The sequence below is a fragment of the Hesperophylax consimilis genome, chromosome 2 (genome assembly GCF_061612785.1).
Source record: "Hesperophylax consimilis isolate HC1 chromosome 2, BYU_Hcon_1.0, whole genome shotgun sequence".
In the NCBI taxonomy this organism is placed as follows: domain Eukaryota; kingdom Metazoa; phylum Arthropoda; class Insecta; order Trichoptera; family Limnephilidae; genus Hesperophylax; species Hesperophylax consimilis.
The window spans coordinates 44,863,213-45,007,391 of NC_142837.1; the positions used below are offsets into that span (position 1 = coordinate 44,863,213).

At 35.6% G+C, this 144,179-nt stretch overlaps 5 protein-coding genes across 6 annotated transcripts; 3 read left to right on the top strand and 2 right to left on the bottom strand.

Moving 5' to 3' along the window:
* Window positions 1–768: 768 nt before the first annotated feature.
* Window positions 769–9,147, top strand: LOC149426050 (uncharacterized). The gene is made up of 3 exons (XM_089644174.1): window positions 769–876; window positions 6,313–7,212; window positions 8,698–9,147. The coding sequence occupies exons 2-3, from the start codon at window positions 6,409–6,411 to the stop codon at window positions 9,145–9,147; spliced, it is 1,254 nt and encodes a 417-aa protein (XP_089500300.1). The 5' UTR covers window positions 769–876; window positions 6,313–6,408.
* Window positions 9,148–9,646: 499 nt separating this feature from the next.
* On the bottom strand, window positions 9,647–30,201 carry LOC149426051 (uncharacterized). 2 transcript variants are annotated; one of them, XM_089643296.1, is made up of 11 exons: window positions 29,959–30,201; window positions 29,571–29,843; window positions 26,972–28,296; window positions 25,233–25,350; window positions 23,503–24,137; window positions 22,518–22,705; window positions 19,111–19,328; window positions 17,939–18,027; window positions 16,963–17,047; window positions 16,214–16,343; window positions 9,647–13,996 (listed from the first exon to the last, which is right to left on the bottom strand). In XM_089643296.1, exons 1-11 carry the CDS (start codon window positions 30,120–30,122, stop codon window positions 13,970–13,972), a joined length of 3,252 nt encoding a protein of 1,083 aa, XP_089499422.1. In that variant the 5' UTR covers window positions 30,123–30,201; the 3' UTR covers window positions 9,647–13,969. The 2 variants fall into 2 exon arrangements, 1 of the variants encoding a protein (XP_089499422.1); XR_016303906.1 differs by lacking the exon at window positions 16,963–17,047.
* Window positions 30,202–31,769: 1,568 nt separating this feature from the next.
* Window positions 31,770–83,060, top strand: vap (RAS p21 protein activator vap). Its single transcript, XM_089643373.1, has 20 exons — window positions 31,770–31,901; window positions 40,183–40,365; window positions 45,024–45,137; window positions 54,314–54,386; window positions 54,801–54,954; window positions 55,747–55,871; window positions 56,848–56,978; window positions 58,049–58,260; window positions 59,622–59,924; window positions 60,699–60,869; window positions 62,381–62,556; window positions 63,061–63,133; window positions 63,219–63,337; window positions 65,754–65,884; window positions 67,310–67,479; window positions 68,219–68,347; window positions 68,453–68,582; window positions 69,188–69,342; window positions 70,969–71,125; window positions 71,907–83,060. Exons 2-20 carry the CDS (start codon window positions 40,200–40,202, stop codon window positions 72,056–72,058), a joined length of 2,841 nt encoding a protein of 946 aa, XP_089499499.1. The 5' UTR covers window positions 31,770–31,901; window positions 40,183–40,199; the 3' UTR covers window positions 72,059–83,060.
* A 2,222-nt stretch (window positions 83,061–85,282) lies between these two features.
* ksh (transmembrane protein 167A-like protein ksh) lies at window positions 85,283–87,127 on the bottom strand. Its single transcript, XM_089645618.1, has 3 exons — window positions 86,998–87,127; window positions 86,610–86,719; window positions 85,283–85,452 (listed from the first exon to the last, which is right to left on the bottom strand). The coding sequence occupies exons 1-3, from the start codon at window positions 86,998–87,000 to the stop codon at window positions 85,347–85,349; spliced, it is 219 nt and encodes a 72-aa protein (XP_089501744.1). The 5' UTR covers window positions 87,001–87,127; the 3' UTR covers window positions 85,283–85,346.
* A 55-nt stretch (window positions 87,128–87,182) lies between these two features.
* Window positions 87,183–106,143, top strand: temp (protein prenyltransferase alpha subunit repeat-containing protein tempura). The gene is made up of 4 exons (XM_089643310.1): window positions 87,183–87,259; window positions 93,037–93,276; window positions 93,623–94,017; window positions 96,190–106,143. Exons 2-4 carry the CDS (start codon window positions 93,191–93,193, stop codon window positions 97,065–97,067), a joined length of 1,359 nt encoding a protein of 452 aa, XP_089499436.1. The 5' UTR covers window positions 87,183–87,259; window positions 93,037–93,190; the 3' UTR covers window positions 97,068–106,143.
* The last annotated feature ends 38,036 nt before the right edge of the window (window positions 106,144–144,179 follow it).

The window sequence follows — 144,179 nt, forward strand, 5'->3', positions numbered from 1 at the left end:
AACAAGCCATTAAGTGGCTACAAGCTCTAATACAAATTTACAAGTTTCTAAATTTAAAACTAATTGAAAAATTGTCAATATGTATTAATATTCAGTTAAAAGTGTATTTAATAAGTGAAACTTTCAATATAACAAGCCATTAAGTGGCTACAAGCTCTAATACAAATTTACAAGTTTCTAAATTTAAAACTAATTGAAAAATTGTCAATATTAATACTAGTTAAATTGATTTAAATTATTGTCACCCAAGCTATTACCTACCGCGTGACCCGGCCGCTAGCACCAAGTACTTCAATTGAAGTCTATCATAAATCCAGGCTGACCCATCTTCTACTTTAAAAAAAAAATATATATATATGTAAATAATAACATGGAATTTCAGGGTTATATAAGTCTAGAGAAAAAACGCAGTTGATGCTTTAACAGAATTAATAATCGACTCTAGTACCAAACTAAACAAAGAGCAAATTGTCAAAATGGTTCCCAAAACCAACGCCATTCTAGGAACCATTGCGCAGATGGCTGCAAAAGTGGCTACTCTTGAGGGTGAACTCACAGCTAATAAATCATTAATAAACAAACCAAACTTCGAGTTTAACTCAGTAGTATCTACTTGTGAAGCGACCGACGAGCTCAAAGAGAGAAAAAACAGAGCTAATAACCTTATAATAATAAACGTACCAGAAAGCTCAAAAGCAAACCAAATAGAAAATCATCTTTTAGAACCGTCTTTTGATGAAATTTGATTTCCGGCGCTGGTTATTAGGCCTTCTTTGGAATGTTGGTTTACCGCAAGCTACAGCATCTGTCATGTGCCGGGCTAAAAGGCGTACCATCTTAACAGATGAAGTGATGTATTTATCAATATTATATGTGGTATGTATTCCCAGCATAGCTAAGTGCTTACTTATAAGTATAGGAAACTGTGCTACCAAGCACTCATAGGAAACTGCGTTGTCTTTATAATCCACTATCAATTTAATGACTATTGACCATACAATTAGATATTTAAATAGTCAACAAGCCAGCAACATAAACAATATTGACAATTATGAGTCATGTTTGAAAACTTATCAAATGTACACAAAAGGACGATAAATACAACAGCAATATTTCCTATTTACTTGCATTAAGAAATATATTTTTCTTGATTGTCATTCCTTCGCATAATCACTGAATTGAATTTTGTTAAATATTTGTGAACAAACCCTACAAATAGATGCCAATAACAATATGATATACATATATACTAATAACAGTAAAGGTCTAGAATTCTGCTGCACGGTTAACATGCATAATTAGAAAAATAACACTTGGTTTCAACTTAATTACAACAAGAAGCAACTATTTATGTCGGCGGAGATGGTAAAAGATTCGTTAAAGTTCTATTTTTCAATCAAAGTTCAAACATGTCAAAATACGTATGTATATATATTTGATTTGATTTTGTAGTGTGTGACATTTCTGTGCAGCTGAATTTAGACTTTTGCCCAATGATATTGCAATACAATAATACATATAGACTTGCTATTGTCTCACAAAATTAAGACAAAATATTCTAGACCTTTGCCCAATGACATGGCAATTCATTGGGCAAAGGCATTGCATTTTTACGGTGGTAATACAGGATGAGACAGAAGTAATGACTCTGTTTTGAGGAGGCATAAAAAAAACTAATAAACTTAGAGACCTAAAAACTTGTTTTTATTATGATCTGTGAATAATCCCATTTTTTCATTAAGTTTTGAATACTTCAACACTTGAACACTTCATCAAAATGGCATCCATCAGCAGCAATACACTGAAGTAGTCTATTTTTGAAGTTTTGGGCTGCTTTTCTTGCAGCAAGAATTGCAACAATTGAGTGACTAAACTAATTTGTGAGATCTGTAGTTCCAACAAGATTAACGGTTATAGCACACAAAGCTCGGATTTTTATGGCCAAATTGCGACAAATGTTCCCTGCTCGACTTGTGTCTCCGAGGGGTGACGTGGGGTGACCAGCGCGCTCACCAGATTTAAGCATGAGCGGCATTTTCTTCAGAAAACATCTGCCATACCCCTTGAAATGTGCAGAAAAGCAGCACAAAACTTCAGTAATAGACTACATTACTGTGAAGGACCAAGCATTGAAATTTTCAGTGAAATTGGTCCGGCAGTTTTTGAGAAAGAAACATTCATTTTTATATAGTATATAGATGATAAATAAATAAAAAAAACTTTAAAAAATCGTAAATTAACTGCACTGCCAATTTTTACTCGACAGATCAGATTTGAACACAACAAGAGTGATATTTAAAGAGCTGGTTTGTAAATATAATGATGTACCTAATCTAGTCTGTACACAGTATTGTGATATGTATACAGTAATGTGTTTACATTTCAAAGCAAACACTGTCACAAGTCAACTAATTACATTTCTTAAGTCTAAAAATTAAATTATCATTTGCAAATAATGTAATTTGGGGTACTAGTATAATTAATTCACAGTATGAATAAACACCCTAATTAACTCTGGGTAAGGTAGACTAGCACACAACCATAAATGAATCAGAGCAAAGATTACAAAAAACAATGTAAGTAGATATTGACAATTATTTTTTGATAAATTACTGCATTATACTCCATTCCAAGTACCAATCGTCAGTACTAAACAGCCCTACCGACATTTTTGTTTTAATGTCCGAAACGGTTGTCTTTTACAAGTTATTTGTTAAAGCATAACTTGCAAATTACTAATCATACCATTTAATAAAATAAGTGTAAACTACTGAAAAATGAGTTTTAAATGCTTTTTGTGCTTACTGTGGTGGTATGTAGAAGATTTTAAAAATTGTCAGACAAAGTTTTATAGACATTTGTTTGCGAAACAACTTGATACCATATAAATTAAAATCAGATATGTTTATTCGATACACTATCTAGGTCAGGGCTGTCCAAACCACGGCCCGCGGGCCGCATTCGGCCCGCGGTTTAGATTATTGCGGCCCATTGAACCTTTTTTTAACCGACTTCAAAAAAAAGTCCGGTTCGGTTACACCGACTACAAAGAGGTCTGTAGGTGTACCCACTGCATATAATAATACTTTATTAACACGCTTTTATATTAACTTCACTTGTATGTTTGTTTGCTTGCTTGCTTGCTTGTTTGCTTGCTTGTATGTAACTCTCCTGCTGCCTTCCTCGGCCCTAGTGGTAGCCGTTTCTCAGGCTCCCTCTCCGGAATAAAAGTTACCTGTTAGAACCATAGTCGGTAATAAAGAAACTACCATTAAATAAATATAGTTTAAAGAAACTAAAAAAACACGCTTTTGTAGCATACGAAACTAAAAAGTGAAAAATAAATAACTAAAAAACACGCTTTTAAATAATATCGAACTAAAAACTTCAAAATAATTTTTAAAATAAGCTTAAAGCAATAATGAATGAAAAATGATAGTATTATTGTGAAAAAGCGTCGGGCGCACGATATACGAAAAATATGGCACAAAGCGCCCACGCTTTTTAACAATAATACTATCATTTTTCATTCATTATTGCTTTAAGCTTATTTTAAAAATTATTTTGAAGTTTTTAGTTCGATATTATTTAAAAGCGTGTTTTTTAGTTTTTTTAAACTATATTTATTTTAATTAATAATTGCTTTAACTTAGTTACTTTATTTATTTCTTGTCACATTTTGTATGAAAGCAATTATTATTCAGATTTTAGTTCATTATCTTCTTTGTTCGAAGTTTTAAATACATTAATGAGCAAACTATTTTTCTCGCGACGAAATTCAAACGTTTTGGGTATGTTCGATCACGTCGCTCACATCACTATTGACTCGAGAATTCGGGGAATTCCCCGAACTCAAAATAGGTACCTACCGCGCATCGTTCATTGGGCATTTGTTTGTCACTTGTCATTCAACGCAATGAAAGTTTTGATTGCGCAAGGTTACTCTCAGGTTATTAAAGACTTTTACATTATTTTAAAGTTTGGTATTACGTTGTTCGCTTTGTGTTTGAGTATATTGAACTTTTCATCATGTCTACAAAGAAGAGGAAGTTAAGTGAAGAAAATCGTACATTCAATGCGAAATGGGAGTTAGACTACTTTATCTCCAACAATAACAATAAAATTCAGTGTTTGATTTGTATGCAAGTTTTATCTGTAAGTAAAGAATATAATGTTAAGCGACACTATACTTCTTTACATGAAGAAAAGTATAAAAAACATGTCGGTGAAGCAAGAAAAGTTATGGTGGCTGAGTACAAAAAAAAACTAATACAGCAAACAAGTATGTTTTCAAAAGTAAGTACTGAGAATGAACAAAGCTTGGCTGCCTCATATGAAGTTTCATTACAATTAGCCAGAGCAAAAAAACCATTTAGTGATGGAGTTTTAATAAAAAAATGCGCAGTTGAAATGGCTAAACGCTTTATGCAGCCGAAATTAGCGGAAAAGTTTGAATCTGTTGCATTATCTCATCAAACGGTGGCGCGACGAATAGAGGACATGGGTAATTATATTACAAAAAAAATATGTGATTACTTTGTAGATTGCGAATACTATTCAATATGTTTGGATGAAAGTACCGACCAGACCGATGTCAGTCAATTAATAATCTTTATACGTTGCATTTCCAAAGATTTTACAATCACGGAAGAAATGCTGGATTTAATACCATTTCATGGAACAACTAAAGGCAGTGATATATTTGAAGCGGTTAACAAAACAGTAGAATATGGAGGATTTCGTAAGTGTTCTTGTATTGTGACCGATGGGGCAAAAGCTATGACCGGGACAGTGACAGGATTCGCGGGACTTCTAACACAAAATGGCATTGATTGCCCGTTGTTGCATTGTATTATACATCAGGAAGCCTTGTGTGGAAAATCTTTGCGTCAAATGAATGCTATGAAAGTTGTTATAAGGATAACCAATTTGATTAGAGGTGGAAACAGGGCATTGACACATAGAAAATTTAGAGACTTTTTAAGTGAAATCGATGCAAACTATGGAGATTTACTATTGCATTCGGAAATCAGATGGCTAAGTGCTGGCCAGTGCTTGCAACGCTTTTTCGCCTTAAGAAAAGAAATACCTTTATTTCTAAAAAATGAGATATCATCTGACACTTCTGAACTACAAGATAAAATGCGAGATCCTCAGTTTCTGGCTGATCTTGCGTTTTTAACTGATATGACGCAACACTTGAATGAATTAAATTTAAAATTGCAAGGTAAAAACCTCAATATAGCCAACATGTACGGAAATGTGAATGGATTCAGAAGTAAACTGAAATTGTTCAAAACGTCTCTACAACAAAATGATTTTTCTTTTTTTTCAAGTTGTAAAGAACATTATTTAGAGATGAAAAATTTTGAAGAATGTAATTTTTTGGACCACCTCAAGTACATGGACGAAATAATCGTCGAATTTGAGCGGCGTTTTGCAGATTTAAAAAAAATTGAGAGTGATATAGCTCTCTTTACTCATCCATTAACGATCGCAGTTGCGAGTGTGAAGATTGATTATCAATTGGAACTGTGTGATCTGCAATCAGACCCCTTTTACAAGGGCAGAACAGAAACAGGAATTGATTTTTTTAAGCTCCTCGCTGAACGTTTCCCGAAACTGACGAATTTCGGGCAAAAAATGGGCTCGATGATGGGCAGTACCTACCTTTGTGAAAGTGCATATTCAACAATGAAGTTTATTAAATCGAAATACAGGTCTTCATTGACAGATACTTCACTTAAACATGCACTGCGCCTAGCTACCACTAATATTGAGGTTGATGTTGACAGAATTGTAAAAGACAAATTAATGAAAAAGTAGATAATAAAATAACGATATTACGTATTATTACCAGTATTTTATTTTTATAAATATTTTGCGGCCCACCAATGTATTTAGTCTTTTTTATTGGCCCTGGGTCCCATCTAGTTTGGACACCCCTGATCTAGGTAATACACCAATTTTATTAGAAACTTTGTAATCATTAAAAAAGGTAGATGCCAAAAATATGGGAAAAACTAATTGCAAGATGATATTGTTAATTCTGAATGAAATATGACGTTTAATAAACAGGTCCCAACGGTTAAGACACCTGTCCCAGTGAGACAAGAAATTCCTAGTTGTGACTGTAATCTTTTTACTTTTCTGTGTCTTGTTCTATTTGATGTTTCGTTTAGATTTATTGGTATTATCTTCTTCTTCAATAAAATAAATAATATATAATATAATATGTAGATGTTGACAACCCCTGCTATTAAGTAAGTAGGTACTGTATCGTAAATCCTAAACTTGTTTATCTCTCTTCAGAACTTCAGTCCTACTTCCTACTCTTGTATGTGACGGTCACAGTGCTCTTAGTGGATTTACTTTTTAAGAGTAGATTAATTCAAAATATCTATTAAAATGACTTCACTCAATAACGTTTTCAACATTATAAAACTCGGTGAAAAACCAAAAGAAGCACTCAAAGAAATTATCGATGAGGAAGGAATTACTGAACCAAAAATCATCATCGAAGGAGATAAAGAAAAAGGAAACAATTACTTGGGAGAAATGGTTCAACTTCAAATAACTGGTAAAAATAAACTCAAAGAATCAATTGTTAAAAATCTGTTTGTAAAATCGGCACCAAATTTGAAAGTAATGAGAGAATTAATGCCAATTTCGCAAGTTTATAATCGGGAAGTGCACACTTATAATTTAGTACTACCAGCCTTCAGAGAGATACAAGAAGCTCACAGCCTCCCAGAGGACCAGCGACTACACTTCATTAAATGCTACAAGACCAGTTTAACGGAGTTGAGTGAATTTATCATAATGGACGATATGGTTCAACAAGGGTTTCAAATGTTCAACAGAAAGGAAGCTCTGGATATAGACCACATGAGGCTGGTTATGAGGCAAATTGCTTACTTCCATAGCTTATCCTTTGCCCTCAAGACGCACAGCCCTCAACTCTACGAGGAATTATCTACAAACATTGAAGGCGACTATGTATATTCGGAAAACGTCAAGTTTTTCTACACCTTAGTAACAAGTCAAGCCATTAAGTACATTGAAGATCCACTTCACAGAGCAACGGTGGAGAATTTTATGAAGAATGTTTATGAGAAAGTTTATAAGATCATAGATCCTAAATTATGTGATCCATACAATGTGATATGTCACGGAGATTTTTGGTCCAATAATGTTATCTTCAAATATGAGGTAAGAAAAAAATTAAACAAGTAGTTCTGTAAACAGTAGACCTTGCGTCCAAAAACATCAGTTGATTAACTAGTAGTTCTGTAAACAGTATAACTTGCGTCCAAAAACATCAGTTGATTAACTAGTAGTTCTATAAACAGTAGACCTTGCATCCAAAAATATCAGTTGATTAACTAGTGATTCTGTAAACAGTAGACCTCGCGTCCAAAAACATCAGTTGATTAACTAGTAGTTCTTTAACAGTAGACCTTGTGTCCAAAAAACATCAGTTGATTGACTAGTAGTTCTGTAAACAGTAGACCTTGCATTCAAAAAATATCAGTTAATTAACTAGTAGTTCTGTAAACAGTAGATCCTGTGTCCAAAAAACATTTTCGTTCTGTGCATCCAAAAAAAGTATGTTTCTAATTTTCTCTTATTTAATAGATCAAATTAAAATTTCCCTTAAAATCGATTCAATTTGTAAGAAGGTACCGAAATACGTTATAAACCATATAATATTTTAAGTATCATTCTTTTTTATTTCAAATAAGGAATTATACAATTTGCCTAAAATCTCAATTCCAGTTCTTTTTTCAAAATTTCTTCTGGCAGGTAGGGTAAATTGAAAAGCTTAGTCAAAGTTAGTAAGACAGTACAATTTATAAAAAGATCATTTTACAAAAAAGAAATATGTACCTAAGTTATTACAAAGATAGAATCAGCTGGCGCACAATTCAAATTTTACATTGTCACACAGAGAGTTAAAGGAGCATTGAGAAATAAGCAAAGGAATGTAAAACGCAAACAAAAAATTTTTTTTTATGGGAATACCGCAGAAGAATCCCAACTGCCCCCAACCATCTGGAGCCAGTGAGACTATGGCGTCCCCAATTGGGGTATGTCATGAGGCTGAAGGTAGTGGGAAGGGAAGGGGAAGGAGATGCGGTTGAGGTAGGTGGGGGAGTACTTGGCTATTTAGATCTGGTCACCAAACATGGCTAAAGCCATTTCAATTCCGAATGGCGGTCTTACATCAGGGCTATACTGAGAGTACTTTTGAATACTTATACACATTTTTTTTTTAAATATATTTTTTTATTGTGGATTAAACCTTCTTCCCCAGGGACTTGCTCTAAACTGCTTTGAACTTTTAAAATGTCATTAATTTTATTTTTATAATGCTGGTTTGACTGAGGATTGCAACTTCCTCTCTAGAAAATGGAGTCAACAGCTATAACAAGTGAGCCAAATCCCATTTCGGTAGTTTCTCAGTAGACAGTGTAATATGATTGTGGCCAGAGGGCAGATTCTACATGGTTATTTTATAACTTAAAAAAATATATATATAATTTTTGTCGGAATGTTAATTCAAAGTTTCTAATTTGAAATATCCTTGGTGTTTCTTTAGCCAGGTTCTTTGTCTTCTTTTAAATTTTATCCACCATCATTCCCTCATTGAGAATGCATTATTCTCGCATGTAAAGCCTAGATATTGCCTTACAGGAGGGACTTCCTTCAGAGCTGCGCTTTGTGGACTGGCAGATGGTGAAGCACTGCTCGCCGATAGTGGACCTGAGCCACCTGATGTTCTGCGCCACGGAGCAAAGCCTGAGGAAGGAGCACTACCAGGAACTGCTGGACCTGTACTACAGCTCCCTCTCACTTTCTCTGCAGCGACTCAACTGCGACATCGCCCTCCTCTATCCGCGACATGTCTTCGATCAACAAATCAAAGACATCTCACAATATGGCTTCATTTTCACGACAATATCTCTTACCTTCTTAATGAGGGAAAGAGACGACATTGTAGATGTTGAGGCAGAATTGCTTAAGGATCGAACGCTGATCGATGTAAGTTTCAAGAACCAGAAGTCAGTCATTGATTTCCAACAACGTTTCAACGGGGTGATTGAAGATTTTATTGCTTTTGGACTTATTGAAACTGAAGCGTAACTTATGAAACGTCAATGTAATAATTAAATAATCTATATGTATTAACTGTATTATCATATGAACGGAACAGGGAAATATATTTTGTGTAAGCTGGCATATTTTGATTAAATTATTGTAATTTTGTGTTATTTTGATAAAAATCATCATACATATAACTATACCAGTTTTAACGGTGTTTAATGTTAACCCTTTCTCAACCAATGTCAATTTGAATGAGCTGAGACTATTTAATAAAAAACAAGTACTGTACCTATTGAGCTATGGTTTAATGTTTAAAACGAGCTTTGATACGCAATTTTAGTGTAATTTACGAGTAATCGAAGTATCGTGGATTGTAATGAGTGACCACTGCACCAAGGAGAACATATGTCTCAAGGCAAAGAGGAAGGACTCACCAGGGTATTTTGGAGTCAAATCTGTTCTCATCCAGTTAATCTTCACATCTTTCTTTTGCGAAATAGAGGACTATTTACTGGCCCACTCGGCACAAAAAAAGCGGGCATTTATAGTAAAGAGCAGCGGAAGGCGGGCGGCGCACTAATAGTTTTGTTTCTGTAGAAGGCGATGAGCTAACTCCCACTGCCATATGCGCGTACGGAGAGAGAAGTAGTGAGAGGGGAAGGCGGAAGACATCCAATAAAACATAAAATATGTGCTTAAATTATTTATTTATGAACATAATAATAAATGAAAAATATATTTAAATGAGTGTGAAAGTGAAAAGAATGGTATTCACTTTCCTCCACAATCTTTTCAATCCTCAATCCTTGGTGAGTAACTTGTCACCCCCATCCGAATGCAATTGCAGATGGACGTCTGCGAGTCTGTATCTTTATACACTTTTAACAACCTTCATAGAGGAAAACATTGATTCACATAAGTTTTTCACTAACGACTTTCTTGCATAAGGCAATGAAGCCATTATTGAACCACAAAAACTGGAGCATCATTGGTAGTAATACCCACAAGTTTTTGAATGGGTATATATTCTCAGAAGAAATAATTTGTTTAGTTGCAAATTAAATATCCTCGCCCCTTATGCGCCCTTGAAACTTTTAAAAGCTCTTCGGTCACAGTAAAATCGCTAAATATCATTCTTACAAATATGGCTAACTGAGATGTGTCAACCACATTGGTAGATTCATCAAGCAGAGATATATATAACATCATCAATTTATAAACATAATAAAATATCTTACGCGAGCGACCGAAAATGCCGACCGTTTGTCGACCGCTGGACTAGACAAATAAAACACTTAAAAAATTGTCAGAAGTGTATTAAATGATTAAAATTTGTACATCTTTTAGACATATATTTTCGTTGTTCTAACAGAAAGCCATTACAGTTTTCTTTCTTTACTATTGAATTAATGATACTAACTACATATTTTGGTAATAATTATAATAAATTAACAGTCAAACTTGGTAAATTGCTCATGGAAATAGCGAGTCACGACTGCAAGTAATTTACAAAAATGTTTAGTTTACGCATATTTCCATGCCATCGTTAACTGTTATAACGAGCGCTCTAAACTGTTATATATGTATTATATGTTGGCATTAACAAAAATGTATTTTTTATTTATTGAATATTCTAGCTGGCCTCCTAGGGGTTAATAATAGCTGAAGTTTGTTATTGGGCACCTGTTCAAAATGTAAATAGAAGCGATAACGCTTTTCACAATGTCGACGCATTTTTACAAAACATTACAAATGCTATCGAGAGGCGCTTTTCTATTCTAGTCTATCATCATAATTATTATATATTGTATGCATGTGTATTGTGGAGGTAAATTTATAATCGTGGGTTTAGTTTACAATATATATATATAAATTGTATGTACATAAATTACAGTGAAAAAACAAAGTACAGTCAAAATACAATGAAAAAGTGGAGAAAAAAATTATAAATAGGAAATATTTTAAACACAAGTCACTACTTTTTGGCATCATAATGACAAAGGAATTCATAATCTGTTAGTAGTTATTATTTTAAAGCATAACTGGCAAAAGAGTTTTTTTCCTGAAATAATTAAATTAGCGCCATCTATTAAATAGCAGATTATTAATTATTTTAAGTATACCCGTAAAATTATTTTCAAGTTACAATTTTCCAACCACTGAAATGAGGAAAAATTATGTTTGTCTCATCTTTCTCATTATAACATTATTCCAAGTTTGACTGTTTACATTATAATATGTGATAAAACTCATAAAAATATCCGTAAATTAACATAATTTTATCTTGGTAAACATTTCCTTAAGCCCTGTAATTTTAATAGGCACAGATAATGAAAATTACACTTCGTTTCAACTTAATTACTACAAGAAACAATGTTCTAAAAGAAGAAGATGGCTGCAAAAAAATAGCCAATAAATAAAAATAAAAAATGGTAAATGTGTATAATATGTGTATAATGTCGGGATAGATAAAAAAAAACATTATAATTTGTTGGGAAGTGAGTTAGCTAAGAGCTTCATAGATGCACTCATAGAGGGCAGTGCAAAGAGCTTGCTTGGAAGTCCGCAAGATGGCAGCTAGTAGCCAGTAGTCGCCAGGGCCAGTGGGAATGCTCCCAGACAAACTTGGTGTTTTCAGATATCATTTAGCCAGCTCCTAGTTAGGTCGACTATCGAGTCACTATTGTAATACGCGAAGTATATAATAAATCCCTGATTTAACACAAAGAACTTATTCTTCATTATCTCCTTCCACGACGAGTTGGAGAACTGTTAGTTCGAACACAACATAATTTGATATTTATTCAATCAAAATTCATAATTTACCTTATAAATGATCCCTTTGCTGTTATTTTGAACCCTTTTTGTATGGATTGACACACAACATTAGTTTCGTTTCAATCTAAATATGCATAAATTAGTTAATTAACCCAACCTAAGAACCTGTAGGGAATAAGAACTAACAATAATAATAATTTATGAGGAATATTCCTTTTTGCCGCTGGCAATATTTAGCAGATCGCTACACTGCTTCTAAGAGCCGAGCGCTGGCCGAGAGGCCATTTTGATTTTATTCTGGATCTGACTGCTTTTTTTGACAATTCGTTTGGTTCTTATTTCCTAATCCTGCTGACCAATTTAAATTGATTGTGTGTGTAATTTTATATTACCAATAAAGTTTAAATATTTATAAGTAGCGATCATAACAGCCATAAACCTAATAACCTATTTTGGTGCGTGGAAATAGTTGTTTCTCGAGTAATTGTTAAAACAAAGTGTAATTTCCATCATCTGTGCCTAAAAGTGCAGCGGTTAGGGAAATAATTGCCTTTATCTTTTTACGTGCGTAAATAAATAGCATACATATTTTAATTCAGCTTTGTAAACATTTCTAGAGTAGAATAGGAAGTTCTGAATGAATGAATGCTGAACACGTTTTTAGGTATTCATAATACAAGGTGCGTTTTATGTTCCAGGTCGATTTTGTTTGGCAGCCAGAGGCGGCCACTTAAACGATTTCGTATTCCATACATAGTGTTAAAGACTATATAATCAATCAATCAAATTGTATTTCATTTAAAAGTTATTAAAAAAAAAAAAAACATCGACCTGGAACATAAAACGCACCCTGTATTTGCAACAATTTAGCTGCTTATTTTGTTAAATTAATTATTTAATCGCAGAAAGTGGCATTACAAATTGCCAGACATGTTGCAGAGATCTGGCAAGCAAAAGATGCAGTAATTGTCGTCCTTTCGATATAATTCTAAACTGTCAAGCTAATCTCTAACCAAATTCCATAAATAAGTGCCTAAATGTCCTTGTGGGTGATGAAGTGTTTCCATTACATGACAAACACTAGTAAAAGCCAAGGAATAACATTTCATAGTGTAAATACGTAATGTATTTTTAAACACGGCTAAAGCCATTTCAAGCAATGTTTCAATTCTGAATGGTGGTCTTACTCCAGGGCGATACTAAGAGTATCTTCCACATGCAAGCAAACTATAAATTATTTGAAATTAATAAATTAGAAATAACACAAATTTACTTGCGCACGCCGGGATTTGAACCCGCGACCATCGGCTTGCTAGTCGAGAGCTTTACCCCTCGACCAAGGAGGCCATCATAGTGTACTGTACATGACTGTAAATAATACAATTATTTCTATTGTTTCCAATTGATTAGAGGAAGTGAGATAGCGAATGTAGCAACACATAGTAGGTTGTCTCACACAGCATTCCGTATTCATCTTAGAATACTTCTTCAAATATATCTATCTTTGTCACACATGAATGAATATTTGAAATAAGAATTTACTGGAAACCTTAAGGTGAGTTCCAAGCACAGCAGTAGCATCGAAGAAGCTGCGTCAGTAACACTGTGTTCAAATATGCTCCCATACATTACCATAGTGTATAATACTGTCGCTGTGCTCGGAACTCCACCTCAAGTATGTGTGTTAGTCGCCACATTTTGTGAGACAATAACGTGTCTATAAGTTTGTAATGCCATTGATTGCAGTTAAGTGTGTTAATTTAGAATCCTCTTTTTAGAATGGCATTCTTATTTCAAATTATCTAATATCTAATGCATAAAATATACATTTTAGATTGCTGCCAGTACTCTTAGACAGCCCGCAGACGAGTGACTTTAGTTGCCGGCATAAAAATTCATTACCGTATTTCGGGAGACTTTTTTGAATTTATATGAATTTTGGAATAGTTTCCAACTGTCGCCGCAAATCGTCTCTCATCTGCGGGCGGCCTTATTATTGGCATTATTTATAAGAATAAATAAATAATAATTTTTTTATGTTTTTGTTATAATAATTACAGGTTTCTGCATATATTTTTTTTGATTAATAATACGGTCTCCTCGGGTTATTCTGAAAATAAAAGGAAACATTTTTTCACACTCGTTCAAACACTAAAAATAAGTTGGTGACCGGATAACTCAATGACAATTCAACACACCTATAAAGTGTTATAAAGTTATGAAAAGTGATGAAAAAAAAAACTAGGATAAATAGGTTAGATGTGTATATCACCTTTTAAAGGTGTGTTGAATTGTCATTTTGAGGAGTTATCATGGAACCAAATAAGTTATATATAATATTTCAAGATTTTAGATAAGGTTAGATTAGTTAGGCCACGTCCGCACAGGCAGGCGGCTTGCTTAGCGCCTAGAGCCTAGTGGCTTGCATTCTGGCTACTTGCTAGGATACACGGTGTCCGCACTGAAGGTGGTTTGCGTGGTGGGTCGCTAGGTGTCTTGGTCATTTGCTTGTCGTCTAGTTGACGAGATGTCACTTTCAAAAATAGCTCTAAAACTGCTACTTACAGAAATTCATCTTTAAAATATACCATTTCACGGCCTTATCCATCATGTTGGATTCATGACATAAATAAGTCACGGTCAAGTCATGGGCAGTTTAATGTTCTGTGTAAACAATTGCGTAATTTTGACGAAAAATTTTACCAGTCTAGCCCAGAGAATCATTTGATATACTTCTTAGTATACGTAATCCAACGCCATAACCATAATTAACGTCTCATTGTAAAAAAAATTATGACATAATTATTATTTTTTTTTTTAAGACAACTACATTTGTATGTAGTTCATTAGCTGGATTCCACAGAGGTTCTCTTTTAAAAACAGATGCAATTAATATTTCGTCCATTTTTCTCTTCAAAAATGCCTAGTGACAAAAAACCAACACGTTCGTTCACTTCGATACCCGCAAAGCGACTAGCATAGCGACTAGCTAGACGCCAAGCGCGCAGTGCGGCCAGTCGCGAGTGTTCTAGAACGTTTGTTTTACTAAGCTACTCGCTAGACTCTAGGCGCTAAGCAAGCCGCCTGCCTGTGCGGACGTGGCCTTATAGTTCAGGACATTATTCTGGAAATAACTCTGGTTATTATTACTGATTAGCAGTCTATGTTTACTGTGAATGTTGTATTTTTGATTCTATTCTACATTCTTTTAAATATTTCAGTTTTGATTGAAATCTATTTTGGGGGTTGTAGTAAATATGTATGCGGAAATTATGTTTTCCAGCTAAAAGAAAATTTATGACTAAATTGTTTTTCATAAATATATGAACCTAACGCGACAATGACCCTGCCAGATCCACAGTTTTCGATACCACGAACATAAACGTTGGATTGACGGTTATTGATTTATTCTTCACTCGCGTAGACACAAGTCAGAACAAGCACATCAGTTGAAGCACATGTTTTTTCATAGGGACACAACACCTATTCTCATCAATGGCGGTTTGTATTCACAAAAGTGGGTGGTTGTGCTAAAAATATTGCCAGTCTATCTTTACGTCAGGTCAGATAAAGGGTAAAGGATTCTAGCAACAAACAATTTTGAAACTTATCGACCTGCTGGGATTATCAGTATGCGAACTGTGAATTAAAGTGGCCCCATCTCGCAAAAGAGTTTAAGAGGCATTGGTGAGCACCGTTCATGTTTCAGAGAAATTTCAATACTATGGTCAACATCCACACTCTGCGCGTATAGACAATTGATGTTCCCAGATGACGTTTCTCGATGAGCGATATGGAATTCGCTTGCACCACGTGACTTATGACACGTGATACAAAGAACGAAAATTCGAGCCGGTTGGATTTAACTTAATACTTTCATAGTATTACATTTATTTGCGTTGATTTTCGATTGTATTATTATTATCGGTTGATAATTATTATATTTAGATTGTCTGAAATTTTGGAGTGCGTTACTGATTCCCATCATACAAATACTATAGTTTTACATCCGCTGTGACAGTATTTGCACTTCATTCGTCATTTCCTTAATGAGAGGCACGATTTGGACGGCTGTGGCTGGCGTGTCCGCAAACGTGTTAATGTTTACTCGTACCTCCGCTGTCTGTATGGAACTCTTTAACTAGACTTATTTGTACATATTTTTTCTCAATATTATAAAATAGTTAAAACTTCTCTTGCTAATACTGACTGCTGAAACTAGTATGATAAACTATGTATGTAATACTGCCTGTTTAGAAAATAAATAATGATAATATAAATGATCAAGTATCAAATTGATTGTAAATAAGTTATGTGTTGAACTTACCAGGGGATTGGGTCGGAACCGGTAAGCCAGCATCATCCTCTTCCTGTACGCATCGAACTCATCATCCCCTTCTTCCAGACTGTCTCCGCGGTCTATTCCCAGGCCCTGGTTGGATTCTCTGTTGCTACCCCTCAGGACGGAAATACGAGCTTAGATGGGAAAATTATTATGGCAAGGTCTGAGCTGGTTATTTGAGGTCACGCTGCGTATATCAATGGAAAGCTTTGTGAAAAGACCGCTATGTTTTAACGGTATAAAATGAGTCCTTATGCGGAAAAACAGCATTATCTAAATATGTTCATACCAAAAATCATTTTAAAATCTCAACTACAGATGGCAGTACATTTATGTTCATGTATAAATTTTATAGATCTCGAATCTCGTTCTCGCGACAGAGAAACAGAGATGGTAAGTTTTAACTAGTATCAAAATCGAATCATATTAGCAATTAGCATACCGATAAACCTACTGTCGCCGGAAATAGTTCTAAAAGTAACTGTATATATAATCAATTCCATTTATCAGTCTCCGGTAACTGGAACCGCTTTGACTTTCCTTTCCAGATTAACCATCCCTATTTCTGTGGCGAGAGCAAGACTGGAAGGTACTCAGATCAAATGATAAAAAAGCATAAGGTCCTATCGTTGATAGTTTTTTTGTGATTCAAAAGAGTAAAATGAGAGGGTTTAGAAGATGAAAGTTAGATATTTGAAAAGTATAGAATATTTGGAAAGTATTTGAATGCATACTTATTGACTGGGTTGACTATTCCAGATCCGTCCGCCCCCAGGCCCTCCCCCTCACTCCACCCCAACTTCTGGAGCATTTTGAAGCCTGCACAGAAAATCTTTAAATTATTTACAATCATTATTAACCTATCAATACAATCAACACAGCAGTCCAGATATGCATAACAAATTATTACACGTGAGAAGCATTCAATATACATTGTTAGGCTTTTCTTCCACAGGGATATACAAGCGTCCGATACTCACGTCGCAAACAACCTGTCGCTACCGAAATCACGAGAACCGCGTCGCCACCAATCGTTGTTGAATTCTCGAAACGTCAAAACTAGAAAGCTTTCATAACCTCACTTAACAACCAAACAGCAGCTGTGGCCGTGATTTTTATATCCTGTCATTCTTTGTTGACGATTATGTTCGTAGCATCGACCTAAAGCACAACATTATTACAAAATGTCTCGATACAAGTGAAGCCATATTTAAAGTCTTAACGACGTGGGTGGCGACAACCTCGCTCAACTGGTCGCCGACGAGTTCACACAAGGTGTGCCTGTTTACGAACCGCCGCTCTGTTGTGTGGCGGTAGTTGCCAAGATACTTGAATCGTCGAGAAACGGATACTTGCATATCCCAGTGGCAGAAGGTCCTTAATCTTACGAGATGTAGACATTTTCAACTGTAACTTGAAATCCAGTTTATTTTACGGTTTTGAATAGTATAATCGTACGAAAGCTCTTTTTTTACTTGTTTATAATATTATGTATTTCATAATTTATTTATTTTTTCACTTGTATTAATTAATTAATTTAAGTTAATGGAACTTTATTGGTCTAGAACATATGAATAATTATTGTTTATACTTTAATATATTCTAAATAAATAAGAGATTTCTTATTGTACGTAATAAGATAAAATTAGACAAAATAAAATGGTTCTTGGACCCTCACAATATTCTAGCAATGAAAAAAAGAAACATTACCTATATTGTCTTCCTTCAGTTTGTACTCCTTATAGTCGCTGAGGTCTGGTTCCTGGCCCCCTTTGACTGCTGAATATTTGTCCATGAACCTATCAAAGAACAACGTTGTTATAGTTTAAGCTACATAGAATGGCTCTAGTGCTAGCGGCTCATAGAGTTTACACAGTAATCCAAGAGATATCTGTAGTGTACGTGTTTGCGCCTCCATTATCAAAACCAACCTCGGCTAGCAGTTAGGTTTCTAGCAACAGAGATTTTAAAAGCATATTAGAGAGGACGATAGCCTCCAGGCCATCCTACCCACTAGTTCGTGATTACAAGAGGTTTTAGTCTAAATATAGACAAGAAGTTTTGGTCTAAATAAAGACAAGATGTTTTGGTCTAAATTAAGACAAGAGGTTTTGGTCTAAATAAAGACAAGATGTTTTGGTCTAAATAAAGACAAGAAGTTTTGGTCTAAATAAAGACAAGATGTTTTGGTCTAAATAAAGACAAGAGGTTTTGGTCTAAATAAAGACAAGATGTTTTGGTCTAAATAAAGACAAGAGGTTTTGGTCTAAATAAAGACAAGATGTTTTGGTCTAAATAAAGACAAGATGTTTTGGTCTAAATAAAGACAAGATGTTTGTTATGAAGAGGGCACAGCAAAAATATTATCAGGAAATTAAGGTAATTAATTAATTAATTAGCGGGTGGTTCGTTTGATAGATTCCAGTATCTTAACAAACGGATTGCAATTTTTAGAGCACAGGTGTCAGGTAGGAATGCTGTCCTTATTCTACCAGTATTTCAATGGAAAATGCCCCGAGGAACTAGCGTCATTGATCCATTCGGCACCGGTGCATAGTGCGGAAACATACTAAATGCGTGCCTAACATTTGTACACGGTTGACTTTTGTCACATGAGAACGAGTTGTTTCTACGACTAATTCTTGAGTTCAACAGCTCTGCTGTGGAAAGATTTGCAGGCCTCTGTTTCCTCTCTCCTACAACATGGGTCTCTTCAAGATCCATGTTCACTCCTTCCTCTCCTCAAAAAGACAAGGAAAATAAAAACTTGGTCAAGGGACAGGAACTTTGATGGTATGAACAACCTGCGCTGTGTTGATGGTAGGGACACCAGAACATGGATGCGGTCGAGGCTGTTGACATTACGTTGGAGAGCGTATTACCTCTTGAGTTCGTCAGGCGGCAGAAAGTCCCCGATGTGATGTTTGCCCGAGGCGGCGCGCGTTAGCTCACCGGCCCAGCGGCTGGTGGCCTCCATCTCCTGCATGCGCAGCCGGTGCTCCCAGGTGCCGCCCTCCACCTCCTCGTCCGAGTCATACTCGTATTTATGGCGCCCCGAGGCCGCCAGCATCTCCAGCTCTCGCCGCTTCTCCAACATTTCCTGACAGATTAACGACACTCTCAATAAAAAATTTATCACCCAAAGAATGCCAATCTATTTGTACTTTTTCTCTATCACATGAAGCTTATGAGACTTTTTTTGTTTCCCAATCAACAAATTTTCCACTTCTCACTCATATTTATGTGGTTGGATGTAAGAAACAAGAATATAACGAATGTACAAGTCATAACGAGATGTATAATAAAACTGGAATGGCTCCACTGGACAAAGAATTTACAAGGTATTCAGAAACACATAATACTGGCGTGAAACTGATAATTCTACACAAAATCATTACAGAGAACCAGTGGCGGCTCGTGACTTTTGGGTTACTAGAGTGCTAATATTACAAAAAATGGATTAATTGATGTTGTTGTAGCTGAAAACAATTTTTTTTTTTTTTTCGAAAAATTGATTTTTTGTATGAAGATTTTCAGGAATTCCGTGCGGCGCACGGCTACACTGAAATTTCCTGAAAATCTTCATACAAAAAATCAATTTTCGAAAAAAAAATAAAAAATTGTTTTCAGCTATAACAACATCAGAAATGCAATTTTTTATAATATTTGCACTCTAGTACACCGAAAAGTCACGAGCCGCCACTGCAGAGAACCCAAAAAGACTTTTTTTTTTTCGATCATTTAGATTTTTAACTTTTTCTCTCGTTTTTAACCGCTTCTGTGCCAAGAGCGAGTTTACTCGCATTCTTGGCCGTGCCCAGCAGGCCAGCCATAGAAAAATAGCGAGTTTACTCGCTCTTCTTTGAGCCTCTGTATCATACATAATGTCCCGTTTTTTTTTTTTTTTTTTTTTTTTTTTTTTTTCTTGAATATTGAATAAATTTGGTAAGTCATTTAAATATCCTTTCAAGGTGTAATGTTGTTAATTTATAAAAATAAGATTTTAAAATGATTTATTTCGATTAAAAATTCACGGCCTGCTGTGCACATCTACACTTCTACCTACTGGCATTCAAAAGGTTAAGCAACCAAAGGTTAACCCCTCAGTACTTTCAACACTTTTAACATTTGGCAATATTTTCTGTGTATCTCGAATGCACTATATACATCTTACTTTTTTAATTTTCTGTAAAAATAAATACTGAAACTAGTTAAATTTATCTTTCTGGTGTATGCATTTAAAATAAACGTTACTATTTATAAAAAATTTAATTTTAACATCATACGCAAAAATGCTAACAACATTTTTACTTAATTTTGTACTAGAATCATAGAAACATTGAGAGATGTCGATATTTCGAAAACACATTCGATTTGTTTGGGGAATTTGTAACATGTGTGCAGCAAGAATGAAAGATAGCCGACCATCTAGAAGACTTCTCTATAATAAGCTGTACTCTATACAGTAGAACCCCGTTAATTCGAACCCCGATAATTCGAAAAAACGCGTAATTCGAAATTTTCGCCAAAAAAATATCCACAGAAATTTTTTTCATACAAAATTTTTTTTTAATTCGAAATTCGTTAATTCGTAATTCGAAATTTATTTTTGTCCGCACACGAAAATTTGTTTGTGTAATTCGAAAAACTTCGATTTTTGCGAAAATAAATCTTAAAATTTCGTAAATCTGAATCTAAAAGACAGCCATGACGGTAAAATGCCGAAAAGTGTATTTTTACGTGTTTATAGATCGCCCTAATTAGTATTATTATTTTATAAATCGAAATCGATTTACACTGGAATGTCGTATTTTTTCTTATTTATTCCGAATATCCGAGTTTGAAGGGCCGAGAAAATTCGTTTTACGCGGAAATATGCCGTAGTTTTATGAATTTACACCAAATATCTGAATTCAAAGGGTCGGCTGCGACGGAATTCGAAAGCTAAATTTCAATTTACGCAGAAATATGACATATTTTTACGAATATACTTCAAATAGGTATCTGAATTTAAAAGACCGGCCGTGACGAAAATTTGTCGAGAAAATTCGATTTACGCGGAAATATGTCGTATTTTAATGAATTTATTATAAATAAAATTTATACGTAAAATTTATGGCGCGACGTAAATCGGCTCCGAAATTTCAATTTACGCGGAAATATATTATATTTTTACTAAATTTACTTCAAATATCTGAGTTAAAAGATCCGGCGCTACGGAAATCGTCCGCAAAAAATTCGATTTACGCGGAAATATGACGTATTTTTACGAAATTTACTTAAAATATCTGAATTTAAAGGGTCGGCCGCTACGAAAATCGGCCGCGAAATTTCGATTTACGCATAAATATATCGCATTTTTACGAATTTATTTTGAATATCTGATTTTCAAAGATCCGGCGCGACGGAAATCGGCTATGAAATTTCAATTTACGAGGAAAATATGGTATTTTTTACTAAATTTACTTCGAATATCTGAGTTAAAATCGAAAAGATCCGGCGCTACTGAAATTGACTGCAAAATTTTTATTCACGCGGAAATTTGTCGTATTTTTACGAAAATTACTTCAAATATCTGAATTTAAAGGATCGGCCGCGAAATTTCGGTTTACGCATAAATATATCGTATTTTTCGAATATCCAAGTTTAAAGGACCGGCCGCGACGTTAATCGACCGCGAAAATTTGATTTACGCGGAAATGTGTTGTATTTTTATGAATTTTCTTAGAATAACTGAACTTGAAGGGCCGATCGCGACGGAAATCGGCTGTAAAAATTCGATTTAAACGGGGATACTTGGAATTAATACGAGTTTACTCCAAAGATACCACCCGAATTTGAAGGGGCGGCCGAGGAACTCGATTTTCGCAGTTTTTTTTTTTTTTTTTTGTTCATAAAATTTCGAATTACATGGGAATTCGTTAATTCGAAATTTGATTTTTGATGTCCGCTGGATTTCGAATTAACGAGGTTCTACTGTAATTGCCGCACGCAGCGTAGCTTAGATTCTTCGAGAATTGCAGCGTATACATTACAGCCTGGAAGAACGAAAACACGCCGGCCTTTCACAGCTTCTAGAACTGTCAGGATCTCTAATAAGTTAATCCTTTCTATATATTAGTAGCATGGATGATATGCTGTGGAAGTCTGTCATCCTTCCACTACTCTACCCCACTACTATACAAGGAAGTGTTTCCTAGGATTGGAAGCAAAAGGTGTTAAGTAATCTTATTTCTTTTGAGTCATCTTAATACGGTTTAATTTACAAATGGACTGTAGAATGGATTACCTTATACAAGAGGCTGATTTTGTAGTGGTCCTCGCACTTCTTCCAGTCCTCGTCGCTGAGGCTGGTGGAGCCGTAGCTCTGCAGCGCGTACTGCAGCAGGCCTGGTTCCTGACGGCTCACCCGACTCAGCTGAGTCTTCTCCCCGCTGAGGGCTAGCATGGGGCCCGGGGCCACCACTGGCACTATTCCTAAACAGATTAAGAACATAAATAATTATGTATCCACTTTATGCCAAAGAAAATATATCTCATTGTAAAATTAACGCCCGTGTCAAAATAATTCTAATAAAAGGACTAGTGAACTTCATCAAAGAACTAGTGTCATTGATCCCTTCGGCATTGGTGCATTGCTGGGAGACACGACAAAGGTGTGCCCAACATTTGGCACATGAGAAAAGATTGTTGTTACGACTCCAACAACGAGTGTTCTTGATCTCAATAGCTCGGATGATCACTCCTTTCCTTAAGGTTGCAACTTGATGCGCAGGCGAAATCACACACTCCTTACGCAGATGGCAGATAAGGTTGAAATTCCAGCTTAACGCCGGCCGCCTGTTTTGATTTAAGCAAAAAAAAAAACATTCAAAAATGTTATATTTTATTTTGTGAAGTCCACGCGTAAAACCTAAAAATTTTCCGATTTAAAGAACTTAATGTGCTACATAATACAATAAAACCTAATCCGAAAAGGTGTTCGGAAGTAGGAGATTTTGCACTTTAAAGCATTTTTTATAGACCTGATACTTTATTTTTTTCCAAGCTTATAAAAAGAAAAAAATGTTCTATTATAGTATATAATATGTTCTACTTGCAGTATTTATTTAAAGCGTCTATAATTATATTTCAAAGTGATTAAATTATCAAATTAAAAAAATGTTATTTGCATTAAAAAACATTTCAAACAGCAATCCTCTAAGATGAGCGAGGGAAATTGTAAGGCCTCATGTGTAGAGTTCATAAAAGAAACAATAAATTTATAATGTTACCTCCAAGACAGGCCACGGCGGCCACTCCAGGGAGTCCCACGGGAAGCACAGCGCTGGTGGGACCTTCTCCCCACCTGGACTTCCTCTTCCTTTCTCTCTTCTCCTTCTCCTGGTTCACTTCTTCTTCTCCAGCTTCTTCAGCTTTCTGCGAGCTCTCCGCCTTCACCCTCGCCTGTTTCAACCTTTCCTCTGTTTTAGAAAAGCTCTGAATATCAAATTCAACTTCAATCTCTTTTTTCATAAGCTTACTGAGATCATGCTTGGAATCGTCTTCGCTAGATTCATAATCCATACTGAATTCTGGTTCATATTTCTCTTCCCCGGGCACATATTTTTCTTCCCCGGGATTATATTTCTCTTCATCGGGATTATATTTCTCTTCTTCGGGATTATATTTCTCTTCCCCGGAACCGTATTTATCATCACTGGAAACATGTTTCTCATCTTCCGAGTCATATTTCTCTTCACCCGGTACATATTTATCCTCCCCTGAGATGTTTTTATCTTTTGGTACGTGTTTTTTCTCTTCTTTCTTTATATCGCTAATGTTCTGCAGCCGGAGGAGCTCGGTGCGATACTTTGAGACCAGGTCTCGGTACATTTTGTAGTCGGAGCTGCGTTCATCGCGGAGGAACCTTGAATGGTGAAATGCCACGTTAGCCATTGTTGGACAGAGCCCGTAAACTGGCAAGTATTGTAGGAAAAATGTTATACTGCTTAATATAAATGGTATGACACCTGAAGTATGTACCTGGAACATATATCATTTGTGATAGGAACTCTTTTTGACAGCTGATGACGGACTGGAAGTGAGTGCAATTTTAAACTTTAACAAATAGCTTCAAAACAAAGAACATAATATATCTGCAGTCTCGGGTCAATAATATATTATGTAAATTTATAGTGGAATAACTTATTAAGTAAAACCTCAAATGAGGCGCTCAACGGAAGAGTGGCCCAACCAACTAAAATTCATAATCAGAGAAAACATCAGATTGTTAAAGATAAGTAACTAATTTAGTAATGGAAGAACGCTATTATATATTGTGCCATCCTTTAAAAATCATTGAAAATTAAAATTGGGGTGGCTTCATAGATATGACAAATATTTCAAAAATTTTAATTTTTAAAATTAAAAAGTTGCTCTGGCTCAGTCTGTCTGTGCGGATAGAGAAACAATAGAGTGTTGCTTTTACATCCAAAAGATGGTGCTGTTTTTCAAAAATAGCATTTTTTAGCTGTCACCGGTAACATCTATATAATATAGGTATATAAAAACACACGGGTATTCGAATGCAACGTTGTGTTAACATTTCAAAGATTTAAGATTTTGAACAAACAAACATTTCCATTTTTATTTATATAGAAGATTTACAGGGGACTATTATTGAAAAATTCATACTATTTTCATGAGAAAATACAATTGCACTTACCTATCGTATTTTGACCAAAGACTGCAGACGTAGTATAAGATTTTATCTGAGGTTAGGTTAGGTTTGTTTCCATACCATTTTTGTTATTCAAATTTTTTTTTATCTATTCTCACTGAAGATACTCATTGTTTTTTTTAATTTTATTCGTATACTTTGAATATTATTAATTATCTTACATTTCTCTGCTTTTATTACACGAGCTTTGGCTGTCAAAAAATGTTCCTGGGCAAAAGGTAAATAAGTATAGGAATAGAATAGTAACAAATGTGCGCATCTGGGATCCTCTGGTCGCATTACCATATGGAGGAATCTTGTTGGCATTGGGTCTTGAGCATGACCTCCCGCTCTTCTCCGTTGCGTGCCACCTGCGCCGCCACGGCTTCCAGCGCCGCCCACCGCCCATCTGCAGAGAGAACTACACAATACCCATCAGCATCGGCCCAACACAACACATCAGCCACTACTCTTGCAACTTGCAAATAATCTCATCCACGCAAAACTATTCTTTTATCACAGTTGTAAGTAACCCGGACTGGCAGCACTCGTCACACAACCATAAGGCAATATTATAATACAGTTTTCTCTCACTAATCAGCAAACCCGACAACCTATCCAATTACGGCGGATCGTAGTGCATGCATACAAAACATGATAAAAATTAAAACAGGTATTTCGAGAAGACTCTGCGAGAAGACTTCATTTTGTAAACAAATAGAAACGCTCACACTAATATATATAAACGTCCTAAAACAACAATAATGAACCTTGGTGACTGGCAAAATGGTCAGCGAGAGCCAGCTAGACGGCATTATAGTAACCGGAGTGAGTAAAAGTAAAATATCCCAACCCGTTTGTGTACAAAGCTTGGCACTCGAGTCTAGGCATCCGGCTGCCTACTAAAGTGGACGTGCGAATTAGCGATGAGTCGTTTATGAATGAGCCGCATAATCGAGTTAGGTCATTTGATGAGCCTTATTCGTACGACTCTGGATAAATCGTACCACGTCTCAATTGAACAGTTACTGTTTTTTATCAGGAGATATTTTAGAAAAATAGCGCCAGTAAAATTATCCAAATATTAATTGTTATAACATATGGCATCTTGTTTTTCTTGTGGTACGAGCGGCGTACTGGTGCCAAGTGTGGTATGATAATTCACACTCTTACTGTCGTAATGTCTTACTGTCGAGCCGTACTGAGCGAGCCTTGTAGCAGAGGAGCCGTGTAGCGGGGGAGCCATATCGGCACAGTATTTTCACTGCTCGTATGCTCTAAGCTCACGGCTCCCGTTCAATTGAGCGGTCATTCAATTAACACCTATAGTGTGGCTGGCTACATTTGCAGCCAGTGAAATGATGACTAACTTTTTATGTATTTCGTTACTTCGTCAATGAAAATTCCAAACTAAAAAGTTAACATGGCAGAAGTGTGTCAATTATTTCTATTAAAATTTTCAATATTATATCTGGATTTGAGAAATGTACTAAATTTCATCGTACGGAAACATTGAAACATCCCGTTCTTAATAAAATGAGTCACAACCCAGCGCTAATACGAATACCGGCGAATTATAGAGCTTGATTTTGTACTTTCAACTAGTAAAACTAACGGCGGATTGTAGTAGTTATCAGGTAAACGATCGACAGATTAATGAGAGAGTACTGTACAATAAAACCCGCACATAAGAATTTATCAAAGAGTTTCACTGTACAACAATAGATTATTAAAGTTGTCTTGCAAGAGTTAAATTGTCATTGATCTTATAATAAAGCAACCTCAAATAATCAAGGTTTAAATGAGAAATCATTAAATGAATAAATTGTACAATATACTAATTTTAAATATGTTCTTTACCACCGTAAGTGAATTTTTCTCAATACAGAATTTAGAAAACTGTCTCGAATGATTGTTTTGCTGCAATTCTAATAAGAAAATAAAGTAAATATGTACATTTAAACTTGTTTACTTCAATTCCTTTGTTGCTGAATACTAATTTGCAATATCAAATATAGAAGGTACATTGATTAAATCCTCACCTGACGAAGACGGGGGTGGTGGAATTGAGCAGACATCCAATTCTTTGGGCTTAGGAATTAGCGTGAGACAAATTGGAGAAGGGGGTGGAATGGTTTGAAGGTTCATGGGTTTAGGGGGAGGAATCTTCACAGCTTCCAAGGGGGCGGGCGGGGGGATCTTTACAGCATCCAGCGGCTTGGGAGGGGGGATGGAGATGGCTTCCAATGGTTTAGGTGGTGGAATTGACAGCGTATCCAATGGTTTAGGTGGCGGAATTGACAGGGTATTCAATGGTTTAGGTGATGGAATTGACAGGGTATCCAATGGTTTAGGTGGCGGAATTGACAGGGTATCCAATGGTTTAGGTGATGGAATTGACAGGGTATCCAATGGTTTAGGTGGCGGAATTGACAGGGTATCCAATGGTTTAGGTGGCGGAATTGACAGGGTATCCAATGGTTTTGGTGGCGGAATCGACAGCGTATTCAATGGTTTAGGCGGTGGAATGGACAGCGTATCCAATGGTTTCGGTTCTGGGATCGTATGCAAAGGAATGTTCATCGAAATATTCAAATTAATAGAGTTTAATCTGGATGATTGGTTTGAAGCGGTGACTGAATTGGTTTTGGGAACCATCAGAGGCATTGGAATATTGGGGAAGGGAGGAAATATTCCTTGACGAGTAATGTTCATCCGCTGTTGGTTATTGGAATTCCCGTTACTCTTTGGAGGGATAAATGTCTTTTGATTATTAAATCCCGGTGGCATTTCAATATTAGTCACATTAGCGTGAATTGGTCCGAACACGGGTGGATTTTTAACTTGATTATTCATGTTGAAATGGTTAGCGTTATTTTGAGGAGGTAAGTTATTAGAAAGATCATTTTGATTATATAGATTTGGGAATGGTGGCAGGTTTGGGAAAGTGATCTGGTTGTTTTGTTGCTGCGGGTTACCGTTGTTGTAGTCAGTTTTGGGTGGGGGCGGAGGCTGAGCCATGGGCACGAAGTTGGGGAGCATGTTGGTGGGCATGTTTTGGGGCATATTGGGGGGCATATTGGGAGGCATATTGAGAGGCCTGTTGGGGGGCATATTGGGAGGCATATTGGGAGGCATATTGGGGGACATGTTAGGGGCCATGTTGGCAAACATATGGCTGGGGGGGTACATGGGTGGGGGCAGCATGGGACCCCCGTTACCCAGGTGGTGGGAGTTGTTGTGGAAGTTATCGAAGTACATGGGTTGCATTCGCTGCTGATTGTGTGGTGGAAAAGGAGATGAGGGGGAGGGGCTCCTTTGGCGAGAGTGATGGTTCCCAGAGTCCCAGCGACGGTGTTTGCTTTCCCTGAAACAAATAATGACAGTTAAGTTTGGTTTTAACAAGTAAAATTCTAACGCATATAATGCACATCTATTCATATACATAATTCATTTTTAATGAAAGACAAACATTCCAAGGTTACGAATAATCTGATAATAATTTGAAAATCTCCTACTACCACCACAGTAAGGGGAAAATGTTGCTTGTGTCGTGATGGAGAACTTAGCCAGCCGAGGAATTGAACTCACAACACCAGGGTGAGACACAGACGGGATGTCAACTCGGTTACTACTGGTAAGTTGCTCTCAAAAATAGTAATTTTTTGTATAAACGAACGAGCACTGCTATCATATTTCCACTTGCGAGAAGACTCCATTTTGTAAACTTAACCAAACAAAAACGTGGCCGAATGAAACAAACAGAAAGACACGTGACAGTTGCTAGAATACACAGTGGACTAACTGAAATATCCTAAAACAACAATAATTAACCCGGGAACTAGACGGCGTTATAGTAACTGAGTGTGTAACACGTTGGTGTACAAAGCTTGGCAAATTATAAACAGAGGATTATAGTAATAATTGGGTAACTTGTATAGCGCCGTTTTTGTGAAAAATCACCTCAACAGAACTGTACAATTAATTATGAATTCCTGGTCTCTATCCAATTTTATTATTTACAAACAGATTCAGAAAAACACATTTATTATTTACAAACAAATACAGAAAAACATACTTACCTGGCTGGTCACTTCAGATAAACACATTTTTATTTTACTTTGCATGCAGAGGACGCTATAGTCAAAACACTGGACATTGATTTTACATTTGCTCTTTTACCTGTCATTGCTATTGATTAACCCAACACAGGAGGCCCTGAGGAAAATAATTTCCCTCGGGGCCTATGTCATCTTTGGGGATGCTGTGTGGAGGGTCTTCTTAAGGAAAGGAAGGAGAGAAAAAGGTATGAGGGGGGGGTAGGAATCTAGGGAGCAGTGTCTCCAGGAGTGACTGACGAATGATCTATCTCCCCTGCTGCGGCGCAAGGTCAAGAGAGACCAGTTGGAGGTCAAAGGGTCTCCCCAAACCAGCCTCTCCCGATCTGGCACCCCACGCAGATGGTGGGCAGGCGCATCCTGAACCCGGGCACCCCTGCTATATCATCAAACGTAGCGAACCACTCGGGCTGACCTATGGCAGAGGTGTTGGTTATACAATAAATGGTTCTCGGGGCAGCGGTACCCAAACCCGCCTTCCAAATTGAAAAGTGTTGGATAATAGAGCGGCAGATTACTGTACCTATAATCTTGACGATCATTCCTCTTTCTATCTCTGTTGGGACTTCTACTCCTATCTCTGTTGCTATATCTGCCGCCGGAGCTGTGGTTCCTATCATTCCGATGATCGCGATTCCTGTCATCTTCTTCAACTTGCCGGTTCCTCTCGGGCTCCGGGGGCTGCTTGGGTTCCGGTTTCTTGCCCTGTTTCAAATCGTCAGATAACTTTTTGAACTGATTCATAAAACTGCCATCATTGGAAAATTTATTCATAGCCGACAAGTCAGGCTTATTCCTGAAAACACAAATCAAAACATTATAAATCGATCTTTCTAACAACAAATTGAAGGCGTGGTAATCAATATCTTGAATTAGCGTATTTATATCAGAGATAGTGTAAAAATACCCACGCTTCAGTCGGCTTCCCTTTTGCCTTTTTCTGGGCCTCCATTTTGGCCATAATTTCCATCCTCTTGGTTTCGATAATCTGCTCCTGCTTGGACATTTGAGCCCATCTTGCACTGAGGGGGGTTTTAGGATTTAATGTATCAAAACTTAAATTATTCTTATGCATTGTAAACCAATTACGAAATTGCCGGATCACAGTTCACAGTGGCAAAAAGTTTGACAGCCCACGAAATAAATATTGTATGCCCGGTATGCCGCTCTAGTGCGCTCTAGGCAGTGATTGAAATAATGATACCAACAACAATAAAAGTTTTCCTTATAAAATTTTATGATTTATGCAGGTACCCCTCTGCTTCTACAACAAATGGCAGTAAAATAATTCCATCTTCCTCTTTACTCCAAACAGAAAATCATGTTTGAAAATATTAACTTTGTCATGAAAGATTATTTATATTAAGAATCTTATTATTTTGTGTAGATAAAAATTCAAAATAAGTCTATTTTGTGAAAAAATTATACATATTATTAAAGTTCATATTATATTAAACAATAAGTTTAAAAAATTTAACATTTTGGGTGCAAACTAAAGGACTTCATACACAAAATAAATTATTTTAATCAGGATCGGTAACATAAAATCCCGAATGCTGATTTAAGGATTTTGCATACACGATTTTAGTACAAACAATTTTAAATAAACTTATGAATCTAAATCAGAGGTTCCCAAACTTTTTTACCCCGCAGACCATTTACCAATTATCTTTTTTCGTAGACCTCCTGCTTGCCGAATATTGAATTTTCCCAAACCTATGAACGTACCATGTGATAATCATTTCTTCTTTCGTAAGAAGATTCTCTTCCCTTGCCTGCCCAACAACCAGTTGGCGGTATAATTCCTCTGTCTTTGCATTGTGCAGACAGGTGCGCCCTAGTGAGGTATTACGCCAAATGAACATGAAACAGGAAAAGCAACGGAAATTTCTTTGTAATGTAGCTAGAACTGCCCTTTAAGTTTTTTTGTTAGCGCTTATTAAGATCAGTTCTTTTTGTCATATGATATCCGATTCTTCAACCTTCCATTTCCATAATCAAAATGTCATCAAACTTAGTTTTGAAGTCTGTGTGAAGTACAATTAAATGTTGAACGTATACCAAAACGTCACAACCCTGGACGTTTTTAAAAACAAGTTGGGAACTACGAAAATTCGCCGCTACCAACGTGTAATGTTTTGTTTCAATATATTAATTCTGACAAGAAAATGAACGTAGACTCTATTTATATACATCAATAAACAATTTGACGAAATATAAAAATACAAATATCAAATAAGTAATTTCTCAGTCTATTATTTTAGTATTACAAAAGCTGTGTAATTTGTGTTAGGTGTATTGTGTCGTTTACGGAACTGCTGGATAATGATGACTTGATGTAAATGGAGGTTCGCTCGTATGTACCCCCATTTGAATCTCGTGGACACCCAATTTTTTTCTCGCTGACATGGACCCCCAGCCGATATAGACCCCTGGGGGTCCATATAGACCACATTGGGAACCTCTGATCTAAAGGAAGAAAAGTATTTGATGGTCTATGCTATTGGCTTATCCCCAAAGAGAAAAGCGTCATTATTTTAATTGCCTTTTGTAAAATTTAAAATAAATAAAACTAATTTATACATTTTCATCGATCTCAAAATTCAAAATAAAGTTTATTGTGCGAACAAACCTTGAAAAAGATTGCCATACTTCAAAATCAAGGGAATAATCGGACGTGGTGGTAGACAGTAGTTCCAGTAGACACCGAAACGTCAATAATCTCCCCTCGTATGACACCTCTCGGCAAAATTTTATTTACTTCACTTTGTCAACTCCGAAGTCGGCTTTTAAATTTGTGACTCGCGGTGATCAAATAAACAACGATACTAAATAACTAATTCTGAATTCAAAGGTAAGGTGACCGTTCGAGTATGTGCTGAGTGTATTCCAATCTATTAAAGTGTCCAAAAAAATTATCAACAACTTCATTAACTTGATTGTTTTCGTGTTCTCTCCCGTGCTGTGGGATCCTAGCTTGGACAATGCGAGATTCTTTTTTGTTCCGAAGCTATCTATTTTAGGTGGCTATTTCGAGAGAGTCTTTTCCTGCTACTACATTTTGTTTGCTGTAGAAAAAAAGGTATTGCCCAATTTTATTCATTCTTGGAAATTGATCACTCATTACGGACTATTTTGGCATGCAAAGAAATAATATAACCGCATTCCTGAATATGAAAAAAATAAGTCGAATTCCTCAGTCGCCGAGGCAATCGATATTCATTATGAATGACTAATTGGATTTTTTTGTTATGAACTTCAACTAGAAAAATTGTTTATTTTATTTTATTTGAAAAATATTATTATTCTACTGAGACAAGTTAAAACATAATATTATTCTCTCATATGACTTGGATGAAACTCATTACGAATAGGAAATATCAGAAAGCATTCTAAATTCAAATGGAAATAATATTTATTGCATGTTGTATGAATAAATATAAGGAAATTTAATTATGTGTGCTTTGCCAAAATAGGTACCGTTTGGGTTCCTAATAAGAAAATATTCTTCAGTACGTCTGCCTTTTTACTACATATGTTACAGGTACTTGAAATGCTTTCCGTAATGAATTATATTATGGTAGAGTTTCCGTACTCCGCTTACTTTTTTTGTTAACCTGACAACTCAGGACAGTGGCAAAACAACATACTTTTGAAAAGTGATATGAAAGTTATGTAAAGTCATGAAAAGTTATTATGAAACAAAATGGGTTACATCAGGTTTGGTTTTTATGGACTAGGCTGGAAGGAGATGGGAAAGAGGAAAGTGGGGAAGTACCTGGCTATTCATATCTGGTCACAAACACGGCCAAAGCCATTTGGGCGATGCTGAGAGTATCTTCCACCCTCCCCTGTCCAGATTTGTCATTGAACCCAAATGTGCATAAATTATTTAAACAACCCAAACTAAGAACCTAATAATCTATATTCTGCATGTTTGTCTATATTAATTAACTAACTATCCCACCGTTTTCACGCAGGGCCCGCCAGACAACTCGGTCTTGGCAACACACCTTGCCTAATTCACAATCATACATACTCTTCTATTATTCTAACTCCCGACATGGTTCGAGTCAAGATTCCAGGTCTTCTTTGGGTGTCCCTGACTTCTACCATTCATATTTGCATCATATATTTTTCTTACACTCCTTTCTTCATTCATTCGCTCTACAAGCCCAAACCATCTGGGCGTCCCTTTCTTAATCTTACTCATTAGTCTTACACCAGCCTTGCACTCTTTGCGGATCTCCATATTTATCACACAATCATACATGGTTTTACCACATATACGCCTCAGGGATCTCATTTCTACAGAATTCAGTCTACTTTCATCCATCCTCCGCTATTTCCATGCCTCACTGCCACACATTAGAATGTGTACCAGCACTTCATTGTGGACTGTTAGCTTCGCTTCTTTTTTGTTACCGCCAACTGCGTTCAGTCCCCCATCAGTGGATTTACCTGCATTTACTGTTCTTTCAATATCTTGTCAGCCTTTCCATCTTCCCCAACTTAAATAATAGTTTCTTTCACTAACTAAGCTAAAACCATGTTTTATTAAAATACTTTGGCCGGAAAAGATAGTTCTACCCATTCGGTCGATTGATGCTTAACGCCGGGAAGAGTAGTTCTACCTTTTGCACTGGCCTCATTTCAATGGCAGAAAAGACGGAATTATTCAATATTTTAATATGAATATTATATACCAATCTCTTTGTAAAGGTCCCAACTATATTTACATAATTATCGAATCGAAATGCAAGTCTTCTTTTCATATTTATCTTCGTGCCTTTCGTTTACATTATTTCAACAAAAGGATAGTACGTTATTTGTTGTTGTAATAATTCAATTCCTGGAATGAGGGTTTTTATGACCGTGAAACCCGATTCGAATATCTATCTCTGTTCCACCCTACTCAACTCCTATGTGCAAGCGAGCGAGAGATATCGGGCGTATTTAAAGAAAGCAGGTATGGGCAAATACCAATAGGCCGACTGTAATAAACATATTATAAGGTTAATTGAGTTGCATTTCAAATAATATTCGATTTTCATTTAGTACTTTTTTATAGCTTGGGTATTCTGAGATACTACATAGAAATTTTTATCAAATTTTTTTCAAAGATATAGCGATTTAAAACAAATTAAAGAAATTCACGCGGGACCCTTTGTTTAAGTTTTTATTTTTTATATTTAAGTAACCAGGAAAACATAATATGAACTGTCTTAAAAATAATTCTTCAGTTTGTTTGCTATTAAGGTTCAATGGCTCTGATATGGTAACAAAAAGATTGCATTTTTATTTTTCGGAATAACTTTATTGAGTAAAACCTCAAATTGTTATATTTAAATATTGAAGACAATATTAGTGATTTCTAAACGAAAATCTGAAACAGAAAAATCAGAAAAGGAAACGGTCACATCTGGGACTCGAACCCAGGACCCTTGTCTTTCCGGGACAGTGCTCTACCAACTGAGCGGAATAGGGACCGAGTAACCGAGTAACCGAGTAACCGAGGGGAATAGGGTCCCTTATTGAATAAGATAGGTTTATCTAAAAAAGACGCTGTCTGGATTGCATTTAGTTCGGGTTAAATCTTGCGATCATATATAAAGATAGTTGCCAATAAAAATGTGCGGTGAAAAAATGAAGACAATGTTAGTAGTTCTTATTCGAAGTATGATACAGTTAAAAGTGACCGAGGGGAATAGGGTCCCATTAGGTCAGTTGGTAGAGCACTGTCCCGGAAAACAAGGGTCCTGGGTTCGAGTCCCAGATGTGACCGTTTCCTTTTCTGATTTTTCTGTTTCAGATTTTCGTTTAGAAATCACTAATATTGTCTTCAATATTTAAAAAGATTGCAATTCATTAACCCTATAGATGAATATGAAACTCTTGCACACAATATTATCTGATTGTAAAGCCCTTTGTACACAGAAATGCTTTCAAGCTATGTGTCTGTGATGCAACCACAAATAGCTTACCGATATGCTACTCTTTAAAGTTAGTTTACATACACAGGGCTACCTGAATTAAACTTAAATGTTCTGCTGTGGAATAAATACGATGTCTAGTGACTAGCGACGAAGACTATAATATTGTTCTTCTTTATATTTATAAGCATGAAAATGATCTGAAAAATGATTTTGGGTTCACCCATACAAAGAAATAAACGTTAATTGCAGGGCATTCGCCGCCGCTAAGAAACTACATGAGAATGATGTCTAATTGACTTTTCTTTCCAACCTCAATCCCGCCTTCTCCGCTAAATCCTTTCTAATGTATGCCGGTAAATTATAGCTATGTAAACATGGATATTTTTCCACCTCCAGAACAAATTTAACATTCAAATCATGTTCGGACGTCATTTCTATCAAACGAGTAGTAGATCCAAATGAAACTTGCGTAGCGTGCTACCAGCACTGTTAGTAGCGTACAAATGATGTGAAACCCGTAATGGATGCGTAACATCGTTTACTAAATAACTAACTAAGTAACCAGGGTTAGAGTTAGTAGGCAGAGAGGACGGACCGCCAAACAACTCGGTCTTGGCACACACTCCTTGCCTCATTCACATTCCTACATCGTCCCATACATACTCTTCTATTATTATTCTGACTCTTGACATGGCAGGACTCAAGTATCTGATTCACTTGATCGTGCCATGTCTTCCTCGGGCATATATTGTTTCAGGTGAAAAAATGTAACAAGCAGTAATTGTTGAATTAAACACTAGTATATATTGAATTATTTCGCGGATAAGAGATAAGCCGCCATAGCTCAGTGGTCAGAGCCGTCGACCGGAAATCGAAAGGACACGGGTTCAAGTCCCGTTGGCGTCATGTATCTTTTATCAGGAGATTTTTCAATGTGGATGAGTGTTTCAGGCTAATAATTATTGCTTGTAAAATAAAATTATTTTTTGCTTGTAAGGTTGAACACTGCCTCTTGTCCCTTTTTTGACTGACACTTGGTTTACTTGTAATATTTTGTAAGTTTGTTTAACTATTCACCAGCGGGAAACAAACACTGTTCAATTATAAATAATAATTCCTATCAGCTTTGACACAAGTACTGTACATTTGTTCACTGTAATAAGATATTAACAGTTAATTTCGGGAGCAGAGCAAAGCACATAATATGTATTACATTTGGTTGGTACGCGCACGAAACTTGGGACACTTGTAAGCATCTCCGTGTACGAATGACCTAAGGAGTTGTAAATACTCCATAAATTAAAAAAAATGTAAATGTTATTTAAAAAAAAAAATAGATTGTGTTCAATAATATTATCTTACACTTTCAATCGAATTTAATAATTGTAAATTACTGATAAACCCTCTTCTTCTCAGAACACCGGTATAATATATACGGCGCACCTAGATTGTGCTAAAAGTCTCACAGTGCCTATTAATCAGCGTGAACTTCGATTGTGTCATACAAAAGACAATGACATGGGAAATGTTGTGAAATATATTTATTACAAAATAATATACCATTTCAAATCATAACTACATATTCTACTACTCCATAAGGTGAGGTTATGAGGTACAGTAGCTCGTGTTTATGGGAGAAGTATTTACATACAAAAAGAAAATTATGCTTTAAAGGCGATGTGTAAACAATACTCAAACTATTTCTGCGGGTTCAATTCCCGTCGGCGGCATTTATTTTTACTCGGGAGATATTTTCATTTTGTGTCAGTATTTCAGGCATAATAATTTGTTATAATACTTAGGACGAGTTGTTTCGGAGAATTGGAACAATTCATCAAATTTCAACATTCATTTTCGGGTTCTGTGAAAGTCCCTTTCAAGTTCTGTTTTTATTGCATTATAGTTTAGTTGCTTGAAACTGAAATAATAATAGAACTTGAAAAAATCTTTCACAGAACTTTTAAATTTGAAGAATTGTTAAAATTCTCCGAAACAACCCGTCCTTAATAAAGACTTATCAAATAACTACAAACGTAATTCAACACACAAATTACTCTGTATAATGTACATACAAGGAAACATATCATAGGTACCCAACAAGAAGTATCTTATTCTTGTATATTGTTTCATCTTTGTAAATCATGTACTGTTTATTTCTATAATATAAAATAAAATAAAAAAATAAATAATACACTAAAATCTTTTAGTGTACATTATATAAAGGGAGTAAATAAACTGGCGGGTAATTAGACAAAATTCCAGCTGGCTGATACAATTAATATGAAACGGTAAATAAAAACAAGACGTAAAACTAATTACAGATTCTGTGATTACCATTTACCTCTCCCCGGAATACAATTATTGTAGTACTAGCTGTACCCCGCCACACATTGCTGTGGCTCAGTATGTTTGTGTAGATAGAGAAACAATATAACGTATTGCTTTTACATCCAACAGATGGCGCTGTTTAAAAAAAAAACATGTTGATATCTATATATGCTACATTGTGTCAAAATTTCAAAAGCAATCGGTGAAGAAGTTTTGGAGATTTAAGATTTTGAACAAACGACCAAGAACATTTTTATGTACTAAACACTGATCCCTAGATTCCTACCCACCCCTCATATCTTTTTCCTTCCCAGAACTTCCTCTCCTTAAAAAGACCCTCCACGCAGTATCCCCAAAGATGACATAGTCCCTGAGGGAAATTATTTTACTCAGGGCCTCCCGTTTTGGGTTTAATTTAAAAAAAAAAAAAAAAATTGCTCAGACAATCTTCCTTGTACTTGAATTGCACAAGCGTTGCCATTGTGAAAGTCCTGTATGTGCAGTCAGCAGTAGCAGCACGTATATCAGTGACGGGCTATGACTCATTTTATTAAGAGCATCAAACTTGGCTATCGGTCATATGAAAATTACACATTATACTACTATCATAAAGATAATTCTTATAAAACGTAGAATGACTGACGCACTAGACATATGGCAAATATACATAAAAACTCTTATATATAGAATAGTTAGACGAGCGTACATACAAAACATAAAAGCTCCGTCGATAAACACAAGCTTTGGACAAAGACACCACAAACACCAGGCAACAAAAGCATTCAATAATTGTACACCCACCAAAAATTAGGGAAACAAAAAACATTTCATAAACAGAATTAAGATATAGATTAAAGTGTCCCGGAAAACACTGGTCTGAGGCAGTCAACTCATAGATCAGCAACATCATCAGCTGTAGGCAGACTGATGGAACCTAAGCGCAAGCCAAATACTAAGTTTGGTGATCGCGCTTTCGGAGCATCTGGGCCGAAGGCTTGGAATAAACTCCCTCCGGAACTTAGATCCATAACAAGTCCTCAGAATTCAGGTCTAAACTAAAAACTTACCTTTTTAAGCTGTCATACCCTTTAATTAAATATACCATTATTGCGAGAAAGTCCAGTTATATCCAATTTTCCAATTATGTCCTAAATCCTGTATCTAAATTTCGCTAATAAACAATTAGTTAATGTTAAATAAGTGTTAATCTTAAGTTACCTAGTTAGTAATAACGTAGATCATTGAACAAATTTATTATATATTTGTACAGCGCCCTTGAGGTGATTTTGCACTAAATTGGCGCTATATAAATCATCCAAATATTATTATTATTAAAGAACAAAAAGGATAAGTTATTACAAAAAAAAAAAATTCTTAAAAGAATTAAAAATATACCTACACGTATTATACACAACCCGACCAACAATTATTATTATATACAATATTGCCTCATTATTTAATTTTTATTACTTTATTTTATTTCTTAATATTTCATTTAAATTCCTTTAACCTTTTGAACGCGTTAATTTGCTCCGTTTTATCTATACCCGTACGCGGTACATATTTTCAAATACCTATGCATGCAATTAAATGTCAAATTATAGCATTCTGGCATGATTTATTGGAAAATATGAAAACAAATCCTCGTGTGTCAACACTCTTAGATGTTTATAAAAACAAAAACATAAAATTTCATACAAAGACGTACCGTATCTTTTGAATGTGGTCCCGCCATTCACTCGGCGTCATAAATAAACCACTCTCGGTGTGTGTGTACTTAGGCCACTGTGTTTATAGACACAAGTGGGACACCATGATCACTTATCATTCTTAGTTATGAAAAGTTGTGAATGACAAACTAGTACTAACGCCATCCGTTGACAAAAATGTAAACTAAAGGACTAAAAGGCGCGAAGAGGCGCACTTGGTTATCGATCTTTTTTTATGAAATACAATTTTATTTTTGAGAAATTCTTGTAGATGTCAGCATCGTGATAGTTCTACAAATGTCCAAGTGAGCAAGAAATACATTTATGACGAAAGAGAGCGGGAATATCGGCCGTCAAAGTTGCCGTATCAACTGTTGATACAGCCGCGTGTGAGTATAGACTTTTTGCCGTAACAACAGTTGATACGGCCGCGTGCAAAGAGTTAATTAACATAATTTCAATACAGTACATTTTTATTTACATACAAAATGTGTCACAAAAAATTGTAAAATGGGGGTCTCAGCTTGGGTAAAGCACCTAGTGAGGCTTACTCCAATTTATTATTTATTTTTTAAATATGAGTAATGAGGATACTGTGCTCCCCCCGTGCGACTCATCCGGTACCCTCCCCCTCTACAGCTCCCCCGATACGGCTCCCCCGATATGCTCGCAGCGTAATAATAATAATAATGATTGGATTATTTGCATAGCGCCGTTTTCGTGAGAAAATCATCTCAAGGGTAGGTGTATAAATGATCCTGGTACTGGTACGCCGCCTCGTGCCACGTGAAAAATAAGATGCTAGGTACTTAGTAGGTTTAGGTACGTAAGTCCAGATGTCGGCCTTCGGACGCCGTTCACACATCTCTGGATATGTAATAACGATTAATACTTGGATACTTTTTGTGGCGCTATTTTTGTAAAATTTCCTGTTACAAAAAAGTAAGCGTTCAGCTGTGCAATTCAATAATAGAATTGTATTCCATGGAGAGGCAAATGGTAATCACGAAATCTGTAATTTTTTTTTTCTGTCTTGTTTTATTTGCTTTTTCTTGTTAATTGTTCCAGCCAGCTGGAATTTTGGGTGATAGTCCACCAGGTCATTTATTTCTAAAAATTTGGTTGTCTATGTAACTCTGTGTAATATCAATATGTGTTGCAGACTGGCAGTGTTGTGTTATGATGGCCGACATGATCCGGGGGCCGGGGCTGCCCGGGGTGTTCAGCAAGGACAAGCTGGGCTCCCCCTCCACGGGCTCGGAGGACGGGGGCCCGGGGGGCGACCTGCTGCCCGACATGGCCCAGGAGCTGGAGCTGGACGACGTGGACGGGCCTAGCACTAATGGTGAGCAATCTCTCAAGTCTCTTTTAGATCCGGGTGTTCTTCTTTCGTATGGTGGGGGGTCAGAGGGGGATATTTAGTTCTGCGTGCCGGTCTAGGGTCTCATTCAATTTGGTTAGCGGCTACAGGTACCGCCGCCTCGGTAACCACTCATTAGATAACCAATGGATGGATTCATACGTCATCCCCACTCATACCTTTTTCATTCCCAAAACTTCCTCTCCTTCTTTTCCTTAAAAAACCCTCCACACAGCATCCCCAGCGATGACATAAGCCCCGGGGGAAATTATTTTCCTCAGGGCCTTCTCGTGTCCGTTGAGTTTTGCATGCTCGTATGCCGGTGCATGGGGGATTAATGCTGCTAGCTCCCTCAAGCAGGCTCCATTGAAATGCCTGCTTAACAGACTCGGCATGTGTCATTGCATCGGTCTGATTACCTCTAGGAGAGTATGACCGTACCGTTTACTTTCGTAAAAGAATATGTGCGAATACACTGCACGGCAGTATTTGTAGAAATCCCCTATTAATTAAATTAACCATTAATAATAATGTCAAATTCTTTTTACTATTAATTCAGTTATTATGATATTATGTATGTATTTTTTTAACAAAGCTTGATTTTTGAATCACATACTATGAATACAATTTTAAAAATTGAAATTTTGGTTGTGAAAAAAACTCACTTATTTAATTCTGCTCTCAAAATCTTACTCTCTTAAAGGTTAATAAATCGTCAATCAGACTGACTGCCCTCCTTCGCCCAAAATCATTAAGGATTATTTCTATGGTCTCATTTTCATAGGAAAATCACCTTATTGAATACAACGAAGAATTCCTGTATTCAATATAAATTTATTTTAATATTTTTCTTATTCGTTTACCCATCCTACACATTATAATAATAATAATATTGGACAGTTTGTATAGCGCCTTTTTGTGAGATATCACCTCAGGAGCGCGATAAACTTACAGAACATATTTCCATCCCAATTGACTGATGTTTATTATTTTATTAATGATAAACTAATGTTTCTGAGACAAGGTTTTTATGCATAGCACAAAGGATAACAAATTATTATGAACATTAATTACTCGCCTGAAATATCCATAAAAATTGAAAATATCTCCAGAGTAAAAATCTGGGTGCTCTTCTTTCTTCTTTCGTATGGGGGGGGGGTCAGAGGGGGATATCGAGTTATGGTATAATATTGTATTCCTGCCGACGGTAATTGAATGTATTATTAATGCTTATAATAATTTGTCATCCTTTGTGATATGCATAAAAACCTTGTCTCAGAAACATTAGTTTAAAACTTAGTTTATCATTAATAAAATAATAATATCTAAACGAAATCCGAACACTAAGTTTGGTGATCGTGCATTCGGAGTATCCGGCCCTAAGGCTTGGAATAAACTTCTTATGGAATTGAGATGTATAACCAGCCCAACAGAATTTAGATCCAAACTAAAAACTCACGTTTTCAGACACTCATTTCCATAAATCCGTCATTCTATCCAAATATTAATTTTTTTATTTTTTTTTATACCGTAATTGTTACATTATCTAGCGATTCCGTTCATTCAATGTTGCTATTGACTTGCCTACCAAAGGACAATGGACAATATCAGCGGGAACATAACAAGTCAATCGGTTTAATTGTTGGCAGATGAATCATCTAAATGCTTTTAAGATTGACGATTGATTGACGATATTCATTAATTTCATTAATTTAACATATCGTCGCATTAATTCGTAGACTGCGTAACTCCAAATTTTTCGAAAATACGTTTTTAATGTCATCTGGTGTTAAAATTAGACCCGCATCGACTAGTAAAACTCGAAAATTTAAAAAAAAATTAACCTTTTAGATAAACACAAATTAGAAAACTGCGTAAAATTTTGGTGCCATTTTTACTCGCGAATACTTCGTAACTCCTTAATTCAGTATTGGCCGGTGAGCCGTGCACGCTTGTGTTTTTGACTGAGGAAATGTATTTACGGTGTAATAGTTTTACCGTGAAATTAACTGAGATAATTTGATTAATCAATTTTGAACATTTTATAACCTTAATTTTAATTGTGAAGTCACGAATAGTGTTTTGTATCTGTAGTCTAAACTGACGTCTTCTGCACCGTGTGACGCTCTGCCGTAGCTCTCTTGTTTTATGTGCCTCTGCGGTTTCGTAAATACCTAATAGGTCCTTGTTCTGTGATTATCTCTTCTTCAAGGTCATCTCTTTGCAAGTGGATCTCCTCCTGATGCATATCCGGATCCGGTTCTTCACTGTCCTCTTCAAACAAACCCAAAATATTTACGGTGGAACGTGCGGCAATTCCATCTCGTCTCTCCTCAGACACAGTCCGTTCTCTGTCAGGCATCTTCCGCGGGTCAAGCACATGTCTTGGTATGCCATCTACTTCGATGTTGTTGACTGAAGTAAGTCCTGTCACCCTTCCATGCACGATGTGCATCTCCCATCTACTGGTTTAACCGCAAGAAGATCGCCCACTTAGAGCTCAGTCAATACTTCCTCTTCTATATTCACTTGCGCAGAAGGGTGGCTCCACGAGTGTGAAGTGTGAACTATACTAGACAGCGCAATACCTCGATCATCCTGACTTTTTGCAGCCAAAGATTGTACCGAAACACTGCCTGCAGGGGATCGCTTCCACTTCTGGCTGCAGTTCTCTTTATTGTTTGATGATGTCGTTCAACTATACCGTTTCCAGCTGGTCGGTATGCCGCGCAAAATCTTTGACGAACATTCCATCTCTTACACTTATCTGTAACACTGTAGGAACAAAATGCAGTACCATTGTCCATGAGAACTACTTTGGGCGGGCCTCTTTCCCGAAACACTTCTTCCAAATGTCTGATAATCGAAGCTGCATTATCTGACTCGATTTCCCGCCACACGGCAAATCTACTTGGACCGCAATCGATAAATGTGAGTAAACATTTCCTACCGAAATGAGTAACATCAACTGCCAAGCGACTCCAGGTTGTCACAACATTACGATTACCCGCTTCATGGGATGATGGTGGAGGGTCAATTGTCCTGCATTGTACGCAGGAACGCACGCATCTATCGACGTCCTTTCTTCTCGCCTCGGGATCGACCAGCCGGGCAAGATGAAGCGTTCACTTTACTCCAAAGTGATGCTGAGCATGAAGAGTTTCTACGCTTAAAGCACATGTTTGCTCACCAGTTCCACTTTCAAGTCTCTCCCACCTATCTTCACACTCTGAGGAGTCTCTTTCACAACGTTTCCTGTCATGGCTACTCTTTGCCCGGGTCTTGCAAACCCTAGTAAGTACATCAGTTTTATTTCTACAGGACAACAAGGGTGATCGACAATGTCAGATCAAATTCTTCTACAATCTCCTTCATCAACTCCAAGCGTCACTTAACGATCATCTCTGACACGACTACTCCCGGTCAGTGTAGATCTCACCCAGCGCAAAACCGTCGCCGAATCTGTAATGATCTCCAGAGTTTGAAGATTTCACTTGAGAGTCAGATTTAATCCCTTAAGGAAGGAAAAGTACCAGCATTTACAAGACTTAAAACAGACATTAGAAAAGGATTACCACTCCTTTAACGATAACCTTCCGCATCATTAAAATCATTAAAATGCATCTAAATAGACTGCCTCAACATACACATACATTGTTGTGTTTTATTTTGTAAATGTAAAATTCCTATCTCCGAAATTTTCTGCTAGGTTGTTCATAAAACTGTTCGCAGAAAAGTATGTATCTTTTGTAAAATGCGTATCTCCATTCTCGGTTTTTACGTAAACTTCGTAACTCCGATTTGAAATAGAAAGCCTTAACTTACAAAAGTTTAATGATTGAAAATAAATTTCCAAATATATTATATGTTCGAAACATAAATAAAAAGAATAAGCCGTCTTTCATTTTTTTTCACTACGAGGTTTTTTGTGCCTCCTGTAAAATTTTACATTTGGGAGTTACGCATTCTACGAATTAATGCGACGATATATATCCAGCTAACAATAAAAACACCCTAATATAATAGAACTTCCTTCTTCTTCTGGCGTTAGTAAGATTAGATTGTTAATATTAATTTTAGTTGTAAGTTGCTAAATATGTAAATACTCGTATATATGACGTTAAGATAGTAGTTATAGGCCTTAGTCGTAAGTCACTAGATATAAGTCTTAGAGATAAGTCAGTAGTTCTAGTATTAACTATTTAAGAAATAAATTTGTACAGCGCCCTTGAGGTGATTTCTCACGAAAACGGCGCTATATAAATTAGCCAAATATTATTATTTGACAAGTGAAAATATTCCTCAAAAAATGTAGATATAATATATATCGACACCATCTAGTGGGAAATTCAGCACTAACAAAGCCTTTCCTACAAAAAATAAATTTGGTTGTTTACAGGTGAAAAAAATATAATAAGCAGTAATTGTCGGTTGAAATACTTGTACATATTGAATTATTTGGCGGGTTGGGAATAAGCCGACGTAGCTCAGTGGTCCAAAGCACCTGACCGGACATCAGAAGGTGTGGGTTCAATTCCCGTTGGCGACATTTATTTTTACTCGGGAGATATTTTCAATTTGTATTGATATTTCAGGCGAGTAATTAATGCTTGTAATGACTGATGTTTAATTATATTGTTCAGGAGAACGCCAGGCAGTGCTGGCTCCACCAGAGTCGGAGTGGTACCACGGAAGACTGGATCGTTATACTGCCGAGGACCGCTTGTGGGGAGCCGACAAGATGGGCAACTACCTGGGTTCGTACCATCTCTATCTTCAATAGTTTTAGATACATAATACACTATGAAGTTGGACCGTGAATCGGCATTTACGGGGAGCGTTTAAATGTTGATTTGGTGGCCATCAAAGTTTTCATATTGAATTGGCTTGTTCCACCAGATTCGACCCTGTGCAGGCGCAGTTTGTTATGTCCGCTTGTAACAGTTATACTTGCGACCCCAAGAATCAAATGTTGACTCGATTAGTAACTGTTAACTCTTTGCACGCGGCCGTATCAACTGTTGTTACGGCAAAAAGTCCATACTCATACGCGGCTGTATCAACAGTTGATACGGAAACTTTATTTATTTTTTTTATTTATTTATTTAATATTTGTATGTTTTACAATAAATATACAATTTATACATATTATACAGTGTTATAAAGGTGAATAATAATAGCTTTTCCTCACCATAAAGAGACGAGGCTCTTGTGTTTGGTGAGTGAATCCTAGCTCAATTATATGGAATCATGTAAGTAAGTAAATAATATTTTTTCAAAACCAAATCATGTAAGTAAGTAAATAATATTTTTTCAAAACCAAAGGGATAAGTAAGATACTTTGAATGCCAATATTCCAGCGGTCATTCGACATAAATTTATTTCCCGCTCGCTTGAACATTCGTAGAACTATCACGATGCTGACATCTAAAAGAATTTCTCGAAAATAAAATTGTATTTCATTAAAAAACATCGATAATCAAGTGAGCCTCTTTGCGCCTTCGAGTGCTATAGTTTACAATTTTGTCAACGGATGGCGTTAATCCAATTTTGTTATTATATTATGTGACATAAAATTTAAGTGTTCAGTTTGAGAAAAAGTTTTCATAACTAAAAATGATAAGTGCTCATGGTGTCCCACTTGTGTCTATCATCCAAGTACACACACGCCGAGTGAATGGCAGGACCACATTCAAATGATACAGTACGTCTTTGTATGAAATTTTATGTTTTTGTTTTTATAAACATCTAAGAGTGTTGACACACGAGGATTTGTTTTCATACTGTGGAGAATAATCTGTTCTGTCTATATAGTCCAATAAATCATGCCAGAATGCTTTAATTTGACATTTAATTGCGTGCATAGGTATTTGAAAATATGTACTGCGTACGGGTATAGATAAAACGGAGCAAATTAACGCGGTTAAAAGGTTAATAGATGTTGACTTGAATGAGCGCCTGGCTTTAGGCGAGTATGTAGCCACTCGTTTGGAACATAACGGAACAGCGTCATCGGCCGGCAGCTAGAGAGATCAGTGCTCAGCGGAGAGGCCACGGAGTCGGTTATCCTGGAAACGACTGATGGGTGAATCTCCAGACGACATGGAAAGGAGTCATCTAGTTTATTTACTGGTTATTGTAATTCTAGTTTTATTATAATTTGTGATGTGAATCATTCAATCAATGCGCAGGCGCATTATCAGTCCGTCATTACTATCGCCATTGGTCGAAAGTGTCGTCACTTTTGAATAGTGCTAAACAGTTTGCGGGAAACAGGCGTTTGTGTATAAACTAATTACGAATAAAGTTAACATATTTTTAACTCTTTTTAAATAAATTTTAATATGGATTTAAACGAGAACTCTCTTAACTATATGACCAAGGCCAAGGATCTACTCTGTTCGCTGATAAAAATTATTAATGACCCCGGCAACAAATTTACGAAGGAGCAAATGGGTAAAATTACCCCGATAACAACGGATCTGTTAGGAACCACAGGATTGATGGCTGTTCGTATGGGAATGTTGGAAGGAGAATTGTCAACATTAAAAAGTGTAACGGATACTCAGTCTATTGTTACTAACCCGACAAATACTTCATCTTCAATAAATGATTTGCTCGCAGAGGCCGAGGAAAGAAAAACCCGGTCTAAGAACATTATTTTATTTAATGTTCCCGAAAGTATTTCAGAATCAACAACAACAATTATTAAAATGGACAGCGATAAAGTAGTTTCAGCGATTAGTGATATAAATAATGAATTAATACCGAGTGTGGTTAAGTCGTACAGACTTGGTGTAAAAAAGTCCAACAAAATTAGACCGATTAAGGTCGAATTCAATGACTCTGTCTCGGCTCGTGAGGTTTTGACCAGGAACGCAAAACTGAAAAACGGTATAAAGGCCAGTAACGACCAAACACCATTGCAGAGGACTCAACTTCTAGATTTACGCCAACAACTCGAGACGAGGAAGAACAACGGTGAAACCAATATAACTATCAAATATGTGAACTCTGTACCTAAAATTATTGAATGTGCGCCAAAAAACTGAAACAACAAAAAATAAAATGCTACTACCAAAATGTGAGAGGGATCCGCACTAAACTTCCCATGTTGCTGACTTCGGCGGCAACTATCAGCAGTGATATCTTCATTTTAACCGAAACATGGCTCGACTCAGGAATCAATTCCGCCGAATTAGGCTTCCCTAATTTCAACATCTACCGTATGGATAGGAATTCTAAAACAAGTGCCAAAACGAGAGGAGGTGGTGTAGCCATTGCTATCTCAAAAAATCTCAGTTCTTCAAAAATATCCACAAAAAACACATCCATCGAGCAACTATTTGTCAATGTGAACACTTCTAGAGGTAAAATAATAGTGGGATGTGCATACTTACCTCCGAATTCTGATGTCCAAAGCTACAGCAATCACTGCGACGAGGTTGAATCAATTTGTGCTAAATATCCTAATACTAAACTACTTCTAGTTGGTGATTACAATCTGCCACATTATGATTGGTGTAATATGAATTCTGTCAATTCTTGTTCTAATGTTAATATTCGTGTTATTAGAGATATGGCACTGTTCTTAGGTCTAACACAGTGTAATAATGTTCTTAATATAGGAGGTCGTACGTTGGATTTGGCACTGTCAAATGTGTCTGACATCTGTGTTGTGAGAAGTACCGAAATTCTATTACCTGTCGATGTTTACCATCCACCACTAGAAATATGCATGTCCAATCTTAAACCAATTCCTATCGTAAAAAAGGTAGTAGAAACTCGAAATTTCAAAAAAGCTGACATGTTAAAATTTCAAATTTCCTTAAACAGACTGACTGGTCATTCTTTGATAGCGACGATGATATTAATGTACACCTTAAAAAATTTTACTTCATCGTTAATTCTGCAATTGAACAATTTGTTCCTTTAACGACTTACAGAGAAACTCTATACCCAAAATGGTTCTCAAAAGACCTGATAGACTTAATTTACCTCAAAAAATTATCTCATAAGAGATTCAAACAAAGTCGCCTGGCCATCGATTATACTGCGTTTCAAAAATTGAGGGCAGAGTGCAATAAGCTCTCCGCAAAATGTTACAAAAATTACATTAGTGATGTCGAAGGCTCTATCATGGACGACTCAAATTTCTTTTGGAAATATGTTAAATCCCAAAAAGAAAATGGTACTTACATACCTAGTAGTGTGTCATTCGATTCTAAATTATCCCAAAATCTTCAGGAAACTGTTAATCTTTTTGCTGATTTTTTTAGCGGCGTTTACATTAATGCAAGTGAAGACAGCAATATTTCGTGCTTTGATTTGGTTGAAACTCTTGATATATCTGACTGTAATGTAACCATAGACGATATTATATCTAAGCTGAAGAGTCTTGATTCCCGAAAATCCGCAGGACCTGATAATGTTCCGCCCAGGTTTTTAGTAAATTGTATGCATACATTGTCATATCCTATTCATAAGTTATTTACAAAGTCACTCTCATCAGGTGTATTCCCGGACCTTTGGAAGTTTAGTCTTTTAACGCCCATTTTCAAAAAAGGTAATAAGAGCGAAGTAACAAATTATAGGCCAATATGTATAATGTCTACTTTACCCAAACTTTTTGAAAGCCTAGTACTAGATAAGTTGATATCCCGAATCAATCGAACCATCTCTCCCCTTCAACATGGATTCATTAAAGGTAGATCTACTCTTACCAATTTGATATTGTACACGAATGATATTGTTAATGCCCTTAATGCATCACATCAAACTGATTCCATATATACTGACTTCAGTAAGGCATTTGATAAAGTAAACCACAAAATATTATTACGTAAACTAAAATTGTTGGGAATAAGAGGGAGCATGTTGGAATGGTTTAAGAGTTATCTATTAGGAAGGTACTTAGCAGTCAAGATAGATTCGTTTACTTCTTATACATTTGCTGCCTCGAGCGGAGTACCACAGGGATCTCACTTGGGCCCAATATTATTTTGTTTGTTTATCAATGATATTGTTAATATTTTTACTAATGTTAAAGTCCTGTTATTTGCCGACGATCTGAAGATATACAGAATAATCAAAGACGATGACGATCGCGCAATTTTGCAGTTGAACCTTAATAAACTATGTGCGTGGTGTTCTGTCAATGATTTGCAACTAAATTTAGGTAAATGCCAGATTATCAGTTTTTACAAAGGCAAAAATCCACTTAATTTTTCCTATTTTATGAATGGTGCTAATCTTCTTCGTGTATCACAGATTCGTGATCTTGGTGTTATATTCCACGAGAGTCTACAGTTTAACGAACACATCGATGAAATAACAAGCGATGCGATGAGAATACTAGGTTTTATTTTGAGAATGGGAGCAAATTTTAAAAGTATGTCAACATTAAAACATCTGTATTGCTCGTTAGTACGAAGCAAATTAGAATACAATTCCACCGTATGGTCACCGTACTACAAGGTCCATTCTCAATCATTAGAAAAGGTACAAAATAAATTCCTTCGGTACATTAATTTTAAAATGAAAATTCCAATCGAATTTATAAATTACAATAACTTGCTTGCTGAAACTAAACTTCTTAAATTATCTGATAGAAGAGTGTTAATTGATTTGCTATTTTTATTCAAAATTATTAAATCTTTAATTGACAGCCCTAATTTGTTGGAACTTATTTGCATTAATGTTCCTGCTAGGCAAACTCGCAGTAAAGATACTTTTAAATTTAACAAGAACCTCAACACTAATTATTCTATTTTTTCACCAATTCCTAGAATTCACAACCTTGCGAATAAATACTGTGAACTTATAGATATGTTTGGTTTTGACAATTTTGTGAGCTTTAAAAGGCAACTTATTTCGATTCTATCGGCTAATAATTAACTTTTATAGCTTTAATAATTTTATTACATCTTCTCCCATTCGAAACCTTTCAAGTAAATTATATCCATATTTGTTTGTTTTTTATTTGCTCTACTATACACTTATAATTGTATGCATATACCTACTAACTACTTTTTATACATAACACTATGTTCCATCTCTGATCTTATTATTTCTTATTCATGTCGATATTGCTAAATTCTATTAGTTTTTGCTTTTTACAGGTGCAACTCTTATTTTGTTATTTTTTTTTTTTTTTTTTTTAATTCTCTGTTATAATGTTCTTTACCTCACGAGTAAGTTACACTCTAATTTATATTGGTTTATCGATTTGTTAAACTCACAATTAATACTGGGTTTAAACACACCCACTTACTTACTTTTTATGTTGAACTTTCTTTTACTTACTATTTCATGCTTGGGTATATTTTATATTGAATCCATCTTATTAGTGTTTTGCTAATTTGCACAAAATTTTATTATATGTGTTGCTTTCTTACAATTAACTCCATTTATCTTCTTATGTTCAATTATTGTAATCAATGTAAATGTATATTTTCATGTAAAAGCCCATTAGGGCGTAAATAAAATAATAAATAAATAAATAAATAAATAAATTTGACTTACATGGCACCCAACAATGTATATCAATGTTTATACATCTAGTTTTATAATGTCACATGTAACGAAATAAATACTCTGCGATGAGACACAACTTACAAGCGATTCTATGGAACCTTTTACACGCCCTGAGATATATTCATTCCTTAATTATAGAGTCTTGGGTTTTGTAGTGTATTACTTATTGATTTCTATAATACATGTGTATGTATACTTGCAAATAAATGCTAGATTGACATCATCTTACACGCTCCGGGCGTCGACTTACTATACTATAGTAGTAACCACTTTTATCTTAATCCAATTTATTTTTAAATGCTTGCTATAAAAGGACATAAGTCCCATCTTGGAATTGAACCAAGAAGGATTAAGATATGCTAGCTCAAGGTAGAACAGGTGAGATTCTAATTCATCAAGGGTGGGGGACTCTCAAGTTCACTTCCTCGTCCAACCGTCAGTATATGGGAAAGGTCACTTCAATTATTACACGTAATACAAGTGGGACAAAGTTTATATGAGTAGGATACAATGAGACACATATTAACTTTAAAGAACACAAACTATAAACGAATTCTCTCTCTCCCTCAACAGGATGAATCGGTATCTATGTGAATTTATGGTTTTGAACACAATCAAAGGGAATATTCTGAAGAGTTTGCTTACTGTGTGTCGTCATGTCGTGCTTGGGTCGCCCAAATATAATTAATGGATCCGAATCATGGTTAAGAACGGTACTGCAGAATATCAATTACAACAATTGAGTCCGTTTTAAAATGCGTGAACTACACGGCATTCGGGTATATTGCGTCATGCTCGAGAGCATTGTTAATGCCAAGCGCGGGACGCTGCGGTACGCTGTGTTCGAGGCTGCGGTTGGGTTCTGACTGCCGGCTGCACGTGCAAGCGTTGGCCCGGAAGCGACCGGGCGGTTGACCATCTGGCATGCGTGACGTCGTGGGGGAATAGGGTGACCATAGTAATAAGGTGACCGTACTTTTTAATATAAATTGGGTGATTGTACTTTAATATAAATAGGGTGATTGTACTTCATAACATGCTTCAAAGCTAAGCTAAGATAAGATTTTGGAACAATCCGACCTAAATGTTAAATAAACCTCTCGGGCTAATTTGTTCGTTTTTGGGAACAGTTCATAGAAATCGTTGTGTCTACTTTACTGAGAAATATGATCTATACTGTATAAATCTTTATATTCAAATCTAAAATATAACCACAGAAAAATAAATGTACACCTCTATAAAACCAAAAATTACGACCGCATTTTGAAAAATATTATGAAACTTTAAGAATTGTTTTATTAATTATTTTTACAAATAAATTATGTAGTTCGTTTGTTCAAAATCTTAAATCTCAAGTTCTTCGCCGATTGCTTTGAAATTTTGACACAAAGTTGCATTCGAATGCGCTTATGTTTATATATGTATATCTATATTATATAGTTGTCATCTGTGACAGGTAAAAACATGCTTTTTTTTTTTAAACATCGCCATCTTCGTTCCCTTTGTTGATGCCGCGCGCAACCTTGGAATAATGGTGGACGATAGATTGAGGTATGAGGAACATGTTAAAAACAGGTCACAGTGGTGCTACTCGAGGCTTCGTCTATTGTACAATATAAGAGATAACATATCAGTGAAACTACGCAAGATTATTACTGATAGTCTTGTTCTCTCAATATTGGACTATGGAGACTCAGTTTACGGTCCATCTTTATTGAAAAAAACCCAAAAACAAGTACAACGAGTCCAAAATGCATGTGTCCGATATTGCTATAATGTCCCGAGACGCGAGCATATCTCGCCTTACCTCTATCGGCATCGAATACTGAATATGTGGAACAGAAGGAAGTTACATCAAATGTGTCAACTGTTCAACTTGATGAATTCAAAGGTTCCTTCCTATCTATTGGACTGCAGTGGTTCCGTGACTCACATGCACATAGTACACGCCAAAGAGACCATTTACTTGTTCTCCCCAAACATAAAACTGTTTAGCTACTCATCGTCAAAACTTTGGAATAAAATACCACTGCCTATTCGAACAACAACATCGTTGCAGTGCTTTAAGAAGCTCTGCAGCGAATGGTTGCTGACAGCACAGTCAACCGCACAACATCATAATTGATCGAATTTAAAATGAAAGGGACACCTAATTGTGATTATTTTTTATTTTATTTTATCTGTGTATTTTATGTAAATTTAATCCTGAATTTATATTTTATTTTATTTTAAAGAAATTTGTATTTTTTTATATTTGATTTATTGAATTAGTTTGAATTTTGATGTTTTATTTAAACTATTAATTTAAAATTAAATTAAATTTATTATTAATTGAAAAATTGAATTATTATTATTATTAATTAAAATGTCTTATTTAAATTAAACGATTTATAACACATTATATTAAAGGCACTGCTGAAAACCAGCTACATTCCCGGAGAAATCCAAAATGTACAGCTGAGCAGTTGCCCTTTTGGCAATATAATCATCTAAATGTATGTATACTAACTATATGCAAACATGTAAAAATTATTGTCAAATAAACATTTTTATTATTATTATCTGTTGGAGATAAAAGCAAAACGCGCTATTGTTTCTCTATCTGCATAGACGGACTGAGCCACAGCAATGCGTAGCGGGGTACAGCTAGTATCTAATAATACAATTTGAAAATATATATATTTTTTGATTTTATTACAAAACTCTGAGAGGTTAATAAATTGGAAGAAACAAATGTTGAGAACCACCACACAAGATTTCCAGAGGCAGTAGATTATTGCAGCTGTGATTATGCAATTTTTATGCGTAATCATAAAGCTATTTCAAGAAAAGGTCCATTCTGAGCACAAGCGTCAACTATTGCTAGTAAAGTATGCCGTGAGAAGCAAATTCCACTTCCCCTTTTAATAAATTAGTGCAAGTTAGAAAGTTGTATTTGGTCTCGGGACGGACAATGGGAGTCGTGGGAACGGTCCTTTGTTTCGGCTTATTATTCTGAAAAAATCATATAGTCTGTTGTTGCTTGTTTTGGTTTTATTCTTCTGTCAGATGAACTTATTCTCGTGCACATATGGCACTGATCATATTACTAAACTTATCTATCTATAAAATGTAAATTCGAATTCGCGTATGTTTTTATATACCTATATTATATAGATGTCATCTGTGACGGGTAAAAACATCCTTTTTAAAAAAAAACAGCACCATCTGTTGGACGTAAAAGCAACACGCACTATTGTTTCTTTATCTGCACAGAGAGACTGAGCCATTGTGTGGTGGAGTACTGCTAGTATATAATAGATTGTTAAAAATATTAGTAATTGTGATGAATTGAAGTGTTTTAATTTAAGTGGTTTTGCGATTTTGCCGTTGTTGATATGTTTTTTTTTCATTTCAGTTCGTGAGAGTGATAGAAAGCCTGGATCCTATGTGCTTAGTTATCTTGGTCGCACCGGAATCAACCACTTTAGGTAAATAACCTTTTCTATGTTTTTAATTACATGTACACGAAATATCGCATTATTTGCCCGAAAATATTATACCTATTGTGGTTCTGTGAATTCTGCGGATGCGCTCTTTATTTGAGTTCTGAGTATTTGGGTTGTTTTAAATTTAAAAATAAGTTAATCCTTTCTTCTCTACAAATAAGAATCCAATCGAGCTTTAAATAGGTTTATATTAGTAGCATCGATGACATGTTGTGGAATTTTGTTCCATGCTTCCACTACTCTATTTTCAAGGAAGTGTTTCCTAGGATCGGATGAAACTTTGAAAAAGGTGTTTGTCGATGTATATATGTGTGTTTGCACATTCATTAGAACACAGTGCTGTGAGGTAACTCAAGATGAATACATAAATAAATAGAGATTGATTGTTTGTTGCAGAATAACAGCGGTGTGCGGTGACTACTACATCGGAGGGCGGCAGTTTGACTCGCTGAGCGACCTGGTGGGCTTCTACAGCCACTGCTCCGATCTGCTGAAGAGGGAGAGGCTCGTGGAACCTGTTCCCCCACCAGAGCCTGTCAATGACAAGAAGGTCACTCATAGATTATTACTTACTACTTATTTACATTCTATTACTTAATGAAACTATCTTTATTTGAAATTTGTTTGTGTGTTCCGTTTTGCCTTTTTAATGTTTCAATAAAGATTCGTTTTTCTGCTTTAACCTTTACGTACCTGAACGTAAATCACGTATCATCTTAAGCGGGGTCTTTAGGGTCCCCCAAATGTCGCGGAGCGATCGTGTCTCTTCATAATAATAATATTTGGCTAATTTATATAGCGCCGTTTTCGTGAGAAATCACCTCAAGGGCGCTCTTTCATATTTGATTATTTATCTATTATATAAGTAGGGTTTAAACATATTTTTAACTATGCCTGGTCTTACTAGGCTGATTCATAAATATTTCATTTCAACAATAGGTACATTTTTCGATAATATATTACTTTTGCCCTTTCCAGTAACACTTAATGACTACCTACCTTTTTAAACTGGACATCGCCTATTTTCACCCAGCAGTTAATCATTAAGTAATACAAAACAATAAAAGAGATACGTAAACAAGCGTAACTCAAATACATGCTATTGTAACCCTTTCTAACTCCGGCTTGTTTGCGGCGAGCAATTTTACCGTACAGTTTTACAATGAAATATATAAATATAAATTTTTGTACAATGTGATGTAAAAATCAATTTCATATTGCACAAAACTCTCGTTCGGGGGAAGTGTATTACCCCCTTCTGGTGTGGCAGGGTTAGCTACGGGTCTTCTTCTTAATATATTCATGTCATGTTAAAGTGTAATATTGTTGTGTGTTGTTGCAGCGAGTTGTGGCCATCCTGCCGTATACAAAGATGCCGGATACAGACGAGCTGACTTTCCACAAGGGGGATATATTCTTCTGTCACAACGACATGGGGGACGGCTGGCTGTGGGTCACAGCTCATAGGTGTGTGTTGCATGTCTATTGATTTCAAATTAAGAGGAACGGCTTCATGGCGTTTCCATCCATAACTTTATTTTGGATAATTTGGATTACATATTGACCAAAATGCCCGCGAAAACATGTTTAAATCAAAAGATATTTTTTATATCTAGATAGTTTTAAGAATATGAGTCACATTTTTACTTATTTTCTATCGTACTGAACAGTAATCATAATCTGCTGAAATGATCGATATCAAATCAAACGTCGAAACAATATCTACGATGGATGTGACTTGCGCATGTATTCTAAGTATGTCAAATGCATAAAATAGCCGACAACAGCAACAACAGATAAAAGGCAGTCTACATTAAGTGAAGTCTACATTAAGTGAGGTCTACGTAAAATGAGGTCTATATAAAATGCGGTCTACATAGAAGGCGGTCTGTGGCAGGATAACGTCTGCCCGGGCCCACTAGTATTATATATATTGAATATTAAAAAAAAAATTGGGTCAAAATTTTAATTTATCTACAACAAATTTGTGCTACAACTTAAGTCAAATTTAAGCCTATAAAAGATTTTTGTGATATTATGGCAATTTTGCTTTAATTTGTCAATTTAATCCCACCGCTCGAGTGGTTAACTCGCAAATAAGCCAAAGTTTCCTCTGAAATCATGAAAAATTGAATTCTTTAATGGCCTATATTTTATAAATGAAAACACAAATGAATTAAATAACTCACATCCCTACTAGATATTTGCTTTATCTTTTGATTTTTAAAATGTATTCAGTTTGGTTGCATATTTTAGTTGCAGATCCAAAATTAGGTTTTGATTGAAAAAGTCTGCCAGCTGTTCCTCTCAAAATTCCCATTAACTGTTTGTTAATAGTATTACAAGACATATTTTAAAAAGATTTTCAAATAAGGCAAGTTAAGGCGCTTTTACTGTTTTTTTTTGTGTAATATGTAATTGGTAATTTTGGTGTAATTTGTAGAACTGGCGAGCAAGGAATGATCTTCCGAGAGCTGGTGGAAGACCTGGATCCGGCCATAGACCCCAACACCGTGTTCTCCTGGTTCCACCCCAACTGCACCAAGAGCGAGGCTGTCGATATGCTGGTTAAAGGTAAGTCTCCTATGATTTTTTAATCAAAATTAGATTTGTCACATGGTTGTGACTTTTACATTTCAACATGAGCAGATGTTAGTCCATAAATTAGATGTATTAACTTCAAGGCCCTTCTTTTACAAAGTAACGTGAGTATCCGATACTCTACAATTCAAGTGTCTTGGCGACCACCGCCATACATCTGCCCGGAAGTTCTACGTTGCCTACATTTTGATCAGTGACAACTGATCAGTGACGCCCCGCGACCAAAACAAGGACAGACCGCCAAACAACTCGGTCTTGGCACACACTCATTGCCTCATTCACATTCATACATCGTCTCATACATACTCTTCTATTATTCTGACTCTTGACATGGCCCGACTCAAGTATCTGATTCACTTGATCGTGCCATCTCTTCCTCGGGCGTCCCCGACTTCTGCTACCATTCGCATTTGCGTCATATGTTTTCCTTACACTCCTTTCTTCACTCATTCGCTCTACATTCCCAAACCATCTAAGTGTTCCTTTATTAATGTTACTCATTATGCTTACATCAGCCTTGCACTCTTGGCGGATCTTCACATTTCTCACACGATCATACATGGTTTTACCACAGAGATCTCATTTTGTCAAACGTTCCTAGAATTCAACAATAATTGGTGGTTATTATTTTTTTGGTAAACAAAGGGTAACAATTATTTTATAAGCAATAATTATTAGCCTGAAACACTCATCCACATTGAAAAATCTCCTGATAAAAGATACATGACGCCAACGGGACTTGAACCCGTGTCCTTTCGATTTCCGGTCGACAGCTCTGACCACTGAGCTATGGCGGCTTATCTCTTATCCGCGAAATAATTCAATATATAATTGGTGGCAAACTGGCAACACTTGTCTTGTGATTTCAGTAGGAATGTTTATTGTGTTAAGTTGTATGCAACATCAGTATCGGATACTTGCGTATTTCTGTGGAAGAAGGGTATATGTGTACCTCTGACTGAAAGTGTTGCTCAGTTGTGATTGTGATCTAATTAAACTTAGAACTCTGAATTTGTATTGTTGAATTTGGGATTGTTTTCCAGCCGGCCCGGGCAGCTTCTTGGTCCGCCCGTCGGACAACTCCCCCGGGGACTACTCCCTGTTCTTCCACATCAACAACCAGATCCAGAGGTTCCGCATCGAGAAGAAGGGCGTGCGCTACCTCATGGGCGGCCGTACCTTCGAGTGCCTGGACGCCGTCATCAACCGTTACCGCAAAGAGCAGATTGTGGAGGGGCACACTCTCATGCAACCGGTAATTCATTTTATAGATAAATCACTGATGAATTTTAATTGAATACAAAATAAACATATCGACTGTGTTTAGGAAAACAAACCGTAACTATAAAGTTTAGTGAAAATGACCTTGACTACCCAAAACTATCTTGACGGCCTCCATAGTCGAAGGGTAAGGCTCGCGGGTTCGAATCCTGGCGTGCGCAAGTAAATTTTATTTGATTAATTTGTGTTATTTAATTTATTATATTTGCGGCACATTCCAAAGTGGAAGATACTCTCAGTATCGCCCTGGTGTAATACCACCATTCAGAATTGGAACGTTCCTTGAAATGGCTGTGGCCGTGTTTGGTGACCAGATCTGAATAGCCAGGTACTTCCCCACCTTCCTCTATTCTATGTATATCAAATGCATAAAATATCCGACAACAGACAAAAGGCACTGTATATAAAATGTGGTCTACATAGAAGTCTGTCTGTGGCAGAATAACGTCTGCCCGAGCCCACTAGTATATATATAAAAAAGAGTATATTGATTATGAGAGTTACTATCTTTTTCCTAAACACAGTCGATATAAAAAATAAAGTGGGTGTACATTATTAAAAGATTTACATGCATGTTTCGTCTAGTTCAGAGATGTGCAAAATGGGTACCCAAAACCATTTGAAATGCAAAATGGAAATGGGTCAAAACTTTTCCATTTGAAAATGCAAAATGCAAAATGGTTTTTAGAAAAGCATTTGAAATGCAAAATGCAAAATACCTATTTTCAAAATGCATTGAAAATGCAAAATGGTTTCTCAGGTCAAACAATTAAAATAATTATAGAATTTTTAAACAATTTTGTCATTTAATAATGGACATCAATGTAGAACAAACATATTACAAGATGGTAAATCCAAAAACACCACGACTACAGATTATGAAACCACAAAAAATTTGCGCGGGACTAATGTTGCCAACGTAAAAACATAGAAACTGCTATCTAACATTTATATTATAGCGTCATGGCCCCATGTTCAGTATTTGAATCAGTATTTTTTGTAATGGTATCACTCAATTGCCAGGGCTCACTCAATTACCAGGGAGCAACTTGACAAATGTAAATTATCTCTCATAGCGAGGTTGAGGACCGACTGATATTTGGGGCTTATGAAAAAAAGATGAGTGGAGATAGTAGGAAGAATGTTGCAAAAAAGCATTTAAAATGGAAAATGCATTGAGAAAAGCATTTAAAATGCAAAATGGTTTTTAGAAAAGCATTTAAAATGCAAAATGGAAAATACCCATTTTGCATTTCCATTTGAAATGGATTTATTTGAAATAAAGCACATCTCTGGTCTAGTTTGTCTTCTCCATTTGTTTATTTAACTCTACAGCTGGCAGCAGAGGGCCACAAGGCGGAGCCACACACCACCCAGATGTCTGCGTCCGGCGCCGCGGCCGAGAAGATCTACGCAACCCTGAGGGAGTGCCGGGACCAGATAGGCCTGAAGAAGATGAAGGGCATCAAGCACCAGGGCTACCTGCACAAGAAGTCAGACAAGATCGCAAAGAAGTGGAAACTGCTGTACTTCGTGCTCCTGGTCGAGGGGACGGACACCCATCTGTACTTCTACGATTCGCCAAAGAGGACAAAGCCTAAAGGACTCATTGATCTGTCTTGCGCTTATCTCTATCAGGTATTTTTTTGATATTATTTTTTTGTCTTTCATTTTTAAATTTCATCACTGGAAAGCGATAGTTTTGTCTTTCATTTTTAAATTTCATCACATGAAAGCGATAGTACTCGTAACAATCATTACATATGGGTATACTTTATTTCAAACAAGTCTTTTTTTCAGCATAGATCTATCTGGCTCCTAGAGTTCTACAAAGATTCTATTGCTCCATCGAAGCCAGAGTCAAATTAGCCTCTCAGAAGGTGGGCGTGCTGTATAGGGTCAGCAGTTGTGTACTAATCACAAGTGCGCCCCACTGTTGAATTTGGCAGCCACCTCTGGTCCAAAGGCCCAAAATACTTAAAAGAAACCCTTGACACTGTGCAGAAGTGGGCGATCTTTTTGATAGATTCCCTTAACAAACAAATTGCAATCTTTAGAGAACAGGCGTCAGGTGGGAATGCTGTCTTTGTTCTACCAGTATTTAAATGAAAGATGCTTCGAGGAACTAGCTTCCATGGATCGCTTCTGCACTAGTGCATAGACGGAAAACAAGCCAAACGCGCGCTTAACATTTGTACATGTTTGACATTTTTTGAGTTCAATAGCTCTGCTATGGAACGATTTGCCGGACCCTGTGTTTCCTGTCTCCTATAAAAAGACCCTCCACACAGAATCACTTTCCTCAGGATCGCCTGTGAGGAGATAATAAAAAATAAAAATTCGGCACTTTGTTTTTGATTAATTTGGTTGTTTCTAGCAAACTTTAATCTGAAATGTGTTTTTGTTTTACAGGTTCATGACTCTTTGTGGGAGCGTCCTAACTGCTTCCAATTGGTGGAGAGGGCCCTGCCCTGCCTGGCCACCGTGTCCTACCTGGCGGCTCCCACCAGTGACGCCTGCCAGGAGTGGCTCAATGCCCTCAAGCCCCTGTGTGTGCCCCAGCTCTCTAGGGCGCAGTGCAAGGTATGTATGTGGTTAGAGTCTAACTGCTTCCAATTGGTGGAGAGGGCCCTGCCCTGCCTGGCCACCGTGTCCTACCTGGCGGCCCCCACCAGTGACGCCTGCCAGGAGTGGCTCAATGCCCTCAAGCCTCTGTGTGTGCCCCAGCTCTCTAGGGCGCAGTGCAAGGTATGTATGTGGTTAGAGTCTAACTGCTTCCAATTGGTGGAGAGGGCCCTGCCCTGCCTGGCCACCGTGTCCTACCTGGCGGCCCCCACCAGTGACGCCTGCCAGGAGTGGCTCAATGCCCTCAAGCCCCTGTGTGTGCCCCAGCTCTCTAGGGCGCAGTGCAAGGTATGTATGTGGTTAGAGTCTCTAGCCCCAACTGCTTCCTGGGGTCTAACACAGTCAAATCGATAACTTAACAATATTGGATCGACAGGCTTAACTGACAATGATTTTATATCGATTTCCCGAACCTGATTGTGCTTGTTAAGCGTGTCTATAGCCAAGCAGATATTGACAACGAAATAAATTAGAAATTACAATGGCAACACTGGCGGATATACAACAATACAAATAAATTAACAATGTCCAATCGAAATGCACTCACTTTAATATATTATGTTCAGTGGCATGTACTTTTTGACACCAAAAAGTGAGTTAATTGAATGAGATCTTTAACCATAACTCGTGATATTCTGAAAAGCTTTCTGAATTCCGTTTCTCAAAGCTCGAATGGATTAAATTGATCGAAGACATGTCGTCTTTCAATTCTACGAGATTCTTTAGTGTGCCTCATTTCATTAATACATATATATAAAGGAACAACATTGTGAATATTGACAGTAAAAATAAAATAAATAAATAAATTCTTTATTCCAGGATGTGGGGAAGTGAGCGCAATCCCACACATCCCATACAGGGTATAAGTATAGATAATATTTACAAAATAGGAAAATAAAGAAAATAGATTAAAAATAAAAATTGAAATAAAAATGAGATTAAAGCAGAGAAGCACGGGAATCCATCGGATCTAAGATGATTTCTACTATTTTCAGAAGCTCACCATTCAAAAAGGCAGGGGGAATGTTTTTTGGGCCTTCCCCGTGTTTTATGACCAACAGTGCTGTTTTTTTCGCATTATAAATCATGTTGGTTTCATGTGCAAATTCTTCACAGATTTTCAGGAGAATTCGTAATCCCCTTATTGACGGTGCCATCAGAACCATATCATCTGCGTAGCTCATATTGTTAATACATAGACTTCCGATGTGGCAGCCCACTCCAGCATTGTTTAACCTGTGTGTTTAACATAGTGTTCTCCACCAGCTAGATAGAAGGCCTTGCCCCAGTGTCTTACCTGTCTCTTACATCCATTATTAATGCATGCTTATCAGAGGCGGTTCCAGAATTGGAAATATTTACTGTCTTGTATTTTTGGGGGGTCAATGACAAAATTACCCTAAGAGACAGCTGCCACTTTTTTTATTTTTTACTTTCACCGATGCTAATGTTGCTGGTTTTGTGTGCAGGTTCCCCGGCTTCGCTCCCTGCGCTGCCTGACGCTGCACATCCTGGAGGCGCACCGCCTGCCATACAAGCTAGTGCCGCAGCCCTACTGCTCGCTGCAGCTTAACCAGGCCAAGGTGGCGCGCACCCGCCTCAAGAGCGGCCCCGACCCCATGTGGGACGAGGAGTTTGTTTTGGAGTAAGTATGCTCAGTTACCGTATTCCTCTAGCACAAAAGAATGCTGATGATCAAAACCGAGTCTTTCATCTTATCTCTTCAAATATTGAATCATTGATTAGTCAGCGTTTTAGTTACATCTAATTTATATATTTTTTGTTACAATCATAAAAAAATCTTCTATATACACGGTGTTCAGAAACTCATAGTGCAAGCGGAAACTGATGAATCTACATCACATTTTGAGTTGATTTTGTGGCATGCATAATTTTGTTTGATTTGAAGTTGGAATTTTAAATTAAGTCAAATTTGAAAACAATTGGGCGCTAGGGGGTTAACATCAGCTATTTAATGTCTTTTACAATGCATTGAAGCCCGGGCAAAGCTGGGTACTTCGGCTGGTCCTATAAAATAGCTATCACAAATGGTATTACTATCATGCAATAATTTAGCAATATGAAATTAAAGACTTTTGTTTCATTGGATTATATTTCTTCGTGATATTAATCAACTTTTTTTTTACAGTGATGTTCCTCCAGATGTGGTTTCCTTCACCTTGACTGTCCACAACAAAGGAAAGAGAGGAAAAGATTCCGAGGTTAATATCACACCATTATATAAAGCTCGTTAGAAATACGTTTTTTGTTTGTTTATTAATGCTTTTTTTTTTATTTATTTAAAAGATGGCCGAGCTAACAGTGGATCTGTCTACACTAGCCAATGGAGAGGAAGTAGAGGAATGGTACGCTTTGTCTGGAATCACCCCCATAGGCGAATGGGGCTCCATTCGATTACGGACCAGGTAAAATCTAGTTCCTTATTACAGTAGAACCTCGTTAATTCGAAATCCAGCGGACATCAAAAATCAAATTTGGAATTAACGAATTCCCACGTAATTCGAAATTTTATGAAAAACAAAAAAAAAAAAAACGCCGAAATACGATTTTCTCGGCCGCCTCTTCAAATCCGTGTGGTATTTTAGTTGTAAATTCGTATTAATACCAATTATTTCTTTATTTTCGCGGTCGATTACCGTAGCGGCCGGCCCTGTAAATTCAGATATTCGCAATAAATTCGTAAAAATGCTATATATTTACGCGTAAATCGAGATTTCGCTGCCGATTTCGGTCGCGGCCTACCCTTTAAATTGAGATATTCGTAAAAATACGATATATTTCCGCGTAAATCAAGATTTCGCGGTAATTTTCTGTCGCGGCCGGCCCTTTATTTCAAATATCTGAATTTGAATTCGTAAAAATACGATATATTTCCGCGTAAATCGAATTTTGTCGGCAGTTTTTCGTCGCGGTCGGCCTTTTAAGTTCAGATATTTGAAGTAAATTCGTAAAAATATGTCATATTTCGGCATGGATCGAAAATTTTCGGCCGATTTCCGTCGCGCCGTATTTTTTCAACGCGGATATTCGAAGTAAAGTTAGTAAAAATACGATATATTTACGCGTAAATCGAAATTACGCGGCCGAGTTTCGTCGCGGCCGACCCTTTAAATGCAGATATTTGGCGTAAACTCGTAAAACTACTACATATATCCGCGTAAAATGTATTTTCTCGGCCCTTTAAACTCGGATATTCGAAATAAATTTGAAAAAATATGACATTCCAGTGTAAATCGATTCAGATTTACAAAATAATAATACTAATTAGGACGATGTATAACCACGTAAAAATACATTTTTCGGCGTTTTACCGCCACGGCTGACTTTTAGATTCAGATTTACGAAATATTATGATTTATTTTCGCAAAAATCAAATTTTTTCGAATTACACGAAAAAATTTTCGTGCGCGGACAAAAATAAATTTCGAATTACGAATTAACGAATTTCGAATTAAAAAAAATTTTGTATGAAAAAGTTTTTCAGCGGAAATTTTTTTTGCGAAAATTTCGAATTACGCGTTTTTTAGAATTATCGGGGCTCGAATTAACGGGGTTCTACTGTATTTATTACATAAATCAATCAATTCAATTTGGGAGGCGGGTATGGGTACCGCCGCGCTGGCAACCATTAAGTAGTTCGCTACGTTTGGTCACATGGGGTGCCTGGTTTCTTGTTTTGTTTTAGGTCTTGGCAGCGGATGCTTCTGCTCACCTACTGTGTGGCGGGCCAGATTTGGAGAGACTTTTTACATCTCCAGCATGTCTCTCGGCACATCGCCTTGCACTGCAGTGGGAGGGATTTTTTTTTTTTTTTTTTATATTTACTCCACACAGGAGGCCCTGAAGAAAATAATTTCCCTCAGGGCCTATGTCATCTTTGGGGATGCTGTGTGGAGGGTCTTTTTGTGGAGAGGAAGGAGTGAACATGGGTCTTGAAGAGTCCCATGTTGTAGGAGGGAGGAAACACAGAGGCCGGCAGTTCGTTCCACAGCCGAGCTGTTGAACTTAAGAACGAATCGTAGAAGCGACCCGTTCTCATGTGACAAGTGTCAACTGTGTACAAATGTTGGATTCTTAAGACCATCACTCCTGGACACACTAACTAATGCAACCTGATTTAATTCTGTCAAATATTTTTGCTTCCAACATATCAAAAACATGTACATATCGAAAACAATTGTACCTGCTTTAATAATGAAACATATAAACTGCTTACTGTGGTTTAAAGCCAATGAATCCACATATATTTCACTGTTTATCCCCTGTTTTTAGGTGTTATAAAATTATTTAAAAACAAAAAATTAAATTTATAAATGTGTGAATTCTATACGTTAGTTACCAGAATTGCCCTACCTTGTACTAATTAGGGGCAATATTGAATATTGCTATTTCTGTATGTTGTCCATAGTCACAAAAATAAAAAAAATGCAATTTTTAACGTGTAAACAAATGTTCAATTTTTAGAAGACAATTTAATATGGCATCTACACGCAGACTACAATGTATAAAAAATATCTGAAATTTTCCATGAGAGGAGCATTAGGGACATCCTTTGGTATTCGATTGACGTTGATTAATTAATTAATCAAGCTTGCGGCTAAACATATTAGCCGATTGCGGTAATTTCAAATAAAAGAGCATTATCTGCGCTACCCAAATTTGGGTAACTATCGCTCAAGTGCATTATCTGTGGTACCCAAATTTGGATAGCTATCGCTGAAGGGCACTATCTGTGCTCCATATTAGCATATCAAGTGATTGGCCAGATTTACGTCCTTTATGTTGATGATTCATGATCTGATATAATTATTGTGCTCCCAGATACATGCATGACCTGGTGATGCCCAGTGAGGAGTACAGCCCCCTGCAGCAGTTGGTCCTAGAGCCGGGACTTCTGGTGGTGCGGGCCCTGTCGGAGCTCTGCCATGCTGATAGAATGCCCCTCGCTATGGGTAAGAAAACACTTGTGAACCTTCAAATATATTTTGAGATTATCACATTCTCATAATGATTGATATTTTGAGTATATACATGGGACAGCCTTGTAGTGACTATCATGAGGGCTGATGTTAAGGTTATGGTGAAAATTGTGTTTATTTGTGTAGAAGTGTACTAAGGCTGGAAGACTATCTAAAACTTTAGCTAAAAGCGAAGCAATTGCAACATGGTTTAATACCACAAAAAACAATTATCATAATTGTTTTGGGTTAGTAATAACTCGTTCTTCACAACAAAACACTGTGTCTCTTATTTAAACTAAAAACTCTTGTAATTATGAATGAATTTGTAGGACCGCCTGGAGGCCAACGTCCTCTCTCTTATGCCCTTGGAATCTCTCTGATACTCAACCTCACGGTTCTCTGTTCCTTGATACCCACCGTGAAGGGGCGACCGTATTTACTATGGACATTTGTCGGATAAGTCTAATCTCTTCACTAGAGCCATCTATGTCTTGTAGCTCTAACCATCACAATACTTTTAACAATACTAACCAACATAATACTTTTGGTTGTGAGAATCTTAACCCGTCGTATCCCGGAACCGCATGTGTGAGTGCAGCACATTATCTACGAATTTAAAAAAAAAAAAAAAAAAATTATGTGCGATTTTGACCCTTATGTATAAGGAATTTGTATGAAGAACAAGGCCACAATCGCTTGGGCTATTCTCGTTCTTTACGCAGCAAATACCGGAATGACTTCTAGATTTTCAGATTTTTTACAAAGATTTTTTCTGTGGAATGCCAACGAAATATTTGCCGCGTTTTTAGTGTCAAAGCGTCTTCTTTCATTATTTTTGATATAAATTGATTGTGGAAATAATAGATTTGAGGTATCATCAGAAAGATAGTTTTATCTACATTATTTTGATGTAATTTTTATAATATTTCACCCAAGAAAGGCAATGAAAATTAACTTCGTAAGAAATGTCAAAATTTTTACGTCATAATGAATAATTATATTTTTAGCATTATTTATTTACAGGTTTCTTGTACAAAATAATATTATTAGTAACAACAGTTGTATAAACTACCGAAATCTGGAAGAATTGTTATCATATACTTATATAATGCGACAAAAAAAAAATTTAGGTGGACACTTGACGTTTGATTTTGGAATTTGAGCTTTTGGAAATTGAGCTAGGAATTTCCTGGTACACCACAGGTTAAATCATGTCTCTCACATATTCATTTATTACTTATTTCATCTTCTAGTGCATCAAATTAAATTCTGCATTATGTTATAACAGCTCTGCGCACTGGTGCATCATTGAGAAACTCGGTGGCTGCATGAAAGAACATACCCTGATATTGTGTTTTCTCGTATTGTAAAATGTACTTTTATGTTAAGTATCATAATGTTTGTATCTGTTTTCAGCACTTTTGCGTGTGTTTCGCTACGAGACCCGCGCCCCTGACCTGCTACGTGAGCTACTGCAGGCCGAGGTGGCACGCGAGGCAGACACGCCGACCCTCTTCCGCGCCACCTCTCTCAGCACCACCCTCATGGACATCTACATGAAGGCTGAGTGCAACCAGTTCCTACAGGTGACATATAATGCAATACATATTACATTCTGCAGCTGCGTGTTAGACCTACTAGCATACCTCAAGGCACTCAACTTGGGCCACTTGTATTAAATTAAATTGTACTTCAAAAACCGTAACTTTGTATACACTAGACAGAGTGGAGTATTGCTGCCCCAAAGAAGTCACAGTGGGTTTGATTCTAATTGAGCTGGAGAAGTATGGTGTGTACAAGGCTTTTTATTATTATTATTTTAATTTTTATATTTTTGAAAAATTACAATTTTGGTTAACAACTTTTTTTTTTAAAACAGTGTTAGGAACTCATGTATTCATTAAAGAAGGCTCGTCCCCTTTCAAAAAGCTAATTTTGAACACAGATATTAAAATGGGATATAGAATTAATTGACTTTATATCGTTGCTTAAAGCACTGTATATTTTAGGAGCAATGAACCAGAATTGTGGTTCTAGTTTTAGGGACCACGCATCCCAGGTTTGATGAAAAGCGTTTTTTGACACCAGCAGATTATTTTTCCGTATGTTATATATATATATATATATATATATATATATATATATTTTAGCAAATAATTCGTTTGAGAGGTAGGTAGTTTGGCATTTAAATATAATTCTCAAAATTAGTTTTTGTACTGTAATAACTGGAATGAAACAAAGACAGTCTTAATTACACACAATTCTTTTGATAGCAGTCCAGTCCCTTTAATAAATTAAATTCCATTTTATTGTGTTTGATTCCAGGCTGCGGTGTCTGACACAATACAGAAGCTAGTGGACAGTAAACAGTCGGCAGAACTAAACCCCACCAAAATGGACTCACCAGACGACGCTTGCAGTAATGCTGAATTCCTGCTTCTCATTTTAGATCAGGTATGCTCTCAAAGACTACCTGATTTAATCATTGCCTAATCTAGTCTGCCCATTGGCGATCATCCTTTGTTGCACTTTGAGTCAAGAGTGTGTTTATTGTTGCAGATAACCCTGTCTATCTTCACATCCCCCGACGCCTGCCCGCGACCCATCCGCTACCTGTGCGGCTGCTTGCAGAGAGCCGTGGTGGCCAAGTGGCCCACCGAGCGCTTCGTCAGGACTAGGGTTGTGTCAGGTAAATGCTCAATCTAACAGCCTCATCAACTCTTGGTTGACTCTCAGACTCATGGTTTGGAATAATACAGTACCCGCAGATACTTCAATAGTACACAACTGCTGACCCAGTACAAATTTGGCAGCCACTTCTGTTCATAATCCCTAAAATACTTAAAAAAAACCCTTGACTGCAAAAATGGGTGGTCTGTTTAATAGATTCCCCTGTCTTAACAAACGGATTACAATCTTTTGACCACAGGCATCAGGTGGGAATATTATCCTTGTTATCGGCGTTTCAATGAATGATGCTTCGAGGAACTAGTGTCATTGATCATTTGTAACCTTTGTATTTGGTTGATATTTGTCACATGAGAACGGGTCACAAATTGTTAAACATTTCGGCTGTTTTGATTTGCCGCACTCTATGTTTCCTCTCTTCAAAACCCATATTCACTCCTTTCACTTCTCAAAAAGACCCCTTACTCAGCATTCCCAAAAGTGACACAGGCCCTGAGAGAAATTGTTTTCCTCAGAGCCCCTGTGAGGAGTTAATGTAAAAAAAAAATATTTAACTGTATTTAGTTGACACAACCAATTTACATATGTATTGTGTTATTGCTTTAGGTTTCATCTTCCTGCGCCTGGTGTGCCCTGCGCTACTGTCCCCGCGCGCCTGGGGGCTGGTGGCCGAGCCTCCCCCCCCCTCCGCCACCCGCTCCCTGGTCATGGTGGCCAAGTGCCTGCAGAACCTCGCAAACCTCGTGGAGTTTGGGGGGAAGGTACATTGTGTTAGCTCAACCTTTCTACCTCTATCTGTGTCTTGTTGTTCTTGTGACGTACAATAACTGTCTTTGTGTTAGATCGCTAGATATCCTTAGCGCATGTGTGTAAAACTCTTTTCCTTATTTGATCAGCGGTCACTGGTAACTTAAATAATTACCCCTGTAGTGTAGAAGTCAAAGAGTTTGAATTTGATTCCTAAGTTGCGAACTTATTTCTCTTTGGAATTAAAGAATATATATTCTGTGTGTTTTTAGTTTGTTGTCTGGTTTCAAGCCCTTTGAATTTCGATTTTGTTTTCGTGAATGAATGAATGTAAGTCTTGGAAGCGGAAATTACCCACTTCCCGACATTCGATCAAGATGAAACTAAGCATATAGACTTGTTGTCGATGGCAATGCATTCTATCAACTTTTGGTAGCAATCACGCACACACATTACAGCAGTTAATATACAAAATAAATGTCGGTCCTACCCAATTGGGATTTGGTGCAGTTGTTAGCGCAGTTGACTCCAGTCTCTGGGGAGGAAGGTTCAATCCTCAGTGAAATCAAAAAAAAAATCTTTTAATTTGTAAGACATTTTAAAAGTTCACAGCAGTTTAAGAGCCAGTCCCTGGGGAGAAATATTCAATCCTTGGTCAAAACAAAACAAACGAAAAAATCTTTAAAATTGGCTTAGACAACCCAAGAGATGGCACAACTTGATGGTGTTTTTTATGGGTTGGTTTTAAAAATAAAATGAAATAGTATGCTATGTCAAAATGTCACTTTCGATGGCCATATAACTCTCAAAGAGTTAAAGCCACCTACGAAATAGATTTTTATGAAACTCCAAACCGGTTGGTTTGTGTATTTGTTTGCATACTCAAATAAACTTATTTTATTCAAATTATTAAAACGAGATTAATGATTCATAATGTGTTTTTAAATTTGCAACATGTCTCTTCCTCTAAGAGGGGGATACAAGTTCAATTATTTACGTAAGTACAGTAGAACCCCGTTAATATGAAATCCACGGGCATCGAAAACCAAATTTTTAATTTATTAACAAATTACCACAAAATTCTAATTTAAAATTTTTTTTTGCTGAAAATCGATTGCCTTTCAAATATAGGTAGATAATAAAAGTAAATTCGTGATAATACAACTAATCCCCTTGTTAATCAAATTTTCGTGGCCGATAACCGTCAGATTCATATTTACAAACTAATAATAGGAATTATGATGATGTACAATCGCGTAAATCTTCATTTTACTGCGTTTTATCATTGTCGGATTCAGATTTACAAAATGACATGATTTATTTTTGTGAAAATCGATGTTTTTCAAATTAATCAAACAAATTTTCTTGATCAAAATATATTTCGAATTATGAAATAACAAATTTGTAATTAAAAAACATTTTTTTTTCAAAGAAATAAATTTTGGGAAAGATCAACGGGGTTCTACAGTAAGTACATATATGGATTTTTTTCTTCTTCATAATTTGAGATTTTTGTGCTCTGTGTTAAAGATTTACAGTTTTCGATAGGACCGACATAAGTCACTCAAAATACAGTAAATTTAACAAGTGCCGTGTTTGAGTAGAGTTTCCTTTCCCCGCTGATACCCTTGTGTCCTCAGGAGCCCTACATGGAGGTGGTGAACCCCTTCATTCTGAAGAACAAGGAGCGCATGGTAGTGTTCCTGGACCAGCTCAGCGCCATCGGGGACCCGGGCACGCTGCCGGGCCAGCAGTTCACCTCCTCGGGAAGTTCTGCCGCTACCAACATAGATACAGGTTGGACTTAATATTAAACTAAACATATATATATTTTTTAAATTAGGCCGTAGGCCCATTGTGCTAACTCCCATTTTACCTCATTCAATAAAGTTCACCAGGGTTGTCATCGGATATATGACTATGTCTTCTGGTTCTACAATGTTTCTTCCTAGGTATCTGAGCCTTGTTCCCAACAGAGCCGGACATTGGCACCAAAGGTGAATTGGAGTCTCTTCATCCTCTTCACATTTCTTGCATCTATTGGTGTTTTCCACTCCCAACAACTGTATGTGCCTCCTGAGATGGCAGTATCCCGTTAGTAGTCCTACCAGTTCCTTCAGTGAGTTTATGTCCATAAAGAGTAGTTGTCGGTTTGCCTTGGGTCTGGACCGTTTATGAGTAATGATATAAAATGGACCTATGGCCTAAGTGCTTAAGGGAACTACATGTAAACCGTCTCCGCTCTATAAATAAATAAAAATGTAATCATTTCATTGAAAACACATTTTGTTTTTTGTGTAACTTCCCCTGACTGGTCACGAGAGGTTGGCCTCTCCGACGAGTTTACCTGTATACGAACCTCCATGCAGATGTATTGCGGACGTTGCTAAGTTACCTGAATCATCGAGTATCGTATCCCTATGGAAAAGGGGACCTAGTCTTTTGGAAATGGCTTTCTTTACTTCTAGTCCTAATATTATTGTATACCAAAACTGTGAAAAAGTTGGGTTTTGCCTTTTAAAAATCTCTTATATTTCGTTTTTCATCGCTATAACAAGTTTATCATCGTTCCTCTCAGGTAAAGAGCTGGCCACCCTCCACCACATCTGCGTGTCGCATTTGGCGGAGCTGCAAGTCCTGGCCAAGACACAGCCGGCCATCAAGAAGCTGGTCACTGTCACCGATATGCTCACCAAGCACAAGCACAAGTACTTGGAGATGATCAGATAGGAGGACTCCACTCTGGCGCGGTAGGGATCTTCCCGCATCAACCTCTGCCAGCCAACTGCTGCAATATTGAAGGACAACAAACCAACATAAATCGAATTTGGAACCAAAAGTGAAAAAAATAATCAGTGTTGCTATTGTCGTGACACCGAATTTTGCTAAAAAATATTTTGGCCAGGTGGACGCCTGAAATTTTGAAAAAATAATCTGTGTGTATTGCATGTTATGAAATTTTGGTTTAGGTGAATACCAACATAAAAATAGTACACAATATTCAGTGTTCTTGTCAATGCATACAAATTTGGTTTAAGTGAATGCCAACATAATAATATTGAATAGAAAATTTAAAAGTATTCAGTGTTGTTGTTGTCATGGCATAAAAATCATAAGACGTGAAATAAAAGTAGGTACTATTCTGTATATGTCCTTCTTGTCTTCATGAAAGTGGAAAAATAATGAACACGTGTTAACATTTACACTATTAATCGGTCAATGAATAAGTTCAAATGATATTTAATTGTAGCTCACTATTTTGGATGATGTTGTACTCTCAATTATTGTACGCAGTGTGGTCATTCATTTTACGTTGCCAAAAGTAGAACAGCTACACTTTTTGTATTTTTGTAAATATCATTTTTCTTTTTGTATTTCAATATATTGTAATAACCAATATTATTAGTTATGGCATTTAACAATATCTTCATTGTTTGGTTGTCGAATGAGTTATGAAATTGTACGTAATAAGGAACTCCAGTGACAAATATTATGGCTTAAAAAATACATATTCATATATGTAGAACATACGCCTGTTCAGAATACATGTATGTAATCATACGTAAAATCATTGTTTCTTTGTTTGTCCCGTACGTGTTCCTACATTCACCCGACTGCGGTGAAAATTTCAAAGTTTGTTCTTATTAGTGCCAGGAGTGTTTAGAGATTGATTCGAATGTTAGGAGAAGTCGGGAAAGTCCTAAGAAGACTTAACGCATTATCGGAGCCGAGTCAAAGTTGACATAATGCAGTTTTTTAACAGTTAAAATGTGGAATTCATAATTCTACATGAAGTGAATGGTGTAAAAAGTCTCTCGCTCTCTCTCGCTCACGGAAAACATGAATCACATGAATGAAGAAAGAGGTGTAAGGAGAATGTATGACTTGAAAGTGAATGGTTAAATAAGTCGAGGACGCCCGTAGAAGACATGGCACGATCAAGTGAAACAATTACTTATTAAAATACAATAATATTATTTTCACCTTAAAAATGCACCCAGTTTTAAGGTGCACTAGAATTTACAACTTCAAAACTTTACCCCAAATCATTCGTAAGTCCCCGAATAATAAAAAATATACTGGAGTTCCTTTTTGATAATTATTTTATTTTGTCATTTTCTCATCACCCTCTAGCATAGCTTATAGACAATCCTGTTTTGTATAAAGGCGTCCAGTGTCTCAATTCTTATGAATTAATCCGTGTTTAAACATAATCGTAACTCTTTTATACATATATAAATAATATCTCACTATTCTTAAATTAATATTAAATCGCCCAGCTGTTGAACATAATACGTTACATTCAGGGTACTTATCTGCAATACGTACACATGCTAGCCAGGGTATTGTTCAATACATGCTTAACTCCGTGCATTGAATATCAATTACATCGAAAGATATACATACCTTTATCTGTTCATTCTCTATCTAAAGTTAACACGCAAATGTATAATAATATTTTATACAATCATTACGGCAGGTTATTAATTTATTCTATAAAAATCTTTCACTGGCTGCATGCAAAACTAACCTAATTCAGATTTACATAAACATTTTTCTTATTAACCTATTGAATTTTTCATAAATGGTGTAGCGATGAGTCGTTCATCAACGAGTCCCACAATTGAGCTAGCTCTTTTTGATTGAACGGTTACTTTTTTTTATATGTAGATATTTTAGCGCTGTCAAAATTATCAAAGTTTTAACTGTTATTACATAATCACAGAGACGGGAACGGCATTATGACAGTCCGACATCAGGACCGGACATAAGTTCCTACACCTAATAACTACCTAGCATCTTAATATTCCCGTGGTAGGATCATTCATACGTTTACGCTGGTAGCCCTAGTGGGGAGCCGTATCAGACGACTGGGCGAGCACAGTATTCTCCTTTTCATACGCTCTGAGCTCCAATTCAATCAAGCCGTCATTCAATTGAGTCGACTCTTTGAGCCGTGCGAAAATATTGAGCGTGGCTTCCGCTCTTAACACACTTCAGTCGGGAAAGGTAGTTCTACCCGTTCGGTCGATTGATGCTTAACGCCGGGAAGGGTAGTTATACCTTTTGCGCAGGCCTCATTTCAATGGCAGAAAAGACGGAATTATTCAGTGTTTTTACATGAATATTATATACCAATCTCTTTGTAAAGGTCCCAACTATATGTTCATAGTTATCGAATCGTAATGCAAGTCTTTTTAAATTTATTTTCGTGCCTTTCGTTTACATCGGTATTTCAACAAAAGGATAGTATATTATTTGTTAGTGAAATAATTCAATTTCTGGAATGAGGATTTTTATGACCGTGAAACCCGATTTGAATCTCTTTCTCCGTTCCGCACCCACTCAACTCCTACGTGCAAGCAAAATATTTTGATTATTTTCAAAGATACATCGATTTAAAACAAATTAAAGAAATTCGCACGCGACCTTTATTTTCGCCCGTACTCAGCATAGCGCCAGCTTAAAAAATACCCAGCCGAAATATGTTAATAAAATCAGTCATGACCTATGACTGGATGCAATGGGTTAAAATTTAAATGAAATATGTATTATTTTGAATTAATTGTACATGTGGCCAGTGGAAATCTTTAGTTTACAAGTATTTTATCAAGTGCTAATTATATGAATGTGTGTGTGTACTTTAGATTTCATCTAATAACCCATCACTCAACATTTGTGTTTAGAAATATGATGCACTGATAGTTAGGTATTTCACATAATAAATAGGATACTAAAAGACTTGCGTGAACAATGCATTCATCATTGACAAAAAATGTTAAAATACTTGTTTGTACTAATATTTAGTATAATTAATATTAAGTTTATTAAAATGTTAGCGCCATTTGGTCAGTATAGTTTCAATATGGGTAAAATGACATGACATTAACAATCTTTTCTTAACCTTTACAATGCCGGTCTTTTCAATGCAATCTATCCCATCATGCGGCACGTTTTGACACAATGACATTACAAATTGTAGACATGCTGTAGAGATATAAAAAGTGGCAAACGAGAGACACTGTAATTGTCATACTTTGGATTTAGTGGTTTTAGTACTAAAATGTTGTGCGTCGCATGAGGTTTTGTGTTATCTCTAACCAAATTGCATAAACCAGTGCCAAAATGTGTGATGAAAAAGTGTTACTAGTAAAAGCCAAGTAATAAGATTTCATTTGTAAATTAAAGTGAAATAGCGAACTTAGCAAAACATAAGTACAAGCAGGACAACCTTCTGACCTTCCTTCAGTAGTTCGTCTCATAATGCGTTACTTATTCGCCTTAGTGTGATTGAGTAAGCGTATCTTGTCATCTCAATCACACCCGTGATGTAGAATGTAACATTCGCCGCAACCCTTAAATATGAAAACGCCGACCAATTCTATAGCTATTTTGTTCATGCGCACGTATTCTTTGAATGTCTACATTCTTTGTCTTATATGAACAATGTTTAAATTAAGAATTTAATGGAAACATAAGAGTGTTTGTTACTTGCCACAATATCTTTTAATTTTGTGAGACCATCACTAGTCTAGAAGTATTGTAATGCCATTGGGATCACATAAATGCAACGTCCGCATACGGAGATAACTTCCGATGAATCACATATGCTACAGCGGGGCAGATAAGGTTAAAATGATATATTTAAGTCAGATAACACAAGGGGCATTAGTCAAACATGGAAGATCTTCTGACAAAATATTATTAAATTATTATATTCGAGGCTTTAATAAATTTAATTGACCTTAATCTTAATTTTCTATCGCTTTTATTTTATGATTTAATCTGCAATTTAACAGCGGTAGAGTATATACAAGCTATTAATTTATATTATATTTTTATATTAATAAAACATGCTCACACTATAATGTTCTGACGCCAAATAATTTTGCGTACTACTTTCGACTTAGCTTTTCATAATTATTATCAATATATAAGATCATTCAATAAACCTCTTTTATCTCTTGGTAATTGCATATTAACCCCTCAGGCTTCTGGCATATTATTTGTTATATTTCTTGAAGACGCTGTCAGAAAGTCAGAGAATTTGTTTTTAATTCCGATTCGCAAGAAAATCAAAATTAACGGAACATTTCTGAATGTATCCAAAAACTAAAAACTGTTTTTGAAAAGTGATAAAATATTCTTTTTAATTTTATTATTAGAAATGATCGTATAATTTCGTTAATATTACAATTTTGAGATCAAACATAAAAAAGTTTTAAAAATAGCCCACATTAAGTTTTTCGTCTAAACATTGAACTAAAATTACTGATAACGAAAATAACTAATTTTTTATTAGACAAATTTATTACAAACATTACTGCCACCTCACTTTTTTGTTACTTCATATAAAAAAACACAAAATTTCATAATTTATTCTCAAATTGCGGTCGGAACCTTTGTTTATATAGAGGTAAATTGTTTTAATTCTTCTGTAGTTATCTGTGGATTTGAATATAAAGCATGGTGTTTTCTCTTTCTAGCACCGTTTAGATCATATTTCTCATCACGAGAGTGAGGGAGATACATATGAGTAACAGCTGTTTGTTCGCAAAACTAAACAAACAGCCTGATGGGTTAAATGTAATTATTTTCATTAATATGACTTGTTAATTACATATTAGTATTTATTAGATTATTATTAATATTTCAAGCATAAGCTATGTAAAATGTACAATGCTGTGCCAAATCATGTTGTGAAATGCTGAAATAGCTGTTTTTTTTTAAACAAAACTATATCAGTTAAAGTCATAATATTACATACGCTTTGTAGATGCATATTTATGATGTTCTTCACATACTATAAAAAGTTGTCAACGAAATTATCCTACTATTTACAGGTTAGTTCTTTATGAATTTATGCTCATAGTTTAATATTGTACAATTTGAAATAATAATATATTAATTATGTCACAAAATTACGCAGTTTCAGACCCTTGAAAAACATTTTTAAAATGTAAAACTATTGTTTTGCACAATTTTGAATACAAAATTAAATATTAGTTAATAATTTTAAGATTTATTTTTAAATTTGTTTATTTTATTTGAATAATAATTACTAAAAATTTAGGATTGTTTATAGAAAGATGTGTGAATATTAGATACCCGTTGATGTACCCATTGTATGGTGTTGTGCAGCTTACGTGTAAAATAGTGGGTACATTTAGTGAGGGTGTTAAGAAAGAAGTGTTATGAGATTTTTGAAGTTCATTTTGAACAGATCTATTGTGATTAATTGTTGGGTTATTATGCCATGTTTGCGCTTCCTCCTTTACAGCATCCATCATCAGGGCAAAGCAGATGAATACTGTAAACAGTGTTTGTTACGCACTCGCTAAATTTCGGTCATCCTAAACAATGTGAGTGATATTATTGAATATTCCAAAAATTAATCGCAATAATACTTTTGGCCGTGAAAGTCTCAAATCACATCAGATCTGATAGCGTTTTGAGTCTCGGAAATTCAAGTATTTATGTATCTTCTTGTGTGCCATATTGCAATAGTTATAAATAATTATAAACGAAGTGGAACATATTATTGGATTAGTAGTCGATGTAATTTAAAAAAATTTCGATGTCAATTGAAACACAGCACAAAATAGAGAGATACAATAATTTATTTATTGCGTTCTTCCCGTCAATAAAGTGTCGTCACATATATTTGAATAATTACGGAATAAATACGATGGAATTTAATATGACGACGTCTTTAACAAAACTGCCTTCGAAGAATTGGCTTTTCAGAAATTGATTTTCAAAGAAGTGGAGAAATTGTATATGTTCTGTAGACTGATCTATAAATCAACGTAAATGGTTTAGAATGTATTATAAAGTGTTTATGTATTCGTATTTTAGGTTATAGCGTATTGACTCTTTTAATAACTTTTAATGTAAGTTTATACATATATTATTACATCCGTGTGCTTCAAATTAATTGATTTACTTATATGTTATAGAAATCTACCTATTTATGGAGACCTTTAGACATGCAATATTTGTGAGCTTATATATGTTGTCATACCTCATTCTCAGTTGGCCAGTTCTTAGGATCTTATCAAGTCATGTTGGTGGACTGTACAGATTTACAATATTATCAGCGGGTGATCATAAGAGGAACAATGGAATAAATTTGTTTGCACTGATAGCTCAAATGTTAACGGTAGCGACGCCCACGACTGTATAAATAAGTAAAGCCCTTCCACAGGATACGCAAGTATCCGTTATTCGAATGTTCGAGTGTTTTTGCGACTACCGTCATACATCTACGCGAATGTTGTACACAGGCATACGTTGTCAGTCTCCCACGAACAGCCAAGCAAGGTTGTTACCATTCAAAATTTTAGAGACTTTAAACATGACTTCACTTGTGTCGAGACATTTTGTAATAAAGCATAGCCACTTGAACGATTTTTGGCATATTATGGCAAGTTTGCAAAACGTGTTCAGCATTATAATGTACCAAATTTATCTACTTTTCGTAAAACATTTTAATTTTTTTTTCATACTTTCTTGCAATCTGCAGTTTGCGTTAGTAGAAAGCTGAGGTAATACTTTACACTTTTATGTTTTTTGTGGTAAATGCATTAAATATTCTAATTTACTGCATTCAATTTTAACATTCACAGTCCCAAAACCAAATTCTTTCAAATATTTTTTCTTACAAAACTTTCGAACAGCTGTTTACGATTACAAATTGAGTTTTCTAGTATATATTTTTATCTGTGATTATTAAGTAGACCACAGACAACCTACAGGAATAGAAAATATTCAATGTGCAGAATTCGCATGTTTATAAAGTTTACGATTTTTTAATAATCTTTTTATATATTCTAAAAATATGGGATACACTGTAAGATATAGGTAGATTCATTGACTATATAGCACTACGATCACCATGTCTAAATATTAAAATTCAGAGGCATGTTTTTTTTAATGAGGGCAGGAAATTTCAAAATCCAACTACATATTTCGAAATTGGGCCTTGTGATTTCGGTAATGATGTGTACGAACTGTGTTGTTTGTGACGTGATTTCATAACATGAGTATCGGATACATGCGTATCCCTGTGGAAGAAGGACTTAAGTCGATCTGTAATACATAATTGTCTATTGAAGATAAATTTGAGATTTCAAAAATGTTTGCCTTTTTTTAAATATTGTGCTATTTAATTTACTACGGTGCTTATTTACCTTTTACAATTGGCAGAAATTGGCACATATTAATCAATTCAACTCGCGTACTATTTCCATATTTTGAAATTATTACAATAATTTGTCATAAATATGACACAATGGACTGATTTACAATATTTATACAGATTCTGTTAAAATTCTATCTGAAAATAATATCTTATAAATATCAACTTGACAAATTGTATTGAGGACTATGGTTGACGGGTAAAACTAATAAGTCGAATAATTATGTATATCCCAACTTTTTACTATGAAAAGTGTTATATCCTCGATATTAGTGAATCAGCTCTCCTGTAGATTGCACTAGATTAGTCTATTATTAGGTTAGCCTAGATGACGTTAGCTGTCAAGAATAATAAGATAATAAATAAGATGAGAACCTCAAGGTCGGGGTCCAGATTATTCCAACCGCCTGCTAATTAAGATATCAGAGCCATTGTCAATCTATCACAATAAAATTCCAAGTGTTTAGTTGAAGCCGGAGTAGTATTGAATCCGAGAGTTTGTGAGAAATACCCGGATAACAAACTGGCGCAGCCGGTACTATCAATCTTCTATAAAACTCCGGCTAACAATAGTTCTGATATCTGGCGGTTGGAATAATATGAACCCTGACCTTAAGGTCCTCACCTTATTTATTATTATATTATTCTCAACAACTAACGCCATCTTTGGGTAGCCTGATAGACTAATCTGGTGCCATCTATGGGTGAGGTCATACACTAATATCAAGGATATTACAAAAACTTCATGAATCACATAATATGAGACATCATCACATAATAAGAGACATCATCACATAATATAGGACATCATCACATAATATAGGACATCATCACATAATATAGGACATCATCACATAATATAGGACATCATCACATAATATGAGACATCATCACATAATATGAGACATCATCACATAATATGAGACATCATCACATAATATTAGACATCATCACATAATATGCGACATCATCACATAATATGAGACATCATCACATAATATGAGACAACATCACATAATATGAGACATCATCACATAATATGAGACATCATCACTTAATATGAGATATCATCACATTATATGAGACAAAATCACATAATATGAGACATCATCACATAATATAAGACATCATCACATAATATGAGACATCATCACGTAATATGAGACATTAATCTAATTGTTAAAGACTTATGTAATTTTACTCGTGGACATAGATTTTTTAATAGTGAAAATAAACAGTGCAATAAAGATTTATACACACTAAATTTTTTGCTTTGAAATAACATAGTAAATATTTAATTAGATTTTTTGTGACCAAATTATTCAATGTGTGCTATTTTTTTTATAATCATTTCTCTATATTATTATGATCAATTTTTTTTATTGAATAATTTTGCAAAGAAAAGCAAGTACCATAATTAACACACTTCCGACGGGAAGGGTAGTTATACCTTTTACTCCGGTCCTACTTGAATGGCTTGAAAGACATTGCTCTCCGATAATAATATATGAATATTGTATACCAATCTTTTTGTGGGGTTCTCAACTATAAACATGTATACATATGTGTAAACAATGTGATACAAGTCTCCAATTTTCTTATCTTGTGTCTTTTGTGGAAGAATATTTAATCAAAAGGAAACTATACTAAACCTAAGCTTGTAGAATGGATAATAACATCCTCAAACTTATACCGCACCAGATGTGAAAGTGAAAACCAATCGACCGGTCGGTGGCCGAGTTGACATCGCGTTTGGGTCCCACCCAGGCGTAGTGTGTTCAATTCCTCGGCTGGCTAAGCTCTCCATCACAACGCAAGCAATATTTTCCGCTTACTGTGGTGGTAATTTTCAAATATTGTCAGGTTATTCGTATGTTTGTCTTTCATTCTTTCAAAAAAAAATTCGTTATGTTATAAAATACGGTTACCGGATAACTCATCAAAATGACAATTCAACGCACAAATAAAAAGTGATATAAAGTTATGAAAACTGTATTACATATGTAACTATGTAACCTAGTTTTTGTTTCATCACTTTTTATAAGTGTGTTGAATTGTTATTTTGAGGAGTTATCATGGAATCATAAAATACATACATTTTTTACGAACAAAACATCACTAAACTGACTTTAACTTCAGTTTATGGAGTTGTATTACAAAGTAGGCTTTGATTTCACACTTTTTTTACACTAATTTTATAATTGGAGTGTGGCGTACGAGTACGTAAAAAAAGGTATTGTTTTCAACAATATAGCAATTTAAAGCAAAATCCATTTTCTCAAACAGGTCCTTATTTTCGCTTGAAGTGTGTTAATATAGCATAATTTAAAAGAATTATATATTCCATTCTCTGCATTTATTTTATGCATTGTGTTTTGCAAATTATTTTATGTACTGTATTATTTTGTAACTCCAATGTTAATCAATAATAATATGTTTATAAACAGATTAATGTTACATTTTTCATCTCTTTTATACATTTTTTGTAAACGTAGTGTTAAAAGCTGGTCAATTAGATCAAAAACACATAGATTTCATATGAGAATAGAATAAAGACGAACACGAGAAATGCAAAAGTCTGGCAAAACCCCTCAGGCCTCTGGCATTTTCTGTCAGAAGGTCGGAGTATTTCCGCTTAAAACCTGCAATAAAATCCAAATATGGAATGATTCTGAACGTATCCGAAAACTAAAAATTGTTTTTGAATTGGTGATGATATACACTTTCAAATTTTATTATTGAAAATAAAAAAATTAAATTCAACATTAAAAGTATTAAAAATGGCTCACATTATGTTTTTTCATCTAAATACACATTTTATTACACAAATGTATTATAAAAACTACTGTCACTTAATTTTTTTTGTTTCACATAAAAATAATTAATAAAAAAATATTATAATTTTTTCTCAAAATTGCAGTCAGAACCTTTGGTTTCATAGAGGTGTGCATTTTAATTATTCTGTGGTTAACTTCTAGATTTGAATATAAAGCGTGGTGTTTTCTCTTTCTAACACCGTTTAGATCATATTTCTCATCATGAGAGTAAAGGAGATACTATGATTTCTATGAAACCATATAACAAATTAGCCTGAGGGGTTAAATTTCCAACACAAAACTGTATTTTATCATCATCATCATTAAATTCAAATGGGATGACAATATACACTGTCAAGCAAGAGTAAGAGAGACAGAGCGAATGGGCTAGAACCAAAAGGTATTAAGTCAGTGGCAATATGGTTTTCCATTCAAATTTACATGAAATGCATTTCTAGCGTATATTTTATATTCAGTGAAATGAGGTATTCCAAATAGTGTAATCTTTACCAGTGTATTTCAATAAAAATAAAAACTTATAGAAGTTACAATTTTGAAAGGGTCTCGAGATCAAAAATATGTTTTTTCGGAATTCAAATATTTAAAAAATTGTAATCTTTCAGAAAAATTTTGTAATAAAAATATTTGGACCTAATAATATTACTATATAACAAAGTACTTTTTATATTGATTTTATTATGTATAAATATTATTATTCAACAATATTATAAATAAAAATTAGAAACATTGTTTTATTTCTTATTTGACCCGCAACGCTCGAGTGAATATCTTATAACCGAGTGTGTTAACTTGAGTGAACCAAAGACAAGCTGGACTGCCAATATCAGGTAAGAAACCGGTGCAAGGTGGATCTTGGTTTGGTGGCACAGCGGCTACTTTTTCAGACTATGATCGTGGCTCCATACTATGATTAAGAATTATGCTGACATCAGTAGCCGACTGACTACCGTGTAAACCTTTCCTAGGCGTAGAGAAACAACAACACATCGATTACGTAGCGTTTAGTTACTGACTAAATAAAATCAACTGTTACATGAACTAAAATTACTTCTTATATACTACGAATAATACACTCTCCCACACTAAAGCTGACGAGGTTGGCCTCTATCGAAGTCCGTGAAGATTGTGTCAGCAAAATAGAATTTATTCCAAGTTCCACCGCCCTCCGTTGAACGCGACCGCTTCGTCAGATGCCTTTGGAAATTCCTCCATCCAGGGGATAGGTAACCGTTATCTCCCATTTTACCTCTTTCCTTTAACAGTCACCCAGTCCTTTTTATAAAGTTCACCAGGGTTGTCGTTGGATATGTGGCTATGTCTTCTGGTTCCATAATGTGTCTTCCCAGGTCTCATATCTCCTCTCCAATCCTCCTTCGTTCCCTGAATGCCCCACAAGGGAAGAGAGCCTCATCTCTCCTCTCCATTCCCCTTTGGTTCCGTGAAGGCCCCATAAGGGAAGAGTTCACGAAGGTGGCTCATATCTCCTCTCCACTCCTCCTTGGTTCCCCGAAGGCCCCATTGGGGAAAAGTCCACTCCCCTTGGTTCCCTAAAGGCCCCACGATGGAAGAGAGTTTCGTCTCTCCTCTCCACTCCTTGGCTCCCTGTAGGCCCTGGGATGGAAGAGGAGTTTACTCCTCCCTGGTTCCCTGAAGGCCTTACGAGGGAAGAGGGTCTCGTCTTTCCTCTCCACTCCCCCTTGGTTGCCTGAAGGCCCCACGATGGAAGAGGGAATTTTCGAATAGGGAAAAAGAAGGTCTACTCCAGAAGAGCACCGAGTGCTGGGGTAAGGTCTAAATACTCCGAGATGCGACCCTGTTTCTCGGAGCCACCGTTCGTGACACTGTTCCCCAGGTCATTCAGTCTGAGCATGGTAGCTCACACCCTAGATTGGGATGGCTATTGCAGGTGGTGTTTCCACTCCCTGAGCGTTGGTTCACCACACTCCGTACGCTAAGCGAGTGAATGCTATAAATCAGAAAATTAGTGACACTGGCTTCTTAAGTTTGGTACAGCGTCTCAAATAGGTCACCTACACCGATACTGGTTTAATGACAAAGTGGTGAAAGTTAAGTTGAAGTTACTGTAGTGTTAAGTGTAACAATTTGTAATAGAATGACAATGTAAACACAGAACTAGAGTGGTTTATTTATGCACAGAAACTAAATAGGTTGAGGCAAGTGAAGAAATTACTTTCACAAAAAAGGATAATAACTTATTTGTATCTACATGACTGCCTCCATGGTTACGGGGTAAGGCTCTCGACTATAAAGCCTGAGATCGAGGGTTCAAATCCTGATGTGCGTAAATAAATTTTATTTTATCAATTTGTGTTATTTCACAATTTGCTTATTTGAAATAATATATAGTATATTTAACCACTAACCACTGAGCTAATCTGACCCTATAAAGACAGCAGCCAAAAAAATATGAATTTATAAAATGAAGATAATGTTGGTATTTCTTAGGCGAAGTATGATACGGTTAAATATGTCCGAAGGGTCTGATTAGCTCAGTGGTAGAGCAAAGCCCCGGCAAGGCTGGAGGTCCTGGGTTCAGTTCCCAGATCCGACCGAAGTTGTTCATATTTTATTCAATGTGTAATGCCCATTTATTTATACGTGGCCAGCAATGGGGCGCAATTAGCAGCCTAGCAGAAATATAAGACGAGGAAGGGTTTTCGGTTGCAATGGCAACACTACTTCTGTCGATCAATGAATGTAGAAGACATATACCGAACTGCTAGTTACGTCAATTTGTGATAGAATCATCAATAAACAGTTTTATAAAGTTTTACAGACTATTATTTGACATACCTACTCCTGCATACCAAGTTTTACAAATGATTAAATGTACAATTTGAGATTTTACTCAATAAGTTATTCCATTATAAAAAATATTAAATAAAATAACTGGCATAGAAGAATAGAATAATATATATTTTAGACACAATAACAGTACAAAAGTGAGTGATTAAGGCGGCTAGGTCCAGAAGAGGATGGAAAAGGCCATCATTAAGCAGCTGACAGCCACGTATGGAGACTTCCTCTCCCCGATGCGAGCGCACTTCCAGAACGTGCCCATCAGCCTAGAAACAAAATCAACAAGTTGATTATTACAGTAACATTTTATTAAGAGTGGACTAAAATGATATGGCGGTAACAATTGAAAGAAAAAGGTTCATTATCTTGTTAGCTGATCACAATTTATTATATAGGTCGAGTTCAGCACAAATTTCTTAGGTACATAAATTTTAAGCTCAAATTTCCAATTGGATACATTAATTATGTCAGTATGATGAATCAATTGCATCTAATAATGCTGTCTGACAGGAGAATTATGTCAGACCTGGTTGTATCACACAGAGTCATTAACAACTTAATTGACAGCCCTGCCATCGTCGCCACTATTAAATTCCATGTGCCGACTAGAAATACAAAACAGAATAAAACATTCTTCTGAAATACATACAAAACCAATAGGATGCATGATCTGGGCAACAAGTTTGGGGATACTCCATAAAGAAATAAGCGTAATCTATACCAGTACTTTGTTGAATCCTACAAATTAGAGTATAATATAAGTATAAATTTAAATTTTTTCACAGTTCACTAGGGTTTCCTGTTCTGAGACGGCTTGTAGTTTTTAAACTTTTGTATTTAGTTTCAAGTTGTATTTACATCGTTTTCATAATGTTCGTAAGTTGAATATCACTTTGTTCTCTCAGCCATGTTTTTACTTGAGTTTTAAATATATAAGAGAAGTAATATTGTACCTACCTAATCAGTGTCTCACCAGTACAGGCGTGACAATAACAAATCGTTTATGAACATATTTGTATTTACCTTTTACCCATTCTTATTTGGATTTTTTTTGCATCATATGAGAAATATACAGTCACTGCTTGAAGTTGTCGATAATAACTGCTTGTAGCAGTCCGTGTATTCGCAGCCTTTGTGTCGCAAAACATGACAAGCTGACTAAATCGCCAGCTCCGTAAAGGCCAAATCACTGCAATTTGAAGATTTCAGACGAAACATCTCATTCATAACAAATAGGACGTGTCGAGCTGTTGAGTCGGCAGCTGTTGGCTTGCTTTTGTCACGACATCGAGCTAACAGCTTTTAGACTGCTACAAGCTGCTCGTTTATTGTAGCCCTAACAATAACAAATCAAACTAGTTCAGAGAAAACTGATTTGTCATGCCTATAATAAATATATAAGAGTAATATTAGATGAACTTACCCAGTTTTATTTCTATCCATTATGCTAGGGAAGAGGGAGCGCAGGTAGGTGCAAGTGCATATCAGAAGAAGCACCACTGACAGCAAGCTTTGGAAGTTGAAGATGGCGCTCTAGAAACGTTATTATCATTCGCATCGACAGACCCAGCAAATAATGACATTGTAAAGTTTATGTAGCGCACATGAGGCGATTTTCCAACGAAAACGGTGCTATGTTTACGTTCAATCCAGTGATCGCGCTAAGTAAATATTGCAATTAGTAACTTTAACTCGAAACAGTTCCGATTGTCATAAAATTAATTTGTTTGGCGCTAATACTTGGTTATAAATTACAAGTAAACGGATTTCTATGTATGTAAATTAATTCGCTATAATTTAAAAATTCTTACCATGATTTTGACGTGTATTCTGACTTTGACATATCAATAAGCTGGGTTGCCAAACATAAAAATCATTCATTAGAACATATTCTAAAAATTAATTTTTCTGAAATAATAAAGGTTTTTAGTTTTAATATTGTGAGTTCTAATTTTTACAATAAACTGCAAATAAATTTTCTTTTTTTCCTTGTTTACAATATTGAAAAGGTTTTGAATGTTGGCGTCAGATTCATCATTCAAATACTGGCAGTACTAAAATGATTAAACATAGGTTTTTTATTGTTTTAAGGCTAAAATAAGGACAGCTAGGTCGGAGTGTCTCATCACCACATAAATCAAACCAAATCAAACATATTAGTTATTTTAACCCATTTAGTAATTTATTCTTTTGTAATTTAGTTTGTGTAACTATATTTGTGTTAATTGTTAAATATTGTGTTGTTTTTATCTGTTTGTCGGTAAGTCTTGTTAAATACTTGATGTAGGTAGGTTAAAAATATTAGTATAGAGATGGAACGGGCTAAACCTCCTGATCCCCCGGACGAAATCAACGATGGCTCTTTTTCAGACTCCTCGGTGGGCTCAATGGAAACGGTCGCCACCGATATTCCAGAACCCTCAGACTTCATCACAGTAACGACTAAAAAAAGGAAAAATTTAAAGCTTGTGCGAAATTCCAGTACAGATTCCGAAAAAGTACCCCACAAAATTCCTACCCTTGATAAAAATAGAAGCTTTGTAGACAATGGTATTCTTCCGTCCAATCAGCAGACCCCATCTATCCAGCCACTCAACTCGTCGATCACAACGCCAATTGCTAGTCCAACTACTCCTGTCCCCATACCGACACCAGCCCCTACACCCTCACGAATTTACAACAATTTAGACAGGCCTCCATACATCACACATGTCACTAAAATTTCAAAGGAAGGAGGTCCAACAACATTGTATGACATTGACTTTGGTCACTTTCTCCACAAAAATAAAATCAGTCCTGTCTGGAATGGAGTTAAGTCGGTTGGTCGTAACCGTCTTTCCGTCGAGTTTAAGACAGCGGCTGAAGCCAATAATTTTGTTAAATCAGCGGTTGCCAAGGAAAACTCCTATAACGTATTCATTCCTTCTTACCAGGTTACTAAACTTGGAGTCACTAAGGGGATTCCTCCACACTGGACGACAGAGGACATCTTGGAGAACATTAAGGTTCCCCAGGGTTACGGAAAGGTCATTAAAGCTCGCAGACTAAATTATCGTTTTAACACTGGAAACGCCATAGAATGGAGACCCTCTCAGTCTGTTGTCCTCACATTCGACTCCAAAGATCTCCCTCAAAATGTCACCATGTTCCACGTATCCCTACCAGTGGATCTCTACGTGTTTCCAACTGTGCAGTGCTACAAGTGCTGTAGGTTTGGACACACGAAGTCCCTCTGCAGATCAGAACCTCGATGCTATAAGTGCACCTTGTCTCATAGTGGCGATAGCTGTAATTCAACGGAGGAAAATTATAAGTGCTTAAACTGCTCAGGAAACCACTTGTCGACCAGCAAAATTTGCCCTGAAATGTCAAGGCAACGCAACATCAAACATACAATGGCTGTAAAGAACATTTCGTATGCGGAAGCATCTAAAATGTTCAATAAGGCTGTCATTTCTTATGCTGAAACTGCATCCAAAAATATTTCCTCCCCTCATCAATCTTCTTCTTCATCAACGAAGAAAACAGTTTTAAAGTTCAGTAAACCCCGAGTTCTCCCAAAAAAGAATGCCACTAGTCACGAATCCTTGTTATGGTTCCCCAATGGACAACTCCCTCCCAACTCTGATAGAACAATACCCAAGTCACCTGTCAACGCAGACCCACATAACATTAACGATCTTAATTCTACACTTATCACGTCATTTTTACACATCCTTCAGACTTTAAATAAAAACAATATACAAATACCGTCCCACGTTGCCAAACAGATTGTACAGATTATAAATACCTCTAGAAATGGCCCCTCTGACGAGGATTCTTCAGTGGAATTGCCATAGTCTCCGAAACAAATCAGTAGACATCTTACACACATTAAACTCACTCTCCATTGCAGTAGCTGCCGTCTCTGAGACGTGGCTTGAACCGGACTCTCATTTCAGAGTTCGAGGATTCCACTGTCTTCGTGACGACCGCCAAGATGGGAAGGGTGGCTCCGCTCTTCTCATTAAAACATCCTTACCCTTTTCCCCAGTAGATGTTAAGCCAGCCGGTTGCCCTTTTCAGGTGACGGCCGCTAAGGTTTTTGGCACTACAATCCTTTCCCTGTATATATCCCCTTCTAATAAACCCTCTAAATCAATTCTTCAAGCAATGCTTTCTAAGATAGAACCACCTTTCCTTGTTCTGGGTGACTTTAATGCTCACCACGGATTATGGGGCTCTGTGTCTTGCGACAGATTGGGCAGAGACATTGTTGACCTTCTTGACGATCTTGATCTTTGCATTATGAATGACGGTTCCCCTACCCGTGTTCAGGTACCAGGTCAACGACCCAGCGTGGTCGACCTTACCATTTGCAACTCAAACATAGCCGGATCCTTGTTCTGGAAAGTTCTGGAGGACCCGCACGGGAGTGATCACTATCCAATCCTCATAGAATCCTCCAACATGCTCCATACCAACAAGGCTTTCACGTTTCGTAATCGTAAACCGAGATTTGTAACCTCGAAGGCCAACTGGACTGATTTTTCAAAGCTCATAAAGCTTTCCATGCTTAGTCTGCCCTCTCCGACTAAAGATAATGTCACGGAATGTTACGAGTTGCTGGTTTCATCAATCATCGCGGCTGCAGAGACATGCATTCCTATCAAATTACCTGGCAATAAAGGAAAACCTCCCCCAGCCCCGTGGTGGGATAATGAATGTGCAGACGCAATAGATTCCAGGAAGAGGTATGCTAAAATATATTCTTTGAACATGACCCTTGATAATTTCCTGAACTTCAAAAAGATTGAAGCTAAGACCAAGCGATTGCTCAAAAATAAAAAAAGGCAAGGATGGAAAAACTTTTGTTCTTCCTTATCTCCCGATACCCCACTCTCAGCTGTTTGGAATTCAATCCGCCGATTCAGAGGTTCTTACGTCCCACCCGTTCCTCATCCACTCTCTTCAGAATGGGTGAAGGAATTTGCCGATAAATTAGCTCCTCCCACTGCGAGTAACTGGAACGAAACGGAATTCACATACTCGTTTCGTACGCAAGGGTGGATAGACTCACACTTCAATATATTTGAACTAAGAGAGGTTTTAAACGACCTTAGAGACTCAGCTCCCGGCGAAGACGGTATTCCGTATAGCCTCATTAAAAACTGTGATGTTGCCATACATAATTATTTTCTTACACTTTTAAATTTGATGTTTGACACAGGTAAAATTCCAACCTCCTGGAAAACCCAATTAATTATCCCTATTCTGAAACCCCAAAAGGACCCCAGTTCTGGTCTTTCGTACAGACCCATTGCTCTTTCTTCTTCTTTAGTTAAAATTGCAGAACATTTGATAAAAAGACGACTAGACTGGTATGTTGAAAGTGAGAAAATTCTTCCCAGCTCACAGTTTGGATTTCGAAAATCAAAAAGTACAACTGAAAGCATTTCAATTCTCACTTCTGATATACAGATGGTCCTAGCTGAAAAAAATATTCTTGTCGGTGTCTGCGTAGATATTACCGGAGCTTTTGACAATGTTTTATTAAACGTTCTACAGAGAAAATTATTACAAATCGGCATCCCCCGTAAGCTTGCCAGTTTCATAATCAACCTTCTTCTTACCAGAAAAATTCAAATCCAGGTTCTGAACTCCCCTTCTCTGTTGAGAACGGTAAACAAGGGTTTGCCTCAGGGTTCCGTCCTTAGTCCTATCCTTTTTAATATTTACACCTCTGACCTGCATCAGAGTATACTCCCATCATGTAAAATTCTTCAGTATGCAGATGATTTTTTTATCTATATATCGGGACGAATTATTGCTTTTCTGGAGGAAATGATCAACCTTAGCATGAAAAATCTTTGCATTTTTCTAAGAAATCACGGCCTGGAAATTTCTCCAACCAAAAGCAATGTCATCGTTTTCTCTAGGAAACGTGTTGCCCCGTGCATTTCAATCCGAATCGATAACATAATCCTCCCCGTCCAGGTTCAGATAAAATTTCTGGGGGTCATACTAGACTCTAAGCTAACGTGGAACTCTTACGTAAATCTCATTATTAACAAAAGTCAAGCTGGCCTTAACGCCCTGCGCGCCGTGTCAAGGGTCTGGTGGGGAAGCCATCCATGCTCGCAAAAATTGTTTTATAATGCTTATGTTAGAAGCCATTTGGATTACGCGTCATTCCTTATTGAGCCCACTTCTAAAAAAAACCTTTCAAGGTTAGACCGTATCCAATCTCAAAGCCTAAGATTAATTATCGGAGCCATGCGATCTTCCCCAATTAACGCTTTGCAGGTGGAGGCTGTTGACCCTCCTCTCCATTTCAGAAGACAGTTCTTGGCAGACAAGTTCTTATTCAAATGTTTCAGACTGTCTAATCACCCACTGATGGACAAAATTGCTGCTCTCTCTGCTCAAGTTAGATCACTTTCATATTGGAGGAACAAAACAATCCCACTTCTCGTCAAAAGCCTTCATACTTACAATGCTTATAAACCTATTTTAAATCCCCATGACAGACTTCCATTATATTTAAATTCCTTTCAAATTCATTCGCGCAAACCTAATATTATTTTTTCACTTGGCTTTCCTGGCAACCACGAAGCCCCAAGTAAATTTATCCATATTTTAAACTCGAAATGGACCGGCTGGAAAACTATTTATACAGATGGTTCTAAATCTTCCTTATCTAACCATGTGGGAGCGGCGTTCCACTGCCCAAGAGACCAAATTAGTAAAAAAATAAAACTTCATAAAGAAGCCTCAATTTTCACAGCTGAATGCATAGCAATTTTAGAATCCTTAAAATACATTGAAAGTATTCAAATTGAAAAATTTTTAATTCTCTCCGATTCCCTGAGTGCTCTTCAAAAACTAAACTCCTCCCCTTTCCACTACCCGGAAGATGATTTGTGTATTGGAATCCGCTCCTTATTACATACGTTAGCTATCTCTGGCAGAGAGATCGCGTTGGCTTGGATTCCTAGCCACTGCGGTATCCCTGGTAATGAAAAGGCAGATTTATTGGCGAAAGATGCCATCGACACCGGAGAGTTTTTGTACAATTTCTTAAACCCCGACGACCTTCTAGTCAAACTGAAAGAAAACATGATCTCCACATGGCAGAATCATTGGAATGAGTCGAGTAAAACAAAGGGTAATCATTTTTACAAATTACAGCCTACGATTCCTTCAAAACCGTGGTTTTCTGGGCTCTCTTTGAACAAATTTTCAACTTCTTCCATTTGCCGTATGCGAATAGGACATTGCTGCCACAATGTTCACCTGACAAGAATTCAGGTTAAGAATTCTGCCATGTGTGAGTGTCGTCTTGAAGAGGAGGACCTCAACCATATTTTTTTCAGTTGCCCTTTAAATAATAATTATAAAAATTTCATACCTGATCTGATCAATACAGGTATATTGCCCCCCTACGACATTGCATTTTTGTTATCTTCCATTGACAAACGAGTATATAAAATCATTTCTTATTTTATTAAAGTTAATGGCATCAACTTGTAAATTTACTTACCGAATTATTCATACGTGTATATATATATGTATGTATGTGTGTATGTATGTGCGTATATTTGTATGAATATATGTGTGTATATATAATATATATATATATATATATGTATATATCTTTTTATTATTATTATTTATTTATATTTAGTGTGTTTAGTGAACTGTATATTATATATTTATGTTGTGTATTTGTAATTCTTTGGTAAATAAATATTAACCTACACATACACAAATACAAATACTCCACACACTCTCTACTTGACACTGGCCAGAACACTCCACTGGGGTGAAAAGCCATTTAAAAAAAAGAAGAAGAAGAAGATTAAACATAGACAATAAATTTATCTCTGAAAATCCATTGACAACGCAGAACAAACGTAAGATAAATAAATTTCAATTTTGACGTAAATTTGACACAATATGACAGCGGTTTTCATTGGGTTCGAATAGTCGTATTTATTTTAATTAGAACGTATATATTCTAAAATGCCAGCGATGGGAAATTATACAAATGCAATGGCGGAGAAAATACTGCTCGATATTGCAAACGTATTTTCAAAAGACGACCTCCTGTAAGTACAGTGTTATACTTTTTAAATCTGCCGTATCACATTAGGCCGAACTTAAAAATAATTTTGCCGACGCGTATAATATTTTCATATGTACATACAAATGAATGATTTGATGTATGGATACGAGTCTCTCTTCTTTTAAATTATTGTGCTTATTATTATTATCACAATATATCCTTAATTTCCAAAGTGCTTCAGATTATAAAACTTTTCAATATTTATCAATGAAAATATAACTCTTAGTAGGCTTTTTATAGCATTTTAACGGCATGTTTCAATTTTAGTATGAGTTTGCTGTACTTTCCCTGTTAAATTAGAGTAATTTTATGATTTTTTTCTTTTATAGTGAAGAATTTGACATATTACCTGTCGAGACCAACAACTGCAACAAATCTCCAGTGTTACACGCTGAGCACAGTCTTGGACTAGAAGGATGGTGCATGAAGAACGTCTACCACTATTGTTACAATGTCCTGATGGAGCAATACATATCCAAAGCAAACAACAAACCAATTAAAATAAACATGGATAATTGCGAGGAAGTGAACAGACTATTAATGGGTGCTTTGCTCATCAATCCAGATGTGGCCACCTTCTGGAATAAGCGCAGAGAGATGTATTCTAAAAGATTTCTCAAGTTCTTCGATGAAATGAAGTTTACTAAAGTTCTCCTGTCGAGGAAATCAAAATGCAATGATGCCTTCGCTTATAGGAAATGGTTGCTAGAAAGATATTGGTCTGGTGAGCAAAAAACCACATTACTAACTAATCTCTAAAGCTATACTTAAGATACACTTATCTTGAAAGAGGTTAACATACGTGTGCCCAACAAGTATACTCGTGGGAGATCCCATGCACTCTTTTATACTCTGGAAGCGAGCACTCCTGCCTGTCAGAATTCGCCAATCAACAGAGCGACTCGACTTCTTAAAGATTCTACATTGACCATCGACATTTTTAACGTCACTTACAGACAGTTTAGCAACTATATTTTGACGCATGTCACAAAATACTAAAACTGCCTCCGTTACCATTTAAACTTAAAAGTACCTCAAATTTGTAATCTTCTAAGTACATGAATCTATCTATCTATCTATATAAATAAACATGTTTGTTTGTTCAAAATCTTAAATCTCCAAAAGTTCTTCACAAATTGCTTTGAAATTTTGACAGAACGTTGCCTTCGAATATGTGCGTGTTTATAATAAACTTATATTATATAGATGTCACCTGTAACAGGTAACAACATGTTTTTTTGAAAAACTGCACCTTCTGTTGGAGATAAATGTAAAACACGCTATTTTTTCTCTATCTGCACAGACATACTGAGCCACAGCAATGCGTGCTGGGGTACAGCTAGTATATAAATAAATAAACAATGTTTTTTTCTGAGTATATCCAGAAAGCAATAAATTATTAACATACTAGTTACATGAAAAACCAGTTATCAAGAAATGTAATCTAATTTGTTTTAAAAATCAATAAAATAACATCATTAGACTAAATGAAATAACAAGTTTGTTTTGTAGCTCTAAATTTATTTCCACAGTCAACTGTTTCCGATGAACTTTTCTTTATTCAAATTACATCAATTTCTAACTAAAAATGTTTGATGCCAGAATGACACTTAAAATGGACTGTAAATGGAAATAGACGTTTCATTAGATTAGGTTAAAATCACCGGAAATACGAGGCGAGATGAAGGAATACTTTCCTTCTAGTTTATTTTGATGCTGTTGTTTTCATCGTATGGATCACTTAAAGTTTATAAGTGTACACCTCATATAACCACACTTAATGTTATATTCCACAACATGACTTGATTTAATTTAACCGCATGACGATACTGAATTTGGGGATACGCTTTACACGATTTAATGGCCTTTTCACGAGAAAAATGATTTAATCTTTGTATCAGACGTAATCGTGTGACACACAAGACTGTAAATGGGGCCGGTGATCCCAATCTGTGGAGGCGTGAGATGTCTTCCTTCAGTGGCGTGGAGGGGTAGAGCGGGGCGTCTCTGAAGCCGCTGTAGAGCTGGTCCGTTCGCTTGTCGCTTGTTCTTGATACTGATTCCGGGTCTGGTCCAAAGAGGTAGGCAAGTCCGTGGTCCAGGGTGAGGCGGGGGTCAGAGTGAAAGAAGGCGAGCAGAGTCAGAAGTCGGAGCGAGGTAGAGGGCAGAGCAGAGAGAGAGGTGTAGAGCTGGTGGTGGTTTCTGGATATCTGACGTTCGAGGGGGTGTTTCACGTTTTATAGGCCACCGGCGGGCGCGCGACGCTCACACGGGCCCACTTTCTCTTTGATTCCTGGAATCCGTGAGCCGTGTTGCGACGCTATCGCGGCGCCCCGCTGGGCCGTCCACCGCCGCTCGGCCGGTAGTTTCGGGCCTGTGGTCGAACGCGATCACGGCCTTTCTTTGTTCGGGCACGATCCTCAGAATCGCGCCTGTGGAACGTTCTGACGGCAAATCACCTCGCACGCCATGACGGCGCACGGCCCTTCGCTTCGGGCCGTGGCCGAACGTTCCCTCTCGTATTGGCACGATTCTCATAACCGTGCCCGAATTAAAATGTTATGATCACATGTTTTTATCCCCAGCTCTCTCGCTATGTATTTCTCTGCTCGTATTCCTCTAGCCAAGCTCCGACGTTTCATTTATTATAACAATTTCTTAGGTTTTACATTACAATTTCACATAATTTTACATACATTTACATTTTATATTTCGGCAGTATATTTAATTAGCAGTATATTTAATAGATAGATGATGTAGATCATGGGCGATCTTAACATGGGCGACCGCGTCCGATCCCGAAGCAGTATGTCCGTTACAATCTTCTTTTTACTTTGTTGTTTAATTTGTTCAATGTTTGTTTGTGGTGTGGGGTTCTGATTATGTTTGTTTCCAGAGCCAGTTGGCAACCAGTGTTTGCGAATTGCGGCAACGGCGGAGGTAGAGCTCAGCGTGACGCACGGCTGCGCGCAAAAGAGCCCCAACAACTACCATGCCTGGACGCACCGCATCTGGTTCATGAAGCAGATGGCCCGCCACACCAGCCCTGGCATTTGCCTGTACCTCTTCATGGGCGAGCTCAAGTTCTCAGAGGCCTGGATATCCACCAACGTGTCGGACCACAGTGGACTGCACTACCGACAGTTCGCTCTGAACTGTGCTTCCCTCACTAAAAAAGGATTTTCTTTCCTTGAAGGAGAAGAGCGATTTAAATACACGAATTCAATCAATGTAATTATGAAAAACTTGAATTTTGAAGAATTCAGTACTAACTCGGAAAGAGAAATATTGGTTTCCATTCTAGGCACAATCCTAGAAGACAGTGAACAGAGTAAAGTTTATGGAGAATTTTATCAGAGGATTTGTTTTGTTTTGTACGATTTACTGCTGAACGAAGATCTGATTAAAATGTACACGAGCCACGAGGCTTTGTGGTGTCATAGGAAATTCATTGTGAGCACCTTTCTAAATATAATTTGCCAGTACTTTGGAGAGGGGGAGTTTCAATCTGGCGCTTTGATAACCGTGGGAAAAGAGTTCTCTTCCAATATCACCAGTTTCGTGAAGGTGTGCGAGGACATGGAGACAGGAGAACCGGTGGTGAAGGAAGCCAAGATGCTGCGGCACCATCACCACTCCGTTTACAGCAGCCCTCTGTATAAAGCCTTCTCCCTCAACGAGAAGAAGTTCATAGACCAGAGATCTAAATGTGGCGATACATTCGCACTCAAATTCCACAAGTGGCTAAGATTCGTATTGGGTTTTACTATTTAAAATTTAAATGATTTATTATGTTGTCTATTATTTCTTGTCTACTTTCAGTTCAGTGGCGGCTCGAGTACTTCTTTGATGATGGGGACTGACATTTTTTACATGTACTGTAATTTCACACTATTGTTCTACGCCATAATTATGGTCCTAACACCCAAGCTAACAGAAACACCGATATTTGAAACATACTATAGTAAAAATAACACAATATCTTCCAAGATTATCATTAAACTTAACACATTTCGGCCGGATATTTTTTGCGTTGGCGCTATGCTGAGTCCGGGCGAAAATAATGGTCCCTTGCAAATTTCTTTAATTTCTTTTAAATCGCTATATCTTTGAAAATAATTAAAACATTTTAATAAAAATTTCACGTAGTAACTCAGCATACCCAAGCCATAAAAGTACTAAACGAATATCGAATATTATTTGAACTGCAACTCAATTAACCTTGTAATATGTTTATTACGGTCCGCATATCAATATTTGCTAATATCTGCTTTCTTTAAATACACCCGACATCTCTCGCTCGCTTGCATATAGGAGTTGAGTGGGTGCAGAACGGAGAAAGAGATTCCAATTGGGTTTCACGGTCATAAAAACCCTCATTCCAGGAATTGTATTATTTCACTAACAAATAATATACTATCCTTTTGTTGAAATACCGATGTAAACAAAAAGGCACGAAAATAAATTTAAAAAAAGACTTGCATTACGATTCGATAATTATGAACATATAGTTGGGACCTTTACAAAGAGATTGGTAAATAATATTCATGTAAAAACATTGAGTAATTCCGTCTTTTCTGCCATTGAAATGAGGCCGGCGCAAAATGTAGAACTACCCTTCCCGGCCTTAAGCATCAATCGACCGAATGGGTAGAACTACTTTTCCCGGCCGCAGTGTGTTAATTCGCTGGTGATTCTTATGCGATTCCCCCCTGAAACTAACAAACGCTCTAATAATTCTTCCCAACGGGATTTAGAATCTTGCCCCCTAATTCACATACAATTGTGCCTGAGCAGTAGGGCAGAATGCCTAGGAAATAATAATATTTGGCTAATTTATATAGCGCCGTTTTCGTGAGAATTCACCTCAAGGGCGCTGAATAGCGATGAGTTGTTCAAGAACGAGCCTCACAATTGAGCTAGCTCTTTTTGATGAGCCATATTTGTACGTACCCTCGGTAAACCGTACCACGGCTTGAATTAATACTTGAATGGTAACTCTCTTTTATCAGGAGATATTTTAGGAAAATAGCACCATTAAAATTATTCAAATTTTGATTGTTATTATGTACATAGTGAATGACGTCTGACAGTCCGACATCTGGATTTGGTCATATGTACCTACACTTGCTAACTACCTGACATCTTATTTTTATCGTGGTATGAGGCGGCGTACCAGTACCAAGAGTCGTACGTTCATTTATACTCTTACGCTGTTCATTATTCTCATTGCTCATACGCTCTGAGCTCACGGCCCACGTTCAATTGAGTCGACTCTTCGAGTTTTACAAAATTATTGAGCAGGTACCGCTGGTAAGGTATTGGTAATTATTTTAGCATGACCCATCGCTACTAGGGAACAGTCAATTCAGTCCAAAATAAGGTTAAAAGATCGGTTTTCTGCTGTGCGCCTGTGTAGTCAGTCGCTCGAACGCATCGAACTCAAGTGTGTTGTGTCGTTATGTGCAAGTGTTAGTACACTATAGGGAAGGTCGCCTATTGGAAGTCAGTTTATCTTGAAAATTCGAGCTTGAAAAAGATCAAAAAAATAAATCTACATTACAAATTAGTAAATATTAATGACTTTTTTGTTTAAAGAATTAATTCTTTTTGATGAAGACAAAGCTTCAACAATTTTTTTTCGTTTAATTAAGTTTGGGGAATATCTGGTGAGGATCGTCCCCATTGTCCCCCTGTGAAGAACCGCCACTGGCTCAGTTTATGTCTGTTGTCTAGTTTATAATATTATTATTTAATGTTTTGATTAAATTGTTACTTGACTAGATTAGATAAACGTCTGTTCTTGTTTGAAGCATGCTGCATTACATGCACTTTGTGTTACATTTATTTTTTGACAGATCTGGGAACTAACTTTTTCTTTTGAAAGATGTTCACAAATCAAGTTTAAAAAAAATACCTCTAAAGTGACACTTTTAACAAATACATAAAACAGCAATTATAGTAACTACCATTGAGAGCTATATACGAGGCGTATCCAGAAAGTAAGTGTACTGAGTTTTTGTAGGTTACAAATCTCTTTATTGAAACAAAAAAATTACATAATTACCGTAGTACATATGTAAGCTATTTTTAGACAGAGTCGCCATTCCTCTCAATGCAGGTGGTGAAGCGGGGTATCAATTTTTGATGCCTTCCAGAAGAAGTTTCCCGCCAACCCCTTCGTCCACTTCTCCACCTCCTCCTTTACCTCCTCGTCGGTTGAAAACCTTTTTCCACCCATGTACAGCTTCAGGGAGGTAAAGAGATAATAATCTGAAGGTGTTAGGTTAAGGGAATGCGCGGGGTGGTTCGGGATATCCCATTTAAACGAAGCAAGCAGTTCCTTCGTGGCGTTGGCCGTGTGTGGTCTGGCATTGTCATGCAGCAGGCTGACTCCCTTTGTCAGCATGCCTCTCCTCTTGTTATGAATCGCCTTCCGCAATTTGTTTAGGGTCTCACAGTATCTTGCAGAGTTGATGGTCTCCACTTGAGGCAGATATTCAATCAAAATTATGCCTTGACAGTCCCAAAACACGTATGCCACGATTTTCTTGGCTGAAATTGTGGTTTTGAACTTTTTGATGGAGGGTGAAGAGGTGAGAACCGTTTTTAAACTCGCGATACCACTTGTACACACTCGTACAATTCATAGCTTTATCACCATATGCAGTTTTAACCTCATTATAAACCTCAAACGGAGGTTTTTCCTTCCAAACGAGATAACGGATGACGCCGCGTATTTCGCATTTGGCGGGAGATTGGATTGACATTTTTCACGAAACGTGTTGTCGCGTTGACACTTCTCAACGTACTGACCTTGAACAGGTCTCGTTGCGGAGGGGAAGAGTCAGGCTACACGTAAGTGTAGCCAACATATCGAAAATAAAATTCATTCGGTCGTGAGAGCCTCAGTACACTTACTTTCTGGATATGCCTCGTATATTGTATATCATAATATCTATCATGCTAAGCATAAAGAGTACAAGTCAAAATAACAACTTTTTCAGGAGAGTGATTTCAAATTTTTAAAGTATAATTGAGTTAGGAATGCTTATTTTTAATTGAAATATATTTTTAGATTTTTATTTGTGATTTTTACACGTGAAGATATTTTCCCAGAGTTCGAAAAAAATGAAAAATTCTAAAAAGACCTTTTTTTACTTATAATCTTTATACCTAGCATGATAGATATGTACACTGTAACAGTAGTTTTATTTGATACACTTTATTAACTCGGTGTACGACGCTACCATTATCGACTTACAAACCTTTCGTGATCTACCGTTTTAGCACCTCTGATATATTATGTAAGGCATTGTTTTGTGTGCAGCCAGCTATTTTTCAGAGGCGTTTAACCCTTAGTAGTAGGAGCCCTGCAATTGCAGTGTTGAAGAATTGTGCCCACGCACGTCACGAACCACTACAATTGCAGTGTTGAACAATTGTGCCCATGCACGTCGTCACGAATCACTGCAATTGCAGTGTTGAACAATTGTGCCCACGCACGTCGTCACGAATCACTGCAATTGCAATGTTGATCTTATACATTCATTTTGCCCTTGGATATTTCTTCTACTGGGTTTATTAAACACAAAATCAAAATGTCACTTTATTAAGTACGGTATTGTCTTCATGTTGGCCTTAACAAAAATGTATTTTTATTTATTGAATATTCTTGCCGGATCCCACGGGTTAAGTTCTCCAAACTGTATTGTAATTAATTAGTTGTATAAATTTTTTGTTTTTTATCTTTCTCAAGTAATTCCTATCACAGAGAGTTTAGCCAATTTTTGTCACTTCCCTGAAATGATCTTATATAAAAGCACATATAATATTTATTATGCCATTCATCTGCCTAAAATATTCAACCAAAACAATATAATATATCTCTCAAATTTTCGTAGAATTTCCCCAGTAATAAAATACTTCAATATATTATTGATATGTTAATTATGTTTAATTAAAGCTTTACTCGCATATTAATAAATAAGTCACCAGGCGTTCTTACACATATGTATTTGGTTTTGCACAATTTTCCCTGTCGAGAGTTACGAGTGTACCCATGTAATAATATTATAAATCTGTACAGTAATTTATTTTATACCCATAAAATTACACCATTTGGGAAAAGATTTGACAAGATTACTATTTGTTGAATGTTTTTCTCGTGTTGAACCTTCAATGCATATTATTTTTAATTTTATTGGTTGCCGTATTTTGTTTATTAAACTGTTGTCCCTGTAAGGTTTTGACACTTTGTAATTTAATGATTATGGAATGTTCGAGAAAATTAATATTTTGGAGAAAACTACCATATCATCTTGTGACTAAAATTATGTGTTTAGATATTAAAATATCAGTGTCAGTAATTTACGAATACATAATTATGAATCTCTTGAATTTTAAATATTCTAAAAAGTTTGCATAATCCAGTGCCTATTGACTGTTTTATGCATTTTTCTAAATTTTTTCCAGTTTTTATTCAAATTTGACATACTTGAGTTTATGTCGCTCTGTGAAGTTTAACGTGTGCCTGTAATAGTTAGTCCTGGATCGAACGTGAACTACCCGATCTTTGTAACCAGCTCTCAAACCACCAATGAGCGATCGGGTTACTTTTAAAAAAAAGATTCAATTGTCAGTATGTGTATCCTGTAGCGAGTGACCATAGATATAACAATTTTGTAGACCGGGTATCTCAAATTTCGTTCTCGCAACAGAAAAATAGTGATAGTAGATACCTGAAATGTAAAATAGGCTAAAATTATTCTCCTACTACCTACCTACGTCACTCGAAAGTACCCGATCAAAGAGCAGGTACTCTTGACCCGATCACTTCGCCAGCGGGTTGTGTAAAATATTGATCGACCCAGCTCTAGTAATAGTTTACCATTCCATAGGCATAGGAAACAATTATATGTACTTCCAATACAAATATCATGCCAAATTATAATATAATTCTGTAATATTAATTATGTAATATGATAATATTATCTACAACAATATTTGTAGAACGAGTAACGTATTATGTTTAAGATAAGTATGTAATTAGAACACCGAACCAGATTATTGAACTACAACTTTACCAAAGGTTTGTGATCAATCCATTGATAAATTTCTTCATTATTGGAAGCTCTAGAATATCCGCTAGTTAACAGCACTAGTAAATCTCATTTTTTAGTATTACACAAAATATAACCCAATAAGGCCAGTACCCACACTTGTTCATGCTCGATAGTTTTACGCTCCTTCAAACTCTCAACACTTGATAAAAACAAAATGTTACCGCTATGTTATAAGTGCACGTTTTATGACCAAAGTCGGCCGCCCAACAATAATATACCGAGTACACGTCTCACGAGATCTGTCGCCTAATTTTTACTTTACAGAATAACAACACGTTTTTGCGTTTTCCGCCGTCTACCAATAGCACAAAAATACAACAGACGTGTTTAAGTGTCTCCCATAAACAATGTGTTGAACTTGTATACCATCTCGCTTGATGCTTTTTTATTCAATGCTGCAAGGTACATAATTCTTTGATGGGCGGACATAACAGTATAACTGCATTTTTGACCATTTAACGATTTATATGAGAAAATGTGTCTTGTGTATGCCGGCATCAATGGTATTAACAGTATAGTTACACCAGTAACTTATATTAACAGTATAGTTACATATAGATGCCGGCATACACAAGACACATTTTCTCATATAAATCGTTAAATGGTCAAAAATGCAGTTATACTGTTATGTCCGCCCATCAAAGAATTCTTGCTCGATATTCAACGGTTATTTATGATTTGACTGAGCGTCTTGGTGTTATATCTATGACGTCTTGTGTCGATCTGCTGGAACGTGTGATCGCAACGACGAGCACGGTTCTAAGTCAACACATTCGGTCGAGCCAAATTGTCAAGTATGAATAAATGTGTGTACATGGCATTAGCCTCCCTGGGGGATTTTTTTTCTAATATAAAAATATTTACTTGCTCATTTTATTTAATATTTTTAATTTTCTATGTGTAGTTTTTTTTAACCACTCCTGTAAATAAAACATATTTTGACAAAAATATGTACATACTACCTACTATTAAACAATACCATATTTATTTTACACATGTAAATATCATTATTATTTTTACCATTTATTTACTATTTTATGTTTAAATGTTACATTATTTGATACAGTGCCAGCCAATTATTACAGAAAATATAATTTATTTTCATCTTTTACCTAAGAATTCAATTTTTTTTATGCCATGTTTGTACCAATATATTTTTTGTTTTGTGTGTAAGATATTTGTCAACCTCTCGGAGAGTGAGCTTTTTCGAACAAAACTGTGTCCCAGGAGTGAGTACTTTTGAAGTACACTAATAAAAAAAATGAATGCAAAACCATAGTTTTCTCAAAATCTAGCAATGTAAAAATATTATTATTTATTCAATCATAATAATCAAGGACGTTATAGTACGGCCATACTCCTTGGGGAGTATTTTGTTCTGGCCGTAATAGTACGGCCATACACCTTGGGGAGTATTTTGTTCTGGCTGTAATAGTACGGCCATACTCCTTGGGGAGTATTTTGTTCTGGCTGTAATAGTACGGCCATACTCCTTGGGGAGTATTTTGTTCTGGCTGTAATAGTACGGCCATACTCCTTGGGGAGTATTTTGTTCTGGCTGTAATAGTACGGCCACACTCGCCGAGAGGTTAAAAGAAAGTAACCGACTTTGTTTAAGTCACTATTTAATAAACATTATCATCATGTTTCGAAACCAAAGGTTTCTTTATTAAGATACAAACAAATTTGGATATTTTCATACAATTTAAAACGGCGTTTAACACAATGTTTGCGGGTGGTTTTTTTTATCAATCCACTCCATAAACTAATTTTTTCGAAATATGTACTTAATATTTTTTTTTTATAAAAAAATTTTGACATCGGAATGAAGGCAGAAACGAAAATGGAGAAAGTCTTGAACCACAGAATAAAGCTACAACACTGAAGAAATGTAAAGATAAAAACGAAATGTTATATGACAACAAGTGCATGTTTTATGACCGCAGTCTTCGACCCGGCAATAACTAATAATTCTACGAATTGCCGTGTTCCTAGTACACATCTCACGAGATCTGGTGCCTGAGTTTTACTTCACAGAATAACAACACATTTGGCGTTTCCCGTCGTCTACAAAAGGCACGAAAAAATTTTAGAAACACTTTAAACCGTATCCCACTCTCTACCAACAGTTGAAAAAAGATGCATTTAAGCTTCTCCCCCAAACAATGTGTTAAAAGTAATTTTGCAATTATTGAAGAAGACATATGTTTTTTAAATTTTTACTGGTATATGTTATACGGTTACCATTGCTGGTTAATGCTCATAAATTATTATCTCCTCAGACTTCTTTGATCGCTTTTGGGAATACCTAATATGAATCTCAGAAATCGTTGCGTCTCCCTAACTGTCATGGTTAGCAATATGATCTATATGTTAGAAAGAGACAACACCACGCTTTTTATTCAAATTAAACGAAGTTAACCACAGAAGAATAAAAATGTACACATCTATGAAAGAGCAGTTTGACGCCTCTATGAAAATGCACTGTTTCGACCGCAGCATGAGAAAAATTTATGAAACTTAGTAATTTTTTTTACTTATATGAAATGAAAAAAAAGAGTTACAATCATGTTTAAAATACATTTGTCTAATAAAATGTTTTTTTTCATTATCACAACCTTTTTTTAAAAAAAAATATTTTAATTTTAATTTAGAGTGTCCGGTAAAGTGCGCTAAATTCGGGGGGTGATACTACACGATAGTACAAATAAAAAAGATGAAATTTTTTTTTCGAAATTCCAATGTTTTAAGGTAATATTGTGAAAAAAGGTGAATTTTTTGTATGGGAAAATAAATATTCTTCTATGGAAAAATATTTTTGTATCGGAATTTAACCATGGAATTCAAAAAAAAGTTATTAATCTTTTTTACTTCTACCATAATGTAGAATCACCTCCCGAAGTTAGCGCACTTAACCCTCGGACATTCTGTATACAACCCATGCAGAAGAATAGTATTATGCTCACATTATTATTATTATTGAGATATGTTGTTATAGCCTTCTTGTAACTATATTCTGTGCAGTTGAATACATCTACTAATCCTGCGAAAGTATGACCAACTGCATGCAATCGAGGTACAAGCGAATATCTAAATGACTCAGTCCTGATATTGTTGTTGTAATGAAAGGTAATTAGGCTGAGTAAATCAGGGCTGTCTATAATTCCATCTTGTTAGTATGTAGTATAAAGTTTTATTTATTAATTCAGCACTTAATGTAAGTAAACCCAACTAAAAAACTAAGGACGGGTTGTTTCACGGAATTTGAACAATTCATCAAAATTCTGTGAAACAACCCGTCCTAAGAGAATTCATTAATCCGTTATTGAGTTTAGGTTTAGCTTTCAGACTTGAGAAACTATGAAGACTAATAAGTCTCTATTAAAATATATTATTTAATTTTTAATACTTCCTCACCTTCCCCTTCCTCTCTCCCATCTCCTTCCTCTCCCCCCCTACCTTCAGCGTCTCAACGTAACCCAATTGGGGATGCCATTGTCTCACTGGCTCCAGATGTTTGGGAGCAGTTGAGACTTGTGCGGTAATCACATAAAAAAATAAAATAATAGAGCAGTTATGTATAATATTTTATGCAGGTATTATATATATTGTCACTTTCTAATAATTGTAATTATAATAATGTATACGGTATGTAGTCCTACAGCGGCAAATTGTAATTAGGTACCTAATACTCCTGTTTTGTTTTGTTAAATTATCATTAATATATTACTTTTTTTAAATGGTTTTTATTCGTTGAAACTCACAACCTTACCTTTTCAGAGACCTTTTGTATTTACAAAATAAAGAAATTAGAAGAAAAAAAAACCAAACAACTACTGTCAGGGGCGGCACCGCGATCTATTATATCTAACACATGGCAGAGCAGAAGCACTGGCTCAGTACTGTCTGTTAGATCCGGCCTTGGTTGCAATATTCCTTATTATATTAAATATTTTCCACATTGATTTATAATTACTAAACCGCCCACTTGTACGATTTTTGGCAAGTTTGCAAAAATGTCTTGAGCGATCGCTTGCCATTATGTGTCAAATTTATAGAACCTAAAAATATAAGGGAATTTTGTTTTCGATATGTTTAGTGTAAGTATTGTTGAGTCTAGCCATGATTTCACTTGCGAGATTCCTAAATTCGCTATGTTATATACATTATTCCAATATTTAGATTTGAAGAATAAAACTGTGGCGTCAGCATAATTAACTATTTCACCGTCTATTTTCATGCTGCAAAGTTCATGTATGTAAATAGTAAAAGGAACGGGCCCTAGTATGCTTCCTTGTGGAACTCCATATGTAATCGGCATTGGTTTACTAGTATGGTTGTTAATTTTGACTTATTGTGTTCTGTTAACAGAACACATTACATTGGGTACATTGAAATGTTTACAATTTTGTACAAAAGGGTTACATGAATCGACTCTAGCGATTTTCGGCATATTATGCCAAGTTTGCATAACAGAAATCTAGGTGAATTAATTGCTTTAAACCGCAGTAAGCAGTTTCCATATTAATATTTTGAGGAATGACATTAGTTAAATAATATGGTAAATGTATAAATACATTATAACACCCATCGCACGATGGATAAAAGATGGTTGCAAAAACAATTTCTTACATTACAGTGGTTTAAAATTGGATAAAAATAATTATTATAAACTGAAATTATCAGAAATAATATCTTGACATAAAAAAATGTTGAAGTACAATGTAAATGTTGAAATGGGGTTTTCCAATAAGAGGTGTTATTTTGAATAGCCCGCTATTTCGGTAGATGTTACTTTTGAAGCTGTCATTTTTTTACATTTGACAAGTAGAAACTGCGCCATTAATAAAAATGGAACGATACACGCTTCAACAACGCATTGAAATGATTAAAATTCACTTGAGTGAAGCAAATGCAAATCATCTTAAGTGATGAGGCCCATTTCCACCTCGGTGACTTCGTCAACAAGCAAAATTGTCGTATCTGGGGCTCGGAAAACCCAATAGTTATTGTTGAAAAGCGTCTCTATCCTCAACGTGTGACTGTTTGGTGCGGTTTATGGTCCGGCGGAGTCATTGGACCTTACTTTTTCGAAATTGAGGCTGGAGCAACAGTTACGGTGAATGGATTGCGCTATCGAGAGATGATTAATGATTTTTTATAGCCGGAATAATTTTGGATGGTATTGATCTGGACAACGTTTACTTTCAACAAGACGGCGCTACGTGCCACACAAGCAACGAAACCATTGATCTTTTACGATTGAATATCAAAATAACACATGTTATTGGAAAAACCTCTATGTTTTAAATATAAAATTTGTCACATTAAAAATGTCGATATCATTGGTATGTTCATTTGGTAAACTATGTACCTAGGCGTTGAATTGTAGAGTTTGCTACATTATTTTGTTTGTGAAAGATGACATTCATTGTCGGTTCGTGGTCTTTTGAACTGGAGGATCAGAATATCAAGAGAAGATATTATATTTATATACCTATTTCATCAAATTTCATTAATTAGACATCCATAATTTGTAATTTTAAGCCCCGTAGACAGCACTATGTTTCGCCATTGTACAACGTTAGGCAGGTATAACTAACAAGAATAACTGCGAAAAATCAATAAAAGCCACTGCTTTCTGTCGAAAGTCGAAACCAAACTAGAGAAAGCGCAACACAATATTGAATTACTAGCGACTTAAGATAATTAAGATAAAATCTGTTTTACTAGTAGTTTTACAAATTGTCATTAAAAGCATTCGGTTGGAGAAGTGCAGAAATAAGAAAATAAAAATTTACAAAAAAATATTTTTAACTACTAAAGGAAAATAACATTTAACTTGCAACTGTGTAACGAAAAGATCAGCACCCGGCGCAGGCGGTGATGGCTCGGCCAATTTCGATCAAACTCATCAAGTTCCGGAGGTCAAGTGGCATAAAAAATTCTCTATCTCGGCGCACAAAGATCGTCTTATTTTGGCGTAGATTTCAAGATATTTAAAGAATTCGCCATCAGGAGGATTATTTTGTTTTTGATTTTTCGCATGAAGTATTTTGTGCTGATTCTATAACGCACAGCATGGGAATACTGAATTACTCTCTGACTATAATTTTTTTTGTTTATAATGTGCTTATACCGGGTGCGGCAAAACAGACAGCGCAGTTTTAAAGTTAGAGAAATGGGGTTATTTTATTTTATTCGGTACATCATGCCGTTTTATGCATCAAGCCCTGAAGATGACATCAGAAAGATGATGACCCCCAGCAGCGACACATTTATGAAGGCGATTTCTGACATTTCATGTCACATCTCGACGGATATAGCGTTGATTTTCTCCTGAATTCGATCCTTGAGTTATTGCAAGGTGTGAGACTGGTGTTTAAAAACATTGAAGGCCCGCTGACCGCCATCTTTAAGAAACGTGCGGACTGCGTAGTCCCGGTGTTTGTCTGGACCAATTCATGGTAAAGATTGAAAACGGCATAAACCTCCTGACACAATGAGACCCTTCCAAGGTACGTACCCCGACTATACGTGTACCGGCCCTTCAAAATTATACTGTCTGTTTTGCTGCACGCTGTATTAACAATCGATTTTTCTGCACAAACGCACTTTATAGGCCAGTGCAATTAGCGATTCGCGATCGAAGTAATTCCGGTAGTCCCAATTTTTTATATGATATATAAACTGATCCCCTGATGTAAAATCTGAGTTTCCGACCTTGGCGCACCTGTGCTCGCGCCGCCATTTTGAAAAAACTGGCCGAAATCGGGCCAAAATCTAGTTTTTCCCAAATATCTCATTTCCAATGCAAATATCGGCTAAAGTAGCTCAACAAATATAATAGAAAATAAAATGACCTACAACTTTTGAAAACACAAATTTCTTCTATCTCTAATAGGTACCGAGGTAGAAAGTCGTAAACGTGCGTATATTTTTGAAAAACAAGTTTTTTGCGCGACTAGGTTTGGTTTTTTATAAATACCTCGTTTCCAGTACAATTTTGTGAAAAATTTATTGATAATAATTTTGTAGAAAATAAAATTTCGTTACAGAAATAGGTATATAATTTATATTTTTTATCTCTATTACGTATCCAAACTCTAATCCACCAAAACCAGGCCAAAAATTGAAACAGAGGTTAGGTGTTTTTTTTTTTTTTTTTTTATTATTTTAATATAGATCATAGTTACATTAATACATACATTTTTTTGCAAAATATAATATTTAGGTACATAATTGGTCATGTATACCTTATCAGAAAAGAGGAGCTCTTGTGCCTGATAAGGGAGCCACGATTCTTACTTCAGTGATTCAATGTTATGTATAAAATATAAATATAATATATCCATATATTTTTTTAATATAAGTTTTTTTTGAAAAAAAGTTTGATTTTATTGATTTGTTCTTGTTGGTTCGTAATACAGCGCAATTCGGAAGGGAGATTATTGTAGTTTTTTATGGCTTGGTAAATATAATGGTTTTGCATTTGAGTTGTTTTAAAGATTGGCGTAATAAATTGATTTCCATTTCTCATCAGTTTGTAAAATTCTTGATATTCTGTGTTATTTTTTTCTTTACACATTTTTATAATTGAAGTTTGCTTAAATATATCATCAATATTTGGTACTGGAAACATTTTAAAAAGCAATTTTGTTGGGAAAGTAGAGTTTTTTTTAAGTATTACCTTTATAATAATTTTTTGCGAGACTTTTACTGAGTTTAGGTTGTTTTTATAAGATCCTCCCCAACCTACGATTCCGTAAATAAGCAGGGAGTGGACAAGAGCATAATATAAATTTTTTAGTATTTTCACATTTAAAATATTTCTTAACCTAACAAATATATATATACATTTCCTTATTCTCTTTACTAACTCCGTTATATGGCTTTTCCATTTCAAATTTTCATCGATGATCACACCAAGATATTTAATTTCAGAAGAAGAGTTGATTACAGTACAAATAGGATTAAGTAGTTTACAGTTGACATTGTCACAATTTTCATCATGGATTATGATATTTATTTTGTGTTTAGGTATTTTTTGTAGTGAAAATAATACATATGTTGTTTTTTTGGCATTAAGTGTGAGTAGGTTATTATCAAACCATGATTTTAAGATATTAATACATTCATTTGCAAGTTTGTTAACTAGTTCCTATGTTTGACCTTTTATTAATAAAACAGTATCATCAGCATAAGAGATTAATTCACCTTTGATTTTCTGTTGGAAAATGTCATTTACATACATTAGAAATAGTAATGGTCCGAGGACCGTGCCTTGAGGAATGCCAAATGTACTTGTTAGTGGTGTACTAAAGGTTTGGTTTAATTTTACAATTTGAGGTCTCTCTGTTAAGTAGCTTTCTATCCATTTAAGAGCTAAGTGGTCAATGCCATTTTCTTTTAATTTTAATATAAGTCTTTCATGGGAAATGCTGTCAAATGCTTTCTTTAAGTCAATAAAAATTCCTATACATTTATTTGATTTGTCCAGGGCACTCTGAATACTAGATGAAATTTTTGCAATGGCATCTTGGGTACTTTTTCCCTCTGTGAAACCGTATTAAAAACATGTTTTAAACTTGGCATTCCTTGATTTTATTTTTCTTTAACAATTATTGTTCTAAGAACATATACGTTGACAACAATCGTCATGCCTGTGTCAGACCTAGCTATAAATATAGAAGATAGACTATTTCAGCATATCGGTCGCCATACATTCCCAATGGGAAGACCACTAAAATAGGCCAAGCCACTACATTTGTGCTCGCAGCTTGGTCTGACATGCCTATCAACGTAATCACAACATACATTTAAGATTATTAATACAATTAAGATGATAAGGTACATAAAAAAGATAAAAATTGGTATTTTCGTAAAATTAACATTTATTGACATTCTTTTCTTTATTAGTTAAGTTGTCAGCATAACAAAAAAAATTAATGCTAGATCAGTTTAGACAGAAGTACGAGCCCTTGACTATAGTTTCTTACTTCTGGCCCTGAATAGCTTTTTCATCTGTCTTATCACCCAAATTTGTGGCGACTGGGTCATCATATTCCTCGTCATCGTCATCAACGAAGGCTTCTACAGCATTCTCGCAGGAGTTGCCATTGCAATGAATGCAGAGTAGGGAACATTTCAAACCCGACTTTCTGCAGGTGCACTTTCCATCGCAACCTTTTTTGCATTGACATGATATGAAGTTCAGAAAGGCCTGAGGTGCAGCTTCCTTCAACATTGTTACTGGAGTAAGTAACCCAACAGCATCCCTTTTCCACCCCCATTCAGTCGGATCTTTATCGTTACCAAGCCAAGTCTGCACTTGAAAGTATGTTCTTGAAGCGTGTTGCTGGACTGCATCTTTGGTGGGTGGTAGCCTGGATAAATTGATGAATTTTGTGTTTTAATAAAAAATTGAATTTGTTCTTTTTTACTCCTTTGACAAAAATGATGTACATTAAATTTGAAATTTGATTTCTCGTTGCCGCCACACAAAAGTGCAAATAGTTGTTCGGCAGCCAAAGTGATTGTTTCTGTCTTTGCTTTTGGGTCTTGAAATACACGAACAAGTTCATTCACTGAGTGGTTCTTGAGAAGAATATTACAAAATTTGTGTTTGCCTTGACCGAACGGAGCTCCAGTTGTATCGCAACCACTTATGGCATGAAGGAATAAAATGTTTTTTACGTTGGCAACATTTGTCCCGGGCAAATTTTTTGTGGTTCATAAAACGTAGTCGTGGAATTTTTTGATTAACCATCATGTAATATGTTTGTTCTACATTGATGTCCATTATTAAATGACAAAACTCTTTAAAAATTCTATAATTATTTTAATTGTTTGACCTGAGAAACCATTTTGCATTTTCAATGCATTTTGAAAATATGTATTTTGCATTTTGCATTTGAAATGCTTTTCTAAAAACCATTTTGCATTTTGCATTTTCAAATGGAAAAGTTTTGACCCATTTCCATTTTGCATTTCAAATGGTTTTGGGTACCCATTTTGCACATCTCTGGTCGTTATGTGGGATCGTGCAAATGAGGTTCTGAGTAGGGAAATAAAACGAGACTTGTTCTTCTCATTTCCCAGAAACTTTTCCTGTGGCACTTGTGGGTGCATGCTTTCAAAAAACAAAACTTCAGCAGGTGTTGTAACTCTGTGCCGTGTTCTTTCCACCCCTTTAGTGCTTTTCTTTTCCATAGAATCTGGGTATCCATCGAATACCACTACCGCATTGGATCCATAATGATTTTGTACATACCTGACATATTGCTGGAAAATTACTGAAAAAGGTTGAGCACGACCCAAAGATATTAGAAGAACGAGATGTGCTATGCGCAGTTCGTACTGAGTGGAATTGTTTTGCCGAGTGTCGCCGGTTTTGTTCACCAATACTACTGCACACCTTCGCTTGCGCTAAGGTATCCGCACTAATGCATAGAACAGATTTCTGTGCGTACACGTCCCGATACCGTTCAAAGTACCCTAATTAGGTAGTACTCCGGCTACGGTCCGGCGGCCAACATAGCATATCTCGTTCTTCTAATATCTTTGGCACGACCCCATACAACATTGTGCAGTAAATATCCTCCATCAATTACGTGTATTTTACTGCTTCCCAGTTCTGTATTATTTGGTAGAGGGTTGAATGATGAATAAAATATAGACTAGGCTATACTATACTATAATATATAATAATACTATAATATAGGCTCAAGACGTGACACGCGGCAACTGAAGAGAACCGGAGGGGAGGATTAGAAGGGTGGGGGGTAGCCCCCCCCCATACCGAAGTGCCCTCTAGTAAATTTATAGATGTATGTATTTAAAAATGCAAACAAAAATCTAATAACGTGATAATAAACCGTGATAGATTTTCTGTGCGTACCTACCTAGATTTGTTTATTCTTTATATCGGTAAAAAAAACTATATAAACATAAAAACTGCACAGCCCATTTTGAAATTTTATGTTCTACATAATTGGTATCAATAAAATTTTCATGAAATTCCACTGGAAACGAGGTATTTATAAAAAACCAAACCTAGTCGCGCAAAAAACTTGTTTTTTCAAAAATATACGCACCTTTACGACTTTCTACCTCAGTACCTATTAGAGATAGAAGAAATTTGCTTTTACAAAAGTTGTAGGTTATTTTATGTTCTATTATATTTGTTAAAATACTTTAGCCGAAATTTGCATTGGTAATGAGATATTTGGGAAAAACTAGATTTTGGCCCGATTTCGGCCAGTTTTTTCAAAATGGCGGCGCGAGCACAGGTGCGCCAAGGTCGGAAACTCAGATTTTACATCAGGGGATCAGTTTATATAACATATAAAAAAATTGGGACTACCGGAATTACTTCGATCGCGACCCCCTTTTTGGCGCTAATTGCACTGGCCTATTAGAAAAAACTGCCACTGGTGACTTTGAAATAGGTCCTTATGCCTAGTATGTCGAATAGGTATTCTTAAATTGACCATACTCCGAAGTTCGCAATAATTGAACTCTACATTTACAATTTACTAGAGAATCAACTTTATTTTACCGGTAATTCACGTTCCACTGTTTGTCTACCGCAGCTGGCATCTGGTAGGTACGTTAACAAGTACCTAGGAAGGTAGACCTGTGTCTAATTGCCGCATTACAGGAACTATTGAAGGAAGACTGAAGGTCACGTCTTTTACGTTTCTTCGTCTGTTATGTATAATTATTTTTTTCTTTTGTCTGTACGTTCGTAGAAGTCCGCCATAATCACGTTTTGCGCACACTGACACACAAACACAAAACACCCACACACCCACATACCTATTATCTATTCATTCAGGTAACGGTGGTACCTACTTGACATTGATTATGATTACATCAGCATCAACGGTATTTTATATATATGTATAAATGTATGTATACACATACCTAGATATTCATAGATTTACAGGTAGATGAACTTTACTCTGTAAGCATATAAGGAATGCGAAGAAAAACAATTGAGAACTACTCCAAAAATCAAAACTCCTCTCGCTAAAACTACCTTTAGAGAACGATATTTTGAAAACATATCATGTACATTATACAATACATAACCAGCTAGCTAGGTACGAGTAGACAAATAGAAACACTGGCTAAATATAAAAATTAAATAAATAATTGGATTGTTAAAATAGATCGACCCATAATTGTAAACTATTGAAAAACACATACCTTTATTAGAGACTAATATTACCTACACATACAACCAGGGCCGGCCCTATGTGGGCGCAATTGGAGCAATCCGCTCCGGGCGCTGAATTGTCAAGGCGCTGATAATACCTAACAGTTCTAAAGCATTGCTATTTAGATAATATTTAACAAAAACTTCACTACATAAATATATAAATCATACGAATATTATTAATTACAGTGCACCTCTTGTTGGTTTTGACAAATTTGTCTCAGGGCCGGAACTAAGTATATTCTCATTTCAAAATCAAACAATATTATATACCTTTTTCGTACAAGAAGTTCCCATTGAGTCGGGCATTAAACAGCTAAAAATTGTAATTAAAAAATAATAAAAAGTAGGTAACTACCACCGAACAGAAAATCTAAATAAGTGTGATTTATACCGAATTAAAAAAAAATTGATGTTGTCAAAAACTCCTAGGTTTCGGACAGGCCAGTAAAATTGCCTATCTGCTCAAGAAAGATTTTCGATGTTTAAAATGTAAATGTTTAATTAATTTTACTCAGAGTGTGGGAAAATTGACCTTAATTATCAGTGGTAGCTAGTAGGTAGATATTTATAGTTTTACATAGTGTCCGGAAATTGGTGAATATGACTTTTTTATTGTTTTTATATCCACGCCGTCGTACTCATAATAGATAATACGGATGGATAAGAACAGGTTAGTAGAAAACGTTTCTCATAATCACGCGTACGCGTACTACTTAGTTATATCAACTTAACGCGATATGCAAAACGACCGTGTTTTTGAGGATTGGAACTAAGTTGTGCCAGTCTTGCCAAAAAAGTCTTGCATGAATAATATTATGGGTAAATATTTTAACCCGAGCAGTATACGGTCCTTCTCACCGTATAGCTATACCAGCGCTGCAGCGGCGTATTAGGGAATATTTATAACTAAGACTGATGGTGTTTTTAATTTAATTTGGAAGGGCATTATATAGTTTTGTAGCATGGAAATTATGGTTTTTTCTGTCCAAAAGGTGGGAAAATTAAATTTTGGGATGTTCAGTAGGTTTGAGATTTTCGTCCTTGTAGTGTAAATGTGTTGGTCAGTGTGATAATCATTTTTTTTCATTTTTCCTTTAAATTAGAATAGAGCTTTCTTTGAGTATAGTCTTATAATACTTAAAACATTAAAGTTTTTAAGAATTTCTTTTGATGGAGTTCTTATGGGTACTTATGGATTACTTGAGGATTATTTTGTGTTTTACCGAGCTTCCTCATGTGGGTGTGTGATGCAGATTCACATACAATAATCCCATATTCTATACGCGATTGGCAAAGGGCATAGAAGACTTTATACAGATCATTTTTACTTTGTATATTGAGTGTGTTTTTAAGACATGAGCTTTGTGAGTTTCTTTGTAATGCTATTTATTTGTACACACCCAAATAGGGCTTATACATATGATACAATTAAAAATACATTTGATATATAAACAGAGAGTAAAAGAGATATAACAATTTAAATATGTACCAAGTATAAAAATATTAACTTAAAAGCAACAAACAGAGTAAACTATAGGATGCACATTCATAAAAATTTAGATACATTGAAAATTTATAAACATTACAAAGCTATCAAGATAGACATATAGATTCAATAACAATGTTTTTATTGGCTGATAAACATTCAGTACCGTTGGTGTTCATGTGATATATGTATTCCATGCACTGTGCAGTCGGTTCATTACTGAATTTAATTCTGCTTTGGTACCTGCAATGTTACAATGGTAAGGTACCTTTTGACTCATGACTTTTTTTTACATTAAGGGTTAATTTATTTAGGATACACCAATCAGAAAAGCCGATGAGATTTGATTGTAATAATAAGCAGTCATTAATATTGCCAATAATTCTGTAAATTTTCATATCATCTGCGAACATCAAAATAAAGACACGTGTAAATACATTTGTAACGTCATTTATAAATATGTTAAAAATAATGGGTCCTAGATGTGAGCCCTGGGGCACGCCGCTTGTAGCTTTAAAAGTGTAGGATAGTTGACCTTTGATGCAGACAGTAAGCTCTCGATTAGACAGATAATTCTTAAACCAGGATAGTACGTTACCGGTTGTGTCAATTTTCGCCAATTTGTTAACAAGAATTTTTTGGCAAACCTTATCAAACGTTTTGCTGAAATCAGTATATATGGAATCGACTTGTTGTCTATTGGCAAGTGCATTTGTTATATATTTTCGTACAGGGATGGATTGGTTAAGGTTGATCCGCTTGAAACAAAACCATGTTGGCAAGTTGTAATGGTGGATTTCACGCTGGGGTTTATCTTTAGAAGAATCAATTTTTCAAAAATCTTGGGTATGGATGATTGGATACAAATTGGACAATAATTATCAATTGCAGATTTATCCCCACATTTAAATATTGGAGTTAAGTAACCTTTTTCCACAGTTTTGGGAAATTTCCCGTTGACAGATACTTATTAAATAATATGAACAACGGAATGGATAAGCTGTCTGCACAGTTTTTAATCAAAATGGGTGGAATTTGATCCGGCCCGGAACTTAATTTGGGTTAGAGTGTTTTAAGGTAATTTGCAATGTCGGTGATTTCAATATTAAAATTAGACAATTGCAAATTTATATCAGAATTAAATTCAAAAACACAAGAAGTGCATTGTGGGTGTGTTTCGTAATCCAAAAAACTGTGTTTCAAAATCATTACGTAATTCAATTGGATGGCGATATACAATTTCAAGCAAGGGTAAGTGAGACAGACGGTGTCTGCGACGCCGGGGTGGGAATCCGACACATTTGTCCACTCGGCTACTAGCCGCTTAAGCTGATATATTCGCTGAAGGCTTTTAAATAATACTAAAAGATTATAACTAACTACACGTTATATTTTAACAATACGTATTGTTGGGATTCTGACTTTCTGAAAAACAAAAATCGAAAGCATTTACTGGTTGTCCTCCGACCTAGAAAAAAATTCGTCTGCTGCGCTTTTTCTGTGTCTTTCTGAGTGTAATAATTCATATTCCACTGACTTCTCACACAACACATAGGTACCTCAATTGGGGATAACATGTAAAAAATTTCCCCTGCGGCCTTTTTCCGTATCATTCTGAAAGTTATACCAAATTTTCGACTTCCTTCGCTCTCGTCACTTACCTACTCCAGTTGGAGATGCCATAGATCCACAGGCTCCGAGATTGTAAAGGATCTGGGACTAGCGTGCGGTATTCGCAATTTTATAATCCTTTTTATATCTATGTAGGTAATTAGCTACATATAAAAAAGAAATACATATTTTATCTGTGCTTTACAAATTCAAAATTAATTTTCACACCACAATTAAAAATTATAGTACCGGTAATTTTTTTGAAGGATTTTATATATCCAAATCACGATTAGGTGTCAAAGCACTGTCTTGAATGAACACCTTCAATAAAATTAAAGAAATATTTTATGAGATTTTCAATTACAATTAAAATTTACAATGGGTAAATGCAGGTAACTCCATTAATGAAGGACTGAACGCAGTAGGCGCTAACAAAAAAATGCCCAAAGAAGCGAAGTTAGCAGTCCACAATAGAGTTCTGGTACGTATCCTGATGTATGGAAGTGAGACATGGAACTGGCAGAGAAAGGTTGAAAGTAGACTGAATGCTGTAAAAATGAGATCCCTGATGCGTATGTGTGGTAAAACCATGTATGATCGTGTGAGAAATGTGGAGATCCGCAAAAGAATGCAAGGCTGATGTAAGCGTAATGAGTAAGATTAAGAAAGGGACGCGTAGATGGTTTGGGCACGTAGAGCGAATGAGCGAAGAAAGGTGTGTAAGGAGAATATATGACGCAAATGCGAATGGTAGCAGAATTCGGGGACGCCGTAGGAAGATATGGCACGACCAAGTGAATCAGATACTTGAGTCGGGCCATGTCAAGAGTCAGAATAATAGAAGAGTATGTATGAGACGATAAGACCGAGTTGTTTGGCGGTCCGTCCTCTCTGTCTACCCCTGCGGTAAACGGCGTGATTGTTAGTTAGTTAAATTTACTGTTTTCCTTTATGGCTTTCAAAATGTGACCCAATACTCAGTGTGCATGGAGAATAAGGAGTATTGCTGATTTATTAAAATCCGGCTAAAAAAGGAATGTAGGTTGTTTCCTGTTAAGCTTTTAGTACCTACATCTATAATATATAGGAATACGTGTTCATGTACCTACCTGCATTTGCCTTGTTAATACAAAAATACGAATTGCGAAAATATAATGACTTTTATGAATACGTGTTCCGACATCGCGATAAAACATTACTTTTTTTAATAAAATTTTAACAGGAAACATATAAATTCATTCGTTTAGGGCTTGCAGTCCCGTTTTTAACCACACGGAGAAAAATTATTACTGCTTTTTTAAAAATTAAAATATGTTAAAAATGTGACTGCATGCCCATTTCCTAAAAAAATATTAGTCATTCTGAGTATATCTGAACACGTGTTCACGCAGGTGGACTTGTCCTCATAAATATAATGGACAAGATGTGAAAATATTATAATTTTTATGAACCCGTGTTCCAACTTCATAACACATAACATATTGGTATTTTACTAATAGTTTGTTTTGACATTTCTCAATTCATTCGCTATAGGCATGCAGTCCCATTTTTAACAGGAAAACAAATAATTTGACCAGATTTTTAATAAATTAACAATATTTCAAATCAGTAAGTTTTCTCCGTGTGCCTTTTGAGTTTTAAATCCGCCTCTCACTAAGTCAATGGCATATTTGTTTCCATCCAAATTTGTATGGAAGGCACTTCTAGTTTACTTCTTTATTCTATGTTTCAAATCAAGAAAATAGATTGTTTTCTAATGTAAAATCTCTGCAGATCGATGAAATCACAATATCTTTACAACCTGGTATTCCTACTAAATTACTGACGTGAAGAGTTTTAATTGATTTTATCTAAGATTAAATATGAATTCAAGATCAAGCGACAGACAGCTGAATTCCTCATTATATCTTTTGTACTTTATACCAGCCGGCGACATAATAATATATTCATCGGATCAGTGAATACTGAATACCATTCGATATACTTCATATTTACCAAGAAGTAGTGTTCGAGACTCTTGACAAATCAGTTCACGACATAATGTGACGTGCTCGACAATAAAACGAATTAACGAAGTAAAATTTAGTAGGTAAGAACCTACATAAGATATTAGTTAGGTACTTGCGAGTAGGTATTTGGCTTTGAGTTGCCGCGCGTCACATTTTCTCATTTGCCGCGCTTTTTTGGGACCCGGACGGATTACGACACGATTCAACATCTCTTTAATTATATTTATAAGTGTCCATTATAATAGTGGCGTGATTAGCAAGACAGTTCGGCATGGTCGCGTGGTGTTTAGCGTTTTAGTTGGTGAACGGAACTTAGGCCTGCCGCATGGGCTCAAGTAATCTGGCACGCGTCGAGACGTAATTTGAATTCGCGCCGATAACTTCAAAACGTTACGTTGATTTTAGTGCCGCGTCTGCGATCTGCCTCTGTGATGAAAAAGTGTTTATGTTGTGCTACATTTATTTGTTATTGTTAGAAGTGTCTTTGTGTGTTGTTTTTTTTTATATATTATAAAGTGATTGAATAGTGAGTGGATTTACAAGTTTATTGTGTTATAGAGTCTGTTTACAAAGAATATAATAATATAGTCATCGAAATCACATTCAAAGTAGGTGTCTCATTTTCATTAAAACAAAGACGTTTATAAATGTGCGATTAGGTAGGTACGTAGTGCGACGTATATATAATTTGATAGTGTTCGTCATTAAATTTGTATTTATCTACGTGATATCAGACAATTAGATGTTTTAACGTTTTGTCTAAAAAAATAACTTTAAATAACATCCATCAGAACCTACGTTATCTTTGGGGATGCTGAGGACATTCGTTTTGTAGAAAGAAGGAAACGTGGGCCGCAAATCATTCCAAAAGATTGATTTAGTTGTCAGGCCGTAAATGTCGCAATAACACATTTTTTAACATGTAAATAATTTTTCGTAGTAATGAAACGAATTGTAATTTCCATAATTTGTGCCTAAAAGTGTGACGGTTAGTTAAATATTTACCAGAATATCTGCCCTTATGCATATCTATATGTCGGAAGGAGGAAATGAACGGTTTATAATACGAAAACCTTTATCATCTTATAATTATAACCGATCTCTCGTAATCAACGAATTACTATAAAAAATGTGTAATATTCAAGTCAACAAACACGTGTGATAATAGACGTATTATGTATAGATCAAAAGCGTCGTTCAAAAGATAATACTTAGATTATAGTCTGATAGAGGAAAAACACACAATTATTCCTATGTACCAGTAAGTAACGAAAGTACCTACAGATAATAATATTACCCTCGTATTGAAATGCGAAGTATTTGTGGTTCAACGCATTTAGATTCTGACATTATAAACTTGGCTTCTTCCGAATTTAAAACGCTTGCCATTTTCGAAACAGAAGCAAAGCTGCAGTCGGAAAAACAAGGAGCGATGAATACTTGACCGCTGCTATTATCCGTTGGCATTGCGAGCAAAGCGTGGGAGCGAAAGTTAAATAGTAAAGATGTAATTTTATCGCTATTTGCATTCCAAAATATTTATCCAGAGGCAAATTAAGTAGGTACCTGTATTCCTTACTACTGACTTTCTAAGTAGGTACTAAAATAAATTTATCGTCGATACTTATTTTTAATTTTACGTTTCAATGGTAAAGTTTATGAATGATAAGCCATGTTTTAAATAAATTCATTTCCGTTATTTTTTTTATATGATTTGGTAGAATGAACAGAATTTAATATTTCTCTGTCCGAAAGATGTATTCAAACTGAGAGTAACCAGTATATTTGGTTTATTACTCTGAGTATTTATGTTTGGCAGTGGACTATTCTATTATTTATGACGTGAGAGAACACAAGAAATTTGCATTATTTGTGCTTTTCAAGATTACAAATAAAGCAGATCCTTATGTTATCAGTTTTATTGTCACTTATTCATTGACTAAGCGTAGATTTTTTTTTAACTCAACCGTTTTGCATTTAGTCTATCTCTAAATTTGTTTTTGCGATCCGTTTCCGTTTCAAGATGGTGGCCGTGTTGGATACTGCCTTTTTATCCCGAAACAGTTCGTATAAGTGCGTGGATCTTTCTACGAAATTAAAAATCGGAATAATCAATATTATTTATTTATTTGTAAGAAACAAACAGCTTTTACATAATATACAATGATAAATATAAATATACAAATTAACTGAAGTCAAGCCACAGAAGTTTCTTATGCTAAAGTTCATTGGAAATGAAGTTTTAGTATCTTAAAATTAATTTTGTGTTAAAGGAAGGGAGATGAAGAGGAAAATAGGAAGAGGATAGGGGATGCTCCCGATACATTCCATACTCTTATAGTAATAATCGATCGTACGCATTACTTCATTATGATACATAGATGCCTTAATAAAGTTTAAAATAGAATTGTCATTGAGATAGTGAATTTTCTTTAGACAAAATGTATAATTATTTTGACATAAAATACAATATGGTTTATAATTAATAATAATAATAATAATAATAATTGTTTATTCCAGAATGTGGGGAGGTTAGTGCAATCCCACACAATCCATAAAATAATTAAGTAGGTAGGTATTTAAGTACCTACTTACAAATCTTTGGTTTTGATTTATTAAATACTAGCTGACGTGTACCTTTCGTTATCCTTAGGAGATACATCGTGGACTTTTATGAAGGCCTTTTTAGTACATTATTTTGATTTATCTCATAGTGTTTAGCCAGCGTTAGCATTGTAATCGCCCGAAAATATTTTTTTACGACTTGATTATAAAACATCGACTTTTTTTATAGTTTCTATAAATAAAGTATGCATTTATTAAATATATAAACCTTTCAAAAACTCCTATCAAAATCCATTGCGTAGATTAGAAGAACTAAGTTCACAAACAGACAGACGCGGATAGAGACTTTATTTATACTATTTAGAGGAGAGAGAATTGGAAATATAATATAGACGCGATATCTACTGGTCACAGATATATTATTAAGTGCATTGTGCAATACGGTATCCACGTAGTTATCTGTGGAATTAATTAATATCGATTGTTTTCACTGATATCATGCAAAACTTTACACGTGCTAACGTTCGTCATATTTAAAAACGAAGTAATTATTCAACGATGACACTCAATAAATAAAACCTTTAAATATAAGCATAACTAGTACGCAGTAGGCGCGTATCTACGGATTCACATTTTCTAACTGGATAGCTTTCCACAAATAGATGGCGGGACATTACATGAAAAAATGACGCACAGAATTTATTTTTGTAACAGTCAGTGACACTAGAACGTTTGATTTATAATTTTGTCTCCTACGCCTTCCAGATCTTACTCCTCCAGACCGACATAGTCTGTCGACGCTATAAGGTATGCAATCAACTGAAAAGACTTTAATCCAATTGGAAGTTGAGACTCCTGGCGGAACCACTGACAGTTTCAGACTGTCGGACTTGGACCAAGATTTTCTGATGTCTTTCAAGAGGAAAGGATCTAGCAAAAGTATCAAAGATGTATTATTTCTATCAAGAGATAACTCTGGTAATAAGTTGGAAACGTTAGATGGTTCTCCAAGTTCCAAGAAAAGTAACACTAAGTCGCAAAATGGAGATCTTGCTAAAGAACAGCAATCCTTCGATGAGAGTTTCAGGACGAACTCAAATAACCACTTGCAGTGTCCTACTGAGAAGTCTGGAAGTCCGTCCCTTTCAAGACTGTCGCAGTTACAGTCTGGGATGGACCCAGCTGGAAGTAGCAGCAGTAGTAGCACATTCAGTTCCACGACCTCGTCTTCCAGTCTCGATGGCATCTCCAGGTTTCGTCTCCTCAACAGACAGCTGTCCTGCAGAATCAAGAAGTCATGGAGCTTCAGGAAGATGGAACAGTTGACTAAGAAAGTGAGGTCACATTCTGACGTCGGAGTTTATGAGGGAATCGTAGGTGAGTAGTCATTTTTATTTATAATTTACCATCATATGTATTCCAGTTTCCAGTGTTTCTCAACCAACGGCCCATATCAACTTTTAGGGAACCAGAGGCATCCACAGTTGGTCAAATTATAATTGAATCTTTTCAAAATGATCATTGAATCTCCACCATTTTGTGTAATGTCCTATTATTGTATACAAATACTATTCCCGTGCGTTGCCAAGCTTTACAGGGAGTTTTTTTTAATTTATAAAAAATATATATTCGACAGTAAACTCACCTTTGTATATCATATTAATAATATTATCAACAAGGCCCTAAAGACTCTTGGCTTTGTTTTGAGAGCTGCAAAAGATTTCAATAATTTAGGAACATTTATTATGTTATATAAAACCCTTGTCAGATGCCAACTTGAGTATAACTCTACGTTATGGTCTCCATTTTTCAATATTCATTCAGATAACATTGAAAAGATTCAACGGAAGTTTCTAAGATTTATAAATTATAAATTGCATATTCCTATACAAAACATAAATTACAATTACCTCTTGGATAAAATGTCTCTATTGAAACTTTCAGAAAGAAGAATAAGCACAGATTTAATACTGTTACAAAGAATACTACATTTTCAAATTGACTGTCCCGAATTACTTCAATGTATCAATTTCCATGTTCCCAAAAAATCATGCCGACATTTCTTACCTTTTTACTTCAATAACACCAGGACACTAGCTTACCAAAATTCTCCGATTCCGAGACTTCACAATCTTGGAAACAAATATTCTGATCTGGGTGATATATTTCATTTGAAAACTGATCAGTATAAATGTTGTATATTCTATCACTTTTATTCTTCTAGACACAAATAGACCTATGTACCCATATAACTTCTCCGCCTCTACTATTTTGTTTTGTTTAATCTTTTAAATTCAATTATATGCGTGAGGATTCATTTTTGCCATTATGTTTACATTCTTCTTTATTGTATTAATTTTTAAGTGTTTACTCTGATACAAAATGCCTGTATTTTTTTTAAAGAAAAGCCCACTAGGGCGTGTAATAAATAAAATAAAATAAAATATATACATATGAATTTGCGCCTCAACCGTCTGAAGCCAGTGAGACTATGGCATCCGCAATTGGGGTATGTTGTGAGGCTGAAGGGAGTCGGAGGGGAAGGAGATGAGGAAGAAGTATCAAAATTCTATTTTAAGGAGTATGAAAAGAAAATCTCGTGTAGACAGTAACTTCCTCCTGTTTTGAAGGTCAAATGTGCAAAATGCCATCACTGGAGTGAAAACCTATGAATATGTGAGTTTCTACATACACGGTGTCTGGAAACTCGTAGTAAATGCGAGAAACTGGTGATTTACACCACACAGAGAACCCAGAAAAACTTTTTTTATTTTTTATTTATTTTTTCCGACGTCAATGAAATCTTCCCCACAGGAAAAACTAAACCCTTCTACACACTTTTCCACAAATGATCATCTAGTCAATCCACATTATGCAAGTGCATTATATAAGCATAAGAAATACAAAACAATACTAGAAAAACACATCAAATCACCAGAGATCAAATGGGAAAATAATTCACCGATTCCAGATATTTTCATATCAGAGAGTTCGGCTCGGTAGAACTTCTAACTGAACCTATAAATCCTACTGATCCCTAAGTATAAATATTTTTAAAATGACTGATTTTTGCATTTTTAAATACAATTTTTTTGACAGATCTAATACGCCTAAATTTTGAATGATAGAGCTAGGTATAATGCCAGTAGCCGAAATAACAAATCGTAATATGTATATAGTCTGAGAATGCCAAATTCTTTTAATCTCATTAAGGCATTTCGGTTTTTTATTTATTTTTTGCTTTTTATTCACTTTTCGGCAACTAAGGTTTTAAAAATCTTTTAGAGCCAGTTCAACGCTTCGATGCATTTTAAAATACATCAAATAGCTGATATAAATACATTACTCAGTTGCAACAAGATAATTCATAATAAGATCGATTGTGCGATTTGTAAGAAATGTATTTAATGATTTATTTTCTGATTATATTCATTTTTATTTATATAATATATCATTTTTTATATTACATATTACATTATAATATAATATGTAATGCATAAATGAAACCCACATAGTCGATGCAAACTCTTTATTCATACATATGCAAAGTATAGTTGTTTCATATGACAATGTTTGTGAAGTCTTTTCTATTTCTTGTTTTTGATCCAAGTATTTTAACAGCCTTGTTTATTATGTGATACATTTATATTGTCCCTTACTAAAGTTCTCACTTAAGGCGAAGTTTAATGCTAAATCACTATTTTAGAAATAGTGATTTAGATAAAAATATGCTTTAGATAAATTGAAGGTTTTCCTATCGTTTCGCTTGAGTAGAATACAAATAAAAAAATAAATTACTCAATAAAAAATATAAACGAATACTGCTAAAAAACATATTTTTCAATAGAAATGTATGAACGCGAAAAGTAAAAAGCTTAACAGTACTATAGCCAAGATTATCAGTGACAGTTTCACTTGATTAACTTTTTTGCTTTCTTATAAAATTATTTACAAAGAAAATAAAAACCAGTTTTGTGCTTGAAATCGAACGTTTCTAGACTTCGTTTGTCAAGCGATTTTAATGCCTATTACCTACAATATAAGGTACACCAAGAATATAGGCATTTTTGGCTTGTGAGATTATTGATTTTCTTACAATTATTTTCTCTTTTTGTCTTTTCTTGAACCATAACAAATAAGTGGTTATTCTGACAACAAACAAATATCTACGCTACCCAAGTCACCTGTAATTTGATAATTACGGTTATTTATGGATTTGTACAGATTAACTTTCTACCTATGTTTATGGCACATGATGTGCCATAAATATTAACCCCTTAGCGACCGACTTTCTTCAAATTTGATCAAAAAAATCTTTCACTAGAGTTAGCTCACATCGTCGTGTATACTAATAATTTTAAAAACATATTTATATAAAAAATTAAAATATTTTAATTTTTATCATATTTATTTGATATTATAGAAACAAAAAGTACGTGAGTTACAGTGATGAAAAAGGAATTACAGGAATTGAATATTTTATGTTGGGTACCTATGATATGTTTCCTTGTTATGCCTTGTAAGTGGTATGTATATTCCTTAATTATCAGGTGACGTATGTAGTGTACAAGTTTGAACAGTTTATATTATTGACATGGTGCCACGTTTGAATTTGGGCAGTGACTCCGAAAAAATATCAATTTTTGATTATAAAGAGCACGTATTAAAAAACATAAATATTTGATTTGGATTCACCAGTTTCCCGCTTGTATTACGAGTTTCCGGACACCGTGTACATTTACCATCTTTCATTATACAAGGTGTATCGGCACTAACCCGACAAACTTTAACCAGCTATTCCTTAGCACATTTGGAGTAAAAAATGTTATGGGCACTTTGCTGTCCGGTAGCATTTTTTTTTCAATTAAAAACAAAAAAATTTAAAATTTCCACACTACATCACTGTCATTGGCATTGCGTTTCGTGTTAAACAGCTGTTATAAGCAAGTGTGTCAAAAAGCGTCTTCGCTCTTTCGCACACACTAAATAATAATAGTTAAAAATGAGACGAATGGTGCCGTGCTATTTCGTTGTGACTGTAAACGTGCGCCAATATAGGTACACACGTGCATTATTCAACGGAATTCGAATAAAATATTTGCCAGATGGGTTTTCAAATTTTGTCAAAGGATAAAACAGTGGTGACATGTGGTGAAAATATGAATAATAAATTTTTTATTAAAAAAAAACGTTACCGGACAGCAAAGTGCACATAAGATTTTTTACTCCAAATATGCTAAGGAATAGCTGGTTAAAGTTTGTCGGGTACGTGCCGATACACCCTGTATAAAGTTGATTGTCACGGGCGGGCGGGTGTATTACGTGTTTTGATTTGTATACAAATCTACAGTATTATTATTATTATTATTTTTTGATATTAACTCCACACAGGAGGCCCTGAAGAAAATAATTTCCCTCATGGCCTATGTCATCTTTGGGGATGCTGTGTGGAGGGTCTTTCTGTGAGAGGAAGGAGTGAACATGGGTCTTGAAGAGTCCCATGTTGTAGGAGGGAGGAAACACAGAGGCCGGCAGTTCGTTCCACAGCCGAGCTGTTGAACTTAAGAACGAATCGTAGAAGCGACCCGTTCTCATGTGACAAATGTCAACCGTGTACAAATGTTGGGCGCGCGATTATTCCGAGGTTGTTGAAACTTTGCAAGCTTGACCTTCAAAACAAGAGGAAGGTCACTGTCTAAGTCTGATTATGAGAAATTCTGTATGAAGCCCGAGCAATGCCGGGGAGTTCAGTTAACACCTTATAAATAAACTGTAAACTGTTGTGAATATAATTTTTTCCCACACCGGGATATTCTTCTTTATGTATATAAGTGTGTACAATATTATGTACATTGTCTGACTAAGCTCCTGCTGACAAGCTACCACTTGTAATAGCTTAAGCTTGATCTATTCTACCTATGTAATAGAATCTATGAAATAACAGTACAGTGAGAAAGCGCATTTCTACGGATATAAACCCAAAGTTGAATCGACTAAAGCTTTCGTTCTATAAATTATTGACCATAGATTCTCGAAGAACACGCATTTGACGGCCTCCGTGGTCGAAGCTCTCGACTAGCAAGCCGAAGGTCGCGGGCTCAAATCCCAGCGTGCGCAAGTAAATTTTATTTGATTGATTATTATTATTTCACAAATTAAACATAATATAAAGTTTAAATATGATTTAAGGTTTTCACTGCCAAAAGTATTATTGTTATTTGTTTTTGGGGTGTTATGCCGTGTTGCGCTAACTCCTTCTTTAGCCAACATTTCGGACAACGTTACAGTGTCCATCATCAGGGCAAATGTGTGATGATGACACTGGGCAGATGACAAACGAAAAGATAATAAAAATATATACATAGTTTATTTGCGGCGTTCCAGAGTGGAAGATACTCTCAGTATCACACTGGTGTAAGACCACCATTCTGAATTGAAACGTTGCTGGACATGGTTTTGGCCATGATTCATCAGATCTCAATAGTCAAGTACTTCCCCACCTTCCTCTTTCTCATCTCCGTCACCTCCCACTACCTTCAACCTCACAACATACCCCAGCTGGGGATGTCATAGTGTCACTGGCTCCAGACGGTTTTGGAGACAAAATAACAGATCAAACGGGAACGCGGCATTAGAAATTATGCTGAAAAATAATAAAAGATATATTTCACTTCTGCGTAATTTTGCACAGTGATCAAAATATTTCTAGACCTAAACAAAAAGTGATATGAGATAAAAGGTAGATTTCTTATCTATGTAATATTTTTAGAGTCTGATAATGAGAAAGAATTATCCTTTTTTATCAATCATTTCGCGATGTATTTTCAGCTGACCAATTAATAATATTAGCATTCTGTAATTAACCTGTATTGGTCGCTGCACCTGTACGTTTAAAATAAATCTTACTTAATTACTATTGTCATGTGATCATAACAAATTCATTTATACAATCTGACAACAATAGTCCCTTCTACTCGTAAATCAAATATCAGCTTACGGGATTATTGGTACTTACGTGTGTAGTATTTAATACTAACAGGGATTATAATAATCTTTGTGTGATGCGTGTACTTACTTACACATATATATTTGTTAGTGTCCGTATCGGTAATATAAAAATTAATTAGACAAGTACCTACCCAGGGGCGGCGTCACCGATAATTAAGTCCCTCGTCAAAAATACTAGTTTCGGTTGTAAATCTATGTGTGATTATATCTCTGGTTCTATGAACTCAGATTTGTTTTGAATTTAAGAGTCATTAGTACCCTTCGTTGAATATCTACAATATTTTAGCAGAAAAATGTTTTAATTGTTGTTTTCAAAATTGAAACTGCACGGAGAAAAATGAGTATTGCTAATTTTTTAAGAATCTCTTCAAATTATTGGTACACCGGTTAAAAACGGGATTGCAAGCCGTTTCCTGATAAAATTTTATTTAATTTCTTAGGGTGCGTATAAACAGGACAACATTTCTGTTGGCTGAATCAAGTTTCAAGTTTCAAGAAAGCAAATTTTTGACCGGATTACCAATAATTGACGCGAATTCTTAATAAATTAGTAATACTCATTTTTCTCTGTGTGACTTGCAAAGAATATAGACAAGCGATACTAAGTACCTACCTATGATTTAATATTTTTTTTAACCAGAAAATAATTTGAAATGTGTATTTCTTTTGTTTAAATTAGACACGTAAAGTCAGATTTTGTGACTTTTTATGTTTCTAAATTTTTTAGTTAACATATTGTTATTATTATCAATCATACAGTTATAATATCCGGTGATTTTTCACGGGTGGAAAAATAAAACTCATATTTTAACTTACTAAAAATGGCACGCAAAACCACATTTCGTAATATTCAAAACACGGCTGAATAAATGTTGAATGTTCCTTTTGAAATAAATGAAAGCTCTCGCCATGGAAAATCTTAGATATTTTAGAAACAAACTAAAGAGATAAACTTCATTTTGACTAAAAACTCTTCTATTGGGGCTATAAAGACGGCTGAGGAATCTGGCTTCCAAGAAACTGGGCGCAGTTTCTTCAATAGTAACCATCTGCTAAACCTATATAAATCTCAACTACGCCCAACCATTGAATTTGGGGGCGACCTCTGGGCTGGAACCCCACAATACTTGATAAACCTACTTGATTCTGTGAAATAAAAGACGGTCCGGATGATTGACAATCCATTGGTAATAGACTGATTGCCATCTGTAATGCACAGACGCAATGTGGGCATGCTGAGTCTGTTCTACAGGTTTTTGAAGTGAAACTTCTTTAGGCGCGTAATGGATTTTCGGGGACGGAGTAAAACCGAGTCAGGATCGACACGAAAATGCGGGTACCCCCACCACCGCTCACCGTTCACTGTCCCTCTCTCACCATATGCGCTTGTTGAGGTGGGGGAGCCGCTCACGAACGTTCTCTCTCTTCTCTTCTTTCCTCTCTCTCAGACACCAGCGAACTGCGCCACGCCAAGCATCAGCTGCTTGGTTAGTATACTGCGTCGTGAGTGTAATACGAGTGAAATACGTAATTGATTGTGGTTCATACGGTTTGGTACAGAATTTCAGTGTTAAAAATGAGTAGTGACGAGATAGAGGTGATGAACACATCATTGTCATTGTAATTTCTTTGTAATTTTTAATTGTAATATTGTTATTTATGTAATATTGTATACTTGTGAATAAATTGAAAATTTTTGGAACTATACATTAATCGAACGTCATTCATCTATAAGAAAATATTAGAAAAAGCAAATCCATGCTTCGTCGTTGAATTATTTAACCTCTAATTTTCAAACTAACCTAAGAGAGAAAATAGAGATGATGAAATGAAAATAGAGAGAGAGGAATACTAGAAGTTTCACTTCTGTCTTGCGTAGGCTTGACACACCCACTTTTTTTAATAGAGCCTGCTCTAAGGAGCTAGCAGCATTGATCCCCGGTGCACGTGCGTGAAACTCGAGGTACACGAGCGGAACATCTGTTCACGGTTGATGTTGGCTTCATGAGAACGGGCCGGTTCTTCGACTCGTTTGTGGAACGAGCTACCGGAATCTGTTTTTCCTCCTTCGTATAATCCAGGCCTCTTCAAGACCCACATTAATAAATCCCTTCCTACAGCGCTTACCTTAAGCCCTCGCATATCCAATTTCTACCCATTAATAACAAGTTTCTCGTCAACACTTTAAGGTTTCATGTTAAAAAATGCTATTTTTGAAGTTAATATCCATACACTTGTTATGCTGAAACGTTAATTATATGAAAATACCTTGATGGAAAAAAATCGCAAAATGAGCTCCGAAAATTATTAAAAAGACATTTTGTTCTGTTATTTAATACCTATGTTATATTACATGAAAAAATTCTCAGTATATCTTTAAATGCAACTAAAGTATTTGTCGAGAGATTTTTGTTCTATTTCAAACGAGTCGTGTTTTATTAAATGTTCCCTCTAAAATTATTATTTACATATTTCCCTTTCAAACCATCTTTTAACGCTTACTACGGGGCCTTAACCCGCCTCTCAACGCTGCCCAAAAGGGCGGTTGCCCAAATACTAGCAGGAATCGCTTGTTAAAATCCTTCGAGTGGTTTCTGCTACAGTCTGTACGGGATCATATTATTATCATGCCATTAAAGAATATTTGAATGGAGAAAGGTCCGACCTTCTGGCCTTTACCTGTTTTAGGTAGGTTAAATAGTTACCTAATATCTATAAAGGGTTCCTACTAAGTTGAGTAAGTACCTACCAAGCTGAGTAAGTACCTACCACGCATTGTTAACCTTTATTGCTGCCATGATCCATTAGCGATTTATCCGGCTTGCGAGATGGAAATGGAACGAATGACAACACTTGCCGGTTATTTGCCAATATTTAAATTCAGAACCGTGAAATGCAAAAAACGCCTGTGAGCCAATAATTTGCGATGTCTCTTTGTGTCAACGGTCCCCATAACTTATTTTATGCGTGTTTTGTGTATATCAGTCTTTTAAATTCTAAAAATAGGACCTATTGATGTATTGATTCGTTGTTTTCGTAAAGTTCAAGTCACGGACCGTTGTGACAATGACAAGCTCATTACATTAGTTTTTTATTGCCACCCATTTGTCACCCTACAAAACGGGGCAGATTATGAAGAAGCTATTATGACAATGTAGGCATAATAATGCCGCAACCATAAATAAACCACTCACAACAGTAAAGCAATGTTGTTGTAACAGTAAAAAAATATCTATTGTAGAAAAATATACTGAAACTATCGCAGACATATGAAAAATCACGGGATAGTCTTAATTTTTGACACATTAGTTGCAATTTAGAAAATGATAATTAAAATATTACATTCTCCGGGGTTGTCCAGGGGTAAGGTTCTTGACTAGCAAGCCGAAGATGGCGGGTTCAAGTTGCCAAGTAAATTTAATCTGATGAATTTGTGTTATTTCACAATTTAATAATTAAAAATAATATCTAGTATTTTTGCGGCACTTATTTTTCCAGATTGGAAGATACTCTCAGTAGACCTGGTGTAAGACCATAATTCTACCTTCAACCTCACAACATTTGTGTGGTATTCACATAAAAAAATATATTATATATTGGTACTTAATTGATAGTCTGAATTATTGATACAATCAGTTCCAACTTTTAAAATGACACTTACACAAAACAAATCCGAGTTCATTGAATCAGTTACACGTACAGACAGACAGAAACCCACAACAAATTAGTATTTTTGATAACATAGAAAAAAAGTCTTATCTTATCTAGGTAATTACGTAATAATACAGAAATTTGTAGAAACATTATTTTCTAATCTATGTTATCGACTTGTTTGTGTTGTGTTGATACTAGACCACAGACGTTTTAGTAACACCGCCACTAGGTCAGCTGTTTGGGAAACACAAAAGATGTCTCGAGGGAAAAGAGAGAGAAGACAACATATAGAACGAGGACGGAAATAGATAATCAACCCAGGAAAATCAGCGGAAATCCAACTAATATTATCTGGTGTTTTAAGCTGCTGCCACACGCAAAGCTCACATCAAAAGTTAATGTACAGCGCATCATCTTTTCTACCGACACACGACGCTATCAAATATTTCTTCCTATGGTAGGAGAGGGGGTCAGTTGAATTCGAGAGCGGCCGAGGAACATAATTTCATCTGTCAAAGTGACAACTTTACTTACTGACAGCTTGAGCACGTTTTCGAAATGGATTATACTTGTCGCCTATTGCTGGATCTGTTGGACAACAATGAAAACAATCAACAAACGAACAAACTAGAAGCTTCTCTATGTAGGTATCAGGCCGTCCAACTTTATCAAAAAACCGAATGATATTACCATATAAACATACTGAGATTAAAAATATGATTAATTTTGAAAGGGCGAAAATTTGTTTACTTCAAATTCAAATATTGATTATATTTATATTTTAAATATATGTTAAGTATGTTTGCCAAATAAAGTTTTTTTTTATGTTTCTAAATTTACTAGCACACATGACGATATGAGCTAACATAATAAATAAGAAATGCATTATTAGGCTGCTTATGTCATGGCTGTCAAAGGGAACACGGAACTTAGTTGGTAGCTCCGTAATTAAAATGACCCCCTCTCCTTTTTACGGCGGAGAGGGGGACGCATAACTTTTCAAATATCGCGTCGGGAGCGGTTACGTAAAATAAATTCGGTTAGCGAAGTTCAGAACCACACTTATAGCGCGTTATCTTTTTACGTGTGTCGGGTCTGTATGGGATTGTATGGCGAGCGCTATTGTGCTTTATATTATCTGTTGATGTGAGCTTTGCGTGTGGCAGCAGCTTTAGTGTTCAATGATAGCCTTTTGTTTGCCTCAACAAAAGTATCAAAAAGGTATCGGTAACTGTTAATTTATTAGATTGCTTACTGATTGTGAATATTTTCTCAAAACCTTTTCTAGAACCGGAACTTAAAAGTAAATTTAAGAATCTGAATGAACGGAGTATTGTTAATTTATTAAGAATCTATTCAAATTATTTATAATCCAGTTAAAAACGGGATTGCAGGCCGTGTCCTGTTAAACTTTTAGTAAACTCCTGTTAAACTTGATAATATACAATGCGAAATGCGAAAATGTTATTGGTATTAACTAATCGTAGTTCAGGACACCTATCAATTCATTCTTTAAGGGCCTGCAATTCCTTTTTTAACCGGATGACTAATACACACATATTTTTAGGATTGTACCTTCCTTCCCAGGGACTAGAGTCAACCTCGCTAACAACCTCGTCAAATGCCATTTATGCAAATGGACATTTATTTCGTATATTAACTGCTGTGCATGTGTCATCCAATTTTAGAGAAATGCTTAGGTATATATCCGCGTGCGTGTAAGTGATTGCCACCAAAGGTTGATAGAATGCATTGTCATCAAGAAAGAGTATATCTGCCGAGTTTCAACTCGATCGGATCCCGGGAAGTGGGTTAATTTCCGCTTCCAAGATTGGAAAAGTGAAATTCAAATAGAATATTTAAAAATAAGTAAAATCCAATATTTTGGTCAACGTTTTATGAAGAGCTTTTTATGAACTATTGATAATCCAGGGGATTATTGATGGAAGAGTGAAGAGTACAGAGCCGCATTGATGATTGATGATAACCAACCTCCGATAGAAGAGGGCACCAGGAGATTAAGAATTGTTCATTCTCTGCTTTAGGATAACCGAGTTTTTTAAATTTTTTTATTTATTTATTATTTTTTAAATTTCAAAGTTTTTCAGTAATGTTGGCCTCACTGGGTGGGTTGCCCGTGCTGAGGCCTTCTTTTTATAATATGAAAATATAATCTACATAATACATTTAAAGAGAAAATAATACATTTAAAATATAATCTTGTATGTTTGTGAGTGATGTGTGTTTATATTGGTTTTGTGTGTTACGTGTAGGTTTTATTTTTATTTTATGCTATAACATTTTGGTAATATTGTCTTTTTTGTTCTTTAATCCATTTTGAGATTTTGGGTGTGAATTTATTTTTATTTTCCTCAATTTTAATTTCAAGTTTTACATTGTTGAATGCTTTTATAGCATGGTATTGGTAGTGTCTTTGTCCAAAGCTTGAATTTACTGTAGGAGTTTTTATGTTTTCTTTGTACGCTTGTCTAACTGGTATGTTAGTGTTATTTTGTGTATGTTGAAATTTTTTTTTTTCAAAAATGTAGTTATTAGTGTTTGTTGTTAGTTTCTCGGGCTACAAGCTTTTAGCGGGCAGATAGCTTTATTCCACGGATCTGTGAATCCAACAATTTGCGGAATGTGTCTGTTCTCTAGCTACTCTAGCAAATGCGAATGACAAAATGTTTTGAACTCTTTCATCCGTGAATTTTTGGATTATTGCCAGCTAGAATAACTTTTGAATACCTCACAGTAATAGGTATCTATGTATATTATCAAGAAGTATCTACTGTTAAAGACCTAAGCCTGGAAGATAAAAGAGTGATGAGAGTTGGCAGGCCTTAGCTTAGGTGGTCGGATGGTGTGGAGACAAATACCGCAGTCTTATGCGTAAGAAACTGAAGGGAAAAAGCAGAAGAACGGCAGGAAGGGGTCGTTTTCAAGAATGAAAAATTACTCGTCGTCTCGACGAACTTTGTCGAATATTGAATTTAGAGAAATTACCCGTCGTCTCGACGAACTTTGTCTATTTTTTAATTTACGAGAGTGTTTAAGTGTGTTGTTTGCCTATGAGTATGTTGTCTGTGTTAAATCTATATGTCTATGAATTTGATGTCTTTGTATTGTCACTTGAAATGTTTGTATCTATTTTCTACAATGTGGCTTCCTTATATGTGTGCTTTTGTTTTATAATTAATATTGTGAACATGACATGCTGAAAAACTGCTTTGGCCGTTTAGCGGGTGTTTATATTGAAGGAAAAAAAATCATATTCTCGAATGTCGAAGGTAAGAAGGTAGAAGATAAGTCAGTGTAGACGGGTTTCGACCCACTCGTCGTTCGAGTGGAATGAATTTTGGCGTCTAAGTATATGCTTTACAGTTGACGAGACTCGAGAGTAAGAAAGTTCACCAATGTATGTGCTTTCGACGGCGATCACGAGCGGCCTGGATTGGAGAATTGGGGTCCGGGAATGTAGCGGCAATGATCTCGCGTGTATCGTTTAGAAGAATTATTATGGATGGGTCATGCAAAAAGAAATAATCAGACAAATCAATAAATACTTATATGTACGTTTAGTACAATAGTTTCTACATATATTCCTTTTATTAGCTTAGTAGTTGACGTGTACCCGGCGGTGCTAGACTTTTCTCTACTCTCAGCAAATATAATATCCATGTATTATGAATATAAACCTTCCGGAAGAAATTTTCTCAATGATAGTGAAAACCCTATCAAGCTCCGTTGCAAAGTTTAGAAGAATTAAGCGCACAAACCGACAGACGCGGATATTAACTTTGTTTTATACTATTTAGAGATGCCAATGTATTGTCACGATAAAGAATTTACTAAAATTTTATCAGGAAACGGCCTGTAATCCCGTTTTTAGTTCACTGTGATTTGGGTTGTTCCCGAACGTTCCAGACTATTACCGAACATTCTACAACATTCCAGAAAGTTCCGGGATTTTCTGGAAAGTTGTGGAATGCTCTCGAATATATATCTTCAAAAGCACGCCCTTAAGGTAAAAACGGGAATCTTCTTCATGGATGGGGGATAGTGGGCTACCACACCATATAATCCCTTGATCTTAACGGGACTCGTTTCTGAGTTTTAGCGGCACGCACAATGTACACTTTCTTTTGCATCGCATAGAATCATGAAAGGCCCTGAGCAAAGCGGCGTCTGGCGCTAGTAAAAGCCTTAAGGTCGCTGTATTAGGTATTGTCAGAGTCTTGGCAAAGACTCCTTGGCGTCTTGGTAAGTCGGCGCCCGCGGGAGCTGTCTGCTTCAATTGCGCCCCCAAAGGCCGGCCCTGCATTGAATGTCGATGAGTCAACAAGCAAAGTGATTATTTTGATAGAGACAGCGTGTCATTTAATCCGAAGTGGATTAAACACTTTGTCTAGATATCATTCGGCAATCTACGCCTATTTTTTAAACGCTCTGGGCATAATGAATAAAATATTGAATAAAATTATGAAGTCTATTAGTCGCTTGGTTCAAAACATGTATATAATATGTATTATGTACAGTTAAGAAATCAATTATTCAAATATTTTTTTAGTTTTTTTGTGGTTTGAATTATGGTAATGTTCAATTTAGAACTGTATTTATCAAATTCCATACGAATTTAAGCTAATTAACTGACTAATCTGTCTTTTTAATGATTTCCGTCACACAAACGAAGAATAAAACGCTTTTTGAAACCATGAAATATTATTTTTAACTGGATGTACCCCGCTATGCGTTGCTGTGGCTCAGTCTGTCTGTGCAGATAGAAAAAAAAACAATTGCGCGTGTTGCTTTTACATCCAACAGATGGCGTTTTTTTTTTTTTATCTTATGATATCTATATTATATGGTATATAATAACGTACGCGTATTCGATTGCAACGTTGTGTCAAAATTTCAAAGCATTGAAAAACTTTCGAAGATTTAAGATTTTTAATAAAAGAACATTTACAATTTTATTCATAAGAAATAAAGATAGATAACTATCAGACAAATAATTTCCAAAGTTGCCTTTAAAATCAAATCTTGACAGTCTATATTTTATGGTTCCATGATAACTCAACACAGTGACAATTCAACACACCTTTAAAAAGTGATATAAAGTCATTAGAAACGATGAAAAAATATAATTTAAACCTAACCTAACCTAACATACTTAACCCAGTTAATAAAGTTTTTGTTTTATCACTTTCCATGACTTTATATAACTTTTTAAAGATGTGATGAATTATCAATTTGATAATTTATCCGGTCACCATATTTTATAATGAAAAACACAAATAAATTAATAACCCACATCTGTAAGATATGTTTTCTATACCTTTTGACTAAAAAAAATATTTTCCAGTTACGCTGGGTATTATGTCTTCAAACCAAAATTTAAGTTTTTTAAGGCCTCACAGTCATTCCTCTTAAGACTGAGTAGGTATACGGAGAAAAATGAGTATTGATAATTTATTAAAAATCTCTCCAAATTATTGGTATCCAATAAATGGTTTCCGGGGCGGCGGTGCCCAAATTCCTAACATAGCCTTGATTTAATTAACCTCATTGCATTTCATATACCCATAAGAGCTACTCGTTCTAAAATCCTGTTTGATTGTAACAATTCCAGGACTGAGCATTTCAAACACTCGCTTGTACCTTGATTACATGTACAATTACAGTAATAGGTACGCAGATGTAGAGGATCTGTTTAACTGCACAAAAGCTAAGTACAAGACGTCTATACTATCATATCTTCTAAATCATTACTAATACAACGTAAGTCTACTCAATACTCATACTTGTAGATAATATTTTGTATGTACTTGTATCTCCTTCTAGAGCTTGTATTAATTTTATACTTTCTGTCGTCATTTTATGATCAAATGACACAGTTAATTGTTATTCTGTGACATTTAATTATTGTTTATGGTATTAAATAAATAAATATCGGAACACGTGTTCATGCACCTGCTTGTTAATATGCCTCAATGACAAAATACGAAAATATTAGGATTTTTATGAATACGACATCGTGATAATACATTCGTATTTAATAAAATCACGAAACCTATCAATTCATTCGTTAAGGGCCTGCAATCCCGTTTTTAACCAGATTTCAAATAATTTTAAGAGATTCTTAATAAATTATCAATACTCGTTTTTCTCCGTGTCTGATGATATTATCATCTATCTAAAATCTATTAATAATTCGTATCCGTTTAAGAAAGAATGATTTCATCACTGATCCCCAGCCTTCACAGAGAGTATATCCAAGTCACATGGCAAGCAAGAATCTTAATTTTCCAGCATTTTCGGCTCGTTAATATGCTAAACCGACTGTGTATGGAATATGGACGTATTTCTTTAAGCTCCCGCATAGCCAATTTATACAGATTTATAACAAGTTTCTCGTTAACTCTAAGTTAAGTTTTTAAGTTTAAAAAAAGAAGTTTATGAAGATAATATCTAGATATACATAAATTTGTAATGCCGAAACGTTATTCCTCGATTGAAAAAATCGCAAAGTAAGCTCCGAAAATTATTAAAACACATTTTGTTCTGTTATTTAATATGTATGAAAAAAATGACAGTGTATCTTTAAATTTTTACTAGAGAGATTTTTACTCTATTTCAAACGAGTTCCTTTTTATTAAATATTTTCACCATTTTCGCTTACGGCGATGCCATACGTAGTAATGCAAAATCATGTGTTTTTGGTTTGAAAATTTGGTCGCCTAGAAATGTTTCAGATGCTTTAATTAAATACTGTGAGTAGAATACATCTTTACCTTTGAAATAATCGAGTATTTTTTAGATAAGTCTTTTTAAAGCCCAGAAAAAAATAATGTAAAAGCCTATGAAAACTGCTTTAATGTAGAAAAAAACCCCTACTTACGAACCCATTTTCGGTTATGATATTATTGTATAATGTGGCAAATTAAGTTATTTACAAAATGATCGAAAAAAAATTGAATATTTATGCCTGAACATTGTGTAAATCAAAACAGGCGGATGGTGTTAAGCGGGATTTTAAACCTTATCGCCATCTACGTAAGGGTTGTTATTGATAGCGGCTCAATTTAAAATATCACACGACGTAGTGCATCGCCTTAATTATTACCGTTTTTTCAATATTAGCGCGCTCCCTCTAACATTCGTATTTACATATCTTTGTTTCAAACCATCTTTGAACGCTTACTACGGGGCCTTAAACACCTTGTTATAGTTAATGTGGTATGGTTTTAGTTCCTTCAGAGGAGCGATTTCGCCTCATATGGATAAGGGATTGTCCTTAACTTAAAATTCAGGTCATTTTCGCTATAGTCCGAGAGAACCGGGGAGCGTTTCCAGTTCTACTTAAGGATAAGGAATTTTCCTTAACCCCACTTTCATTAAGGGTACTTTATTATCCTTAAATATAACCGCAATCGCCCCTCGGTTTTCTCGGATGACAGCTAAAAAGTCGTTGATTTTATGTTATGTAACGTCAATTCCTGTATCGGCCCTCAAGACGTAGATATTCAATATGTATGATTTGTAAAGTTTTTTTAAAATTTATTCAAGAAAATTAATTATATGGAACAGAATTGAATTAACATAGGTAATTTGTTGTTCGCTGAACATATTGTTATATTTATGAAATATGATCTCATCGTATCTGATTCGTCTGACGTAGACTTTAAACGTGTGATTTTATTTACTTTATGTAGATTGCTTTATTTTTCAATGCAAATTTTCGACTCGACACGTCCGAATGAATTCAAACAAATGGCTAACGTCTCTGGACCGCTAACAAAGACTTCGCATATATTGTTGAAAACGAGCCAAATTGGCTAAATTTTCTTTGCATATTTTATTTTAAAATGGAAATTGATGTCAATCTTTAAATCTGTGTGGAAACAAGAAGAAAACGTCATTTTCTGAGCAACTTACTCACCTTTTCCGCTACAATAGGATGAACCACAATATACAACTATGTCTTCGCACATAGCTACTCTTTACTTCATTGGCTTCGTAGACACGTCACCCGCACAACGCATTAAGCCACTCCCAACTAGCAAGCACATTTCACAAAACACACGAAACTCGCGGCTTAAACTCGAACAAAGAACTCTTACAAATATCTAAGACAAATACAACATTTGGACAAAGAAATATAAAATATATTGCGACCAAAACATGGAATAACCTACCTGACGAAATAAGACAATATAAACCAAATTAAAAATGTGATTAATAAGCTGACGTAGCTCAGTGGTCCAGAGCACCTGACCGGACATCAGAAGGACAGTTCCCGTCGGCGGCATTTATTTCTACTCGGGAGATATTTTCAATTTGTATGGATATTTCAGGCGAGCAGTTATTGCTTATAATAATTTGTTATCCTTTGTGCTATGCATAAAAATCTTGTCTTATAAACATTAGTTTATCATAAAATACACATTAAATACACACATTGGAAGACAGGCGTAAAATAAACGACTTTATTCAAGATTCTAAACTCTAAATTCGACTGTTGCGAACTTCTGCAACTCATAAACTTACGAATACCTACAATAACAACACGACAAAATACACTATTCCAATGCAACACACATAGTAACTCCCAAATACAACGGTTTCACACTGTGGGAAACCAATACTTAGGTAATGTCGATATATTGAATATTAACTTTGCGAATTTTGTGGATTACGTAAAAGACTTATTTTAATACTATTCCTAAATCGAAGTTATATTTTTGTAAACCAGTCAAATCGCTGTATTTTTTAATTTATGTTCTTGTTATTTTTAATTTTGTTTCTTACATATATTATTTTTTAATGTAATTTTATTTTTATTATTTCTTTCTCATGTTTCAAAACTGTCATTAAAATTGTACCACCTACATGTAAAAGCCCTCTGGGCGTTAAATAAGTAAATTTAAAAATATAATAATTGGTCAACTCATCTAATTCCAAACTAAAAGTTTTCTGATCCCATTGTTCTTATTCTTCTCCGTAATGTATTGGTGTATGACCCTCTTATTTATTTATTTATTAATCTTAAGTTAGCTCACATCTTCGTGTGTGCTAATAGTTTTATAAACATATAAACATGTACATTGTTTGGCAAACATAATCTTTCTTTAAATATTTCAATAAAGTCACAAAAAAGAAACATTAATAATTGAGATAGACATACATTGTTTGGCAAACATAATCTTTCTTTAAATATTTCAATAAAGTCACAAAAAAGAAACATTAATAATTGAGATAGACATATTCAGTTCTTAATTCATTTTTGAACTTATTAATATTTTCTATCACAGCAATTTCCTTCGGGATTTTGTTATAGAGTTGAACGGCCTGGTACATCAGAGATGCTTGTTTTTTTTCTTGTTGGCAATCTAATTTGCTTAGAATTTCTCGTCCCGTGTCCGTGTATCTCGTTATTGTAATTTATTTTTCTTTTCAGTTCCTTAGACATCATCCCTATGTTAATTTTATGTATAAAAATAAGTACATTCAAATACACAGTTTGCTTCACCGTCAAAATATTCAGCTCCTTTAACATGTCTCTTATCCGTGTGTATATGTTGCGCTTAAGTATTATTCGCATTGCTTTATTTTGCAGTATTTGCATTTTTTTCATTTTCTCTTTATTGCAGAGTAAAAGAATACTTGAACATTAATTAAAGTGTGGTGATATAATTGTATTGTATATTATCTGGCATGTTTCTTTATTTACTTTGTTTCTGATTCTACCAAGAAATGATATTTTTTTTGCAATTTTTTTAATTGTATAGTCTGCATTTTTTGAGAAGTTCAATTTTGAGTCTATAATAACACCTAGATATTTAATTTCTTCCACTTTTTTCATGATTTCTCCGGTATGGAGAACATGAAGAAATAAATATTTATTGACTATTTTTGTTTTACAATTTGGGAAGCGGGTGTGGGTTACACCGCCCCGAGAACCATTTATGGGATAACCAACACCTCTTCCATAGGTCACCCCATGTGGTTCGCTATGTTTGGTTCATGAAGTGAGGTTTGTCCGGGACTGGATGCATCTACCCACTAACTGCGTGGTAAGCCAGATCGTGAGAGACTGATTGAGGGAGACCTTTTGATATCTCCAGCAGGACTCTCCTGGCCTCTCATCGCCTCGCACCGCAGAGGGAGGATGCATTCTCAGGCACGTCACTTCACACTAACTAATTCCAACCTGATTTAATTCTGTCAAGTATGTTTGCTTTCAACTTATCAAAAATATGTAAATTAACTTTATCAAAAATATACCTATTGTTGAAATAAAATATTTCTAATCTAGCCTGGCTCGACACAGGATGTCCCAGTGAGACAGCCACATTAAAAAAATACATGTAAATCCTGATTATATTTATTTCTAAAAAACAAACAGCTTGTATAATACAGGGTTTTCCAATAAGAGATGTTATTTTGAATAGCCCGCTATTTCGGTAGATGTTACTTTTGAAGCTGTCATTTTTTGACATTTGACAAGTAGAAACTACGCCATTAATAAAAATGGAACGATAAACGCTTCAACAACACATTGAAATTATTAAAATTCACTCGAGTGAATCAAATGCAAATCATCTTGAGTGATGAGGCCCATTTCCACCTCGGTGGCTTCGTCAACAAGCAAAATTGTCGCATCTGGGGCTCGGAAAACCCAAGAGTTATTGTTGAAAAGCCTCTCTATCCTCAACGTGTAACTGTTTGGTGCGGTTTATGGTCCTGCGGAGTCATTGGACCTTACTTTTTCAAAAATGAGGCTGGAGCAACAGTTATGGTGAATGGATTGCGCTATCGAGAGATGATAAATGATTTTTTATGGCCGGAATTGGATGGTATTGATCTGGACAACGTTTATTTTCAACAAGACGGCGCTACGTGCCACACAAGCAAAGAAACCATTGATCTTTTACGATTGAATATCAAAATAACACCTCTTATTGTAAAATCCTGTACATAAATATAATAATATATGAACTTAAGTTAAGCCAAAAAACTTTCTTACGCCGAAGGTACTGAGAGAAAATGAGTTTTATTGTGTCTTAAAACTAGTTTATGGGTAAATGCTCCCGATATATTCAGACTCAATTATTAATTTATGATCGAACGCGTTACTTCTGTTCTATATTTCTGAAGGTTATATAGATGTAAATAAATAAAAGTTAATGAAAACGATTT

Coding starts and splice junctions, on each gene's coding strand:
- temp (XM_089643310.1), top strand. CDS start 93,191: ATGCCAGCGATGGGAAATTATACAAATGCAATGGCGGAGAAAATACTG. Junction 93,277..93,622: donor TTTTCAAAAGACGACCTCCT/GTAAGTACAGTG, acceptor TTTCTTTTATAG/TGAAGAATTTGACATATTAC. Junction 94,018..96,189: donor GCTAGAAAGATATTGGTCTG/GTGAGCAAAAAA, acceptor GTTTGTTTCCAG/AGCCAGTTGGCAACCAGTGT.
- LOC149426051 (XM_089643296.1), bottom strand. CDS start 30,122: ATGCATAAGAATAATTTAAGTTTTGATACATTAAATCCTAAAACCCCC. Junction 28,297..29,570: donor AATGATCGTCAAGATTATAG/GTACAGTAATCT, acceptor TATTTGTTTCAG/GGAAAGCAAACACCGTCGCT. Junction 17,048..17,938: donor ACTGAAGGAAGACAATATAG/GTAATGTTTCTT, acceptor TTTTCTGTGCAG/GCTTCAAAATGCTCCAGAAG.
- vap (XM_089643373.1), top strand. CDS start 40,200: ATGATGGCCGACATGATCCGGGGGCCGGGGCTGCCCGGGGTGTTCAGC. Junction 40,366..45,023: donor GGACGGGCCTAGCACTAATG/GTGAGCAATCTC, acceptor TATATTGTTCAG/GAGAACGCCAGGCAGTGCTG. Junction 59,925..60,698: donor CTTGCGCTTATCTCTATCAG/GTATTTTTTTGA, acceptor TTTGTTTTACAG/GTTCATGACTCTTTGTGGGA.
- LOC149426050 (XM_089644174.1), top strand. CDS start 6,409: ATGACTTCACTCAATAACGTTTTCAACATTATAAAACTCGGTGAAAAA. Junction 7,213..8,697: donor ATGTTATCTTCAAATATGAG/GTAAGAAAAAAA, acceptor ATTGCCTTACAG/GAGGGACTTCCTTCAGAGCT.
- ksh (XM_089645618.1), bottom strand. Junction 85,453..86,609: donor ATGGATAGAAATAAAACTGG/GTAAGTTCATCT, acceptor TTTTGTTTCTAG/GCTGATGGGCACGTTCTGGA.